We start from the raw sequence: 144,179 nt of genomic DNA, 5'->3' as shown, positions 1-144,179 counted from the left end.
AAGTGAAATATACATTTAAGTACTCTCATTATATGAAGGGTTGTGAGCCACATTGATTGATTGATTGATTGATTGATTGATTGATTGATTTCTTGTGGGCTGTTATTTCTGAGCGGTGCTCCTGGGAGGAGCTGAGCTCCAACATCTGGCTTTGTCCGGGTTCTGAAGTGTGGCTTACATCTGGCCTACATCTGGCCTACATCTAATCTACATCTGGTCTACATCTGGCCTACATCTTGGTACAAAGCGCTCAAAGTTTGCTGTACCCTGTATGCATACAACAAACTTTGAGCGCTATGTGACAAGATGACACACATTGGCCAAGCTTCGCGGGACACTTAATGAAGTTAACAAATGAATAGCACCGTTAACTTAACACTAGGTGTGGTTTTTCGTTTTCTAGCTGGTTGTCATGGCTGCCAGTTCCCACCTGATGTCGTGTGTGAGTTCTGACTGCTCCAGACCGTACTGAATAACTGTTATCTTGCATAACGTCTTCAGACTAGGATTTAAGTCCATGACGTGTGTCATTGGAGTGTTCCATCCAAAGAGGACGATTCGATCTCCCACCATGCAACAGGACATTAAAGCCGGATGTAATGGACCTTTTCCCTTGGGCTCAACCTTCTTCCAGGAGAAGGTCTCTGGATTATATTTCCACAGATCATTCATATACCCGTTCCTTTTGTAGCCACCAAATATGTACAGCTCTCCATTGTAGGTAAAAGCTGAATGGTTGCTGCGTCCTTCTGGAAGAAGATGTCCTGAAGGTGTGTTCAGCCAGCGGTTGGTCTCTGTGTCAAACACACTGATAGTGTTGTAGAAGTCATAATGGTTGCTTTGGCCCCCAAATACAAACATCTTCGTCCCGATGATGGTGGCAGAGTGACAGTATGAAACAGATGGTGGATTGCCTTTGGTATTAATTAAAGTCCAGACCATTGTGGTGGTGTCCAACTTGTAGATGTTATTAGTGCTTCCAGTCGGACTGATGCATCCTCCATAGACATACATGATCTTCCCCAAACCACAGGCCGAGTGGCCGGCCATCGCCTCTGGGACAGTCCCAGAAATCATGGGTTTGAACCATCTGTGCGTGTCCAGATCAAATGCATGAAGCACATTGTAGTACTCAGGTGAGCAATTACGTCCTCCCCAGATGTAAGCGATATCTTCTATCAGTACAGCTGTGTGGTAAAAACGCATGGAGGGAACCTCAGTGGGACGTTCTCCTCTTCTGGTGGTCACCAGGGGCAACTTCCTCCAGCGTAAAGGCACTGTGTTGAAGACATGCACTTCAATAGGATCACTGTCCTTCATTTTACCGTTCCCTCCAAAGGCATACACCTTTTGTCCGACCGCCACAGCAGCAGCAGCATAGAGGGTGGGGTTATCCTTTTGTCCTCCTTTCAGATGCGTCGTCCATTGAAACATTTCACACACCTGCCCTGCGCCTCCTCTTCCTCTTCTTCTTCTTCTTCCCATATTCTCTTAGTGGGTCAGGTCTGGTTTTCGTTACAAACTGCTGAATGACAATGTGTCTCTAGGACGATTCTTTTTAAAAGACAATCACATGGTTGTGATGAAGATGTGATGTCGTTGTGCGATGACGTCATCGTGCCGAATAGCTAATGGTGTTTAAATGGGACATCAGTCATCCATATTTGGGCATATCAAGATGACACACACACACACACACACACACACACACACACACACACACACACACACACACACACACACACACACACACACACACACACACATACTATATTGTATACATACAGTACATGTACATATAGAAAAAAGGATTATTGATTGAGAATATTAGAGATGAAGTAATAAGGGCACATAAGGCAATAATGTAAGGCAAAGCAAGGCCGTTTTATTTGTATGTACAGCAGCACATTTCAACAACAAGACACTTCTGTGTGCTTTGCGAAAAAGGCTTGTCAATGCTTTCCCAACTCTAATTCGGGGTCATGGTTTTCAGAAGTTCTGAGTAGAGGTCTTCACGGGTCCAAAAAAGTGAACCGAAATCGAAAAGTACCGTCAAATTTCGTCCGATTCCGACCCGTTCCGAAATAATAATCAATTTACAAAACCAAACCCGAGTAGCCCCGTAGCGTCTCGTCCGATTCCGACCCGTTCCGACTTTCTTTCTTTTTTTACAGACCGAAACCCGTGACATGTAGTCCCGAAATCCCTTTATTTCCGAGGTTCCGAGAGACCCGACCATTAAATCATTATTAAAATCCCCTTTCATTTAGCCTACCGAGATCCCTAACTCACGGCAGCTGTGCGGCGTGTGCTGTTAACTGATTGACAGGCAGAAGAAGGCTGCCAAGGAATCTAATATTAACATCGAAACAAATGCAAGGGATAAAGGAATACTTTTAGGCTATTTTCTAACAACAGAGGTAAGTCCATTTCTGTTTGTTTGTCATGGTTTAACTTGTAGGCGAGTCAGCAAGTGCTTTCTCACCAGCCTGACGGGCGACAGCAGGAGATCATTGCCCCCGCCGGCGGGGGCAAAAGGTGTTGACCTCTGAACAGCTGTCAATAAATGTCAATAAATCAATAGAGACCAAATCAAACTACAATTTATTTGTTGATTATTGTTACAGTGGTCCTACAGCATAGTAATCAGCTGCCATTGTACTTTTCATCCATACATTACTCCTATTACAGTATTATTACTACTTATTGTTACTCGTTTTTATCATTTTTCACCCTATACTTTAACATTACTAATATTACAGCACTACTCTCACTAAAACATCTGTAGAGTTTACATAGTTTGCAATATATTAATACAATTTTGCCTATCAATTGGTGACACCTTGGTGAACAATTTTTCTATTCACTATATATGTTTTAAATGAGGTCTTGAGGCTCATTCACTATTCAGAAGGCAACATTTCCATAGGCGGAGGTCTTTTTCAATCATCTTTTCCTTGGTAAATGATCACAGCAGGACAATTTGGTCAGAGAAATGTGATGTTTTACACTGCATTTGTGAATTTTCAGGGGTTAGCTGACATTTGGTGAGTCAAGAGTAGCCACAATCATGGTAGTTTTGTGTCCACAACTGTTCCAATTTGGGCATACATTTTAGGCGGATTTTTCCCCTGGACCCCCCTGGGGCTTAAGAGGTTAATCGGGGGATATCTTTAGAAATAGTGTCAAATCCTGGAATAAATTCCTTACCAAAAAAAATCTTCACCAATGTGTTTGTAAAGGTGTCTAGTAACACATCTCACAAAGACTGAAATTCAGTTTCCCTAGGAAAATCTTTGACAGCTAGGGTAATTCTGGGTCTCATTCACTCACTATACACTATACTATAGGGGGAAAAAAATCACTCCCAAAAAATATGCTTTAAGTGGGATGTGAGGGGTCTAACTAGGTGTTTTTAATTATTCTGAATCCATTGCAAGCATTTGTTTTGCACCAAAAACATTCCTTGGGCTAGAAATGGACCCCCATACTACTGTGAAAAGTGATGACTCATCACTAAACCATCATTTTATGGTCTGTTTTTAGCCCAATGAATGTTTTTTTGTGCAAAACAAATGCTTGTAATGGATTCAGAATAATTAAAAACACCTAGTTAGACGCCTCACATCCCACTTAAAGCATATTTTTTGGGAGTGATTTTTTTTCCCCTATAGTATAGTGTATAGTGAGTGAATGAGACCCAGAATTACCCTAGCTGTCAAAGATTTTCCTAGGGAAACTGAATTTCAGTCTTTTGTGAGATGTGTTACTAGACACCTTTACAAACACATTGGTGAATAAATGTTTTGGTAAGGAATTTATTCCAGGACTTTTTAAGATATCCCCCGATTAGATGCCCGCATACACATGCATTACGCACGCACCAAGCTCTTTTTTCCCCCCGCTGTAAATCTGATCTTAGACCAGCATTATCATCTCACAGACACAGTAACAGCCATTCTTCATGTCGCTGCCTCGCGGCTAATAACGGACCTGAATCTGATCCTAGGTCAGCCTAAACACTAGCCTCGCAAGCCATTCCGAGTTACGTCATCACCAATGTGCTTCCTTTCTCAGTCTGGTACTCCTCCCATCGAGTCTCTTTATGAGAAATAGGTTCTCAATTTCCAATCAAAAGGCTGCATTTCGAGCAAACCCGCCTCACACCGCTCCTGATTGGTCGAGCGGCTGCTACAGCTCTCGCATTTTGACAACAAACATGGCGGACCCCATGTCCGATGCGAGTTCACAAATCGCAAATAAAAGCTGCATTAAGCGAAGTTTTATCTGAAATCTACGGCATCTCATAACTTAAAAACGAACAACAGTTTGCACCTTTGGAATTTCTGTCTGGAAAATACGTATTTGATGTTCTCCCGACGATGTTTTGATGCGCTGATGACTCCTGACTAGACCTGTCAGTCAAAGTATAGTAACTACGTCATTGCGTAATGCATTGTCTACGGAGGACTCCCAGACTCTCCCCTGGGAGAGTCTGGCTGTTGCGAGGCTACCTAAACACAGCACAGCACACACGTTAAACACAACTCGCAGTTCGTTCCGTATCCTCGTCATAGCGCAGCAGCGCACGCCAGCGCACACACACACACACACATTGATTGATTGCTTGCTTTACAGTTTGCATAAAAAGCAGAAAGTACACACACGTCACACACACAGTACGGGTCCTATCTGGTCCTCTCGGGTTTTACACATGATGATTACAGTCCCGAGTTCCGAAGTGTTCAGAGGGAAATGCGACCTTTTCCAACCTGGCTCCGAGTGATAATGATAAAACACTGACCGGACCCGGTAGGGGTCTCTCGGGTCCTCGGGTAATTTCGGGGTCGGGGCCCCCGTGAAGACCTCTAGTTCTGAGTGAAGTCATTTTGTAGTTTGGTTTCGGAGGGAGTACGGACAGGCCTTAAAGGGATATTTCACTTTCTAACGTTTTGGAATATCCCTTTAAGACAGTGGTGGGCAACTTTGATGATGGTGAGGGCCACTATATTTCCACCTTTACTCCAGAGGGCCACAATGCATATTGCTACGTCCTACTCTGTCATATCTCATACAAAAGAAGCAAAAATAGCAGATCTACAAGCTCAAAACGCATCGCAACTGCGATGCGTTTTGAGCTTGTAGATCGGCTATTTTTTCCTCTTTTGAATTGGAATCCTAACTTTTTTTTTTTATTGGAATCCTGAAATGTAACATTTTGATTCAATTTCAAACGCATTTAGTTATATACTCATGTTAACTTCATGAACCTAAATACATTGGACAAAAAATACATTTTAATACTACTATACTAGTCATTATCTCTTATACTGCTTTGGACGTTCCTGTTCGCCCCAATTCTAGAGAGTGAGCCGCGCCAATACGGCCGTTCGTTCGTTTACCTTGTTGATGTCCTTAAGCTGATGAGGGGTCGCGCCGCCGTGTACTGTAATCACATGGCGAGCAGTGATGGTCTTAAAAATCCATTATGCGTTAACATCAACGGAGACCAATTCTCTTCCGTGTTGATTTTCTCTGGTCCTAAGGCTCTCTGGCCAGTGACTGCTCTCAATCTAAGGGAAGCGAGACCGGCCAAATTCACATTAATGGCATGAGGCTGCCCTCTGCTGCCTGGTCTGCGAAAGTGCAGACCAGGCACTAAAAAAAAAAAAAAAAAAAAAAAAAAGAATGTCTATCTATCTACTATAACGTCGCAAAGGTAAGCCACTTTTTGATGGCACCAGACCCAATAAATAAATAAATAATCTGGCAGGGAAAAAGTTAAGCGACTAAGATAGACTGACGGAATTAAAGCACGTCATGTTTGGAATTACAGCTGAACTCAATTCTGGTATTAACCTGAGGGCCTTAACCCTCTAAGGCCCACGGTTGTAATATTACAACGTTTGTATTTTATCCAAAAAAAGGTTTAAATCATTTTATTTTAGCTCCCCCTACCACCTAAACACCACCATTGGATTCTATTGTTTAGTATTACAATGCCATTGGCCACAATATTTGCATATAAATACCCCCCACAGGGGCTGACATTCACACCCGCCACACCCGCTGAAATTCCAGAGTTTTGACGAACAACATCTCACTTTTTCATGGAAGCTATACCTCAAAAAAACATAAGTAAAATGCCTGTACTATTCTTTTTGGTGATCATTAGAATGTCTAGAACATGTACATATGTTATTATTTTGAAAAATATCCCCCATATGTAAATTAGAGCATGATTTATGATTTTTGATTTATGGCTATAAAATCTTACAAAAACATTTTTTTGAAAAAAACATTACATTTTCCTCTTAATAGGACTCCTACAACACCATCTGATTTTTTTCAATTTTTTATTTCAAGTATTTCTTAATGCGGGCCTTAGAGGGTTAAGTACATTTACTTAATTACTTTAGCACAATTTTGAGGTTATTTGTACTTTACTTGATTATTTCCAATTTCCAACACTTTTACTTCTACTCAAGTATATCTCCGATACAAATATTGTACGTTTATTCCACTACATGTATTTGAAAACTTTAGTTACTTTGCAGATATAAATTATAATATTATAAAACAAAACAAAAAAACTATTGAAAAACACTTTAGCCCTATTTTATATCTTGGCTATTTGAGAATAGCCGATCTACAAGCTCACAACGCATCCCATTTATACACTCTCTGGGTTAAATGAACACTTGCAATATAATTGGCGTACCGGAGATAAAAATGCCACGATTAAATGGGGGTCCGTATAGCCTAATGGCATGTCAAACTGGTGGTCCTTGAAATGAAAATGGTTGGGAATCACTGCTATATCCCTAAAGATATTCTCTTATATGGGGGTCCCTGGCCCAACGCGTTGTGAGCTTGGAGGTCGGCTTTATTCCCCCGATATTTTCACCAAAAAGCCCTTTTAGAAATGTCAGCCCCTGCTTCTAACATTCCCTGCATGTCCCTGGTGCTATATGAGGTGACAGTAGACTGAGTTTTGTGGTTGTGCTAAAAGGACAACTTTGGTATTTTAAAACAAGGGTTCATATTTTAGATTGCAATTAGAGAAAAGAAAAGATGAGTGTTAAAATGTTTTAATTTACTGCTTTCTATCGTTTTATCCATTTTAGCGAGCTTGATTTCAGTGGGTGGGGGCATGCGTGCAAGTGGCTGAGTGTGTCTTTTTAGACACACTGAGCCGACAAATTCTTTATCAATGTTTACAGCAGGGACGTGCTGGGCCCCTGATTGCCATTTCAGATCAAGTGACAAGCCAGTGGGCCAATTACGTGAGTTAGGCCTGTATTTCGTTGTTGTCGGGTGGAAACCTTGTATGTCCAAAACCGTTTGTTTTGTATTTATCATTTAAAAAATGATTTCAACTAGTGAAAACAGCCGATCTACAAGCACACAACGCATTGCGGTGCGAGGCGTTGTTTGCTTGTAGATCTGCTGTTTTCACTACTTTTGTCCGACGGCCTTGTGTGATGAAGCAGGGCTTTGCTTTGCGAAAAAATTTACACATTTGAAACTTGGAGATAGGAGGATTCTGCCCGACAAGTGACGATTTACTTTGTTGGCCGCCAAGCCCCCAAAATGGAACGAAGGTCGACATTTTATTTTACATTTTTTCCTAATGGCCGGCCTGGACCGTCCTGGAATGAACCGTCCGTTCGGGAGTCGTCCTGCTTTTCCCAATGGCCAGCACGTCCCTGGTTTACAGTAACACTAACTCGCCCCCATAAGTCACAGCTAACCATGAAAGATTGCACGCTCTTTTCACGCTCTTTCAGCTTTGAAATCGATGTTATCCTAGATAAAGTACTATGTTCTCTATCCGTCTGCCTTTCAATGTTATATGAGATACGTAAAGTGACAGTGTGGTTCCTTCGAAAATAAGCCTCGGCTTTCTAGGATCTCCTTTTAGTTGACCTTTTGTTGAAACTGTACTTTTTTCTATTGCAAACGGCTAATAAATTCTTCAATCAATCAATCAATCAATCAATCAATCAATCAATCAATCAAACCATTCTCCCCCTTAGCCCCTCTCGCGTCTTGTACAGAAGGCCTTGTTGTAAAAAAAAAAAACAAAGTTGTCCTTTAACATGGATGTTTAAATCCGGTCCACGACTACACCAAGGATTTGACTGGCTTGAGGTTTTTAAAGAGGCGGTGCCATGATTTTTCTTTTGCCTCCTAAACATGATGATCAGGTATAATGAGTATACTAGGAGCAAGATTGTTTCCAAAAAAGTGCACATAAAGTGTTAAATTTATGGCCACACCCACCAGTTCATTAAGTATGCCTGCATGGTTGCCAGGTGGGTGGTGGTCTAAAACAATAGAAAGAAGTATTAAAATGAAATCATTTTAACACTCATCTTTTATATATCCTTTAATTACAGTCTAGAATATGAACACTTGTTGTAAAAAACTAAAGTTGTCCTTTAATGTACTCTATAGGTATGTTTTTTTTCCCCCCTTTTTTATGTGAGTGCGTGCGTGGCTGCGAGCATGGGTTTGTGCATAGCTGCGTGTGTTGGTGCGTGCGTGTCTGCGAGCATGGGTTTGTGCGTAGCTGCGTGCGTGTGTTGGTGCGTGCGTGTCTGCGAGCATGGGTTTGTGCGTAGCTGTGTGCGTGTGTTGGTGCGTGCGTGCTTATTCAGTCCTCCCGATAGCACAGCAGAGGCACAGACTGAAGACCATTCCAAACACCTGTGGAGAGAAAGAACAAAGTAAGGCTGACAAAGGCAGTGGTGTAGAGTAACTAAGTACATTTACTTAAGTACTGTACTTAAGTACACTTTTGAGGTATTTGTACTTTACTTGAGTGTTTCTAAATGTCCAATACTTTTACTTCTACTCCACTACATCTCGGATCCAAATATTGTACTTTTACTCCACTGCATCTATTTGAAAACTTACTTACTAGTTACTTTGCAGATATAAATGATTATTTTATAAAACATACATTAATCCACTTTAGCCCTATTTTTTTCCCTTGCTATTTGAAAATAGCCGATCTACAAGCTCATAAATAAAAGTCTGGGTTTCCGAGGCTAACAAGCTCACAACGCGTCGCATCGCGACACGTTGTGAGCTTGTAGATCTGCTATTTACTATTGGCACTTTAAGTACTTATTGATGCCGATACTTTTATTCTTTTACTCAAGTACATTTTGAACTCAAGTACATTTTGAAGTGTGAGGGCACCCTCATACCAAAATACCTACGAGAGTGGAATCCGCCAATGCATTTCAATGAGAAGGGGGCGGTTTCATGTCAGTGGAGGATATCTGCGCTCCGCGCAGACCTTGCGTTTATGCTGGAGCAAAGAAATTCTCCACGCAGATTCTGGTTTCCCCCCTCTGTCCAATAGGGTGAGTCGAAGGCGTAACATACTGAGAATCAGGAAGGGACTGGGAGATGTTTTGTTTTGATCAAGAGTCTCATGCACCCAAACTCTTCTCTTTTTAGCTTGTTGCATCTCCCCTTCCAATAAAGCAAGGGCGAGTACCCTTCGCCTGTCCATTATAGAGTTGACATGTAAAATATGATAAGGATCGCTACGCTAGTGTAACAGGCTACAGGGAGGGAGGACGGTGCGGGAAGTGAGTGACAGGCACGTCACTGGCTATGGGACGGAATACGCTCTCTGCTTTTTTTGCCAGCCGCGCACCAGAAGAGTTTATCCACTGCCGACCACATTTTGGTCTGAGGGCATGTAGCAACTCATAATGTAATAACGGCTCATAATGTAATAAGGGCTCATAATGTAATAAAACAAATGTAATAAAAACTCATAATGTAATAATCAGCTCATAATGTAATAAAAAAAGCATTATGAGCTGATTATTACATTATTACATTATGAGTTTTTATTACATTTCTTATTACATTATGAGCTGTTATTACATTATGAGCTGTTACATGATTACATTATTGGTTGCTACACACCCTGCCAACTTTGTTGATGAAGAATGGAGCAACTATCTGCTAAACATGCAGCAAATGAATAAATATGGGGATCATTTAACTGCACAACGAATACCCACAATGTTCAACGTACAGTTCGTGATTGTATCGACACTGGGTGTTGATGCAACATCGATAACACACACTTGATTCAAAGAGTCCAGGAAGCAGAGGAGAGTGCACCACTTCGATCTGTCCAGATTTAGGACCAGAGTGAGGTACGGGTCAGGGCCAGAGTGAGGGACCGGGTCAGAGCCAAGGTGAGGTACTGGGTCAGGGCCAGAGTGAGGTACCGGGTCAGAGCCAAGGTGAGGTACTGGGTCAGGGCCAGAGTGAGGTACCGGGTCAGGGCCAGAGTGAGGTACCGGGTCAGGGCCAGAGTGAGGGCCAGACTTAGGGCGAGAGTGAGGGCCAGATCGAAGTGATGCTCTCTCCTCTGCTTCCTGGCTCTTTGAATCAAGTGTGTGACTGGTCCATCAAGGCTTACATAATGGTCCCCATGACCTTCGGCAAAGTGGCCCAAAACTAGCAATAGCAGACTGTCGTCATACTGACCACATGGGGATATTATCGATGTTGCATCAACACTCAGTGTCGATACAATCACGAACTGTACGTTGAAAATTGTGGATGCTCTTTGTACAGTTAATGGTTCTACACCATGCATTTAAAAATAATGTAATAATTTAAAAATAATATAACATTGTTTGTTGTTTGTTAAAAAAAAAAAAATCAAAAGGTTTGAGGCTAAATTACCACTCGATCCTGAATACAGAGCCCCTGTCATTTCTGCCTGGCTTTCAGAGCCTGCTCAGCAGGCCTGCCCACCCCTCCCCAAACCCTCTTCCAGCACCTCCTGCCTCCTTCTCAGGCCTGCCCACCCCTCCCCAACCCCCACTCAGCACACAATCGGACCTAAAATCAGACAGCCTGTTATGAAACCTGCTTACATAGATCTGCCCATAAACTGAGAAAGACACAATGGTCAGAAATAGGACTTTGTGAGGATAGAACCTGCTGGTGGGACACAAAAGAAATACATAAAAATTGGAAAAATGAAAATTCATGGTGTATTCCCTTTAAATTATCCCTATATGTATTCATTTGCTGCATGCTTAGCAGATAGTTGCTCCATTCTTCATCAACAAAGTTGACAAGGTGTGTTACCCACAACCAATAATGTAATAACAGCTCATAATGTAATAAAAAGTTTAATAAAAACTCAAAATGTAATAATCAGCTCATAATGTAATAAAATACTAGCTCATAATGTATAATTAAAATGTAATAAAAGCTCATAATGTAATAATCAGCTCATAATGTAATAAAAAATACATTATTACATTATGAAGTTTTATTACATTATGAGCCTCCTATGTAGAGGTTCTTAACTCTTTTACTGCCACAGAATTGAACAAAAAGCTCAATCCACTGCCAGCTAAATTGAGAATTGTCGCTCATCTTTGAAGGCCTACTGGAGAAATTTGGTTTCGACTATAAAGACAACAATTATATGGCAACGAAGAATAGAATGTCTACTTTGCAACAGAAAAAGATTTCGAGTTTTTATCTTGTTCTGTTCATTAGCTAGAAGCTGCAGAATGTGGCCTAAAAACAGCTCTTTGAGAACATAAAGCTGAGAAAAATGCATTTTTGTGAAGAATACATTTTCAGGCAGAAATCTCTCTTTAGCCTTTTATTGTTGGCTTCAGTAACATCACACCTATGATCAGTGGTTGTTTACAAACAAATTCAAAAAAATAAAAACAAGAAAAAGTGTCTTTTTACACACTTTTAGTGTGTAAGAGAAGTAAGAGCAGTGCAGAACATTGACACAGTGACATGAGCTTCAGCCTGAATCCTGCTTCAGCTTTCAGGGTTCTCTTTATCTCACTGTGACACTACTGTGACACTACATGTCTACAGTACAGAGTGTATATGTGTGTGTGCGTGCGTGCGTGCGTGTGTGTCATTCAGCCTGCACAGGGCCTGGGGCTCCATTCTGTTTCACTCCAGCCAGGCTCCTCCGGAAGGGCTCCACCGGGTCTGCTGAACTCGTACACGAGCCCATGGTCGATCTGTAAATTATACAAATACATAATTACTATAAAATACATGAAAAATAGTACACCTTCAAGCTCACAACGCGTCACAGCAGAATGCGTGGAGGTTGGGGGCCTACTATTTTCATCAAAAGGCCGTTTTAGAAATGTCAACCCCTGCCTCTCTAACATTCTATGCACTTCCTGCTTACCACACAAATATATATATATATATATATATATATATATATATATATATAGTAATTATGTAAAAACAGCATTCATGGTCTGGAGAGGGCACTTTTTACAGATGGATAAAAGGGCAGGGGCTCAAGCCCCCTTTGATGTCTATGTGAGCATGTGCATGGTGCTAAGTCTGATTTACAGAAAAAAGTTTGTTTTTCCACGATGTGGAAATGAAGAAGTAGGCTCATCATCATCGTCGACTCATCATCTAAAATCATAGCCAGGAAAATATCAAATAGTTTATATCTAAACAAATCAATTTACAATTTTGACATTTAGCAAATGACTTACAATAAGTTCATATATAACATAAAATGCAGTTATAGTAAATAGTTACCATGCATTTACTGTCACAGTGAAATTCCCTTTATACCCTGTATACCTATATAAAATGTCACAATGCAACATAGCTCTGTTTACACAAAGCTGTACTCCCTCCAACTGTATATATGTTCCCCATTTTCAACAGTTTTTATTTGTAACACTTGCTTTGGCAATGTAAACGTATGTTTTCTCATGCCAATAAAGCTCCTTTGAATTGAACTGAAAAGCTACATCATCAGCTACTGATGATGATGATGATGATGATGATGACGATAAAAAGAAACCTCTCCCTCTCTCTCACACACATCGTACGCACGCACACACAAACTAAGCCAATAAATCCTAAATTCCCATCAAATAATCCTAGTAGGCTGTGCAGTGCACGTACACTACACGCGGTACGTGCACGCGCGTGATAGGAACTCCACGTGTGTCCTGAGTAGCGACAAAAACAAACCAAGCACGTGGATCCTAACTGCTTGGATCAAGTTACTGATCCGGTCCGGATACGGAAACATTTCTTGCATGTATGTGTACGTGTAAATAGCCGGATGCAGTAGGCGGGCTCTAGACCGGATCCCAATGTCGGAGTGGCAACACGTCGCAATGGAAAACCGTTACCATATCTCACTGATCACTGACCATCCCCCCATCCCAGGCTTCCAGTTCCACACGGATGCTCTGTTATCACACAGTATACAACTATATACAGTATACAACTATACAATACATACATGCACTGGATTGGAAGTCTTACTTTGGACAGTAGAATCGTGGCCTCTGTTCTCCGAGGGGTCTCTACGCGGAAGCCATTCTTCATTGGCCAAATCGCCCAGTTCGTCTGTCTCTTCGCGGCGGTGGCGGCGGTACATGGGTCTCTGCTGCTGCGGCGATGTGAGCCCCCGGGCGGGGGGATCCATCCTACACGGGGGTCGAGCTCCGTCGGGATCGGTTTCCACAATATCACGAGGCTCTTGATCCACTTCTGGACCCCGGTTCTTCGCGACTGGCACCATCTTCAATCTTTTTATCTTCAATACCAACGGCTACAGTGATCTTTTTCTCTTCTTCATCATCATCATCATCATGATCATCATCACGACCACCACCACCATTCGTGGGCGCTGCCTGGTCCTGAGTCACCAACGCGGGTAGGTTTGTAATCCTAATTCTAACAAAGTTTGTTTCTATCCGTGGATCTGCTCTGCTGCTGGCTGCTGCTCCGGCCAGGGGGGGAGGGTCGCACTTCGGCGGAATGATACCAGCAAGTTGAGGCTGAGTTGGCCTAATACATCTCAATATTCTAGTACTGCTAAATACTACTACCTACTACAATTACTATACTACTAATACTATAAAACAACTGATTTCCGACAAAATGATCGCTTTTACCAACGTTTCTCTCTCTCTTTCTCTACTAACAGCCCGATGCATAAAACAATATAGTCCCACAAGGCTGCTAGCAGCTAGCAGTGGCGTCAGTTCAGAACAAGCTAAGGTATGGCAACATGACTGGTGTCTGGTGAAGACACCAGTCATGTTGCCATACCTTAGCAACAGGCACGATGAAAAGTACATTTTTATTATTTCCCCCTGTCAAGGTATGGCAGCTGCATACCCCTGCCATACCCAATTGACGCCCCTGGCAGCTAGGCTGGTGCAGAGTCGCTCTGGGCAGGCGGAGCCAGGACAGTCTGTTTACTTTTTTTTTTTATGAAAGGTTTCCGGCTGTCCTCAAAACGACACCACGACCAATTATGCATTCAAAAGTTGCGCAAGGACGTCTTTTATCATAATCCATAAAAAACATCAAACGAACGAACGCCCGTATTGGCCCTACTCGACCTCAAGAATTGGGGCGAACAGGAACGTTCAAAGCAGTATAAGAGTTAATGTAACACATTATTACATTATTACATTATTGAAAAATCTGTTATTACGTTATGCGCTCGTTTTTTTATTACATTATGAGCTGATTATTACATTATGAGTTTTTATTACATTTTTTTTATTACATTATGAGCCCTTATTACATTATGAGCCCTTATTACATTATGAGTTGCTACAGGGCACCCTAACAGAGTATTTCTTCATTGCAGTATTGATACTTTTACTCAAGTAAGACATGTTAGCCCTTTTTCCACCACTGGACAAAGGTATCTTACATCTGAAACAAACATCATGTGAACACTCCACCCCCTGCTAAAATATATTTTTGGCGACCGAGTAGTAGCCTATAGTTTCGCAACGAGTGCCGCACTGCAAGCTTGTAGATCTGCTATTTTCACAATTTGTCAAAGTCTTTGAATATTTTGACCCCATTCTATAAATGTCTTCTAAATCCTTCTTCTAAATCAGTGGTTCTCAAACATTTTCATGTCAAGGACGCCCAAAATGATGTGTTTGGCTGCGGACGCCCAGTCCCAAAATATGTTGTTCCAGGGACCCCCCAGAAGCAAATATTTGATTTACCACAAAGAATTACAAGGCAGATCTGCAAGCTCGCAGCCGTGCTGTGAGCTTGTATATCTGCTATTTTTCAATAGCTATAGTATAAAATTATTCCAGGTCTTAAAGGGTTAATAATATTGCGTAACTATGGTGCGTTATGAGAGCCCGCCTACCATGACCAGGCCAATGCCGATGCCCACCGCTCCGATGAGCAACAACTGCTTGTTGAAGAATTCACCAATGGCAGCTTTGCAGCCCTGTAAGGATCAATTCAATTCAATTCAATTCAATTCAATTCAATTCGCTCATAGCGCGGCACTCAGTGATCTGCTACCTTTTTAAAGGACAACTTTAGTTTTTTACAACAAGGGTTCATATTTTAGATTGGAATTAAAGAATATAAAAGATGAGTGTTAAATTGATTTCATTTACTTCTTTCTATTGTTTTAGAGATTGTTATTTCAGTGGGTGGGGGCATGCGTACAAGTGGCTAAATATGTCATTTTACACAGAATAAGCCCATTCCCAAGATACAACGCAACATTTCATGGTTGGATGTGACTTATGGGGGCTAGAAGTGTTACTGTAAATAGCAATAAAGAAACTGCTGGCTTATTGTGTCTAAAAATACATATTTAGCCACTTGTACGCATGCCCCCATGCGTACGCATGCCCCACATTTTAGCACGGTAAACGTGATAAAACAATAGAACGAAGCAAATTAAAACATTTTAACACTCACTTTTTCTTTTCTCTACAATCTAAAATATGAACCCTTGTTGTAAAAACTAAGTTGTCCTTAATAGCCAAAGTATAGAATAATGGTTAAAGTTAAATCTAAAGTGACACAGATGCAGGGTTCCAGGTTTAACACTCAGGTGACTGAAAAAAAAAATCACTTCCACAGACAGACAGTCTGTTGTTCTATTGACAATAGAACCACCGCTGGCAGCAGGGGAGGAGGTGTTCCTCTCCTGGGCAAAAAATGGAGAGAATTGGCCTGTCAATTTGACTGATAAATGCAGTCAGAGTGGTATAATCGTATATTATTTCATACTTAGGAAGGGGGGGAAAAAAACGAGAACATATGTCTTGAGTATTTAGGAAAAGTCATGGCAGGGGACTTGCGATCTCAAAATCCCAAAATGACTGGTTAGTCACCCGTATGTTAAATGGGTCACCTGATGCATAACTTTGGTGTAAATAGGGCTTTCTACCACTTTTTGTGGTCACATGTTCAAATACTGGATTCTGATTGGCTTAAAACAGTGGTAAATCAGTCAACAACCTTGAGTTGGCTCATGGACCCCGCCCACTGAAACAATTAATGATTGTAACTAAAGATCCTTGCAAGTTACAACAGTGTTTTCTTTCATTTATTTTATATGGTAAAAGTGGTAGAAAAGCAATTTACCATTCGAGGTCGTGGGTTGTTGGCTGATTTACCACAGTTTCAGGGTTGTGCATTACATACCTATATAATATGGTCTGTGTCTGTCTGTAATATGTAACTGTAACTGCACACTAGGCTAACGCGGACCAGTTCGTGTAGGCAGATGGGCGGGCGCGGCGAGTCTCACTGCAAGTCTCCGACCAATAGCATGTGTTCTCCTCCCCCCTCTGCTCCTCTGCTCAGCGCAGAGAACGCTACTGCGTCATGACGTCAACACATTTGGTGTGACGTTCTCTGCACTCTGATTGGTTAGGGAAATTCTACACTTCCTCCAACAGTGATCATAACGCGATCGCCCAGGCTTCATTTTCTTCCAAACGCCAAATGAAGCCTGGGTTTCCGAGGCTACGTCCTTTTTGACGGAAGGGCAGAAGCAATATGTGTTACCTTGGTGACGGAGGCGGGGCAGATGTAATATGTGTTACCTTGGTGACAGAGGGGCAGATGTAATATGTGTTACCTTGGTGACAGAGGGGCAGATGTAATATGTGTTACCTTGGTGACAGAGGCGGGGCAGATGTAATATGTGTTACCGTGGTGACAGAGGAGGGGCAGATGTAATATGTGTTACCTTGGTGACAGAGGAGGGGCAGATGTAATATGTGTTACCTTGGTGACAGAGGAGGGGCAGATGTAATATGTGTTACCTTGGTGACAGAGGGGCAGATGTCATATGTGTTACCGTGGTGATGGAGGAGGGGCAGATGTAATATGTGTTACCTTGGTGACAGAGGGGCAGATGTCATATGTGTTACCGTGGTGATGGAGGAGGGGCAGATGTAATATGTGTTACCTTGGTGACAGAGGAGGGGCAGATGTAATATGTGTTACCTTGGTGACAGAGGAGGGGCAGATGTAATATGTGTTACCTTGGTGACAGAGGGGCAGATGTCATATGTGTTACCGTGGTGATGGAGGAGGGGCAGATGTAATATGTGTTACCTTGGTGACAGAGGGGCAGATGTCATATGTGTTACCGTGGTGATGGAGGAGGGGCAGATGTAATATGTGTTACCTTGGTGACGGAGGAGGGGCAGATGTAATATGTGTTACCTTGGTGACGGAGACGGGGCAGATGTAATATGTGTTACCTTGGTGATGGAGGAGGGGCAGATGTAATATGTGTTACCTTGGTGACAGAGGCGGGGCAGATGTAATATGTGTTACCTTGGTGACAGAGGCGGGGCAGATGTAATATGTGTTACCTTGGTGACAGAGGCGGGGCAGATGTCATATGTGTTACCTTGGTGACGGAGGCGGGGCAGATGTAATATGTGTTACCTTGGTGACAGAGGCGGGGCAGATGTCATATGTGTTACCTTGGTGACAGAGGCGGGGCAGATGTAATATGTGTTACCGTGGTGACGGAGGCGGGGCAGATGTAATATGTGTTACCTTGGTGACGGAGGAGGGGCAGATGTAATATGTGTTACCGTGGTGATGGAGGAGGGGCAGATGTAATATGTGTTACCTTGGTGACAGAGGGGCAGATGTAATATGTGTTACCTTGGTGACGGAGACGGGGCAGATGTAATATGTGTTACCTTGGTGATGGAGGAGGGGCAGATGTAATATGTGTTACCTTGGTGACAGAGGCGGGGCAGATGTAATATGTGTTACCGTGGTGATGGAGGGGGGGCAGATGTAATATGTGTTACCGTGGTGATGGAGGAGGGGCAGATGTAATATGTGTTACCTTGGTGACAGAGGCGGGGCAGATGTCATATTATGTGTTACCGTGGTGACGGAGGAGGGGCAGATGTAATATGTGTTACCGTGGTGATGGAGGGGGGGCAGATGTAATATGTGTTACCTTGGTGATGGAGACGGGGCAGATGTCCTTGAGGTCCTCGGGCCCGTTGAGACCGCAGCAGTTCAACTGTTCCCAGGAAACAAGGACAATTGACTCTTTAGTTCCACTTTGAACTCTTTTTCACATTAAAGGGATATTTCACTTTTGGTCATTTTATCGTCTAACACAGTGTTTCTCAATCTTTTTTTTTTTTTGCTTGAGTACCTACCCCCTTTCACAGATTTTTTGAATCCAAGTATCCCCTTTACCCGACAACAACATTTTCCCAACTGCAATTAAAACCATAACTAGCATTCTAAAACGGCTAGTTCCATTCCTTGATTCTGATTGGCTGGTTGCTGTGGCATATGAGACTATAACCCACACCTTGAATCAGTTTATATCAAACCCAGGTGCGTTATTTCTTTCCACAGTGTTCCACAGTGCACCAATTATCTGCACCTGTGTCGTTTCTGCTGCCTGGCCGGGAACTACTTTCTTGCAGAGCAGACCTTATTGTGTATTATTAGTGAAATAGAACAGTTTTAATTGGTACATGTATGTCTATGATTTTCATGTTGCTATATTGTGACAGTTTTAGAAAAGCAATAAGCCACGCTCCGCCTTGTGTTTCCCAACGCCTCTCAGCCGGTGTATACTACCCCGGTAACCACTCGCCTCTTGTGGCTTATTGCTTTAGTATACAACCCCCCTTTTCAAGCATATAACTGTTGCCAGTTATTCTTTTGCGAGAGAAACAAGCAACCAGGTCTATAAAAATAAGCCAAAAAATAAGCAACTAGGGCATGTCAGTCAAACTTTATTCTCTACTATTGTTTTAGAACAGTGGTTCTCAACCATTTTCATGCCAAGATCAAGGACCCCAACTTTTTACTACTACTTTACAGAAAGAAGATCTAATTATAATAAACTGATTTGGCAACACAGACCAGTGCAGCAGCTACTGTATTAATAATGATAATAGTTACCTACTCCTCCCGCGAGGGAAATTCAGTATTTGCAGCCCAACCCAGCTGAGCGTGGGAGCAATTAGGGTTAAGGGTCTTGCTCAGGGACACACATTGACATTGCTGGCCTGGCCTGGAATTGAACCTGGGACAACCAGGGACTCTGGTTCCCCAGGCGGGCTCCCAACCATTCAGCTCAAATTAGGCAAAGTACACATTGTATTTAAGGCAGGTGTGAGATTCAAGTTAGAAAGAGAGGCTTAGCTTACAAAACTGCAGACTAACTGACAGGAAGGGTGTAAATGTTAACGTGTCTGATAGCTGAATGTTTGTGAGACAAGAATTGTGAAATAAATTGTTTATCTGCAATTGTGTCTGGATTCTTAACCGTTGACGTGACAAAAGTTACGAAAGTAGCTGTTAATCTGCACTTGAATCTGCACTTGTGGTCCATGTTTCTCTCTGTTCTTCCCTTTTCTGAGATATTGTAGGGTAGGTATGTTGCGAAACTCTCCTCCAGAGAAACACAGAAGTCAGATCGGCAAGCGACAAGTGGAGAAGTTGCCTCGATCCTGTCTGAGACCGACCTATATTTTATATATACTAGAATATATATTATATATACTGTATCTATTTATATATCTATCTATATCTATCTATCTATCTATCTATCTATCTATCTATCTATCTATCTATATCTATCTATCTATCTATCTATCTATCTATCTATCTATCTATATATATATATATATATATATATATATATATATATATATATATATATATATATATATAGGCTATGTCACCGCTAGATTGAGAATCAGTTAGATCGAGAACCGGAGCGCTCGTCGTGCGGCGCGGGGCGGAACAAGCGGTCACTTTGATCCACAACAACGACAACGTAGCGTCGGCAGGAATAATGGCGCCTCACCCCACGGCCACGGAGGTTAGGGTTAGGCATAGTTTTACTGAGGTTAAGGTTAGGGTTAGAGTTGAGATAATTTAACGCTCTCAAGAGTTAAATTATCGTTAAACACCTGCATTACTTAATTTGCAAAAATTCTACACAATTAGATAATGTAGAAGAATTGTTATTTTGATTAACCTGTTATGCAGTCCTATCACACCACATCAATACAGCATGGAACGGTGGACAAAATCAGTGTTGATTTTGTCGACTAAAACTATGACGAAAAATGTTTGTCGACTGCGTTTTTTTCACAGACGAAAACTAAATAAAAACGAAGCTGTGATGACTAAAACTAAGACTAAATATATTGACAATTTCACTCCACTTGTCGCTTGCCGTTCTGACTTCTGTGTTTCTCTGGAGGAGAGTTTGGCAACATACCTACCCTACCATATCTCAGAAAAGGGAAGAGCAGAGACAAACATGGACCACAAGTGCAGATTCAAGTGCAGATTAACAACTACTTTCGTAACTTTTGTCACGTCAATGGTTAAGAATCCAGACACAATTGCAGATAAACAATTTCTTTCACAATTCTTGTTTCACAAACATTCAGCTATCAGACACGTTAACATTTACACCCTTCCTGTCAGTTAGTCTGCAGTTTTGTAAGCTAAGCCTCTCTTTCTATAGTATCTAACTTGAATCTCACCTGCCTTAAATATAATTTGTACTTTGCCTAATTTGACACTGACTACTGACAAACTACTATTAGTCCCATTTAAGCTAACTGTTCTGTCGTGCTGATCTCACTCTGCTCATTGATACTTTTAGTATAAAATGTGAGTACTTTTTCCACCACTGATTTCACTCCGTGTTACCGTGTTCACTTTCAACAAGTGGCCAAGCAGGAAAGGGATTATGGAGTCTAGTATTTCACTGGTACTTTATTTCAATTAGTATTTTTTAGGGGCATTGTGATCCTCTGGCAGAACGCAATCTTGGGCACCCCTGCATTATATGGGTGTGTGAGGGTGTGTGTGTGTGTGTGTGTGTGTGTGTGTGTGTGTGTGTGTGTGTGTGTGTGTGTGTGTGTGTGTGTGTGTGTGTGTGTGTGTGTGTGTGTGTGTAACTGTATACTCACCCCAGTATGGATCCCCAGGAGGATCTCCTTCAGCTTGCTGTCTTGTTTGTTGGCTTTGTAGCGGTCGTATGTAGCAGTATAGAACCCTGTTCCTTGATCCACTACCTGGAGAGAGAGAGAGAGAGAGAGAGAGAGAGAGAGAGAGAGAGAGAGAGAGAGAGAGAGAGAGTATGGTATATCTGAGTATAGAACTCTGTTCCTTCATCCAATATCTAGACCAGTGGTTCTCAACCTTTTCAGGCTGTGACCCCCACAATAATCATATATTAACTGGGGACCCCCCCCCCCCCCCCCAACCCAGACTTGGGGCATTACATTTTGTTTAACATGGTTCTATTGTGAAAATAGCAGATCTACATGCTCACAAAACCTCGCAACACTATTTTAATCTGTCCCTGCTAATTTATTTTTTTATTTTTATTTTTATTTTCTGTTTTGTAAAGCAACTTTGGCCACCTTGAAAAGCACGATATTAATCTGATGTATTATTATTATTTGGTCACTTCTCTTTTTAATCTTTTTGGTCATCAGTTTCCTCTCATGGACGGGAAAGAAAACATGTCGAGTCAAAACGTGAGTCATTTCCTGTGCCTGCACGCCGATATGCAGGGGTGAGCTGACGCACACGCACACACACACACACGCACGCACGCACGCACGCACGCACGCACGCACGCACGCACGCACACACACACACACACACACACACACACTGCTCTGCATATAGCTAACAAACCAACAGAACATTTAAGTGTATAGATGGTATCTGCACATTTCCAAAAGGACAATTTAAGGCCTTTTTAATATCTCTAAAATGACAAATTAAACATTGGCCAAAGGCTGACATTGTGAAAATAGACGATCTACATGCTCACAACGCCTCGCAACACGAGGCGTTGTGAACATGTAGATCTGCTATTTTCACAACAGAACCATGTTATACAAAATGTAATGCCTCAACTCTTAGCGCTCGTCAGGGTGGGTGGGTGGGGGGGGGGGGGGGGGGGGGGTTAAAATATTTAGGTTCTGGGCCTGTCTGGGAAGGGGGAGTGTTACAGTAGTGCCATGGGTTTATCTAGCTCAGTGTTTCTCAACCACTGTGCCTGGGGACCTTTGGTGTGCCCCTGAGAAGGGCAAAGTGTGCCCCTTGAAACTGCTTGAAAGCCAGTATTGTATTTATCATTTTAAAAACTAGTGTAAACAGCCTACAAAACAGCCTACAAAACAGCCTACAGGCACACAACGCCTCGCTGTGCAAGGCGTTGTGTGCTTGTAGATCTGCTGTTTTCACTACTGTTGTTGATCGCCTTGTATGACGAAGCAGGGCTTTACTTTGCGAAGAAACGTACAAATTTGAAACTTGGAGATACAAGGTTTCTTCCCGACAGTGACATTATTTACACCCCCGTATTATGTTGGTGTGCCCATCATGGATTCTTGGGACATGAAAGGTGTGCCCATGCAGAAAAAAGGTTAAGAAACACTGATCTAGCTTCATGTATGGTCATTGAGGGAGGGGGAGTGTTACAGTAGTGCTATGGGTTTATGTATGGTCATTGAGGGAGGGGGAGTGTTACAACATTAGTGCTATGGGGCTTTTAAGCCGTGGCATCATTTTGTAGTCAGACCTCCAAGCAGATTTATTGTCAATATTTGTCCCTCGCTATTCCAACAGATCCGAGACAAAAATAACGACTAAAGTATAATTCTACGACTTTCCTTTCAACAACAAAGAGAAGAAAAATTAGTAAATAGTAAAAATAGTAAAAAGATTCGCTTTTTTGGGGGGCAAATGTTCTCCTCTGCCTACAAAATGATGTGTTTAGGTGGAGTCTGAAGAGGCCCACGCCTGTTATGACATATGAGATATGATCTGTACCGGACCACACATTGCAACGTGTAGTTGATGATAAAGTTGACCACTTCTGTAACTTAGTCACTTCTCTCTTTTTAGTATTTTTTTTTTCTTTTTCTTTTTTTTTATCTTCAGTTTCCTCCCAATACCAGTTCATTCCTCTCAGTGGTGTAACGTAACTAAGTAGATTTACTTAAGTACTGTACTTAAGTAAAATCTTGAGGTATTTGTACTTTACTTTTAATTCTACTCCACCACTTCATCTCGGATCCAAATATTGTACTTTTACACCACTACAATTATTTGAAAACTTAAGTTAATAGTTACTTTGCAGATATAAATCATTATATTATAAAACATACATAAATCCACTTTAGCCCTATTTTATACCTAGGCTATTTGAAAATAGCCGATCTACAAGCTCACAACGCGTCGCGATGCGTTGTGAGCTTGTAGATCTGCTATTTTCAAACATTTAGTACTTTTACTTTTGGTACTTTAAGTACATTTTGATGCCAATACTTTTGTACTTTTACTAAAGTACATTTTGGATTCCAGACTTTTACTTGTAACAGAGTATTATTATATTGCAGTATTGCTACTTTTACTTGAGTAAAGAAATTGAGTACTTCTTACACCACTGATTCCTATATGCCTGTGCAGACACAGATGTGCCGTTTCAACTCCCCTGACTTTTGGCACCTCCGCGCAGCCAATCACAAATGTCCGCTGCCTTAACCCAGTTGCCTTTTTGATACAGTACACTCGGACTGAAATACCTGCAAAAAACACTCTCCCTTGGGAGAGGTGGGGGGGAGCGCCGCACTCGGTGCCGCGCTGTGAGCTTGTATATCTACTATTTTTCAATAGCTAAAGTATAAAATAATTAAGGCCCCTCCACCTTGGGCCCTAGTAACTCAGTACCACTACCCCCGGCCCTCCCCCTTGTGACGCCCCTGTGCGTGTTGTGTACCTTGGATCTGTTGGAGAACGCCCAGGCCCCAGCAGCCACCTCTATGGCAAAGATGACAATCAGGAAGCTGAAGAACTGTCACACATTTAGAGAAGGAGAACATATTACACTTGAGGGTGTGTGTTATGCGGGGGTCTTCAACAGGTGGTCTGGGACCCCTAGCATCCCTATTCCGAGGAGAACTTTAGCCAAAAATAGCAGCTCTACAAGCTCTCAAAAAGCTTGTAGATCGGCTATTTTCGGCAAAAAGTTTTAGTGTCGAGGTAAAAAAGAGCAGACCAAGTACATAGTGAAAGGTCAAGTTTACAAAATATTGACGATTTAAGTGGTTACATTTAAAAAAAAAATACACATTAACATGAATCCAACATAGACTGATGACAGTGCTGTCAAACAAGTCTCTATCTATGAAATCGGTGAAAATCTGCATCATACATTTATACAACATGTAGAGGGGGTCCCTACTTCATGTCTCTCTATCAGCTAAGGGGTCCATGGCCTGAAAACGTTGAAGACCCCTGTGTTATTGTGAATATCCTGCGTTGCTGCAGGATATTCTGCAGAAGGGCAGATAATCGCGATAATATTGCTTAAATGTAACATAATATTATACTTGTGTATGTTGTTTAAATAAACCACTGACCGTTCCCAGCATGCACTGCGACTCCTGCATGGCTCCGCAGCATCCCAGGAAGCCCACCACCATGATGAGAGCCCCCACCGCTATCAGGATGTACACACCTACACACACACACACACACACACACACACACACACACACACACACACACCACCATGATGAGAGCCCCCACCGCTATCAGGATGTACACGCCTACAGGCGCACACACACACACACACACACACACACACACACACACACACACACACACACACACACACACACACACACACCACCATGATGAGAGACCCCACCGCTATCAGGATGTACACGCCTACAGGCACACACACACACACACACACACACACACACACACACACACACACACACACACACACACACACACACACACCACCATGATGAGAGCCCCCACCGCTATCAGGATGTACACACCTACACACACACACACACACACACACACACACACACACACACACACACACACACACACACACACACACACACACACACACACACACACACATCATAGGGGGGCTTGAGCCCCTGCCCTTTTACCCATTAACAATAGTGGCGTTTCCATAAAGCCAGTTAATGCGCATTAAGGCTTTTGCGCATAAATCTTTTTATGGAAACACTTCTTTTATGTGCTTGGAGGAGGTGGATTTTGAGGCTTTATCGAAAAAACTAAATGCTCATTAACGGTTCAGCCAATAAATGCGAATAGATTATGACGTTCTGGTCCTTATTTTCCCTGCCTCTTAACTTCCATTGTATAGCGTTTTCCCACAAAACAAACCGGTTGTTACACACGGAGTGACACGGGCCGTGTGTAAATTCCTCCCGTTTTCACAACGTGCCAGGCTGCCAGCTGTAGCTCTTTACAGACTGTTGTGCAAAGACAACCTCCTACAGAACCAGTGGTGGGCAAGGAGTGCGTCACTGTGTTCAGCTGGACCGCGCTGAGTCGGCTCATGCAACCGTCGCTAATTCGAATGACACCCGCAAATGGAAACAGGCTCAATTCGCTTTGTCTTAATGCGCATTTCTGATAGATCGCGTCCTATATTCGAATGCGTTTATGGAAACATGACTATAGAAAGGTAGACACCAGGGACGTGCAGATACTAGCGACATTAAGCAGACCGTTTCTGCTACCGCAACGTGAGGCGGGACTACGGCTGCTATGACGTAATCGCCGTAGCGATCAAAATGGTTAAGCAAAGCCTCGGCGGTGACGGGTTCCCACCCCTTTCATTGAATGCTTTGGTTCCCATGGCGACGCGCACATGCAGCAGACGGAGTAGGCGCTACGTGGGAAGGGACCTTCTGCCGTAGTAGAGACGGCCGCGGCGCCGGCAGGTTGATCTATCGAGCGCGGATCATTTCCGATTACCGTTGTCATCTGCCGTTGCCGTAGCGTTGCTTAAACTGGCTAATATTAGAGAGGCAGGGGCTGACATTTCTAAAAGGGCCTTTTGGTGAAAATATTGAAAATTGCCGACCTCCAACGCGTATAGACGCCTCCTCGGCTCCATGCCAGGAGAATTGCCTTTTTCAGAAACTCTCCTGAACTTGACCTGAACATGTAAATCCATGCCGTAGCCTATATGCACCACATCTCCAGTATACAGTAGATAAAGGGTGCAGGTTCGTGCCCCGAAAATAGCAGATCTACAAGCTCTCACAGTGTGTTGCAATGCAACGTGTTTAGAGCTTGCAGATTCGCTATTTTATATCGTACCGGTGAAGAAGATGGATGAAGAGTCTGCAAACAGAGCCTCGACCGCCTTGTCAAAACGCAGCCACAGTCCTACAGCAAGGATTGCCATGCCTGCCACCTGAGTGCACGCACACACACACACACACACACATACACACAAACACACACACACACACACACACACACACACACACACACACACACACACACACACACACACACACCTATACTGGTAGATGTGGTTTAGCAGGACCCTTTAGCTCAAACCTGCGGTTTACAACATTAGCAGGACACCACTTTCCACTTGCTTTACTAATATGTGGAGCATGTCAAAAAATCTATTTTGAGCCATAGAACACATATTTCACTTCAAAAGTTGAATAAACTCAACACAACTCAAGTTTTAACAATCTGACAAAATCCTACATTAGGAGGACATTAGATAATTAGGTTCTAAGCTCCGCCCATGTGAATTAACAGGACTAACTACATTAACAGGACAGCTGCAATTAAACACATGAAAATATGTCACTGCAGGGTATTTAAGGGTCAAATGTGATTAAATGTGACATAGCTAAACACAAACAAGGCATTCTATTGATGTTTTTAAATCTCTTCCTAAGACACATTAGTTTTTTCGCTGGCTTTTAATGTTCCTTAATTTTCCTGCGCAAATCGCTACACAGTATGTCTACACTCATGTCATCAACATGGATCTGTCCCATATAGCGCCCCCATCAGGCCGATTTTTTCAAACACATTTTTGGACACTGCTCGTCTGCTCCTACAAATTTTGCCCTAAAATCACGAAAATCGGTACACCCCACATTCTCTGAGCCAACCAAAACTATACATTGTCCACACAACTAGGAACCAATGCCAGTTACATCCGTCTTTGTGTATACATGTGACCTGACGGTCGCTTATCTCCCGATTAGGGAGTCTTACTGGTAGGCCTGTTTGTCATTTATGCACCATGTACAGCACTTCGGTCAATGTCTCTTGCCTACAGTGGTGTGTTACTGTTTCAACACCTGACTTGCCCTCAGGATCAACCATACAAGTGGAATATAAGCCAGTAAACATGCAGGACTGGAATGACATCGATACAAAGCTCACTAACTAAGTGTTGTTGGTGCCACTGAGATGGTAAACTACAATTCAATGCAATATGACTACTGTGTGTGACTTAGCAGGCCTGAGAACAGGCTGAGAGATGTGATTTCAACATCTTCAATGTTGAGCTACTGTTAATAAAGTTCTGCAGTGAACAAACTAGCATTTTCATCCATCTTGGTCGAAGGGGGACATTGAAAATGTCATGACTGAGGGGTCAATAGACTTAAAGCTATACTGTGTAAGATTCTCAACTAGTGGTCAGTAGCCATATAGCAAACCGCGGTCGCGTTCGCGTCTTTCGCCCGTTTTTCGTACCTTCACACCCCCGCGTCTGCCTCCACAACGCCGAGAGCTATCTTTGGAGGGGTCCCTGGTTCCTGTGCGTTCAGGCATTCCGGAGAAACGGACTACTTCACCCTGCCTGGTAGGCGAGATTACCTTTTGAGTAAAGAGACACACGGGCGACTACAAATATGGCGACCCCACTTCAAGATGCGCTGTGATTGGCCGGTAGTGTACCATGTGTGCATGATCGGCGATGTGATTGGGCAACGTATACACAACGTATACAGATGATGCAGATTACGTCAATTTTGCACGAAATCCGGTCCACGGCCAGGATCATAGAAAACATATAAAGAGAAGGCTTCAGAAGCTGAAAATAACGGAGTGGGTGTTCTAAAACTTTAGCGATTTAACAGTTAGGACAATTTTAAGATTTGTTTTATAAAAAAAGTTACATGGTACAACTTTAAGCTTTGTGAAGTTAACTTTACAGCTCGTCTGTTATTCTTGACTTCTTTAGAGATTTTCATAAGAGATTTACTGGAAGGGTTATAAGACCAAAAACTATAGCTGAAAAACACACCAATCAATTTATCGTGATATCATCCTCTGTCATACACTGGGATCAATTCACCTTTTATTTGCCGAGCTGCATATCCAGTACTATTTAAACCCTCTATAATTGGTAAAAGGTACATAATATATGTACTTGATACAGTAGTTTTTCACTCTCTACCAAATCTCTTTGCCAAAAAATAGACGATCTACAAGCTCACAATGCTTTGTGCTGCGAGCTTGTAGATCTGCATGATTACTGCATGATTGATCTGTCGCAAAGCCCTCTCCCTAACTGTGAGGATTGGACGACAGCGTAGCAAAACACTTCCACCCAAAGTTGGCTCCCATAACCCGCTAAAAAGCCTGTACCTTGGCCCCCCATCGACCGGGAGAGACGGGGCCAGCACCCAGGGGGTACCCAGGGGCCCAGCCAACGCCAGGGCTCCCCACGGACCCCCTGGGAAAAAAATATGGGAAAATAGTCAAAAGTAGCCGATCATAAATGTGACCCGATTAGGGAGTCTTACTGGTATATAGGCAAATTAATATCAAAAACATTTATATTACATTATTACGGCCATGGTGAAACGTTGCTGCTGGGGGACCTGCTACAGTGATTATAGCTACCCAGAACATTTGAAGGGAGCATTTTTCAAATCATTTTCCGAAACCAAAATCTGCCTTAGACTGCAGCCTGTCGATTGTAGGTATAAATTATCGATACATTTGTTGTTTTTGGGTCAGTTTTAAGTGCACTGCAATTAAGCAATGACATTGTTTTTTCCAGCGGGTAAATGCACAGGAAGAAAAATTAAGTGAATCTTTAAAATATAGCAGATCCACAAGTCTAGGTATGCAGGTCGCCGGTTCGATTCCCGATCCGGACGACCTTTGCCACATGTCATTCCCCATCTCTCTCCCCATTTCCTGTCTGTCTACTATCCTAACAAATAAAGGCATAAAAAGCCCAAAAAACTAATCTTAATTATAATTTGATAAATGATTTGCAGTATCTCATAAGCTACAGTGCGTTACTGCATCCCCATTATTCAGTTGCCTGCAAATGTATAAATAGGCTACTTTTTCCAGAATTATGTTTAATACCAGCGTTAATCCAGAAACCCCCACATTTACATAAATCAAAACATCTATTTTCAATAAAGTAGTAAATGAGGATCTCCCTCAATTGATCTTTTCGAGAAATTAAATAAAGGTTGAATGAATGCAAATCTTTTGTATTGCTAAATGCTCATGATGTCCCCGAACATGCCATGACAAGGCAAATGTTTTCTTTGGATATTAATGTTATCACCACCGGCACCACCAAGATGGTTACTTTGTCAACTATCATTATTCTGATATTGCTACCATGCTGTTATGTAAACATGTTCATATTCTGTTCACACAGTGGTTCTCAAAGTGAATTCCAGGTTGGAATCCACTTTGAGAACCACTGTTCAGGCCCAGGGACTCTGACACTGTTGTTTTTGACAACAAATTTTGATTTAGTTTTGAATAAAATGTCATTTAATTTTAGTCATAATTTAGTGACCTGAAGAGTTTTAGTTTTAGTCTAATTTTAGTCGACTAAATATCATACATTTTTAGGCGACTAAATCTACAGTTCAAATAGTCAACTAAAATGTATTTTGGCAGGCCTTGATGGCATCGTAATGAGTGATTTTACACTTGGTTGTGTGCTGAAAATAGCAGATCTACAAGCTCACAACGCGTTGCGCGACACGTTGTGAGCTTGTAGATCTGCTATTTTCAGCACGCAACACTTGAGAACAACCAAACATAAAATGACTCTCTACTCCACTAGTCCCTCCCTAACGTTTTAGTCTAGTTTTGATTTTGTTGACGAAATTGTCAATATAATTAGTCTTAGTTTTAGTCATCACAGCTTAGTTTTTATTTAGTTTTTGTCAGTGAAAGAAATGCAATCGACAAATACTTTTCGTCATAGTTTTAGTCAACAACATCTACACTGCTCTGACAGTACAAATGGAACCAAATGAACACTAAGTCTCATGATGCAAGGTTAAATTAACATTATCTGTCTGTCTGTCTGTCTGTCTGTCTGTCTGTCTGTCTGTCTGTCTGTCTGTCTGTCTGTCTGTCTGTCTATCTGCCTGCCTGCCTGCCTGTTTGTCTGCCGATTGTTAACCAATTTGAGTCAAGCTCTCCTCCACTCTTTTCAAAGATTTCACCTTGTGCAGGGAAACCCTTTCACTCATTCTTTCCACTGTAGCCCACTTGCTGATTACTAGCTTGCAATGCAATCAGCCACTGATCAAATTCACCAGTGCTGCCTGCCCATCCCCCATCCCCCATCTCCCTCACTGCACTCACTCAAAACTGTGTGAGTGAGAAGCTGCCCCTCCCCCCACAGTCAGTTGGTTTGTTTGTATGCAGTCTGTACAAGGCAAGGCTTTAAATACTGTGAATATGTGTGAAAGTAAATCCTACGTGTTACTTTATGCTTAGGGTAGTCTTACTAGTGACTATATACAAATGGAACCAAATGGAACTCATAATCTGTGTAATCTATGCACATGGCTTATTTTTTTGTTCTGGTTAGTTAAAGCAGTGGTTCTCAACCTCTGGGTCAGGGAATTATTTTGGGGAGGGGGTCCCCAGATGATTATCTAAATGACTGTGCACCATTGCTTTCTCTCTGAACAGTAAACATACAGCATAAGGTTTAAGTGTAAGGGTATCTTCAGATTTCTAAAGTACCCTTCCGTAATCAATGGGGGCAATTTACCCCTTTTTGTGCAGATATATGACCGATTTGTTGCATGTCTGAGTCATCATGACATCACTGAGATGCCATAGACTCCTACCTACCCACTGTCTGACGTGACCTACCACTGCCGGATGCACCCACGCACACGCGCACACACGCACCTCATCCCGGATTGTATAACAGATTTCTTAAGCCCGGTTCACAATGCAACATGCTAGCCCAGATGATCCTTTTGCCGTCCTATAACCTAAAAGCCTAACATGGGTTGTGACAGCACTGAGAGTAGAGACGTGCTACAGCCAATCAGAGAACAGGACAGGTGGCTTGTTTGATTTAATTCACACATTATTTTCTTTTATATAATTAAAAGACTGTTTGTCTGTCTGGATCAATCCAGTGATATAACTTTAATAATTCTCGTGGGCGAATCCAGGTGTGACAGAACACTCTCAATGGAGCTATTGTAGTCCAGCCTGAGGATGCAGTAGCCTAGACTCCGAACCTCTTCAGGCGATAAAAGCAATATAGTTGCAAATTCTTTATCCTCACGTGCGTTGTGTCCCACTTGAGCTCCTCTTTATTGTGTACTTCAAGGAACTTGTGTACTTCAAGGAACTTTAAATCCCTGCTCCCTCAAGCAAGGAGATGAGGATTAGATTTGAGTCTGGAGGAATCAAGCAGGTTAGACTGATTGTAGTCCGAGCATTTCAGGCAAAAAAGTGCGCGATTCCATCAAAATACTGCACAAACTGGCCGGACTATAGTAACATTGTGTCACATATGAGGAAATGGCATATTCGGGACAACCTTGGTAGTAGGCTAATAAGGCTATGCTTTATTCAAGCCAAACGAGACACTCTATTTGGTGCTTTATGATCCCACAGGGAATGCTACAATTTGTCAATCAGTGTCATCACCGATAAACAAACTTTTACTGCACTGTTTTTACAGTACAGTAAAAGTACAGACAGTACAGTACAGACAGTACAGTTCAGTGATAAAAGGTCAAGGTCACAAGCTTATTTAGAATAATTTGACCTTAGAATTGTAGTAAGCTACTTTGGTGTCATATACTGTATCTGAAGGCAAGTGAAGTCACTGATCTACAAGATGTACACACAATTCGTAACACAAGAATTTTGCCTATACTGTGTAATACTGTGTAGAGGAATAATTCTAGAATCAGTATCGGGATTTAAAGGGATATTCCATTTAAAAAAACTCTGCCTTGCATGGGTCTGCCTCCCCAGGCTCAGGGCCTCTCCCCACACACACCCATTGTAACTTCAAACTCCATTATATTTTTTTCTGGTGACTCATACTACCCTCCTAATACATGAGCAGGCCATGTTTTTTTTTCGATACAATTTTTCATTTATTTGTAATAATTTTAATTTTTCAAATTTTCCCAAAGAATTATTAAAAATAAATGAAAAGGGTTATTGAGAAAACACGGCCTGCTCACATATTAGGAGGGTAGTATGAGTCACCAGAAAAAAATAGTGTGTGTTTTTAATGAAGTTTGAAGTTACAATGGGTGTGTATGTGGAGAGGCCCTGAGCCTGGGGGGAAAGATAACATTTACATCAAATATATAAATATTAAAAACTGTTCAGGGTGTTCATAAAAGCCTGATTAGATGATAAAGTGACCAAAATGATCTGTAGGCTTGAACTTAATTAGCATTTTTACCCAAGGGTAAAAATGGTGCCTGCCTACTCCTGTATGTCGGAGTTAACTTAAACTCATATGTACTGTACATGATGTCATGGTCATGATGTGGTCATGTGATACTGTATATAGGAGCTACGCTGATCAGCATACATGACTGTGCAGAGCTGCTACCAGTGGTGCTTTGGGGTTTTCTTTTCAGGGCGGACGGTCATTTATTGACGTCACATGCACGAGCGCCTTTAGATGTGTGCGTGCTAACTAAAAGTTTGCTTTGAACAAATCTCATCTATCACAGTAATGGAGCCAGGTAGCCTGAGACACGCACAATGCACATACAGTCACCGCTGGAAACCTACAGTAGGTGTTAAAGTAGCCTATCCATATGAATAGGGGGGTATGTGCAAGCCCACCACTCACTGCCTGCCTGGTAAACCTGTTATGCGAATAGCCATTTGATTACCATGGTCATCACTTGTATAGCTACACATTTTTAAAGTGACAGTTTAAGTACTTTCTAATACCTCTAGAGTGACAGTTTAAATTAAACATTGGCCAAATTGACAAATATTATGCAGAAATTGTGAAAATAGCCAATCTACATCCTCGTGAGCATGTAGATCTGCTATTATTATTAATTTAGGGGGTTGTGTCCTGAAAAGGTTGAGAACCACTGCATTAATCCATTTAGGCCTGGGGCCGATTCTAAAAATGCCTTTTAAATCCGGCCAAGATTTTCATTAAGAAAACAAATGCAATTCATTAATAAAAAATAGAAACATGTAAGAACCACAAAATGTACAGTCAATTGGATGAGTGGTTTGTAAAATATGCATAGCCTCCTTGGAGTGAGCTAAAATGTTGGCAAACTTGGAAAATGGACATTAATATAAACGTGATTTTTTGGGACGTTTTGATTAATTATTACACAAAATAACAATACAACAATTGCAATATCTGGTTAAATTTGTATAATTAAGAAACATTGTCTGTATGTTATGCAAATCATGTTGCAGGCCCATGGTGTGGCAAACCACCAACATGGTAGACCCCTGAACAGTGTTTATGCCAAGTTTAGTGTGGATTGGAGCAACGGTGTGCCTGTGGCAGCCAGGGGCCCCTGGGAGCCACATTGGGCCCCTTGTGTTGCTATTATAATGGCCGACCCCTGAACGGTGTTTGTTCAATCAAGTTTAGTGTGGATCGGAGCAATGGTATGCCTGTGGCAGCCAGGGGCCCCTGGGGGCCACATTGGGCCCCTTGTGTTGCTATTATAATGGCCGACCCCTGAACGGTGTTTGTGCAATCAAGTTTAGTGCGGATCGGAGCAACGGTGTGCCTGTGTCAGCCAGGGGCACCCGGGGGCCACATTGGGCCCCTTGTGTTGCTATTATAATGGTAGACCCCTGAACGGTGTTTGTGCCAAGTTTAGTGTGGATCGGAGCAACGGTATGCCTGTGGCAGCCAGGGGCCCCTGGGGGCCACGTGGGGCCTGTGGTGTTGCTATTATAATGGCAGACCCCCAGAACGGTGTTTGTACAATCAAGTTTAGTGTGGATCAGAGCAACGGTGTGCCTGTGGCAGCCAGGGGCCCCTGGGGGCCACATGGGGCCCTTGGTGTTGCTATTATAATGGCAGACCCCTGAACGGTGTGTGTGCCAAGTTTAGTGTGGATCGGAGCAACGGTGTGCTTATGGCAGCCAGGGGCCCCTGGGGGCCACATGGGGCCTGTGGTGTTGCTATTATAATGGCAGACCCCTGAAGAGTGTTTATGACTAACGTTATTCACCCAAAATGCTATGTCATTGAAATGTTCATAAAAACATGTATGTGCATTAACAGGACTCTGACACCCAGCCAATCAGGTGCTTCAAAACATACACTGTGTGTGAATATTCATGAGCTTGTGTATGAACATGCAGTAGCATTACACAACCTATGGGGGCGCTGTTCAGACACAAAAAAGTCGGGTGTATGTGTATTAACAGGACATCAAAAGAAAAAGGTGGATTTGGGCTCTCTAGACCAATAGAAACACTTCTGCTATTTCAGAATTGTCCATGAATTAGCAGGACACCAGTCCTGTCCTGCTAATCCAAAATGTCCTGTTAGTGTGGTGTGTATTCAGGCCAATTGTCCCGTTAAACCACATTTACCAACACACACACACACACACACACACACACACACACACACACACAGTGGGAGTGGGATTGAGTCACTATAGGGCCCAAGGTGGAGGGGCCTTATTTATGTTATACTTTAGCTATTGAAAAATAGCAGGTATACAAGCTCACAGCGTGGCACCGAGTGCCACGCTGCGAGCTTGTAGATCTGCTATTTTTGAAAAGTTGTGAAAACCTGTGTGCAAATCCTGGAACTATAGGTTTTTCATAAATCCTTAGAAGGATTTGAAATATTCAAGATTTTCAAGATTTTTCAAAAATAGCAGATCTACAAGCTCGCAGCCGCGTTGTGAGCTTGTATATCTGCTATTTTTCAATAGTTAAAGCACAACATGATGCGTAATAATGCATTCCCAGTCTAAATGAGTTAAACCCCCTCCCCCTATGAAGAACATTCATGGGGGGGCCCGCAGTGAATCCTTGTACACAGGGCCCAGAATTTGGTGCCACACCCCTGATCACACCATTTAAACTAATATAATTATACAGTACACATACAGTACAGTATCTAACAGTTACACTATTAAAGGAGTAGTTCACCCCCAAAATTACTTTTTTTCTATTGATTACTCACGCCATGGAGACTATAGAGTTCAATAATATTTTTAGTTTTTTGTCGCATTCCTAAGACAAAAATGTGATAACAATAAATGTACCCCCATTCGTTCTGGATGGGGACCTGTTTCGAAACGGTCCCCATCCAGAATCAATGGGGGTAAATTTATTCGAATCAAATTTTGGGGGTGAACTACTCCTTTAACAACCAGTTTGAGCCAATTAACATTCTCTCTCAGAAAACATATAGTAGCACTCAGCCATTTTATTTGCTAAAGTTTCAAAGTTTCATAAAAGAGATGTTGTCTAATGGTAGTTTCTCCTGTGCAAATAATGGTATATAATGTATATGTATACTGTTGTTCCTACCAAGAGTCATGTCATGCCTTTATTATAAGCACTACTGGATATTAAACCTGTTTACACAAATCAAAAGCAAAAGTAGATTAAAAAATATATTATCAACATCAAAACAAAGTCTGCAGCTGCATGCAAACAACCATCATATTAATATGAAAAACACAAGCTAGTTTTAGGAAAGAAATACGGCCATGCACACTTTCTTTTCCCCCTTTATTTTTAAACAAACAACAACAACAAAAAGCTCACACATATTTGTTTTCAAACAGTTGAAACAAACTCACCCAGAAGCAGAAATTAAAGATGATGAGAAGGTACTTCAAACAGGACTCTCCACAGGTCAGAGCAACCATTCTGACAGATGTTTAATGTATAACTTATACTTTTATAATGTTGATGGTCTGAGGCATGCAGCAGGTAATGGTACCTCTCTGCCTTCCTGATATGGCTTTTATAGTTTGATGCATGGAACCCACACCCAGGGGCGGTTCTTAGTGGCCCATGCAGGGGCTGGTCTTAGTGGTAAATGATGCATTTACAGTATGCCTTTATACAAGGCGCTTGTGCATTACATTCACCCATTCACACACACATTCACACATCGATGGCGAAGGAAACCATGCAAGGAACCAACCTGCTCATCAGGAGCAACTAGGGCAGGGGTGTTTGTCTCAGGGCACCCCCATACATATTTTTTTAATCCGGGGCACCCCTACATTATAATTTTCACTCCCAGCACCTTATATTTATAGCATATCGTCGTTGTCGGGTGGAAACCTTGTATGTTCGTTTTGTATTTATCATCTATAAAATATACTAAACTAGTGAAAACAGCAGATCTACAAGCACACAATGCCTCGCATCACGAGGCGTTGTGTGCTTGTAGATCTGCTGTTTTCACTAGTTTAGTGCGACAGTCTTGTATGATGAAGCAGGGCTTTACTTTACCAAAAGACGTACACATTTGAAACTTGGAGATACGAGGTTTCTGCCCAACAGTGACGATATTTTAGTGATTATGTTGCGAGGAAAACGTTGAGATAATAGCCATTTTGGTTAGAATTGACTGAAAATAACTTTGTACAGTACCTCAAGTTTTAATGATAATAAATATTTTTTCAAGTGTCCAAATAAATTCCAAATATTATCAAATGATCTCGCGGCACCCCTGGACTGCCGTCGCGGCACCCCAGGGTGCCCCGTCACCCACTTTGAGTCTTGCTCAAGGACTCTTCCACACTAACTCTGGGGGAGCCCGCAGGGGCGTCAATTGGGTATGGCAGGGGTATGCAGCTGCCATACCCTGGGTCCAGGGGGGAAAATAAAAGTTACTTATAAATATGAATCCATGAATGTCTCTTTGTCTATCTGCGCTGGTTATTATGTTGTTAAATTACAGTAAAATAACTACAAATGCAAAATTTAAAAAATGGTCACTTTAACAAGGTATTATAATTATATTCTCCACACTTGTATTCTCCCCATCTTGACAAAATGGTATATTGCCAGGTTCCACAGGTCAGCTGCACAGGTGCATTATTGTTAATTGCCATGTTTACTAAAATGCCAAGTTTAGCTGCACTTGAACAACCGTTCCAGGTTGCCATATCCAGCCCAAGACAAACTTGTGGGAAAAAATGAATCATGCCTGTTGCTAAGGTATGGCAACATGACTGCACCAGTCTTGTTGCCATACCTTAGCTTTTTCTGAACTGACGCCACTGGGAGCCCGGAATCGAACTGGGGACCCTTCGGGAACCTTAAAGCTATACTGTGTAAGTTGTTCACCTAGTGGTCATAGCAAACCGCGGTCGCGTCCACGTCTTTCGGCCGTTTTTCGCGTTCAGGCATTCCGGAGAAACGGACTCCTTCACCCTGCCTGGTAGGCGAGGTTACCTTTACCCGAGTATAGAGACACACGGGCGACTACAAATATGGCCGCCATAGCGACCCCACTTCAAGATGCGCTGTGATTGGCCGGCAGTGTATAACCCTCGCTGTGATTGGCCGGTAGTGTATGATGACGTAATTTTTCCGCGAAAACCGGGGCCCGGTCAGGATCATAGAAAACATATAAAGAGAAGGCTTTAGAAACTGAAAATAACGGAGATGGTGTTCTAACACTTTAGCGATTTAACAGTTAGGACAATTTTAAGATTTGTTTTATAAAAAAAGTTACATGGTATAACTTTAACAAATGTGACTACTTTTTTCCATCACTGGTGATCCAGGGCAGGCTTCGTGATGCAGCAAAAACAGTTTTAACAGGGAACGCCCCCTGGTGGCATGAATAAATAAATGGGCCACAAATGCAGTGGTTTTCATTACTTTTCAACCATTGCCACCTTTGCCCCTATGCCCCTATCCATGCCAAACTTTGCACACACACACTCCTTGGCTGCCAAACCACAACCTCGATGGCTCCACCCCTCATTTCTCACATGAAAATCACACAAAATCACTCAAAGCGGTACACAGTATGTCTAGAGCCATGTCATCAACATGGGTCTATCCCATTTAGCGCCACCATCAGGCCGAGGTCTATACTGTGACCTGGCGGACGCTTATCTCCCGATTAGGGAGTCTTACTGGTTTGTTAGGTGTTGAGATTTTAGCCTCTCAGACCCAAGACTTGTCCACAATTCCATGCTGTATTGATGTGGTAGCCTACCATTAGGAGAGATAAAAGGCAAAAAAATGAAAATTATTTTACTGAGTCGACTCGACTCAGTAAAAAGTTGAGTTGAAGTCGACTTTATCATTTGATGACGTCATCACGTCACACACGACCCCCCAATTATTTTGGGGGGTCCCCAGATGATTAACTTAATGTGCAACATTGTTTTCTCACTCAACTGTAAACAAACCAACATAAAGTTTAAGTGTAGGCCTATGGAGGGTATCTTCACATTTCTTAAGGACTTTTTAATACCTCTAAAATGACAAATTAAACATTGTCCAAATTGTCAAATATATAGAGGCAGAAATTGTGAAAATAGCAGATCTACAGATCTAACGCCTCGCAACGCATTGTGAGCATGCGTTGTGGGCATGGTATTTTCACAATATAGAAAGTTTTTCTTTTTTTCAACTTCGACTTTCGACTTTCTCTGGTGGGAGTCGACTGGTGTAATGAAGTCGACTTTTTCGTTAATGCCCTAGTCCCCAGATCAAATATGAACATTTTGGGGGGAAATATGATCATTTTGGGGCCCCAGGTAAAATATGATTCATTTGGCAGGGGTCCCCAGATCAAATATGATCATTTTGGGGGGAAATATGATCATTTTGGGGGGTCCCCAGGTAAAATATGATCATTTTGTGTGCTTTTGGTCATGTTTCGCTAATTGACATCACCCTTGACCATAATATAAATTGTAAAACTGAATTCAGTGCAGTGGATTCCTCGATCGGGACTCACATCAATGTGCAACCACACTTGCACTTGACTTTCCCAGCATTGCATCTCTCTAGTTAGTGTGGTTGACTATTCACTAGGTGGTTCTCAGTGGTCCGGGGAGGGGGTTCCAGGTGGTCCCCAGGTAAATGATGGAGAGTTAGTAACCAAAATGGACCCTTATAGATCTTTAACTCTTGAGAGCGTAAAATGAAACCAAATCCACCCACAATTTCATGATCTCAAACAGAGTGAAAGATCTGTTAAGGGTCCATTTGGTTACCAACTCTCCTCAGCACCTGGGACCCCCAAGGAGGACCACTGGTGGTCCCCGGACCACTCAGCAGCTAGAGTTCACGGAGTAACATTTAGCCAATGATGAACCAGCATCTTCGTGACGTCACCTTTATGCAGCTTCATCATTGGGCTAAAAAGCATTTTTCCCCCCTGCTTCCTCAGTCCGGGTCCGCGGGCGGCCGCAGGGCGGTCCGCGGACCAGACGCTGGGAAACCCCTCGGTGCATTTCATTACATCATGACGTAACATCGAGGAGGAGAAGTGCAACAACATGGCGATCAGCAGCATCATCATCATCATCATGTCAGACAATAACAAGCCCTTCTCTGCTGCTGCCCTGCAAACAACAACGACGCGCCGCTGCTTTCACCATAATGGACCCGCTGCCGTGCGCGTCCGTTGATTCAACCACATGTAACAACACACCGCCGTGCGTGTTTGGATGGGCGTGCGTTTCGATCGGAAAGGAATAAGGATACAAAAGGATCGTATAGGATATCTGACAGCTAGTAGCCGCTGCTGCTGCTGCTGCTGCTGCTGCCACAATGTTGCCAGAGACCATCATCACCAGCATCATGACGGTTTAAACAAGCTCGAAAACGCAGGTAAAGTTGACACTTAATTACCAAGACCTATCTGCAACAATGTAGCGATAAACAGCTTCTTTGTATCAGGTTGTTATAGACTGTGGTTGGGAAACGGTCCGTGTGTGACCACAGGAATATCGTTACATTTGTCTCATACAATGTAACAAGTCGAGATTTAATTGTAGCCTATGATTATGATTTGGGGAAATGGTTGAAAAGAAACGCAAGGAAAAGTTGACACATCCGCAACAATGTAGCGATAAACAGCCTCTTTGTATCGGGTTATACAGTAGACTGTGGGTTTTCAAGGCATACAGCAGGTAGTGAGTGGGCACAGAAACATCGTTACATTTGTCTCATTAAAAATGTAACAAATCGAGAATTAAATGTAGCCGAGGATTTGGTAGAAATGGTTGAAAAGCTTGTCAAAACGCAGGTAAAGTTGACACTTAATTACAAGATCCGATCCATCCGCAACAATGTTGCGATAAATAAATAGCTTATTTTTCAAGGAATACAGCTCGAGTGGGCACTGAAAAATAAAAATAAATCTCGGCTACATTAAATCTGTCTCCTAAATTGTAAAAGAAATAAAGACTTGGAAAGCTTATATGCTTTTGGGGAAATGGTTGTGGATGATTGTAAAAATGTGCAGGGTTTTGACAAGGCAGGGTTGCTAGCCTACTACATCATATTGTTGCCTCTTGGCTTTTTATGAAAGGGGCGTGGCGGCGGTTTGTTGGATACCTCTGCTAGTCAGAGGATGCTGGGGAGAGGAGGAGGAGAGCCTAGCAACGAGAGAACAAGGAGAGAGAGAGAGAGAGAGAGAGAGAGAGAGAGAGAGAGAGAGAGAGAGAGAGAGAGAGAGAGAGAGAGAGAGAGGGCAGAGGCGTCAGTTGGGTATGGCAAGGTATAGCAGCTGCCATACATACCTTAAAATAAATTCATCATGCCTGTTGCTAAGGTATGGCAACATGACTGAAGACACCAGTCATGTTACCATCACGGATGGGACGATAAGCGATATTATCGTTTATTGTGCTAAAAATCTCACAATAATCGTATTGTGGAGATATCATTATCGTGATATCGTCCTCCGTCATGCACTGGGATCAATTCACCTTTTATTTGCCGAGCTGCATATGCGGTACCATTTAAATCTTCTATAATTGGTAAAAGTTACTTAAAATATATGTAACTGATACAGTCTTTTTTTCACTCTCTATGAAATGTCTTTACCAAAAATGTAAATTTTACAAGCTCACAAAAAATGTACCTTTTACAAGCTCATTCTACAAGCTCACAACGTGTCACATTGCGACGCGCTGTGAGCTTGTAGATCTGCTATTTTTTGGCAAATGTTCCGCCCCAGGATAATGGATTTTGATTATCGCGATAATATCATAAATCGCAATTTCTTTTGTCACAATAATCGTGATGTGAAATGCTTATATCGTCCCAACCCTATAGTTGCCATACCGTAGCTTTTGCTTAACTGACGCCACAGAGAGAGAGAGAGAGAGAGAGAGAGAGAGAGAGAGAGAGAGAGAGAGAGAGAGAGAGAGAGAGAGAGAGAGAGAGAGGGAGTCAGACAATGGATGTTGCTGGCTGCTGCTGCTGCTGTGTTGTTGTTACCGGGTAGGAGAGGATGAGGATGATGATGATGGAAGGAGAAGAAGAAGAAGAAGAGATTGTTTACACTGAGAAACAACAGCATCCTGGGTAGGAGAGTGTGTGTTGAGGCCGGTCTGAGTGAGCGTTCGAGGGTAGAAGGTAGACACTCCAAATGTAAACAAAGCCATCATGGGCCTTTCTGTTGGTTAGCCTACAGTAGCCTAGTACACAGCAGGCAGCCATGGGTCTTCAACATTTCTTTTTTTTTAAGACCACCACTTTATTAAAACCCTTTTTACAGTACAAGAAAAAGCATGACATTGTATTATTATCTTTTTTAAAGAGACCTGTAAAGTTAGCCTGGCGGTGCCAGCCTCTATCACACACTTCGTTTTGGGAAGAGAGTCTGGGGTTGCAGGGAGAGATTCCATTTCTGGGAGGCGGGCTAAAGCCTGGTGAACTCTTAATTGCTCCCTTTGAACATCAAAGGGGTTGTGCAATAAGGTAATTGATTGGGCCATACGAGTGTCAAGACCTTGTTAGTGTTCTCTCTAATCAATGAAACATCATAGACAACTACCTGTTTGATGCCTGTGACCTCGTTAGTGTTCTCTGTAATCAATGAAAATATCAAAGACAACTACCTGTTTGATGCCTGTGACTTCGTTAGTGTTCTCTCTAATCAATGAAAATATCAAAGACAACTACCTGTTTGATGCCTGTCATGGGGGGGAATGTTTTTGTGTCCACACAGCCTACAGCCCTGATTGGCTAACCCTTTCTGGTGGCTGGTGGAAATGGATTCTCAATTGTGAGGCTCCAGACCACACTACACCACCACTGTGGTGTTGTGCGGCCTGGTTTATTAACCAGGCTACTGTAAAGTGCCATCGTTAGTGACCGTAACATAGTGCATAGCCTACACACCACACCTGTTCTAACCCCCCATTGTCCCCCACCAGGCTGTAGAGTAGGGCTTGTTCTATTTTAATGCCAGCTGACATTATGCCCTTGGCCATCAACAAGGGATCGACTGATCCTAGACCCTGAACCTGATTCCTCCTGGTCTTCCAGATGGACAATACAAAAAGTTGACTGCTATATTTTGGACCAAAGATAACGCTTTTGAAAGAAAGAGAGAGAGAGAGAGAGAGAGAGAGAGAGAGAGAGAGAGAGAGAGAGAGAGAGAGAGGGGACCCCACCACTTCTACATCTACTATTACATTTTTCTTAGAGCCGCATCCCACTTCCAAGCCCATTCACGCCCCCTTTACATCGACTTCAACTCATAGCTAGCTCAGATGTCGGTAGAATGCACGGCACAGCCGTCCGCTGATTCGCCCCCCGTCGCCATGGTGACCGCCCTCCATTGGCTCATTCCCAGCTATGGGACCGGCGGATCCTATTTCAACCGAGGGGGGCGTAGCCACACACACACACACACACACACACACACACACACACACACACACACACACACACACACACACACACAGAAGATTGTAAAATGATGTTTTTTTTGTGGCCACACCCACCAGTTCAGTAGTTAAGTATGGGTGTGTTGGGTGTATGGTAAAAGGGGAGCGGATGAGATTATGATGTCATAAACTCAACTGTTTTTCGACTGGGCCTTTCGACTCAGAGGCTTTCAGCTTTCAGGAAGTAACCTGCAATACACAGGGAAGGCAAATGTGCACACTATAACCCCACCCGGTGGTCTATTAGAGTAATGTTAACTTCATAGACACATACAAAACAGAAAAAGTACAAAACTATGGCACCACCTCTTTAATTTGGCCACAATAGAGTAACAAAGTCATGACGTGACTCGCTCATCCCCCGGTTCCAATGAAGTAATTCTCTATGGAGAATAACATTGAGTCATCTTAAAATTGTCTCATATAAGCATTGTGGTCCAAAAATAAACAAATGGTCTTTGCGATATTGTCGGCTAGGTGGCTCTGTATGGTTTATGATAGTCAGTCATTCATATTTGATAAAGCCTGTTTCTAGCGAAAATGTAACTAATTTGGCGACAGTAACATTAGCGTTTTCTCACCATCAGTTGATTCTTCCTATCCATATGAGTCAAACCGCTGAGATCATTTGTTTATAATTGGAACACAGTTCTTATATGACGGGAAATGAAAAAAGTCTATGAAATTCAGAATGGGGGAAGAAAACCACAAACCAGGTAGGATGTGTAAATTACGTCACACTGTACTGCTCTATAACCATGACATGTGATGTTCCATAATCGCCTCCCCTTTCCCTCCACCAGGTGGTGACAGTGTGCGGTGAGCGGTGAGCGAGGTGACAGGAGGAGGAGGAGGAGGAGGAGGGGGGGACCGGGCAGGGCAGGGCAGGACAGGAGCGGCGGTGACGGGAGGACAGCCATGGCCTCTCAGGTAGGGGTGGGCGATATGGTGACAATTATCATTGAGACAATACAATGTCTCCACGATATGCCTTTTCAGATGTATCATATAGACCAATTATTTGTTTACAAACATTGAGACTGAATGCACAGCTGACTGTATCATGTAATCAATTCCCAACAGATCCCCAAACCTGTTGTTTTGGGGAGCACTGGTTATTCAACCTCCTCTTGTGTGCTAGTGAGGTGCTCCCATGGGTGCGCCCTTATCGAGACATATATACTTCATTGCGCAACGGTGTTCCACGTCAAGAGTAGCTGATATACAAACTCACATCGCGTCACCAATGCAACCCTTCTGAGCTTGGAGGTCTGCGGCTCTGCGCGCGACACCGTCGCAGGACGGAGCATAATTAGGCTTCATGGACTGCAGCTGGGCGAGCAGTAGACGCTCTGGTGATCCAGTGGATCGGGTGGGTGATCATGAGGAGCGCTCCCTCTGTTCTGATGACGGTGAATAGAGGTGGGGTTTGAAGGACAACTGTTTTGAATCGCTATTATTGTTTACAATCAACAGAAACTAAGGATTATATATTTCAAGAGTGAGAATTTACAGTAAAAATCCTAAGCATTCTTCCTCCACACTGGGAGAAAAACGGCATCTGAAAGTTTGATGGAATGCATTTTTAAACACGAGTGCCATCCATTGCATCCTATGAACGGTGGGGTTCATTTGGTGCCGACCGGCGTGCGCATACTCGTTTATATCAATGTGACGTGGACCATTAAGGCATCTATATATCGTGATACAATTGAGAGAGCCTTGTAAAAAATCCTGTTTAATCGTTCATTGCAGAATTCAATTTAAACCTGCATTTTGGTCTAAATCAGTAGTTCTCAAACTTCAAAAATGTCAACATCTCCACTTAACTTTGACAGTATAAAAATGAAACCAAATGGACCCGTATGCCAAATGGACCCGTATGGGTCCATTTGGTTTCATTTGTATACTGTCAGAGTTACATACTTGTAAAGTTCAATTTAGACCTCCCAAAAGGAACCCAGAGGGTCTAGTTTTTGTCAAGTAACTTGAACAATAACCATAAAAAACAATGTGAAAAGGAATCAGGGCCGTGGGAACTCATTTACAGCAGCAGGTGCTGGTCCCCAGGGAAAATTTCGTTTTTTAATCAATTTTTTATCACTTTTATAATGGGTTTAATTCTGGTTTTTAAAAATATAAATTGGCCAAATTGCAGAATCGTCATGCAATGTAGCATCAAATAGCCTAACATAACAAAGGACTGGACAAATACCCCCAGATAAGCATAGATGTAGGCTATGCCAAGGCGATGATCTGAAACATATATGGTAGGCTATATCATTTGTAAATATACATATAGCACTAAATCCTCCGCCCTGCCAAAATATATACATATAAATGAATAAATAAACAACTACAACAACAGGCAACGTTTTTTTTAATGTTTGATTTGTTCTTTTCTTTTTTAAATAAAAAATGAAAACTTCCCCACCAGACCACTAGCGGGTGCTGGAGTACCTGTAGCACCTATAGTTCCCACGGCTATGAAAGGAATCGTGACAAAATCGTGTATCGTGATACAGCTTGGGAAAATATTGTGATATTGTATGTTTCCATATCGCCCACCCCTACTCTCAGGAGCCGTCGCCGCCCTCGTCCATGGAGGGCAACAAGCCGGGCTTCAACAAGCACATCCTGCCCAACGGCCTGGAGGAGAAGCACCTGTGCAACCTCTGCCACAACCTGCTGCGCAGGCCCGTGCAGGCGCAGTGCGGACACCGCTTCTGCTCGCACTGCTTCAACAGGGCCGTCAGGTACGTGGCGTGTGGCTTCGTGACTACACTGCCCACGATGCATTGCCAGTGGAAAACGATGTTCTTTCTGCCGACTAGAGCAGGGTTTTCCAAAGTGCGTGACGTGATACCAGTCAAGGGGTGCCGCAGAATAATTGGATAACATTTGGAATTCATCAATATCGCTTCGCTATGCTTTGTAAAACACACCTGCACTGTACTTGATGAGTAACTTTTTTCAATCTACAGCCAACTCTCTTCACCAAAAATAGCAGATCTACAAGCCCATAACGTGTCACAACCTTCGCCATAGAATAGGGATGCTGGGGTTAAAGTGGTTAAACATCAAGTATAAAGTAATTTTCAGGCAGTTCTGATGGAAACGAATATTTCTCCAATAGGATGTAAGATTCTAAAAATTAACAGTGTAATTCAGGATGAATGCCGTGGATGAAAAAGTTATTTACAAAACAGACAAAAAAGTTTGAAAACCCCTGGACTAGAGTTTGTGCTTAACTCATACCCTGCCAAAAAAGATGTTTCTATGATAAAAACGTCTTTAAAACGTCTTTTTCACTATGGACCTCCCTGCCAGACGTCTTCTGAACGTCTTTTTTAAAAAAATAATAAAAACTTTTTTTTTTTTTTTTTGAAAAAACATTTTTTGAAAAAAAAATTTTTGGACCTCCAACAGTGTACTAGGCATGATCGCGATCGCGAAATTGCATGTTTAACCCCCATACCAACCCCATCTTTCAAACATGGCAGCCATGTTTGTTTACATTTGAAGAAAACACAAGGGCTCCTTTCTCCTGAATGCCTGAACGGATTTCCAAGCGGATTTTTTTGTTTGAAAGCTGTGAAAAGCATGCACATGCATAGTGCATGATCTGTGCACGAATGTGTGCACCAGCGTGCACACTATTTTTTTAACCCTTTGTTGGCGAACCGGCAATATAAGAGGTCATCCCACTTTAAATATGGCACCGACTGAGTTAAGGCCTTTCCATACTTTCTCCGAAACCGAAGTTTTCGACTATGGACAGGCCTTAAGTCTGTGAAGGAACGAAGGAGTTGGAAAGAGTCTCCCCAGTTAAAATATGGTTATATCGGGGTTCGCTGCCTGAAAAGGTTGAGAACCACTGGACTACACTACCCACGATGCATTGCTACTAGTCTGGGTTCCAGTCTGCTTCGCTGCGTTCGGTGGATTTTTGAGTGGCACTCCTGAAAGGAGCTAAGCTCCAACATCTGGCTTTGTCCGGGTCCCCCCTCAAAAATGAAGCTAGTTAGAATTTGATTTGTAGGTTTTAGAACCATTTTTTCTTTACTGATTATATTGTTTTTCTAGATTGATATTCATATGCATTTGTTATATTGTTGTTGATGTTCTGACATATTATCCTGTTTATTATAGTGATGTATTATCTACTTATTGTAAGTCGCTTTGGATTAAAAGCGTCTGCTAAATGCCTAAACTGTAAACTGTAAACTGTAAAAAAAAAAAAAAAGAAAAAAAAAAAAAGTCCGGGCCCTAAAGTAAACTGAAGCTTTCAGTCATGGGAGAATGTTTGTTTCCATTTTCCCATTCTGAGATGAAGCATTCACCAAAAATAGCTGATCTACAAGCTCACAGCACGCCACAAAGTGTAGAACTGCTATTTTTGTCAAAGAGATTTGGTGTAGACTGAAAAAAGAACGCACCAAGTACAGTACAACTCAGGTGTCTTTTTTAGGTCAAATATTATCAAAGTATTCTGAGTCACCCTTGGACTTGTGTCATGCACCCTAGGGTGACTTTGAGAAACCCTGGACAGCACCCTTTAATTAGTTTGATGAAAGGAATCCGAGCTAATAGAAACAAACAGCTGGCTTTCAATTCCTGGAAAGTTATAAGCATGCTATGATAAAAGCCATTGTTCACACATTGATAAAACAAACAAACAAACACAGAAATTTGGTTTGAAATGACCAAAACCCGGCTGCTCTCCCCAGGTTGGCAGAGTACAAAATGTATGGGGAAAAAATGATTAGGAAAACATGTTTTAAAAAAATGGCTGAACTTCTCTTTTTACTATCCTTTATAGTAACTTATGAAACTGTTTCTCATGTTTCCAGGATATAAATGTTCACATAGCGTAAATGTAGACATTTTAATAACATGTACATGTGTCATTGTCCCCATGCAGCAATGGACCCCAGAAATGCAACGCTTGTATCAAAGAAGATATCTTTGAAGAGCCGACATCTATTTTGAAGCAAGGATGTGTGAGTATAGCAGCATAGCAATCATTTCACAACACTTCACTTGTTGGGTCCGGTTCAGGGCGTCCACAGCTAAACAACTGATAATTAGGAACCAAATGGACCCCCCTGTTATAATTCCATTGAGCTTCCATGTTAAGTGATTTAAACACATGTCCTATTGTCCTTCTAAATGTTGTACTCGTTGAAAACGCGTCCCTGTTTCTGATGACTGATATTGTCCTTCTAATGCACGAGGGGACCGTCATGTTCCTATTATATATCGTTGTTGTCGGGTGGAATCCTCGTATCTCCAAGTTTCAAATGTGTGCGTTCTTTCGCAACGCAAAGCCCTGCTTCATCATACAAGGCCGTCGCACAAAAGTAGTGAAAACAGTAGATCTTTGCTTGTAGATCGGCTGTTTTCACTAGTTTAAATCATTTTTAAAATGATAAATGCAAAACGAACGGTTTTGGACATACAAGGTTTTCACCCGACAACGACGATATTTTTTTTTTATATGCATCTTTTGTATTTCATTTTCTAACTTTAAAACCACAATTCTCTTGCATCACTGTGTGTGGATGTTTTCTCAGGCTTTTCCTGACAATGCAGCCAGAAGAGAGGTGGAGAACCTTCCTGCTGCTTGCATCAATGAAGGCTGCACATGGAAGGGGAACATTAAAGAGTATGAGGTGAGATGCTGATCCATGCCAAACGTTGCACACACACACACACACACACACACACACACACACACACACACACACACACACACACACACACACACACACACACACTCCTTGGCTGGCAAACCACAACCTCTGCCCCATCCATCCATCCATCTTCAACTGCTTATCCGGAATCGGTCGCGGGGGTAACAGTTCCAACTGAGACCTCCAGATTTCCTTTTTCCTGAGCAACTTCCTCCACTCCCTCAGGGAGTATATCGAGGCGTTCCCAAGCCAGTTTGGAGATGTAATCCCTCCATCTGGTCTTTGGTCTGCCACGGGGTCTCCTCCCAGTGGGACGCGCATCGAGGACCTTCCTAGGAAGGCGCTCGGGGGGCATCCGTACTAGATGCCCGAACCACCTAAGCTGACTCCTTTCCAAGTGTAGGAGCTGCGGTACTTCTCCAAGTCTCTCTCGGGTGACTGAACTTCTCACCCTGTCTCTAAGGGAGATACCATTTCTCAAATGCCCCTCTTCTAGCGCCACCATGAGGTTGCATGCAACCTGACTGTCGCTTATCTCCCGATTAGGGAGTCTTACTGGTTAATACAAGGGATTTAAGATTTAAACTATGTAACATTGCCCTGTGTTCTCCATAACAAAACAATATTATATAATCACTGATTAGTTTAGTCTCCCCTGGACCCAAACTTGTGAAAATAGCCCAGACATACAGTACAAGCTTGTAGATCGGCTATTTTCACTACTTCTTTCCGTCTGTTGTCTCTTATCTCTGCCACCGTTGCCCCTATCCATGCCAAACGTTGCACACACACTCCTTGGATGGCAACTCACAACCTCCGCCCCTCATTTCTCACATGACCCTCTTCTAGCGCCACCATGAGGTTGCTTTTTGCAGACAACATTATGTGACCTGGCGGTCGCTTATCTCCCGATTAGGGAGTCTTACTGGTTAGTTAGTTAGTTAGTTAGTTTAGAATGACACCGCATTAAACCTTATCTCCCTCTGTCTCTCTCTCTGTCTCTCTCTCTGTCTGTCTGTCTCTCTCTCTCTCTCTCTCTCTCTCTCTCTCTCTCTCTCTCTCTCTCTCTCTCTGTCTCTCTCTCTCTCTCTCTTGCAGGTGACTCACGAGGGGAAGTGTGACTTCATGATCATCCCGTGTCCGTCCTGCAACGAGCGGCTCCGCTTCAACGAGCTGGAGCGCCACAACGAGCGCGAGTGTCCTGAGAGGACGCTCAACTGCAAGTACTGCAAGGAGCCCTTCCACTTCAAGAACATCAAGGTTCAAGCCATTTAAAAAACATAAAAAAATAAATAAAATAAGCATTAGGCCTATGTACTGCAAGGAGCCATTCCTCTTCAAGAAAATTAAGATTTCAAAACTAAGCATTACGTACAGTACAGTAACGGCACTGGTTCTCAAATCTTCTAGGCGAAGATGTTATATACTCTGGCTATTCAAAAAGTAGCAGATCTACATCTACTATGAGCTTGTAGATCTGCTATTTAAAAAAAAGAATCATTAACATTTGTGCAAATCTTTGCAAACGTTTTGGACTCAAATCTATGCTTCTGGGGGCCCCTGGAACAACATATTTTGAAATGGGGGTCTGTGGCCATATAGAGCCTACGTATCATTTTGGGGAGCATGAACAAGTTTGAGATCCACTGACAGTTTTTCAGTGAACCGGATTTATAATAATTTTTTAGAATCAGTCTCAGGTCTTATTGGGTTAACCCATTTAGGCCTAGGATTATTGACTGCTTTAACTATTGAAAAATAGCAGATATACAAGCTCACAGCGCGGCACCGAGTGCACATGTATATCTGCTTATATCTGCTTATATCTGCTTATCAGCCTGGTAGAAATGTTGATGTGACACAAACTGTCTGTCTGTCCATCCATAAACAACTGAAATATTGCTTGTTTGAATAAAATGACTTGTTCTGTTTCTAGGCACACGATGAGATCTGTCCCAAGTATCCAATGATCTGCGAGGGCTGTGCCAAGAAGAAAATACCACGAGAGAAGGTACATTTTCACCGGCAATAAATATAAAAAAAGTATTTTTATTGAAAACTTGGACTAATAGATTAAAATATGAAAATTATGTCATTCTAAAGGGGCCTACATGCTTCAAAATAATCTAACGCAGTGGTTCCCAAAACTGTTGAGCTAGATTTGAGCTATATTTCCGTCCCTTATCTCTAAACTTATATATATACTAGAAGTTTGCGGCCCTTCGGGCCGCAAAAGTCTAGAGTTCAGGCCGCTGTGCGGCCTTCACCGCCATGTTGCGGCAGTGTGGTGTGTGTAATGGCCAAATATGGGTAATTCTTTTTTTGAGAAAAGTTTTTTTTTGAGAAAAAAACATTTTTTGAGCAAAAAAAGTTTTTTGAGAAAAAAACAGTAAACAGTTTTTTGAAAAAAAAAAAAAAAAACATTTTTTTGAAAAAAAACATTTTTTTGAAAAAAAAAATGAAAAAAAAAAAAAATTGGGGAAAAAAAACGCTTGCGCACACGCACGCACGCACGCACACACACACACACACACACACACACACACCCCCTCTGTTGTAATTCGATACTCTACTCTGCTCAGCTCCTCTCCCCCCTCCCTCCCCCCCTCTGTAACTTGATACCCTGATGATCATTTTGACGTTTCAGCACTGGCCAGAATGTTCAGAATACTATGTCAGGACTGGCTGCTCTGCGTGAGGCGAGATGTTGTTAAATTGAAATAAATGCGGTTCAAAGAGTGGCATGTTTAAAATGTGGACAGTTGTAAATTTTCACGTTTGTTCGACGTGGTGGCTATGTTTGTGAGAGGTGTTTGTGAGAATATGTAGCTAAACATTCTGGTTTAGGTTTGCCACCAATTGCTCCAGTATAGATGCTTGATATATATTTTTTTAAATTAAAAAGCATTTTAAAATACTTCAAATAGCCAATCTAAATCAACACGTTGTGAGCTTGTAGATCAGCTATTTGAACTATTTAAACATTCAAAATATTAAAAGATGGCAAAGACGTTTAAGGATAAGGAATGGATGAAAATAATGCCCTTTATCTCAAGACCCAAAAGAGAAATCAGATGCTTTTCTGGGACTTAAACTAGTGTAAATAGCACATCTACTGTATCTAGTGCAGGGTTTTCAAAGTGGGTGACGGGGCACCCTGGGGTGCCGTGATGGCAGTCCAGGGGTGCCGTGAGATAATTAGATAATATTTGGAACTTATTTGGACACTTGCAAAAATGTTTAGTATCATTTTAAACTTGAAGTACAAAGTTATTTTCAGTCAGTTCTAACCAAAATCTCAACGTTTTCCTCGCAACATAATCATTAAAATATTTACACTGTCGGGCAGAAAACTTGTATTTCCAAGTTTCAAATGTGTACGTCTTTTGGCAAAGCAAAGCCCTGCTTCATCATACAAGACCGTCGCACAAAACTAGTGAAAACAGCCGATCTACAAGCACACAACGCCTCGTATCGCGAGGCGTTGTGTGCTTGTAGATCTGCTGTTTTCACCAGTTTAGTACATTTTTTAGATGATAAATACAAAACGAACGGTTTTGGACATACAAGGTTTCCACCCGACAATGACAATATGCTATAAATATAAGGTGCTGGGAGTGAAAATTATAATGTAGGGGTGCCTCGGATTAAAAAAATTATATTTATGGGATGCCCTGAGACAAAAAAGTTTGGGAACCCCTGATCTAGTGTGATAAAGTTGAATACAGTAGTGTAAATACACTACTGCTTCAACTTTATTATTGGAGATTTGCTGTAGACCAAACATAACAACCTGTATTATGTATAGCCTAGTGAGATGTTTGAACTTGTAAGATGTGTGTCATTCATTTATTCATTCATTCGTTCATTTGTGTGTGCGTTTGTTTGTTTGTTCATTCATTCATTCATTCATTCATTCATTCATTCATTCATTACCTTGAGGCTGGTTAGTGGGTGCCATGGCATTGGTCCGAAATCTCATTGTTCCTACATTCCATTAGTCAGAATCTGGTGATGTTAACGTGGTGAAAAATTACTATGCCTAAAACTAACCCTAACCTCAGTAAAACTATGCCTAAACCTAAGCCTAAAACCTAAGCCTAACTAAATTCGGACTAATGAGATGTCGGACCAATGAGATTTCTGACTTATGGGCAGTCCCTGGTTAGTGTTCATCCATTCATCCATTCCCAATAATATGGAATAAGTTAATTGTCAGTTGTCAATCATCAGTTCAATTAAGCCTTAAGTGAGCTGATTGAATAAAGGACACGTCTTTTGGTTTCCCAATGAAAAGGGACGATTCCATATTTCATGGGACAGTTATCAACCCTAACCTTAAAAATCAAACCTTGGTTCGAAGTGAAGCGGTGAACTTTTATACTATGTGTTCTAGAGCTATGAACTCTGTGATCTATACATTCTTCCAATTCTGAATGAATGAATTATTTTATCTGGAGGGCCGAATTGTCATGTGAAGCTTGACCAATCCTCAAAGTATGGTCTCATTGGACATTTTTAATCATCCAATCATCAGACCCGGACGGACGTTACACACATATTCTGGATGTACGGGACAGATAAAACCTGTTCATTCTGGACTGGAATGATATATATCCATATGGACATGAACGGGACACACATGGGACACACATGTACGGGACAGATACAACCTGTTCATTCTGGACTGAAAGACCATATATGGACATGAACAGGACACGCAAAGCCACTCCTTGGAAGCGGCTTTCACCGCTTAAAAAAAATAGCGTTCTGTGTTCTGAGCACCAGACCCTCAGTAATCTGATCAAATGAAACACAGCTCTCCAGGCCGTCAGCATGCTGCCACCTGGAGTGACTGAAGCATTGGTGTTCACAGCCAGTGATTTTAATACCATGGATATACTGTATTGGTGTACAGAGGTTTTTGCTATTTCTTGCCCCACAGTTTGCGCTTATGCATGGTCACTAGAGAGCTGTTTCAGAAGTGTCAGTCGACACTAGTTCAGTTCCTTGTTGTGATCGTAAGTCACAGTTAACTATGAAAACCGGCACAAACTGTCCGTACGCCTCAATATCTATACCTACATGCTGTGACATCACATTGTTGTGGCATCACATTGTTGACCCATATTTGGCAATGCCCATATATGGACGTTCCAAGAAGATAACTAACAGAATCCCTTTTATGCCCATATATGGAGATCCCTGATTTCATCAATACCAGTAAGACTCCCTAATCGGGAGATAAGTGACCGTCAGGTCGCATGTAAAAATTGGCCTGATGGTGTCACTAAATGGGACAGATCCATGTTGATGACATGACTCTAGACATACTGTGTACCGATTTGCATGATTTCAGGGCAGAATCTGTTGGAGCAGTGTCCAAATTACTAGAGGTGTTATAGTAAGTGAAACCTGACCAATCATGGAAGTTTGCCCACTTATAGTCTGGTCAGAGTGTCATGTGAAGCTCATCAATCCACCAATCATCAAGCATATCAGACATATGCCCGTTTATGCCCATCTATGCCCATCTGGCATATGCTATGCTACGGGCATAGACGGCCTCTCTCATGGCCCTTATCTGTATGCCTCAATATTATGACATCACCCTTTACATTTATATCAGGGCACACTTAGTGATGGTGACGTCACCAAGAATGCTGGTCCCTTATTGGCTTTTATGGTGATGATGATGTCATCACCCGATTGACCATGTGTTTTCCCATTGCATGACTATTTAATTTAATTTATTCGTGTATAATATTTTTTTTGAGCGGTGGCTGTGCGTGTGTCCGTAGCCTTTTTCCTCAGCGTTTTGCTATTGTAAAATGTGTGTGAGTAGCATAATGTTTGTCTAGTGATGTCATATGTTGTATGTCCGTAGCCTTTTTCCTCAGCGTTTTGCTATAGTTAAATGTGTGTACGTAGCATCATGTTTGTCTAGTGATGTCATATGTAGTGTGTCTGTAGCCTTTTTTCTCAGCGTTTTGCCATAGCAAAACGTGTGTGTGTAGCATACCCTGTACATCCTAGACTCAAATCCTAGTCTGAAGATGTTATGCAAGCACGACCACCGCTCACTTCACATTGGGTGTGATTTTTGAAGCGGTGAAAGCCGCTTCCAATGAGTGGCTTTGTGTGTCCCACGCCCATATGGTCATTTCAGTCCAGAATTAACAGGTTTTTTCAAAAACAAAATGTGTGTTTCATGTCCATATATGGTCATCCCAGTCCAGAATGAACAGGTTTTATCTGTCCCGTACGTCCAGAATATCAGTCCAGAATGAATAGGGTTTTTCAAAAACAAAATGTGTGTCCCATGTCCATATATGGTCATATCAGTCCAGAATGAACAGGTTTTATCTGTCCTGTCCTGTCCGTCCGTCCGTCCGTCCGTCCGTCCGTACGTACGTACGTACGTATGTGTGTAGTGTCCGTCCCGGTCTGATGATTGGATACTTTGAGGATTGGTCAAGCTTCACATGACAATTCGGCCCTCCAGATAAAATCATTAAGTCATTCAGAATATAAAGAATGTACAGATCACAGAGTTCATAGCTCTAGAACACATAGAATAAAAGTTCACCGCTTCACTTTGAACCGAGGTTTGATTTTTTAATGTATTATTGGTTGTGTTGAGTTTATTTTTCTATCGCTGTTGCTGCTGGTAGCTCATGGCTGCCAGTTCCCACCTGACGTCATGTGGGAGTTCTGACTGCTCCAGACCGTTATGCATAACTGCTAGCTTGCACAACGTCTTCAGACTAGGACTTAGGTCCATGATATACAGCTCATCAGGTGTGTTGGTTCCTCCAAAGAGGACGATACGATATCCCACCATGCAGCAGCACATCTGGTACATCCCTGAACGTGGCCCTTTCCCCTTGGGCTCAACCTTCTTCCAGGAGAGGGTCTCTGGAATGAATTTCCACAGATCATTGAAGAACTGGTTCCATTTGCTGCCACCAAATATGTACAGCTCTCCATTGTAGGCAAAGGCTGAATGATACTTGCGTTCTTCTGGAAGAAGCTGTGCAGAAGGAGTGCTCAGCCAGCTGTTGGTCTCTGTGTCAAACACTCTGATGGTGTTGTTGTAGCCGCCCCCATAGCCCCCAAATACAAACATCTTTGTTCCGATGACGGTGGCAGAGTGACCATATAAAACAGGTGGTGGAGTTCTTCTGGTGTTAATTAAAGACCAGAACATTATGGTGGTGTCCAACTTGTAGATGTCATTGGTGTATGTAAACACCTGGGTGATTCCACCATGGATATACATGACCTTCTCCAGGACACAGGCTGAGTGGTTCTGCCTCGCCTCTGGAACGGTTCCAGAAATCTTGGGCTCCAACCACCTGTGGGCGTCAACATCAAAGGCATAAAGCAGGTTGCAGAAAGGCCTCCCTCCCCAGATGTAGATGATAGATTCTATAAGCACAGCTGTGTGGTCCCAGCGCGTGGAAGGAACCTCAACGGGACGTTCTCCTCTGTCATTGGTCACAGGGGGCAGAGTCATCCAGCGTGAAGACACTGTGTTGAAAACTCGCACTTCAATCTGTTTGCTGTTGCTGTACCGCAATCTTCCAAAGCAGTACACCTTGTTCTCCACTACAACAGCAGCAGAACTGTGTGCTTTTGCCACCCCATTCAGATGCACCGTCCAGTAGAACATTTCTCACACTGTAGTCAAGTTCTTTTTGTACAATATTGTACAAGTCTTAATGTGTGAGTTGGCGTTTATATTGGTTCAGTCACACAAGCGTCACACAAAGTTTACAAATCCAAAAAGCAGATGAGCTGGGTCTGTCAGTCAAGGAAGCTGATAACTGTTGAAAAAATGAGTACCTGCTCTGCACAGCAGACAGTGTGTTCAGCACTGTTGATAAATACTTAATGGAGTCCCAAAAAGCACCTGGATCCGTTGGCAAAAGTAGCTAAATGACATATCGTTTATTTGATGATTGATTTTAAAAGCCATGGTTGTGATGACGACGATTAGTATGTTGTTGCATAATGATGATGTCATCACGTATAATACTCAATGATGTCACTACATCTGACTGAACGTAAACGTATTAACCGTGATGACAAAAAAAATAAACCAGTAAGACGCCTAAGGGCGAAAAGCGACCTTGCCCTAAAGGGCGAGGTCTGCCATGTCTTGGCCATCTGGCCAGTGATGTATATCGGACCAGTTACCCATATATGGAGACCCCTGGTACCCATAGATATTCACAGATATGGGCTTAATATTGATGACATCAGGGATCTCCTTATATGGGCATAAAAGGGATTTGGTTCCCCTGGCATTACAAGGATCTCCATATATGGGCATAAAGGGGATTTGGTTCCCCTGACATCACAGTGATGTCAGAGCGGCAAACCCATAGACCGTAAAAAGGTGTACACGGACAGTCGGACACGGACATGATGTGCCGTTTCTCATAGTAAACCGCGACCTTCAGTCGCAATTAAACTAGCAGATGAGGTCAAATGATGTGCTGTGAACTTGTAGATCAGCTACAACAGATATTCTTGCAACTCCGCCTCATGTCAGTGAGTCGGTCAATCATGCCTCATGCCACGCTCCATATATGGACATTCATTTTACATTAATGTTCCCCATCAAGGACAATGTTTCACCCAAAGAAGAAGGTTGACTTGAATGGGGAACTCACGTTACGGCAACCGCACTTGCAAATTCATTCTGTCCTTGTCCCTTTTATGCCCATATATGGAGATCCCTGATGTCGTCAATATTATTATTATTGTGTTATACCCGCTGTCTTTCTGTGTCTCTCTTGTGCCCATATATGGTCGTCTTCATTGAGATCTCCTCATCTGTCTGCTCTTGTTCTTTTCATGCTCATATGTAGGGCGTAGGCGCATCCCAATGATTGACATCATTTTGTAGAACAAACCCCACCCTGTCCAAGCAAAGTACTAACTTCAAATGGAAGCATGTAGGCCCCTCAATAAACCTGTTTAGGAGACTTTTTAAAGCAAGAAATGTGTATTAAGTAATGTTTCATTATTATGGATTATTAACTTTTGTACTGTGCATTCTTCTGCAGTATGTGGACCATATTAAGTTCTGCAGCAAGTTCAGAACTCCATGCCGGTTCCATGTTGTGGGGTGTGATATGTCTGTAAGTATTTTTCAAAAATAGCAGATCTACAAGCTCACAGCGCGGCACTCGGTGCCGCACCACCCCAAGGACTTGGTGTGCGTGGTATTCCCGTACACATTATATCTGCTTTTTTATATGTAAAATATGCTTATTTTTATTTTAAATTAGATTTTGTATTAGAACTTTTATTAGAATTTTTATTTTAATTTTAATTTTTATGCCGGTTCCAGACTGAGCTCTTCCTCTAGTCTAGACGTCTCATTCGCTCTGCTCCCTTTGTGTTTGTCGCCCCCAGGTGGAGAAGGAGAAGATCCACGAGCACGAGCGTGCCTGTGCATACGAACACCTCAACCTGCTTCTGCACTACATCATGGGCATGAAGGTCAGCGCAGAGACAATGTATTGTTATATCGCCGTTTTCGGGCAGATCTGCATGTTTTTTTCCCCCCCGGTAATTTAAGTAAACAAATCAAAGTTAGTCTAATCTGTGTGATTGACTGGAGAGATGATCAGGGGAGCAGAATATTTACCATCCTCATTAAAACCAGGATTGAAGTATGGATAGAGTCTCTCAGTGAAGGTGCAGCCAGTGAAAGAGTAGAGATGAACTCTGGCATCATTTCCATTCCTCAACATTATAGACCAGTAACCATTGTTGGGGTTCAGTTTGATTTCTCCCTTCCTGTTGATGGACTCTGGAGGTTCTGGAGGTGACGGAGGTGTTGGACCTCCTGAATCTTCACTCGTCTCTCCTGGATCATCTGCTGAACTTCAGCCTTCTTTCCTTCACAAGCCTCTTCCAGAGATACAATCTGATGTGACTTGTGAAACACACATGTTGTCAGTCTTACAGAACAGCTCCAGAGGTCTGTCATGTTTCTGACACATAAAGTCTTCCAGGTTCTTTACAGGGTTGATTAGTTTGTGTCGTTTCAACCCAGAGACTCTGTGATGAGGCTCCAGGTGAGTCTCACAGTAGGAGGTCAGACCCACCAGGCAGGACTTCAGGGCTTTGAGTTTGGTCTCAGTACAGACGTCACAGGAGACTTTATCTGGTTCAGCAGGTGCCTGGTTTGTGCTGGAAGTTTGTCTCAGCTGCTTTGACTTCCTGAACTGATCAGCCATCTCTGCAAGAACTTTATTAACAGAGAATTCTGGTCTAATATTGAAGGTTTTGTTACATAGTGGACACGGCATAAAGGGGATTTGGTTCCCCTGGCATCCCAGGGATCTCCATATCTCCATATATGGGCATAAAAGGGATTTGTTCCTCTGGCATCACAGGGATCTCCAATTCTCCATATTTGACATTAGGGATATAATATACAGTATGGGCATAAAAGGGACAGAGTCACAGTCTGGGATCTCCATATATGGGCATAAAAGGGATTTCCTATCTCCATAATTCGTTCCCTTGGCATCACAGGGATCTCCATATATGGCAATAATAGGGATTTGGGTCCCCTGACATCACAGTGATGTCAGAGTGTGAGAGTCAATCAACAGAAAAGACAAGAGTTACCCATACGTACGTACGTACAGATACGGTCAAGATGTGACGGTTCTGATAGTATAATGACAATAATGAATCAAGTTGCATCTAAAGTAGCTTTGAGTGTAACTTTGAACTCGGCACAAACGTAATAATGATAATGTAATCATGCGTTGCGAGGCGTTGTGAGCATGTAGATCGGCTATTTTCACAATTTCTGCCTCAAATATTTGACAATTTGGCCAATGTTGAATTTTTCATTTTACAGGTATTAACACATATGGTGCCAACCCCGAGTTTCCCGAGTTTGTATTGGTACTACCGCTGTGCCAACCCCGAGTTTCCCGAGTTTGGGCCGTTTTTGAAAAAAAAAAAAAAAAAAAAATCAATTTCTTTTTTCAATTTTTTTTTTTGACCTCCAGAAATGTATTAGGCATGATCGCGATCGCGAAATTGCATGTTTAACCCCCATACCAACTCATTCTTTCAAACATGGCAGCCATGTTTGTTTACATCTGAAGAAAACATAATGGCTGATAAATCATGAATGCCTAAACGGATTTCCAAGCGGATTTTTTTGTTTGAAAGCTGTGAACAGCATCTACACATGTGGTGCATCATCTAGGCATGGGCGTGCACTTTTTACACAATTGCACAATTACATGGAAGTCTATGGTAACCATGGCAACGCGAGACATTGAAGAGAAAAAATCATTGCAACATAAGTGTTAAAAGGGTCTTAAGAGTCCTTAAATTGTCACCTTATAAAGGTGCAGATACCCTCTATACACTTAAACTTTATGTTGGTTCGTTTACTGTTGTTTGCACACTAAGTTAAACATCTGGGGACCCCTCAAAATAATTTGGGGACCCACAAATGATTTGCACTTTTTGACACATTTTCCATTTTCCAGGTTTCTTTACTAAACCATTTACACACATCATCTAGTTATTCATCAGTGAAAAGCGCCAGACAACTTTCTTATAATGTTAATGTGAATAGGCTCCTCATAATACGGCTATAATACAATTATTTCATTGCATTGTAGTGACTCTTGACTGAAGTGGACTTGGTGGGGTAAGAGTCCTGAGTCCCTTCGTCCGAGACCGAGTCAAGACGGAGTAAAATCATGGGCGAGGCCGAGACAGGTCCGAGTTAGTGAAAATTTGGACTCAAAACCTGACGAGTCATTGACTCGAGTAGTACAACACTGGCTTATAGTATGATGATGATGATGATGATGATGTTATACTAGGACGGAGCCATGTGGTCGCTGGTAGGCTGATATGCCCATATATGGAGATTATGTACCTGTCAGTCCTTATCCCTTTTATGCCCATACATGGAGTTCCTTGATGTCATCAGTATATGCCCATAATAAATATGGGTATTCGGATATGCCCATACATGGAGATCTCTGTATCTGTCCCTTTTATGCCCAATTGCCAATATATGGTTTCTTTCACCATAGTGAAAACTGCATTCATGGTCTGGAGAGGGAACCTTTTTTTACAGGCAGATAAAAGGGCAGGGGCTCAAGCCCCCTTTGGTGTCTATGTGTGCACGTGCCTTTGATCCTGGCCATGTGGTTTTTGTTTCTATCCTGGCCACGTGGTGCGTAGTTGCAGGTGAAAATAACGTTGTTCTTTTATATATTTCAGCTCAGAATGCTTAGATTGACCAAACCATTTATGCAATGATATTGCATTTAGTTTGGCGGTGTAGCTCTGCTGTGCTAATACACTCGGACATGAGTCATAATCTGATATCACAAACCCCCCAGAGCAAAGCACGATATAGAGACAGATTACATGCACATAACATTGAACCTTCAGTTGCATGATTTAATATATCACATTATCATAATCCATAGAACACAGAACAATCTGTAAACAATTAACATGAGTAACTACATTTTGCAGGGAGGAGGATGGGGAGGCGGAGGGATTTTTTTTAACCCTTACCTAGAATGAACATACTGTAGAACAGGGAGCTGCTTAAATACACTGCTTGAGATGTATTGTGGGCGTATGAGAATTAGCTTGTATAGTCAATGAGAATGCACATGAGGTGACATACTGCTCTGTGGGAGTGTGAATGAATTAACTTCTAACATTCTGCCTTCCATATATAAAAGAACTTCCGCATGCTCAGTGAACACTGAAAAAGCCTGGCAGAAGCAGATGAATGAATGAATGAATAAATTAATAGCAGTCGATGTGCTAAGAGAACAAATCAAAGTTGAGGATTAGCTTTAGTCTCATCTGTGTGATTGACAGGAGAGATGATCAGAGGAGCAGAGTTTTTACCACCATCATTAACCTGTGGACTGAAGTATGGATAGAGTTTTTCAGTGAAGGTGCAGCCAGTGAAAGAGTAGAGATGGACTCTGGCCTGCACATCATAAAAGGAAACCAGACCCTCCTCATAATCCACAAACACTCTCATTGTTTGGACCATCTGTCTTACAGGGAGGACATCAGTGCCAGCCTTGTACCTGTCTCCATTCCTCAACCATATAGTCCAGTAACCATTGTTGGGGGTCTGTTCGATCGTTCCCTTCCTGTTGATGGACTCCCTGGTAACTCCAACATCCCAGGCAGTCTTCCCTCTAACCTGAACCTCATAGTAAAACCTTCCTGAGGAGAAGCTTTGTTTTCCTAAGACGCCGAGACATTGAGAGAATCTCTCTTTGTTCTCTGGGAGATTCCTCCTTATGTTTCCACTACTCACTTGTTTTCCATCCTCAGACAGGATGAGCCAGCGATTTGCTGTATCAGGGTCCAGAGTTACGGCCACTGCATATTGCTGGATCCTCCTCAGCTCAGCTTTGCAGAGGATCCTCCTCAGCTCAGCTTTGCACCCACGTCTTCTTAATCTCCTTTTCGTTAGTTGTCCTATCCGGTTGAGCCACAGATGAGCCACAGCCGTCCTCACAGACCCCGATTTTGAGGACGGAGGGACATTGACCTTTGTGCAGCCCTTGGTGGGTGGAGGGGTGTTGATGGATGTGATGTTCTGGAGGAGGTGGAGGTGGTCTTCAGCGTGTGAGAGCTGCTTCAGCTCAGAGCTTCTCTTCTCTAACTCAGTGATTTCCTTTTGTAGCTCTTTGATGAAGAGACCAGCCTGTTTCTCTATTGTTTTCTGCTTCTCAATACAGCTGGTCAGAGATGCTATCTTTCTGTCTGCATCGTTCTTACGGCGCTCTACTGAGTGTTGGACCTCCTGAATCTTCACTTGTCTCTCCTGGATCATCTGCTGAACTTCAGCCTTCTTTCCCTCACAAGCCTCTTCCAGAGATACAATCTGATGTGACTTGTGGTCTGACTCAGCGCAGAACTGACACACACACATGTTGTCAGTCTTACAGAACAGCTCCAGAGGTCTGTCATGTTTGTGACACGTGTTTTCCGTGTTGTTCACGAGGTCTGACTGCATGATGCAGGTGTTGCAGTAGTTGTGTCCACATAGAGTGGTGATTGGATCAGTCAGATAGAACACAGGAACTGCTCTTCAGACAGGAGACTGCTTGCAGACGCCATTTCTAGAATATGGATTCTCACTGAGAGCGCCATTCTTTATATACTCTGTCTGTCCTCGTCCCAGTGATGTCACCGTGAGTCACCCCTCCCCTCCATAAATGGAGTTCCAGATCAGTCATGACCAAATATGGTGCACACAATATCAGACATCGTCTCCATGTACAGTATTCTGACTAAGCAGCAATAACAACCGGCACTCAGTCAGTAAACGGCGTAACCATGGCAACCTAATGTCAACAAACGTACATATTACTACCAAGCCCCCAGAACCCTGGGGGCGCCCTGAAACCAAATGGACATGGTGGCCGTTTTGAGGTACTGCAGTTGGGGCCACTAACCACATGAACGCGCATAGGCTTCTTTGTATTGACGCGCGTTCATACCGGAAGAGCTCGTTCATGAATTTGAGCCCCAGCGCGTCCATGAACACAAACTATGACGAAAAATGCGTCACAGTGGCCCCACTACGTCACGGACACGGTTTTACTACGCGGAAGGAGGGGTGAAAACGCCTCATGCGCTGGGTGAGCAACTCAATGCAAGCGGATGGGCGGGGATATCTGGTGTCCTCTCTATTCTTATTATAACTCTATGATTACTACATTATGTAATCTGATGTCACGTCAACAGGTCGTTTACCCTAGCAACCCACTGTTAGACCACAGCAACCACTGTTTTATCACAGCATCCACCTATTTTACCATAGTGGCCTCCCTGTAAGAAAGAAGGTGCAGACTTTGGGAGTGTTTGTGGATTATGAGGAGGGTCTGGTCTCCTTTTATGATGTGGAGGCCAGAGTTCACCTCTACTCTTTCACTGGCTGCACCTTCACTGAGAGGCTCTATCCATACTTCAGTCCATGTTTTAATGATGGTCGTAAAAAAAACTATGCTCCTCTGATCATCTCTCCTGTCAATCACACAGGTTAGACTAATCCTTAACTTTAATTTATTCACTTCACACATCGACTGCCAGGTGTTCGTCCGTCCGTCCGTCTGTCCGTTCATTCATTAATTCATTCATTCATTCATTCATTCATTCATCTCTGCCAGGGGGGCATGTGTCAGGATTTAAAATGAAGCTAACACAGAACTGAAAGTTCCTATGATTGGCTGCTAGTTGCGCTGTTCTGGCACCAGAGGCAACATGTTCTCCATAGGATTCCATTCTATTCCCTATATTCTCTATATCGCTAGTAGTGCCCTGGACGAAGATTGGTCGATCTTGACCAATCGGTGTGCCCCCTGGTTTTAGAGGCACAGAGGCGCGGTGATAGGACTTCACCATGAGTCCATGACTATGATGGCCTATCACATTTTTAGGTGATAGCTTATCACCTAAAAGTTGAGGTGATAGCTCTTCACCTCAGACTGTGATAAAGCCTTTAGTGGCTCATATTATGTTGATGATATACTAGGACGGAGCCATGTGTTGGCCGGTAGACTGATATGCCCATATATGGAGATCTCTGTATCTGTCAGTCCTTATCCCTTTTATGCCCATACATGGAGCTCCTTGATGTCATCGGTATATGCCCATAATATTTGAGATCTCTGTAGCTGTCAGTCCTTGTGCCCTTTATACCCATATATGGAGATTTCTGTATGTCTGCTGTGTCCCCTTTATGCCCATACATGAAGTTCTGTATCTGGCATATGCCCAAATATGGAGTCTAGGCCAGTAATGTGTCAGTATTTTGACATCATAAATGGTAAATGGTAAATGGTGCATTTATATGGTGCATATATATATCTATCTATCTATAAATGCGACAAATCTCTGTCTGCGTGTCTGTATGTGATCCGCGTATCTCGAGAACCGTTCGTCCCACCGGCTTCAGATTCGGCACGCGCGTTCCCCGTCGCGGCGCGGAGTGCAGTGCCGGGCCTCGACCCTACCCGACGCGCGGTTTTCCCGAAGCGGCGCAAAACGTTAGGAATCTCCTTATGCGGGGCTGATTGTTGACATCAGGCTGTTCCGGAGGAAATCGGCGCAAGCGCTGACTCATTGTGACATCACTTCATAAAAGGCTCTGACATCACGTACGCCACATGAGTCAACAAAAAATCTCTGTGAATGTGTAAGTATGTATGTAATCTGCGTATCTCGAGAACCGTTCTTCCCACCGGTACGCGCGTTCTCCAGATATGGGCATAAAATGAATGCCCGTATGCGGAGCTGATGTCTGACATCAGAGTTTTCCGCAACGGGTACTGTGTGTGCAGAGATCTCCATATATGGGCATAAGGGGACAAAGGCAAACAGATGGTCAAGACGGGTCCTATGACAACAGGTATATTGGGGTTTGCATTAAAGGGTGGGGCATTCATGGGGTCCTCTCCAAAAAAGAAAAAGAAAATAAGAGACAAAGACAAACATAAGACAAGCAACAAAGCGTGGGACTGGGAGGATGACTTGAATGATGCAGATTTAAGCAGGCTGTGTATTCTGCTTAAAGAAGAAACAAACAAAAAGCGACAGAGATCTCATATATGGGCATAAAATGGACGCAGATAAACAGATATCTCCATATATGGCATATATGGGCATAAAATGGACGCAGAATCACAAAGATCTCCATATACGGGCATAAAGGGACACAGACAGACAGATACAGAGATCTCCATATATGGGCATAAAATGGACGCAAATAGACAGATATCTCCATATATGGGCATATATGGGCATAAAATGGACCCAGAACTATATCTGCAGTGATCTCCATATATGGACATAAAATGGACGCCGACAGACAGACAGATGCAGATATCCCATATATGGGCATAAATGGACACAGGCAAACAGATGGTCAAAACGGGTCCTATGACAACAGGTATAATGGGGTTTGCATTAAAGGGCATTCATTCCCTATTTACATCGTTCCCGAGTTGGCCAGGTTGCCGACTAGACGCTCTTCTAGTATTCATAATTGATGACATCGAGGTACTCTATTTGTGGGGGTTATTCTTTGGAGATCTGTTGATCCGAGGACTTCTCACTCTGCGTATTTTTCCCTCTGGTCCTTGCCAATAGCCACGGCAAGTTTGAAGTCAGTCAGTCCCGCTGTCACGATTATGACATTTTACATGACGATTAACTGTCTCTCAAATAATTGCGGTTGACGATTTAATTGTGTTCTTGTCGTTGACAATTAACACAATTAGCGCCGATCCCGAGAATACTCTTGACAAATACTCGAGTAGCACATGGTGCCGATCCCGAGTATACTCGTGAAAAGTACTCTATTACTGTAACGGCGGTTCTCCTACCCTGTTGCTGCGCGGAAGGTCCTGAGACGATCGCCCTCGCCGATTCATCATCATCACGGATCCACGAGTACAAAATAGTAATCCCATAACATTGTGGCAGACGGGGAATCTCATCTTTAATGTCCATTATCTCCAAACAACACTTTCAAAGGGAGGATGGCAGTAGATTCTCGCTTATATAACACATGTTGAAAAGCACCGATCCGCCATTACACAACGGCATGTTGATGACGAGCGATTCCGGTAAATAAGACAACGGTCGTGGATGCAGCCTGCGGGAGGCACGCTGGACATTTTAATCCGTTAATTTCTGGAGCACAAAATGGGTTAATTACATTTCTGTTTGGCTTGTAGGCTTTGAAGTCGCACACAGCCGATATGACACATAACCTAAATATACAAAGGAATGACTGACATACAGTATTTGACAACTTTATAGAACATGCAAACTCCACACAGAAAGGTCCTTTTGCAAACCCCACCTAGGGTGTGGGCACTGATGACACGGAGGGGAGAACACGCCCCCAGCGTCCCCAGTGGGAATCGAACCCAGAAGGACCTTCTAGCTGTGAGGCTACTGCACTACTCGAATTATTGAATGCTTTAACCAGTGAAAAATAGCAGATATACAGGCTCACAGTAGATCTGCTATTTTTGAAAAAGTCATGAAAATGTGTGCAAATCTTTGAATAGGCCTATATGTATTTTCAAAGCGAACGTTTGTAACTCAAATTTTGCTTCTGGTGGGTCCTTGGAACTAAGTATTTTGAGATGGGGGTCCGTTGGCCAAATAAATATCATTTTGGGGGTCCTTCACATGAAAAAGTTTGAGAACCACTGACATAGTAGTCTCTCAAGAACAGATTAACTGAGCTCCAGTTAAGTGAAAAGGACCTTTTCTTTGACGATGGCTGGCCAGATTGCTAACACAGAAACGTAGGGTTTTCAAAAAATCTTAGAAGGGTTCAAAAGACACTTATAGAATCGGGTCAAAATTCAAATTTTCACGTTTTTTCTAAAATAGCAGGTCTACAAGCTGTGAGCTTGTAGATCTGCTAGTTTTCAATAGTTAAAGCATAAAATAATGATACACAATAACGTGTACCCGTTCTAAATGGGTTTTAATAATAATCATCCTCCTCACTGTGATCTCCTGTCTCCAGGTAAGCATGGAGGGCCTCCACCCCCAGGGCTTGGAGCTGGCGGGACACAAGCTGCTGGAACTGCACCAGTCCCTGAGGGAGCTGGAGCACCGCGTGTCCCAGCTCAGCTCCGCCCCGCCGCCACCTCCGCCTCACCCGCACCGCCTCTCCTCCTCCTCCTCTGGGCCTCATCATCCCCCCGTGCAGGGGCCGGCCTCCACCTCCACATCCACCTCCGCCTCCTCCAACTCCTCCTCCTCATCAAGGTGAGTGTAGTCTCGCGTAGCCAGACAACTATTCCACAATCTCCGAATGCTATGTAGAGTCTGGAACGGCAGCTCCCGAACGGCGAGTATCGGAAGTAGCCGCTGCTGCACTGAACTGTAGTCCCATTGGAAACATAACAGAAACACAATAGCTCAGACAAAGTCATTCGAGCGGCCTATTCTTGTTATGAGTGTATAGTTTTAGAAAATGTTTGAAAACAACATGGAAGTAACACCAACAACACCAGAAAAAGACGAAATAACGCCCCCAGAAATGTTGAAAGGAGACATAACGCTTCCAGTAGGACATGTTATTGCTACTGCACCAAGGGAACGGTTGCGTTACATCCGCTTTATCTCGCACTCATGATGACTCATCATTTCTATTCCGGTTTGCCAGACTGTATGCCGGGAGCATTTGCCCAAATCGCGGAGGCAACAGTCTGGCCACGCGAGACTAAGGTGAGTGTATAGCCGGGGACCCAGTTGGGCTAAAACGGCCCCACAAAACTGTGAAAAGTGATGAGTCGTCACTTTTCACAGTTTTGTGGGGCCGTTTTTAGCCCAAGGAATGTTTTCCATGCCAAGCAAATGCTTGCAATGCATTCAGAATCATACACTGTATTGTGAAGTCGATGGGACAGTGAATAAACAAATGGCCATAACTTTTTTTTGCGACGTTTCTCAGACCTCTCATTCTGTGGACCTTTATGACCAAACTAATAAAAAGATTTGGCCTCTCAGAAACCAAAACACAAGAATACTTTGTTGTCCTTTTCCTTGGATTGTTTTGTCCACAATTCCATGCTGTATCGATGTGGGATAGGAGAGAAAAAAACATATATACTCATGTGTAGACTTCTTACGAATTGATTAATGCAGATGTTACAATAATTTACGGACTCATTTGGTTTCATTTTACCTTCCCAAGAGTTTCAGTTAGTTATCCTTTTCCTTTTTTTTAATGACCGTTTTTATTTAGTTCAGCTAACAAAAATGTTTTCCCCCCTCTGATCATAGTTTTCGTTATGTTGTTAGTTTTCATTAACTATAATAACCTTGTTGGTGGTCCTGCAGCGCCTCCTCCTCCGCTCCTCTTCCGCCCCCTGGTGGCGGTGCGTCTACGTCGGCCCTGCCCGCCCCCGCCGCCCTGGCCCCGCCCACCCTGACGGTATCCACCTCCTTCACGCCGCTGCCAAGCTCCGTGGGCGCCGCGCTGGAGCTGCAGCTGCACAGCGAGAAGACCAAGGTAGATCCTCCATGTTCAGTCTAGTGTTAGAAGACCAAGGTAGATCCTCCATGTTCAGTCTAGTGTTAGAAGACCAAGGTAGATCCTCCATGTTCAGTCTAGTGTTAGAAGACCAATGTGATCTTCTCCATGTTCAGTGTAGTGTTAGAAGACCAAGGTGATCTTCTCCATGTTCAGTCTAGTGTTAGAGGACCAAGGTAGATCCTCCATGTTCAGTCTAGTGTTAGAAGACCAAGGTGATCTTCTCTCTGTTCAGTCTAGTGTTAGAAGACCAAGGTAGATCCTCCATGTTCAGTCTAGTGTTAGAAGACCAAGGTAGATCCTCCATGTTCAGTCTAGTGTTAGAAGACCAAGGTAGATCCTCCATGTTCAGTCTAGTGTTAGAAGACCAAGGTGATCTTCTCCATGTTCAGTCTAGTGTTAGAAGACCAAGGTGATCTTCTCCATGTTCAGTCTAGTGTTAGAAGACCAAGGTAGATCCTCCATGTTCAGTCTAGTGTTAGAAGACAAAGGTAGATCCTCCATGTTCAGTCTAGTGTTAGAAGACCAAGGTAGATCCTCCATGTTCAGTCTAGTGTTAGAAGACCAAGGTAGATCCTCCATGTTCAGTCTAGTGTTAGAAGACCAAGGTAGATCCTCTATGTTCAGTCTAGTGTTAGAAGACCAAGGTAGATCCTCCATGTTCAGTCTAGTGTTAGAAGACCAAGGTAGATCCTCCATGTTCAGTCTAGTGTTAGAAGACCAAGGTGATCTTCTCCATGTTCAGTCTAGTGTTAGAAGACCAAGGTAGATCCTCCATGTTCAGTCTAGTGTTAGAAGACCAAGGTGATCTTCTCCATGTTCAGTCTAGTGTTAGAAGACCAAGGTAGATCCTCCATGTTCAGTCTAGTGTTAGAAGACCAAGGTGATCTTCTCCATGTTCAGTCTAGTGTTAGAAGACCAAGGTGATCTTCTCCATGTTCAGTCTAGTGTTAGAAGACCAAGGTGATCTTCTCCATGTTCAGTCTAGTGTTAGAAGACCAAGGTGATCTTCTCCATGTTCAGTCTAGTGTTAGAAGACCAAGGTGATCTTCTCCATGTTCAGTCTAGTGTTAGAAGACCAAGGTGATCTTCTCCATGTTCAGTCTAGTGTTAGAAGACCAAGGTGATCTTCTCCATGTTCAGTCTAGTGTTAGAAGACCAAGGTGATCTTCTCCATGTTCAGTCTAGTGTTAGAAGACCAAGGTGATCTTCTCCATGTTCAGTTTAGTGTTAGAAGACCAAGGTAGATCCTCCATCTTCAGTCTAGTGTTAGAAGACCAAGGTAGATCCTCCATGTTCAGTCTAGTCTCTAGTGTTAGAAGACAAAGGTGATCTTCTCCATGTTCAGTCTAGTGTTAGAAGACCAAGGTAGATCCTCCATGTTCAGTCTAGTGTTAGAAGACCAAGGTAGATCCTCCATGTTCAGTCTAGTGTTAGAAGACCAAGGTGATCTTCTCCATGTTCAGTCTAGTGTTAGAAGACCAAGGTAGATCCTCCATGTTCAGTCTAGTGTTAGAAGACCAAGGTGATCTTCTCCATGTTCAGTCTAGTGTTAGAAGACCAAGGTAGATCCTCCATGTTCAGTCTAGTGTTAGAAGACCAAGGTGATCTTCTCCATGTTCAGTCTAGTGTTAGAAGACCAAGGTAGATCCTCCATGTTCAGTCTAGTGTTAGAAGACCAAGGTAGATCCTCCATGTTCAGTCTAGTGTTAGAAGACCACGGTGATCTTCTCCATGTTCAGTCTAGTGTTAGAAGACCAAGGTGATCTTCTCCATGTTCAGTCTAGTGTTGGAAGACCAAGGTGATCTTCTCCATGTTCAGTCTAGTTTTAGAAGACCAAGGTAGATCCTCCATGTTCAGTCTAGTGTTAGAAGACCAATGTGATCTTCTCCATGTTCAGTCTAGTGTTCGAAGACCAAGGTGATGTTCTCTGTACAGTCTAGAGCTTGCAAATCTGTCTATTTTCACTATAGTTTGGGTTAGACTAAATAAAAGTTGCACCTCCTTGAACCTTGAACAGGTGGCGGAGCTGGGCCGGCGCTGCACGGAGCTGGAGGTGAAGGCGGGGACCTTTGAGAACGTGGTGTGTGTCCTGAACAGAGAGGTGGAGAGGTTCTCCACCACCATGGAGGCCTCCAACCGCCAGCACCGCCTGGACCAGGACAAGATAGAAGCTCTGAGCAACAAGGTAGAAGCTCCCTGTCTCACTTAGAACAACAGACTCACTCCCTAGTTTCCGCCGTGGACTGAAGACTCACCTCTTCAGACTCCACCTAAGCCCATAGCACTTACTCACTCGCCTACCCTGGATGACCATACATGAAGCTAGATAGCATTTTTTGGTTTTAGAAAAGTATTTTTTACTGAGTACGTGCGTGGTCTACCTACATTATCGTTTTTCCTAGATATTCCTATGCATTTGTTGTATTGTTGTTGATGTATTGACATATTATCTTGCTTATTATCTTGCTTATCTGCTTATTGTAAATCGCTCTGGATTAAAAGCGTCTGCTACATGCCTAAACTGTAATTGTAAATTGTAAGCTCTGAGCAACAAGATAGGACTAGGTAGAAGTTCTGAGTAACGACAGGACCAGGTAGAAGATCTGAGGAACAATAAAACCAGAGAGAAGCTCTGAGTAACAAGGTACTGTATGACCTGATAGAAGCTGTGAGGAACCAGGTATTGTTGGAAGTGTGTGAATTCATTAATTTCCCTGGCTGCTGATTCAGGATCCGGTTTAACATTTCAAAACAAGTCAATGAATCAGTTAATCTGACCCTAGATCTGTACTTCGCATCTTTCCAGTCCAGTTTCAAGCATTTAATTACGACTGTCACGTCACAGTTACTAAGAAAAGCTCCACCGGCTGTCAGTCAGTCACATCACGTCACACTTTTGCCGTACTCATATCTCCACCACATTTTTGGACACTGCTCCTACAGATTTTGCCCTAAAATCACACAAAGCGTTAAACAGTATCTCTAAAGTCATGTCATCAACATGGATCTGTCCCATTTCCCATATTCCCTCCTGATTGGCTACGATTGCCTTCTAAAGTTTGTGTATGCGACGTGACGGTTGCTTATCTCCCGATTAGGGAGTCTTACTGGTGGTGTAAGGTCACAGGAAGTTGCAGTTTTTAAAGGAACTGCACATTGTATAAAATAAAGCTTAACTCCGTATCTCCCCAAGTCAATGTGCCTGCCTTATTTCCAGTCAGAGTCAAATGTTTGACTTCTTGGGATGTCTGTCCCGAGAAGTCACTGCCCCGAGAAGTTTGAAGTCTCAGTTGGGAGTGACAATGCGTTGATCTTGTGTCTGTGTTAGGCCTAGGATTATTGACTGCTTTAACTATTGAAAAATAGCAGATATACAAGCTCACAGCGTGGCACCGAGTGCCGCGCTGCGAGCTTGTAGATCTGCTATTTCTTTTAAATCGTGAACATTTTTATTTTGACCCGATTCTTTAAGTGTCTTTTGAATCCTTCTAAGGTTTTTTTTTAAAACCTATGTTTCTATGTCAGCGATCTGGCTAGCCATCGTCAAAGAAAAGGTCCTTTTCACTTAAGCTCAGTTAGACTGTTCTTGAGAGACTGCTATGTCAGTGGTTCTCAAACCTTTTCATGTAAAAGACCCCTGTAAAAAAATATTCATATCTCAAAATATTATAGTTTCAAGGACCACCCAGAAGCAAAATCTGAGTTACAAACGTTCGCTCTAAAAATACATATATTCAAAGATTTGCACACATTTTCACAACTTTTTCAAAAATAGCAAATCTACAAGCTCGCAGCGCTGCACTCGGTGCCGCGCTGTGAGCTTGTATATCTGCTATTTTTCACTGGTTAAAGCATTCAATAATTCTCGGCCTGAATGGGTTAACAGGTGCGTCAGCTGGAGCGGACGGTGGGACTGAAGGACCTGACGGTGGCGGAGATGGAGGGTCGCCTCAGGGAGATGGCGGCCACCACCTTCGATGGCGTCTTCGTCTGGAGGATCTCTGACTTCACCAAGAAGAGGCAGGACGCCATCGCAGGGCGAGCTCCCGCCATGTTCTCACCTGGTAAACAACCTTTTAACTCATTGAATGCCAAGGCCAGAGTTTCCATAAAAAAAATTAAAAAAAAATCCAAAAATGCTTAAAATGTATTAGGCATGATCGCAATCGTTAAATTGCATGTTTAGCCCCATAACAAACATCTTTCAAAATGGCAGCCATGTTTGTTTGTTTTGTTTGACTTTGAAGGCTTCTATCTCATGAATGCCGGAACGGATTTCCAAGCGTATTTTTTTGTTTGAAAGCTGTGGAAAAGTACTACACATATGGTGCATGATCTAGGCATAAGCGTGCACGATCCGTGCACTCAAAATGTATCCGTGCACTAGAAATTTAGGAACGTGGCATCCTGATACTTGGCAGCCATTTTGAAAAGGCAGCGAATGAGTTAAACTACCGCCATGTTCTCACCTGGTAACAACCCTATTAAACTACAGCCATGTTCTCACCTGGTAACAACCCTATTAAACTACCGCCATGTTCTCACCTGGTAACAAACCTATTAAACTACTGCCATGTTCTCACCTGGTAACAACCCTATTAAACTACCGCCATGTTCTAACCTGGTAACAACCCTATTAAACTACTGCCATGTTCTCACCTGGTAACAACCCTATTAAACTACTGCCATGTTCTCACCTGGTAACAACCCTATTAAACTACTGCCATGTTCTCACCTGGTAACAACCCTATTAAACTACTGCCATGTTCTCACCTGGTAAACAACCCTATTAAACTACCGCCATGTTCTCACCTGGTAACAACCCTATTAAACTACCGCCATGTTCTCACCTGGTAACAACCCTATTAAACTACTGCCATGTTCTCACCTGGTAACAACCCTATTATACTACTGCCATGTTCTCACCTGGTAACAACCCTATTAAACTACCGCCATGTTCTCACCTGGTAACAACCCTATTAAACTACCGCCATGTTCTCACCTGGTAACAACCCTATTAAACTACTGCCATGTTCTCACCTGGTAACAACCCTATTAAACTACTGCCATGTTCTCACCTGGTAACAACCCTATTAAACTACTGCCATGTTCTCACCTGGTAACAACCCTATTAAACTACCGCCATGTTCTCACCTGGTAACAACCCTATTAAACTACCGCCATGTTCTCACCTGGTAACGACCCTATTAAACTACCGCCATGTTTTCACCTGGTAACAACCCTATTAAACTACCGCCATGTTCTCACCTGGTAACAACCCTATTAAACTACTGCCATGTTCTCACCTGGTAAACAACCCTATTAAACTACCGCCATGTTTTCACCTGGTAACAACCCTATTAAACTACTGCCATGTTCTCACCTGGTAACAACCCTATTAAACTACCGCCATGTTTTCACCTGGTAACAACCCTATTAAACTACCGCCATGTTCTCACCTGGTAACAACCCTATTAACTCATTCTGTGCCAATGACTGCTTATGACGGGTTTTTTACAATAGCCATGTGTGCCAATGACGGCTTATGACGGTTTTTGTGTTTTTTACATAGAAAAAAAAAAGAAAAAAAAAATCATATTTTTTTTTTTTTTTCTAAAGATGTCAAAATGACCTGAGATCAGAGAGATGCTTTTCTCTGTTTGTGTGTTCGCTCCCTCGTTTAGCTGATTGAGAAAATGTGTGTTCATGTGTGTCCATTCTAGTGGATGGACACTTTTTTTCATTCAAACAGCTCTATCTCTGGAACCATTTGTCCGATTGCCAAAATTCTTTTTGCCACTGAATCACAACAACTGTGTCTGTTTCTGTGGGGAAAAAATTATAAAAAAAAATCTTTTTTTTTCATTGCATAGTAAAGAAAAACATACAAAATCTCGGCACAGCTACCTTGGAGCCATTTTGGCATCTGGCACAGAATGAGTTAACACTTTCCTAGCTGAAATAGAATGGCTTGTTGTAGATTAGCCTGAACCGCATTCATTTTACCAGACATCCAACGCTATATCACGTGGTCTTCATCCCCCATTACCATTCCGCGATCGCCGTTGTTTTACTCACCACAGTTCCCAATGAAAATCTTCAATCTGCATTGGCTTAGAGTGGGGTTTTCGGCCAACGTATCATACTCCTGTGCGTTTCGCGTGCGCGATCCGTTCACGTAAATGTCGGCTCAAATGATCCACGGATGACTCAAGAGTAGATATGAACAGTTTCGCTCGCATAGCCCGCAGCCCTGCTGCTGTAGAAGCACTGGTGTATAAACAGTAAACGGACGACAGCAAGGAGCCTCAGAGAAGGAGAGGAGCTGACGTCACTTCTGCTTCATCTCAGACCAGCCATGCGCTATCGATGCACGAGTGGTGACTAGGGAAGGTTAGACGATCGCCGATTTTCGGATGAAAATCATTTATTTCGGTTTTAATGACCCAGTACGGGAAAAGACGACGCGGCTGAGACTCCTTGCTCAGATGTCCGGTATATTCCGGTTTTAATATTAACACAATGCCTGCCAAGGGTTAAAAAAAAATCTATCTTAGTACTGCCCGGCTTTTTACAAAAAATTAAAATGAAAATAAAAAAAAAATTAAACATTTTTTGAAAAAAAATAAGCTCTCAGAAGATGTCCATTGCCCCCTTGCAGTTGGCAGAAAAATATAATCAACCCCAAGAAAAATCTATTTTTAGATTAACACACACAAACAATTACAGCATGTGGATGGTGGCCATTTTGGCAGCCATCTTGAAGAAGGTGTGCAGAAAGCTGATTACATGAATAACATTTTTATAATTTTTTATCAGCATCACAGGCTGCCCAAAGAGCTGTGAACACATTGCTGTCTCATATATTAGTGAACAGTGCCCCCCAGTGGCCAAAAACGGTAGAACGTACAGTAACGTGTAAGGCGGTAGATAGCTGGGCAAAATAGAACGTTTATAAACGTGTAAGGCGGCAGATGTGTTAAGGGGCTCCCCGTGGCTTGGAAAGTGTTAAGCTACAGCCATGTTCTCACCTGTTAACAACCCTATTAAACTACGACCATGTTCTCACCTGGTAAACAACCCTATTACACTACCGCCATGTTCTCACCTGGTAACAACCCTATTAAACTACCGCCATGTTCTCACCTGTTAACAACCCTATTAAACTACGACCATGTTCTCACCTGGTAAACAACCCTATTACACTACCGCCATGTTCTCACCTGGTAACAACCCTATTAAACTACCGCCATGTTCTCACATGGTAATAACCCTATTAAACTACTGCCATGTTCTCACCTGGTAACAACCCTATTAAACTCCCGCCATATTCTCACCTGGTAAACAACCCTATTACACTACCGCCATGTTCTCACCTGGTAACAACCCTATTAAACTACCGCCATGTTCTCACATGGTAATAACCCTATTAAACTACTGCCATGTTCTCACCTGGTAACAACCCTATTAAACTACCGCCATGTTCTCACCTGGTAATAACCCTATTAAACTACTGCCATGTTCTCACCTGGTAACAACCCTATTAAACTACCGCCATGTTCTCACATGGTAATAACCCTATTAAACTACTGCCATGTTCTCACCTGGTAATAACCCTATTAAACTACAGCCATGTTCTCACCTGGTAACAACCTTATTAAACTACCGCCATGTTCTCACCTGGTAACAACTCTATTAAACTACTGCCATGTTCTCACCTGGTAACAACCCTATTAAACTACCACCATGTTCTCACCTGGTAATAACCCTATTAAATTACAGCCATGTTCTCACCTGGTAACAACCCTATTAAACTACCGCCATGTTCTCACCTGGTAACAACCCTATTAAACTACCGCCATGTTCTCACCTGGTAACAACCCTATTAAACTACCGCCATGTTCTCACCTGTTAACAACCCTATTAAACTACGACCATGTTCTCACCTGGTAAACAACCCTATTACACTACCGCCATGTTCTCACCTGGTAACAACCCTATTAAACTACCGCCATGTTCTCACCTGTTAACAACCCTATTAAACTACGACCATGTTCTCACCTGGTAAACAACCCTATTACACTACCGCCATGTTCTCACCTGGTAACAACCCTATTAAACTACCGCCATGTTCTCACATGGTAATAACCCTATTAAACTACTGCCATGTTCTCACCTGGTAACAACCCTATTAAACTCCCGCCATATTCTCACCTGGTAAACAACCCTATTACACTACCGCCATGTTCTCACCTGGTAACAACCCTATTAAACTACCGCCATGTTCTCACATGGTAATAACCCTATTAAACTACTGCCATGTTCTCACCTGGTAACAACCCTATTAAACTACCGCCATGTTCTCACCTGGTAATAACCCTATTAAACTACTGCCATGTTCTCACCTGGTAACAACCCTATTAAACTACCGCCATGTTCTCACATGGTAATAACCCTATTAAACTACTGCCATGTTCTCACCTGGTAATAACCCTATTAAACTACAGCCATGTTCTCACCTGGTAACAACCTTATTAAACTACCGCCATGTTCTCACCTGGTAACAACTCTATTAAACTACTGCCATGTTCTCACCTGGTAACAACCCTATTAAACTACCACCATGTTCTCACCTGGTAATAACCCTATTAAATTACAGCCATGTTCTCACCTGGTAACAACCCTATTAAACTACCGCCATGTTCTCACCTGGTAACAACCCTATTAAACTACCGCCATGTTCTCACCTGGTAACAACCCTATTAAACTACCGCCATGTTCTCACCTGGTAACAACCCTATTAAACTACCGCCATGTTCTCACCTGGTAAACAACCCTATTAAACTACCGCCATGTTCTCACCTGGTAAAAAACCTTTTAAACTACAGCCATGTTCTCACCTGGTAACAACCCTTTAAACTACAGCCATGTTCTCACCTGGTAAACAACCCTTGCAGCCTTCTACACCAGTAAATACGCCTATAAGTTGTCAGTATTTATGCCCTTCTACACCAGTAAATACGGTTATAACATGTGTTTGTATTCAAACCCTTCTACACCAGTAAATACGGCTATAAGATGTATCTTCTACACCTGTAAATACGGTCATAAATTGTATCTTCTACACCAGTAAATACGGCTATAACATGTATCTTCTACACCAGTAAATATGGCTATAAGATGTGTCTGTATTCATTGCAGCCTTCTACACCAGTAAATATGGCTATAACATGTGTCTATTCATTGCAGCCTTCTACACCAGTAAATACGGCTACAAGATGTGCCTGCGCATCTACCTGAATGGGGACGGGACGGGGCGTGGCAGCCATCTGTCCTTGTTCTTCGTGGTGATGAGGGGACTGAGCGACGCACTGCTCAAGTGGCCCTTCAACCAGAAGGTAAGAACAACAGGACACACTGCTATGTTCTTCAACCAGAAGGTAAGGACAGCAGGACACAGCAAACTTCATCTCAAGAGTTAAGGGTCCATTTGGTTGCCAACTCTCCCATCATTTAGTTGGGGACCACCTGGAACCCCATCAAGAACCCAAGGACTTAGTGGTCCCCAGAGCACTCATTGAAAACCAATGCTCTAGTTCAGTGGTGTTCAACCTGTGGTACATGGACCACTGGTGGTACTTTAGCCTCTCTCTGCTGGTATTCGAGTCTAAAAAGTAGTCTAAGCACCTAGAGCAGCTTTCACAGGAAGTTCACAGACGAAGTAGCTAAATCTGGCCGATGACCTGGTCATCAAATTATTGGCTTAGGAATAAAACAAAAACTAAAAAGTCGTCCATGAATTCAACAAGTAAATTTGCCTCCTGCTGCGAGGCGTTGTGAGCTTGTAGATCGACTATTTTTTGGCAAAGAGGTTTGGTGTAGAGGGGACAAAGACTACTCTAAGTACAGAGTGAAAGGTCAAGTTTATGTTCATGTGGTTAAATATCTGAAAACACAAATTGACATGAATCCAAAATACACTGAAACTACATGGTATATATGGGTTGTGGGGGTCCCTGCTTCATCTCTCTCTCTCTCTCTCTCTCGACTAAGGGGTCCTTGGCCTGAAAACGTTGAAGACCCCTGACCTAAACTGTTCTCCTCTAGGGCATTAACGACTTGTGATTTTTGCAAGTCGACTCGACTCAGTAAAAAGTTGAGTTGAAGTCGACTTTATCGTTTGATGACGTCATCACATCACACATGATCCCCCATTTATTTTGGGGGGTCCCCAGATGATTAACTTAATGTGAAACATTGTTTTCTCACTCAACTGTAAACAAACCGACATAAAGTTTAAGTGTATAGAGGGTATCTTCACATTTCTAAAGTGCCAATTTAAGGACTTTTTAATACCTCGAAAATGGCAAATTAAACATTGTCCAAATTGTCAAATATGTAGAGGCAGAAATTGTGAAAATAGCAGATTTACATGCTCACAACGCCTCACATCGCATCGTTGTGAGCATGTAGATCTGCTATTTTCACAATAGATTTTTTTTTTTTTTTTACTTCGACTTTTGACTTCCTCTGGTGGGAGTCGACTTGTCGACTTTTTGGTTAATGCCCTGTTGTCCTCCTGTCAGGTGACCCTGATGCTGCTGGACCAGAGCAACAGGGAGCACATCATCTATTAAACCTATAAACTGTTCTCTTCCTGTCAGGTGACCCTGATGCTGCTGGACCAGAGCAACAGGGAGCACATCATCTATTAAACCTATAAACTGTTCTCTTCCTGTCAGGTGACTCTGATGCTGCTGGACCAGAGCAACAGGGAGCACATCATCTATTAAACCTATAAACTGTCCTCTTCCTGTCAGGTGACCCTGATGCTGCTGGACCAGAGCAACAGGGAGCACATCATCTATTAAACCCTAAACTGTTCTCTTCCTGTCAGGTGACCCTGATGCTGCTGGACCAGAGCAACAGGGAGCACATCATCTATTAAACCTATAAACTGTCCTCTTCCTGTCAGGTGACCCTGATGCTGCTGGACCAGAGCAACAGGGAACACATCATCTATTAAACCCTAAACTGTTCTCTTCCTGTCAGGTGACCCTGATGCTGCTGGACCAGAGCAACAGGGAGCACATCATCTATTAAACCTATAAACTGTCCTCTTCCTGTCAGGTGACCCTGATGCTGCTGGACCAGAGCAACAGGGAGCACATCATCTATTAAACCTATAAACTGTTCTCTTCCTGTCAGGTGACCCTGATGCTGCTGGACCAGAGCAACAGGGAACACATCATCTATTAAACCTATAAACTGTTCTCTTCCTGTCAGGTGACCTTGATGCTGCTGGACCAGAGCAACAGGGAACACATCATCTATTAAACCTATAAACTGTTCTCTTCCTGTCAGGTGACCTTGATGCTGCTGGACCAGAGCAACAGGGAACACATCATCTATTAAACCCTAAACTGTTCTCTTCCTGTCAGGTGACTCTGATGCTGCTGGACCAGAGCAACAGGGAACACATCATCTATTAAACCCTAAACTGTTCTCTTCCTGTCAGGTGACCCTGATGCTCCTGGACCAGAGCAACAGGGAGCACATCATCGACGCCTTCCGGCCGGACGTCACCTCCTCGTCCTTCCAGCGGCCCGTCAGCGAGATGAACATCGCCAGCGGCTGCCCGCTCTTCTGCCCGCTCTCCAAGCTGGACGCCAAGAACTCCTACATCCGCGACGACACCATCTTCATCAAGGCCATCGTGGACCTCACCGGCCTCTAGGTGGCAGCGTCGTCATGCGACCGCTCAGGCTTCGTTTTGAAGAAAATAGCATAATTGCCTAGGTCATGTTTTTAAGGTTTTCGGGGAAAGAAGAAATTAAAAATCCCTATCTGCCTAAGTCATATAGTTCAGTGTTTCTCAAACTTTCAAATGTCAAGGCCTCCCCTTAACTCTGACAGTGGTCTGTGGAATACACTTTGAGAACCACTGATCTAGTTGAGTTAGGCAATCCGTAGAAAAGAAAAACAATTTAAGTCATGTTCATCTGCCTTTATTTATTTCTGCCTAACTCTACTAACGATGCTGATTCACCCTGCCCACTTTTCTGCCGATGTCAAAAACGTGACTTAAAATAACAAAGTGATTGCTTGTGGAATGTAAACAAGCGTTCTGGATAGGCTGAGGACCTGGGCAATAAGGCACAGTGAAGCAGCAGTGTTAGGAGAGTAGAGTTCGGCAGAAATTACTTGACGAAAAAATCACTTAGGCAATTATGCTATGAGGCAAACAACGTCAAACTGGGGGTCCTTGCAATGAGGAAAGGTAGATAATCAGTCCTTATGAGGTCTGTTCAGGTGTCATACAGGATTCTTACTACTGCGTCGCTGCACGCGGCATCAGTTTACCTTACTTACCGAATGAGTAACTAGTAACGCACTGCTCTGGGTGACCTGCCCAACACTGTTGACTGACACCACTAGTTGGGTTTCATTAGAAATTAAACCAGCGATAAATCAGTTTATCACAGAAGAAACCAGTCGTCGATATACAGCACGGTCTGTTTGTAACCTTTCTGTGTAGAACTGAAATGGAGGCGGTTCAACCAAAATGACTTATTTTCTAATCAATTACACACTCCATTAAGTCTTGAATTCCGACCAGCGGTCTGGATTGAGTCTCCGGGAGGAGAATCAGGTCGGCAAACCCCGCAAATCCTCCATGAATTCAACCCTCGACGGGGTGTGAAATTGTAGGCAAATAAGCCCTGGTTTTGGGGGTGAGCTACTCCTTTAAGCTCCACATGAGTTGAGAGTAAAACCATCACCTTCTCATCTTCTGTTTTTTAGACGACTCGAGCTCCTAGAGCAAGTGGTTTGTAGATGTTTTAGAATAGAGTTAAAAGACGTTGCTCGTATGCCTTCTCGTCGGCGTCGGCGGCCGACAGACCTGCTTGTGTACTAGAATTAGAGGCTTAATCGACGCAGCGCATTTGCTTTTTTTCTCTCTCTCTCTCTCTCTTGCCGATTTGATCGTGGATATTATTGTGACGCTTCCCGGTGCCATATTGTTGAGTACATTTGCATAGACAAACGTGGAGTTATGTTACGAATAAGATTACAGGCATTTATTTGCCTTTTTGCGCAAAGTGCATGTAGCTGTAGAGTTACTTATCGGCCTTTCTTTTTTTTTCTTTTTTTTTTTGTGAGAGTTGTCGCTTGTTTCCCCATAGAGCTTATTACGATAAAAGGTTTCCTCGTTAGCTGGTGAACTCGTCGGTGAATTGATTGACCATCCGTTATAGGTGGACATTGATCCTGCATGTCTTCAGGGGCGTCACAACGGAGGGGGGTGGGGGGGAGTGGTACTGAGTTACTAGGGCCCAAGGTGGAGGGGCCTTAATTATTTTATACTTTAGCTATTGAAGCGGGCTTGTAGATCGGCTATTTTTGAAAAGTCGTGAAAATGTGTGCAAATCTTTGAATATAAGTATGAACACTAAATGATTTGAAATAATCAAAGACTTGCACAAATGTTCAAGATTTTTCAAAACGTGAACTTGTATTTAATGCGTTCCCAGATTAAATGGGTTAAACTCCCTCCCCCCTATGAAGAACATTCATGGAGGCCTGCAGTGAATCCTTGTACCCAGGGCCCAGAATTTGGTGTGACACCCTTGTGTCTTCTGAATCTGGACTTTAAATGTTTTATTGTGTGTGACATTAGTGTAGGGTTATGGTTATCAGGGCATTCACGAATAGTGATTTTTAGCATTCGAATTATTCAACCTCAAAGTATTCGAATAGTCGAATGTTCGACAGGACTGGCAAAACGTAGATCTGCTATGTTCACAATACTTATCTCCGGAACCGAGTCACATTAAATGTAATACCCACAATTCCAAGTGCTTGTCAGGGTGGAGGGTCCCCAGTTCAAATATGTTTATTTTGGGGGTCACGGCCTAAAAAGGTTTGATAACCCTTGGTATAGAGCATTAACAAATTAATTCACAACTCATTGACAACTCATTCTTATGACTTCCTACCTAGCCAAGCTTTATAAACCATATTTTTTTTTAAAGAGAAAACAATAATAATAATACAAAAAAAGCGAATATTCGACTTCGGAGAACAGTGTCGAATAGTGACTTTGATATTGGAATATTGGAATATTTGGTGAATTCCCTAATGGTTATGAATACATGGCTCTTTCCCATTACTAAAGGGTTTTTCTGGAACCTTCCAGAACCTGAAGCTTTCTAGTTTCTCAAACAGTGGGTCGAGGCCCATTTGTGGGTCACGGACCAATTTTTATGGGTCAAAAAAAAAAATATATATATATATATATATATATATATATATATATATATTTTCTTACATTTAAAAAATATAATGAAGATTGAAGAAGTAGTGAAAATAGCCGATCTACAAGGAGATATTGAACGGTGGTTCTGTACATCTGTGGAAGATACGGTGGCGTTATCAGCGAGTCAGGGGCAGGGCAGCTCGCCAGTCACACCGGAGTCGGCATAAAGGCCTGTTTTTTTTCTTTCCCCGGGCGTCTTCTGCCACAAAATGTCGTGTTTTGCACGTAGCTCAAAAAAAAAAAAAAAAAAAAAAAGTTATTGAATGTAACTGTAACATGGGATTAATTTATCATCATTGTTGTTATTTCCATTTTAGATGGAAATACATGCTTTTTTTTTTGAACGACAAAAACACGACATTCTGTTTGCAGAAGCAGAAATCAGGCTTGAGATTTTCACGTGTGTTTATTTTTGTCTATGACGAAACGACACACAGCTGGAGTTTTTTTCCCCGCGCAGGACAAGCACAGAGGACTACAGCAGTACTGTGGCCCAACCACTAGAGGGCGCTCACAATCCTCACACCTCAACACGTACGGCAGTACCGTGACCCACCCACTAGAGGGCTGACTTCTCAACAACACAACCATACAGCAGTACTGTGGCCCAACCAACTAGAGGGGGCTTACCAATCCTCACACCTCATCTGCACTGCACGCGAGCGAGCGACGCGATATCCCCGCGAAATACTGTCCGCATTGGCCATAGCGTTGCGAAGTACCCTGAACCAATCAAATAAATAAATAATAATATAAAGTGTTTTTGGGGGGGCGGACATGACCATTTAAAGGACAACTTCGTTTTTTTACAACAAGGGTTCATATTTTGGATTGTAATTAGAGAAAAGAAAAAGTGAGTGCTAAAATGTTTTCATTTGCTTCGTTCTATTGTTTTATCGTGTTTACTGTGCTAAAATGTGGGGTATGCGTACGCATGGGGGCATGCGTACAAATGGCTAAATATGTCTTAGAAAGAAGAAAATGAAATCATTTTAACACTCATCTTTTATATTCTCTAATAATATGAACCAATGTTGTAAAAAACTAAAGTTGTCATTTACCTCTATGGACGTCGCCGCGAAACCTTGCTCAAATAGAGGCTCCACGAGCAAAAACAAGGTGAGGTGGACGACGTCGCGGCACAACGCGTTGTCGCTCGCGGTATAGGTCAGGACGTCCTCATTGAAACAAATGTATTTTAATGAGATTTCATCGCTGGCGTCGCGTTGCGGGCAGTGGGAATGAGCTGTCACACACCTCGACACGTACAGCAGTACCGTGACCCTGCCACTAGAGGGGGCTCACGTCTCAACACAACCATACAGCGGTACTGTGACCCGCCACAGATGGACGTTCATACTTGTTTCGTTTTTTTTTCTTTTTCTGTTTTTTTGTTGTTTAATCGTACAATGGGATTGAATTAGCTGATCTGTTAAACTCATAACATGTCGCAACTGATGCGACTCATTGTGAGCTTTATAGATCAACTACCGTGGTCTCCAGTTGAGTTTGTCCTCAGAGGTACCTATAGGATTCTATGGTAACCAGTTTGGCAAGCGGGACAAACTCAACTGGATACCACGGTATATTTCCGGTCCCCATCATGACGGGGCATGCGATGGACGAGGAAGAGCGAGAATGCCGACGTGAGTCCGAGTATACGTTCATGCAGAAATATAAACGAGTGAAACTTTATAGTCGAGGAAGCTCAGAGCGGAAGTAAGCAGATTTATGGGTTTACGAGCCGACGTCGTTAAATGCGGCACAACGGCCGCCGTTTCCCTAGATAACGTCTTTTTAGTGGTCTTGGTGGGTATTACCGTGACTTTTTATTTTCCTTATCCTATCACTAGGAGCAGTGGGTGATATGTATAGCGCCTGGGGGCATGTTGGGGAGGGGGGGGGATCAATGTCTTTTTTCGTCAAACCGACACGGATGTTTGTTTGTTTTTTTCTTCCGACAAAGCACCGCAAAAAAACGATTCTGACCGAAAGGAACGCTCGCAGCTTCTTCGTAAAAAAGTCGAACGCAAACCCAAGATAGTTTTTGAGGTTTTTCTGTATTGTTGTTCCTGTGTACGTCGTCCACCAGATGTCACTGTTTTCTACTTGTATGCTTCTAGCATGTGGTGCTTTATTACTAGGGCTGTTATTGTTGGAACACTGAACTGGCCTGTTCTGAAAACCTGCTCTCCTGGACTGTATTGAAGCCTCTCTGTGCATGGGAGCCTTCGATTCATTTTACACTATAAATGGAAGAAATATACGTTGGTCTTAACTCTGTAGGCACAGTGGTTCCCAACCTGGGGGGTATTTTGGGCAAATAGTAATATATATATATATATATATAAATTTGTCAAAACAGCCGATAACAAAATAATCTATAAGCTCACACCGCGACTTGTTGTGAGCTTCTTCTCTCTTTTTTTTAGCTCTTCAGCTATTTTAGAAATGGTGTGTGTGTGTGCTTGCGTATGTGTGCGTGCGTGTGTGCATGCGCGCACGTGTGGATTGGGGGGGGGGGGGGGGTCTCAGACTTTGTCGCATAATAAGAAAAGGCGGGGTGGGGGGGGGGGGGGGGGGGGCCTTAAAGGATGGGAACCACTGTCGTAGGCCGACGGTGAAAGTATTTATTTCTTATTTGTTTGAATAAATAATAAGTAATATAGTTATATAATTATGTTATACCTCGCACCGCATCCGTTCAACACAAGAATGGAGGCAGATGCTTATAAATATAATATACATATATCGATATATATATCTATAGCTATTCATAGCCGTTTATAAATATGTACATTTGATATCATATTAATATATTGACTGTTAGCAGCATACACAGAGTGTTATAATGAGCTTATAGTATTAACCGAATACCTTATTAATTATATATTTATATATGACCGTTTATTTCCTTTAGTTTTCTTCTTTGCCAGGACGGTTTGGAGCAGGCCAGTGCGACCCGGACAACTGACAACTGGTTCAGTTATTTGTAATAATAGTGCAATAATATGAAGGATAATAATAATAATGCTTTCTGTTTTTAATTGATTAACCGTGATGACACACCTTGCCTTGAAGGATTTACATTAGTTGAACTTGTGTTTATATAATACAGTACATATATCTATATTAACCCACAATGACCTGTTATTGTCTGTAGACACAGATGACGAGATTTGATGTAATTTTGATGTATGTTAAAGGAGGAATGAGGAGGAAAGAAAACAAGAAGAAAAAAATACAGTGCTTTATTATTGCTTGTTATTTGAGTATCTATGAGTCTGATTTAACCTCTCAAACAACCCAGTATTGGAGGAGGATAAAGAGACAGTGTTTTAATGGTTTGTTATTTAAGTATCTATATGACCTCTTAAACCCCAGCGTTCATATTGTGTGGAAAGCTTTTTCATCTGAAAATAGTTGTCAGATTGTCTATTATTCAGAGGAAAGCATTAATACCCATGATAGCAGAAAACTGAACACACACCACTATAAAGCCCTGAGGCACTCCGCTCCAACCATATATGGGGTTTAAGTGGTTTCCTATGTGTCGTTTCAAAGCGTCCGTTGATTGAGAACACCACGCATGAAATCAGTAGACTCGCTTCATGACGTTGTGTAGCCTGGAGTGTATATCTTTTCTTGTATTGTGCCAAAATGAAATGTTTACCTCTCGTATGTTGATACTGTTGATAATAGGATGCGCGTTGCAAGTTGTAATTTGTACCCCTATGCTAAAATGTGGTGCCAAATAATAGTAGAAAAATGTGTTTATTGCGTGTGTGTGCGCTCACGCAAGTGTGTGTGTGTGTGTGTGTGTGTGTGTGTGTGTGTGTGTGTGTGTGTGTGTGTGTGTGTGTGTGTGTGTGTGTGTGTGTGTGTGTGTGTGTGTGTGTGTGTGTGTGTGTTAGGGCTGGGCGATGTATAGCCCAGCCGTGTGTGTGTGTGAGCGTATCATTTATGTATGTTTCAATAGTATGTTTACGTAAATGTGTGCTGCAATTAATATGTGATGCATGGGTCACTTTTATACAACCATCTTGACTAAGTTACAGTAAATGCTGTATGTTTGTTCATGGTGAATAATATAAATATATAAGCTTAATGTTCTGTTGTTGCATTCTGTCCCAATAAGAACACATTGGCACTTGTTTCTGCACAGCACTGGTTTTCACATGATCGTTTGGGGATCTGTTATTTTGATCCAAGGCAGCACAAAAAAATACAACCCTGCAAGGCCCAGCTTTGCTTTTTGGCAACATTTTTTTAAATCATTTAAAAAAAAAAATTATAATTAGTGTTCCTGTTCTTTTTTCACATTAACATCACCATTAAATCCTATTGTTTAGTATTACAATGCCATTGGCCACGATATTTGCATATAAATACCCCCCACAGAGACTGACATTCACACCTCCCAGAAAAGTTGAAATTCCAGCGTCTGGACGAACAACATCTCACTTTTTAACTGAAGCTATTCCTCACTAAAACATAAGTAAAATGCCTGTAATATTTTTTTTCCGTGATCATTAGAATGTCTAGAACACGTGCATATGTTAATATTGTGAAAGAATAGAGAAACGAAGCCATGTCGTCATTTGTGCGTAATGTCGCCCTCTGGGGGGTTCATGCTGGTATTGTTTTGTATTCAGATTGCCATAGGGGATTCTGCGAACGCCGCATATAAGGTCTGTGTTAAAAATATAAACACACCATGTGCGCGTTTCTGTCAGCGGGGGGGTTCTGCATAGTTTATGATATTCATTCATATCTGATATAGCCTGTTGTAACTCGTTTCTAGCGTTTATTGTGTTACTCTTTGGGTAAATCTGTACATTTCCACCTTAGTCGATGCTTCATATCCATTTGGGTCAATCCGAGAGCATGGTGTGTTTATATTTTTAACACAGACCTTGTATGCGGCGTTCGCAGAATCCCCTATGGCGATTTGAATGCAAGACAATACCAGCATGAACCCCGTAGAGGGCGACATTTCACGCCATTTCACGGAAGTGACATCACACTTCGCTACTGAATATCCCCAAAATGCAAATTAGAGCATGATTTATGATTTATGGCTATAAAACCTTACAAAAACATTATTTTTTTTAAATGACATATTCCTGTGATTAGGACTCCTACAACACCATCTGAGTTTTTTTTTCTTTTGGACAGAAGAAATTAATTCGGGTCTTGCAGGGTTAAACTAATGACAAATAGTGAAAATAGACGGTCTACAAGCTCATCATAACGCGTAACTATGTGACACATCGTGAGCTTGTCGAATTGCTATGTTTTCACTCTTTATTTTCATAATGTTATCTTGTTGTATTTATTTCTGACATTCAACATTATAAAACATATTTCTTTTTATTTATGTTTAATTTAAAGGGATATATTTACTCCCGAGTCATGCCGAAAAATGGGACCAGAGCCGTACGGCAATGTGATGCAGCTGAATTGAACATGTATTTATTTGTTTGTGCACTTTGTTGTGTTTTGTCCAAACAGGGTATTGTGCTTACTGGACTGTACTATATGTACCTTCTACTGACAGTCATCCCATGTCACCCAGTTCATCAGTGATGTTCTATAATGTTGCAAGGACATGCAGTATGTATTAAAATAATTAGTTCAGCCTGTTGGATTTCTCTGTTCACTTTTAATTCCAACTTTTCACCTGCAGAGGTCACTGTTGTTTGCCGCTACAGGATTGGCACAATCCTTGCTTCTAATAACTTAATACACTAATATCAGGGTTCCCACGGTCATGAAATTCCTGGAAATATTTTTACATTAGAACAATATTTTTCCAGTACTGGAAAGGTTTTGGAATTTATCAAGGGTCCTGGAAGGTCCTGGAAAAAATAGCTATGCATTGTTTTTGGTTATTGATTTTGTTAATACCTCTGAAATGACAAATTAAACATTGGCCAAATTGTCAAATATTAGAGGCAGAAATTGTGAAAATAGCAGATCTACATGCTAGCATGTAGATCGGCTATTTTCACAATAGAAACGTGTTATACAAAATTCCTCAACTCTTAGTGCTCGTCAGGGTGCCGGGGTCCCCAGTTGAAATATGATCACAGCCTGAAAAGGTTGAGAACCACTGGCATACACTACCTGTCTTTGGGCATTGCGCAAATGAGTAAGCGACTTGTTATTGATCTAAATTATTGTTATATTGTCCTGGAAATTGGGTTAAATATTCTGGAAAAGTTTTGGAAATGAATTGGTAAAAATGTGTGGGAACCCTGTAATAATAATGCTCCCAAAGCAATTGACCCTTTGTCAGCCTTCTGGTTGGTCCCTGACTGACCAACCAGCAGGCTCTTTCTGCCTTGTTCTGCCCTGGTTTATATGGTTGTTTATGTTGAATTTGGAGGAGGCCCGCACACCGTCTTAAGCTCCCGTAAAGAGTATTTATTGGCAACGTTTCGACCCGCAGTGGGTCTTCGTCAGACGGTGTGCTGGCCTCCTCCTTTCTACGCGGTATGTTTTTTTTGCTCAGCACCCGGAAGGTTTTTTGTAAGATGTGCGTGCTCATTTGACTTCTCTTATGTTGAATTTGCTCAGTCACTATACTGCACCTGAGATGTTCCTTTTTACTGACACCAAGTTTAAAATAAGAATTGAATACATAGAACATCAATTTGAAGCAATTGAAAAACACTGTATTTCAATGGTAGTGGATGGAGAGAAAGGATTTCTGTCCAACCAAGAAATTGCAACCAATGGGTGCCCCCACAGTCGTACAACGGTAGGAGGTTTCCATTGTGAAAGTATACTGCAGGTGTACGTTTCTAACCTGAAGTATACAGTCTTTGTTCTTGTATCGTGCCAAAATGTTATTTTACCTCCCATATGCTGATACTGATGATAATAAGATGCGTTTTGCAAGTTGTAATTTGTACTCCTATGCTAAAATGTGGTGCCAATTAATTTGAGAGAAAAATTGTTTAGTGTGTGTGTGTGTGTGTGTGTGTGTGTGTGTGTGTGTGTGTGTGTGTGTGTGCACGCGCGTGCGTGCGTGCGTGCGTGCAAGTAAATGCATGTGTGTGTGCGTGCATGCGTGCGTGTGTGTAAGTAAATGCATGTGTGTGTGTGTGTATACAGTATGTTTTACCTCTATCAAATGGTCTGGTAGGCCTATACCCCAACCAATGTTAAATGACCCACAAAAGATAGGAAGGAACGAAAACGTCTTGATCAATATTACAACATGCAACATGGACACGATCGTGACCCCACGGAGGTCACCATCGTGTCCATGTCAATGGTGGCATGAGGTATCGAAATAATTAATTAGGGCCCGAGCACACACTGTGTGTGAGGACCCTATTGTATTTGCAAAGATTATTATTCTTCCGCCGAATGAATCGTGTTTTTGAGCCGCAAAACGTACTCCAAAAGTTGCGCAACTTTGCACACACATCACAAGTGGCGAAAAATTTCGTATTTAAAAAAAAAAAAAAAAGGGGGGCGTGGCCTAATGGCTCAATAGCGCCCCCTACAAAACTTCGTGCCTCAAGCCCCACCATACGGTTTCACCTACACGTACGAAAATCGCTACACACCTGTATCATGTCCGGACTAAAAAAAAAGTCTATTGGCGCCACTTCCGAAACCAAACAGGAAGTCAGCCATTTTGACTAATTAGTGGCGTTTTGGTATATTTTTGGCCGTTTTCACGTGTCGCACTTTAACGAACTCCTCCTAGGGGGTTAATCGGATCAACTTAAAGTTCGGTCGGCATACTCAAGACACCTTAACAATGAAAAGTTATCAAAATCGTGAGTTTTCGTAAAACGGCGTGCCCGTGGCGAAGGGTCAAACTTCCTTCACCAAACAGGAAGTGCCCCCTCTTCTGATTGGTCCATACTTGATTGTTCCTTTTTTTGGCTGTTACTCTTCAACCGTTTATCGTACAGAGTTGTGGCTGGTATCATATGACTTGATTAAGAGTCCTTAACCTTAATTGACGCTTCCTTCGCCAAACAGGAAGTGCCCTTCACCAAACAGGAAGTGCCTCTATAACTCATGAACCGTTTGTCGTACAGACTTGCGGCTGGTGTCATAATTTTTTTTTTTCTCAAATGTTTTTTTTCTCAAAATTTTTTTTTTCTCAAAATTTTTTTTTCTCAATTCTTTTTTCTCATTTTTTTTTTTCTCAAAATTTTTTTTTTCTCAAAAATTTTTTTTTCTCAAATTTTTTTTCTCAAATTTTTTTTTCTCAAAAATGTTTTTTTTCTCAAAATTTTTTTTTCCTCAAAAATCTTTTTTCTCAATTTTTTTTTCTCAAAAAAATTTTTTTCTCAAATTTTTTTTCTCAAAAATTTTTTTCTCAAAATTTTTTTTTTCTCAAAATTTTTTTTTGAGAAAAACTTTAAACTATTGTTAAAGTGCGACCCATGATAACGGCCAAAAATGCGCCAAAACGCCACTAATTAGTCGAAATGGTTGACTTCCTGTTTGGTTTCTGATTGGCTGCTGGCCTTGTGACGTGGGTAGAGCTGCGAGGGCCCGGTCATCGCTGCTTGCAGCTTTAATTATATATATAAAGCATACAAACTAAAACTTAAAAAAAAAAAACTTAAATACTGAAATAAAAAAGGCAACTAACTGAAACTGTAGTGTTTACAAACCAAGCAAAATGGCTTTAGTGTTTGTCTTTCTAAGTAGCAGCCAATATTTGTCTTAAGTCATTTTAACTGCTAAGTAATTTCCTGTCAGGCAGAAACCCTGTAGGCCCACCTGCTTCTAATGATATCAACGCACTTAATGCGAAATATTCACGTGCTTTCAGACTCTTCAATGCAGAAAGTATCCAGGATACTTGGATATTCAGTATCCAATAACTCACCAATGCAGAGATATTAGTAGTAAAATGTCGACATCTAGTGGTCAACCTCAGAGGAGCGCAAAAATAAAACCTGAGGTGACTCCCAGCCTCGAACCAGATGCCAAGTGTGCTCTGTTCCCCAGTGTAATGCTCCACGCCACTGACCCCGACGGAGCGGCGCGGTATTGGGCGCCGATGAGCCCCGTGAGTCGCCACCGAGGCGAGCGCTAGCGAGCCGAGTTGCCGCGACGAGCGGTGCGAACGGCGCCCAATCCCACTCAGCCGCGTTACCGAGTTATGTGCCGTTATGGACAGAATAGTAAATATTCAGTCCCTCACTATCAACATCTACCCCACTATCCACGTCATAGATATCCACGTCATAGATAAATGCACAAAAAAGGAGTCACTTCATCCGTTCATTAGCTCAGTCAGTAGAGCACGGATGCAACAAACCCACGGTTTGGGTTCGATTCCCCTGAGGGGACTAATATTCAAGGCGAGAGATATCGGCGCATGCGTACTTCAAAGTATCCACCTCCGTGGATACCCAGTGCATATTCTCTGCATTCAAACGTCTGAGAAATGGTGAAAAAGTCGGATTGAATGCGAAGAGAGCAGTCGAAGCCGGTGGTAGGCCTAGGTCCAAAACCTTTATTTAGTTTACATATATTTTTGAAGCGGTGAAAGCCGCTTCTAAGGAGTGGCTTTGTGTGTCCCCCGTCCTTATATGGTCATTTCAGTCCAGAATGAACAGGTTTTATCTGTCCGTAAATGTGTGTCCCCCATGTCCATATATGGTCATTTCAGTCCAGAATGAACAGGTTTTATCTGTCCCGTACGTCCAGAATATGTGAGTAGTGTCCGTCCCGGTCATTAAAGCTTGGTCTCATTGGACCGATATGTCCAATGAGACCATAGTTTGAGGATTGGTCAAGCTTCACATGACAATCCGGCCCTCCAGATAAAATCATTCAGAATTCTGAAATCTGTAGCTCTAGACAATTTTATACTAAGATTCACCGCTTCACTTCGAACCGAGGTTTGATTTTTTAAACAGTGAATATATTAATGATGATTTTCTTCTTCTCTCCCCCTGCTTGCAGCCTTTGGGTGTGAACCATTCCTCTCCACATCATCTCTCATGACCTAGTAAGGGAAAGTTAGCCTATTGCTACATCAATCTGGGAACTAAATCTAAATCACTAGCTTTCTTCACAAATGTGTTAATAAAGGTGTCTACTATCACCTCTGAACTTTGTCAAACCCAACTCCCTTGACATACTTTGTGGGAGCCAATCAAAGTTATTGGGTATCCCGAGGGCCTGGGATTAAAGGGGGAAAAATAAAAAATGGCCAATATGAATGTATGAAGTGTGTAATTTGGGTATTTTGGGGCTGCTGAATCCATTCCAACCATTAGTTTTCAGTTAAAATGACTCCTTGGCCATAAAATAGGCCACCGCTACTTTTGTCTGTCCATGAGACATAATATAAAAAAGTTGGAGTAGGGTTTGAATTCATGAAAACTATTCAAGATCGGGTGGGTAAGCACACATCATGACACACAGGATAACATGATACAATCTGACAAGGAACACTCAAACACAGGGTTTAAAACAGGGACTAACAGGACACAGGTGAACTTGAATGACATGATTGGCTAAGCCTTAGCCAATTAGGCCTTTTTATGGCCAAGGAGTCATTTTTACTGATAACTAATGGTTGGAATGGATTCAGCAGCACAACAATATCCTAATTACACACCTCATATGTTCACATTGGCCATTTTTTATTTTTCCCCCTTTAATCCCAGGCCCTGGGTATCCCGATACACCCAACTTTGATTGGCTCCCACAAAGTATGTCAAAGTTTGTCACATTGACAAAGTTCAGAGGTGATAGTAGACACCTTTATGAACACATTTGGGAAGAAACCTAGTGATTTAGATTTAGTTCCCAGATTTATGTAGCAAAAGGCTAACTTTCTCTTACTAACCCTACAGAATTATCCTTGTCTACAAGCCAGGCAGACAGATTTTACTCAAGTAAAAGTGTCAATACAAAAAACTGCTCTGTATAAGGACAAAAGTATTGGCATCAAAATATACTCATTATTGGACACGCGCACACCAACATATGGTTGAAAACCTTTTTTGAACCTCAGCTTCTAAAAAGCAGCGCATTATCTCCCAATAACCAGCGATAAACCTGTCACCAGGGACGTGCAGATAATGTTATAGAGGCAGGGACTGACATTTTAAAAGGGCCTTTTGGTGAAAATATCACCGACCTCAAGCTCACAACGTTGTGAGTTTGGAGGTCGGCTATTTTCAGCACTTGATACCACACTGTGGCATGGATTTCTACACAGAGAGGGTAATTCTTTCAACATAAGATGCTGCATTCAAGTGTAGAGGGGAAAAAGTGCAGACTAAGTACTGAGAGAAAGGCCAAGTTTATTAAGTATTGACGGTTCAAGTGGTTAAATATCTGAAAAACACAAATTGACACGAATCCAAAACACACTGATGATTGTGTTGTCAAACTATGAAACTATATGGAATCTCTGAAATCACTCTCCCCTTCCGTTTCTTGTGTATTCCTGCGGTCCTTATGTACTACTATGCACAGGGCCGTGCGGGAGAAATGCGGGGCCCTGTGCGAAGTCCTGTGCGAGCCCCCCCCCCCCCCCCCCCCCCCCCCGCAGCACGGGTGTGATTGTTTGCGTGTATGTGTGCGCACACGATTTTCAGTGGCTGTGCATCTATAAATGCAATGGAATTATGCAGCTACTCTACCTCTAAAACGGTAAGACAGTAGCATGTTTATTCTGCTGCTTTTATTGTCCACAACGGATAAAGTAATTATGAGGACACACACACACACGCACACACACACACACACACACACACACACACACACACACACACACACACACACACACACACACACACACCACCGCTCACTTTAAACTTGGTTTGATTTTTCCCCCTTCTCCATCAGCATACAGTATCAGGTACTGTAGCTACAATTTCGACAGTCCAGTAACTACAAGCCCTGGCTTCTCTATCCCACAAAAACATCAATCAATCATGTAGCCACATGTATCACAGTCAAGCTCAAATGATAAATAACAATAGTGTAGCATATGCCCGAAGATGAGTTAGATGAGGGGATTGATGAGAACATTACCCTGGCCTTACCTCGCGCAGATATGATGCTCTCTCTCTCTCTCTCTCTCAACTCTCTCATAAGTTACGGAAGGGGAGGGGAAGGGAAGGGAACGCTGAATCGATGTAGGATCCCGTACGCTAATCCCGTACGTGTCTCAAGACTAGATACCGGTACATTAAATCCCATAGCCCGAAGGGACAGTCAGCCGTTTCACTGGTTGTTGCTGGTTGTCAGGGAGATATCACAGCCAATCGGTTGACAGGCTCTGTCTCCGTCCTGCAGATTGCGGTGTTTGTGTGAAGATTTAATATGAAAACAAAACTAAATCAATTAACCAAGCCTAGTGCGGGGCCCTTGCAGGTGCGGGGCCCTGAGCGACCGCACCGTTCGCTCTACCTTTGGCACGGCCCTGACTATGCATGGTACTTAACATTCTCTGCACATCCCTATCAGAACTCCTCCCCATTCCTCTCACAGCTCCACAGCTTTTGTTGTTATTTTATATGTTGATGAATTGAATACCAAGGACCTCCAACAGAAACAAGATCACCAGGGCCTTTTGGAGGGATGTTCCTTTTGGGAAGGGTGTTTGACCACTTGTGCTGTATTCTACATCTATTTTGTTTTTCGACTTTAGGCCTACTTAATTTTTGAAGCGGTGAAAGCTGCTTCCAAGGTGTGGCTTTGTCTGTCCCGTACATGTCCCCTACATGTGGGCCATCTGATTGGTCAATTTCGTCTGTCCCGTACATGTCCCGTGCATGCTTGACCAATTGAGGATTGGTCAAGCTTCACATGCCAATTTGGCCCTCCAGACAAAATCATTCATTCATTCAGAATTCATAAAAATATAGAACTAAAGCACATAGAAAGTATAGATCTAGAACACAGAATGTATAGATCTAGAACACATAGAATAGAAATTCACCGCTTCACTTCGAACCGAGGTTTGATTTTCAAAAAACAGTTGAAAAAGGGGAACATATATTAGGCCTACAGTTGGAGGGGGTACAGCATTGTGTAAACAGGGCTAGGCTATGTCACATTTTGTCGTTATGTAAATACAGCTTTTTGGAACAAATATCATCAATTCTTTTTTTTCTCAATACGATTTCAATAGCAAACAAATGAAGGAAAAGAAAAAAGCCTCACATTTAAAAGGTGTTTAAAGGTTTTCAATCAAAGCAAGCTCCACGTTGCTCAGGTCGTATTCCTCCACCAGGGGGAGCTGTCCGTCCTTCCCGTCCCAGGCCTCCACCGTGCGGATCTTGGCGATCCCTCCGACCGTGGCGGCGGCAGACCCGCGGCGGCCCGCCGCCAGGTCCCCGAGGAACTCCGCGATGCCGCTCTCGCTGAAGGAGCCGCGCAGCACGGCCGACCTCGTCCTGCGCGCGTTGAGCGCCGCCATGGCCGGGTAGCCGAACCCCGGCTCCACGCCCAGAGACGCCTCCAGGTCGCTCTGGGCGCCGGCCTCGGCCCACAGCCAACCCCACGCCTTCCTCCTGTGCCGCTCCGCCGTCCTCCTCAGCAGCTCCAGGTAGGCCTTCCTGCCCGCCGCGCCCGAGTCCAGGATGTGAGGCAGGAAGGAGACCACGCACATCTGCCGCTCCTCGCAGGCCTTCGTCCAAACCTCCTCGCCCACGATCTCCAGGAGCTCGGCGGCGGCGTTGGTGGGAGCGGCGTCGGCCAACAGTTCCACGGCCTTCGCCACGATCTCGGAGCGGGAACGCCCTCCTTGGTAGTCCTTGGGTTCTGCTTCCCTGTCGCGGAAGATCTTGATGGTGGGGAAGCCGCGCACGCCGTAGCGTCCAGCCAGCGCCTGGTGGACCGTGGCGTCCACGGCTCCCAGGCGCACCTTGCCCTTGGTCTGCTCCCTCACAGCGGCGGCTGCTGCCGCCCACTCGGGCTCCAGCCTCTTGCAGTGTCCACACCAGGGCGCCACGAACGCCACCATCCACGCTGCCGCGTCGCTGCCATCGCCGCCGCCCAGAACCAGCTGGTCGAAGTTGCCGTCGGTGAGCTCCACCACGTCCGTCTTGCCGCTCGCTCCTCCAGATCTAGCGGCGTCACCTCCGCCTGATCTACCGCCACCTCCAGATCCACCTTTTGATCCTCCCGATTTCCCGCCGGCGCCGAGCCTGTCCTTCACCAGGGCGCGGGCGGCTTTCATCGCGGCGTCCACGATGGCCTGGCTGCCGCGCCCGCCACGGTAGTCCTCCGGCTTGGTCTTGTCGGCCCCGAACACCTTGATGGCGGGGAAGCCGTCGACTGCGAAGCGGCCGGCCAGCTCCTTGTGCTGCTCGGCGTCCACGGCCCCCACTTTGACCACGCCCTTCAGGGCGGCGGCCGCCCTCTTCCACTCCGGGGTCAGCTTCTGGCAGTGGCCGCACCAGGGCGCGTAGAACTCCACCAGCCACAGGGAGGCGCTGTCGCTCACCTCGCGCTGGAAGTTGGAGGGGCTGAGCTCCACCACGTCATCGGCGGGGGAGTAGAAGCCTCCGCCGCCGCACGCCGCCGCCGTGAGCAGAGCGAAGGCCCACACACACACTACCATGTATCTCATGGTTATTGGTTTAAACATCACAGTTCATACCAATCCAAACCGTTTGCCGTGGAATGCTGCTTATAACATAAAACATATAAGACGATGATGTCATGCTGACACTGCTGGGATGTCATATTGACTGCCAAATATGGTGTTTGCCTCTTACATATATGACTTCCAGTATAAAAGTAAAGGTTTAGAATGTTTTATATTCAGGGATTTACTTCCAATGACTAGTGAGCTTTTGTTAGTGTGTTTGCAACACACTATTGCCCACGGCGTTTTAACTCAACATCCTGTGTAACCCTTCAGCCAGTTAGACATCACGATTTCCCTGTATATACTGTATATACCCTGATATTGTGATGTCATCCTTTTCCCCCTCTCTGATTGATTAAATCAGAACCCAGTTCACAAGTGTGACCCAGGGCCATCCAGGTATCATATGTGTACATGTCATGTTTCATCCTTCTTATACTGTAGCAGTTCAAGCAGAGGAAGCAATCATTAATTCTAGTCTATAATGGTGGTAAAAGGTACATTTCTTTATGTATCAGTACTGCAATGTAGAAATAGAAAATTAGTAGAAAATAGAAAATTACAAGTAAAAGTTATGTTAATCAAAATTCACTTGTGTAAAAGTATACACTTTAGTAAAAGTATACACAAAAAGTATACAAATATAAAAATAATGGCATCAACATATACTTAAAGTGTGCCTGCCATGCAATGGCAAAACACTTATTGTAATCCGCCATACTTAAGTCAGTAAGTAAGTAAGTAAGTCATGTTCTTGCAAATTTCTGCTCGTAATAACTGCCGCACAATTTACGCCACCCCCGCAATATATACATCAAAATGTGCGGCTCGGCCGGGAATGGTGTGCTATTACTTTTCTTTCCGATCCGCGATACGATTGCGATGTAATTCGCAAAAAACGACGCCCAAAAACCCCATTGACTTAGAATGGGGGACTCCGAAAAAAACCCAGAAACTTTGGCGCCACATAACTCTGCCATACTTTTGCCTAGCAACGTCATTTAAACTTTAAAATGCACACACAACTTTGGTCTTTTTCCGGCCAATAGGGATGAGCTGTAATTGATTAAGCCCCGCCCCCTCTGTAACAGGAAGTGTCCTTCGCCAAACAGGAAGTGCCTCTATAACTCATGATTATTTTTTTTTCTCAAAAAATTTTTTTTCTCAAATTTTTTTCTAATCAAAATTTTTGTTTTTCTCAAAAAAAAAAATTCTCAAATTTTTTTTTCTCAAAATTTTTTTTTCTCAAAATTTCTTTTTCTCAAAAATTTTTTTTTCTCAAAAATTATTTTTTTTCTCAAATTTTTTTTTTCTCAATTTTTTTTTTCTCAAAACATTTTTTTTTCTCAAAAATTTTATTTTTCTCAAACGTTTTTTTTTCTAAAAATTTTTTTTTTCTCAAAGATTTTTTTTCTCAATTTTTTTTTTCTCGAAAATGCGCCAAAACGCCACTAATTAGTCGAAATGGCTGTGGGTGGTGTCATATGAAGAACCATAATGTTAAAGCTTATGCAAAAAATGCTAATGTTAAAAAATGTAACGCTAATGCTAACACCAACCGCTACACAAGGTTGCACAGACTTAGCGAGCTGCAGGCACACTTAAAATTTCTTGGAAATTTTCTTTTCTAGTTAACTCTTTGCCGTCCGAAATAGAATGGTTGTTGGTAGATTAGCCGTGAAATTTCTATTATTATATTATGATCTGAACCGCATTCATTTTACCAGACATCCAGCGCTATATCACGTGGTCTTCATCCCCCATTACCATACCGCGATGACGCGATCCCCCGTTGTATAGGCTACTCACCCCAGTTCCCAGTGAAAAACTCAATCTGCATTGGCTTAGAGTGGGAGATTCGGCTGACGCATCATGTCCCCGTGCGTTTCGCGTGCGCGATCCGTTCACGTAAATGTCCCCTCAAATAATCCACGTGTGACTCAAGAGTAGAACTGAAAAGTTTCGCTAGCATAGCCCCCAGCACGGCTGCAGTAGAAGCACTTGTGTACAGACAGTAACCGAATGGGGGAAGGTGCCTTGGAGAAGGAAAGGGCCATGACATCACTTCTGCTTCATGTCAGACCAGCCATGAGCTATCGATGCACGACTGGTGACTAGGGAAGGTTAGACGATCGCCGATTTTCGGATGAAAATCATTTATTTCGGTAAATACGGGAAAGTACGGGAAAAGACGAGCGGCTGAGACCCCCCCCCCCCCCCTAGGAAGTCCGATATAGTACGGTTTTAATATTAAGGGGCTCCCCGTGGCTTGGAAAGTGTTAAGCAGAATGTCCAGTTTCCTATGTAGTATGATTTTTATTTTATTTGCATTTATTTCTTATCCCACAATTTTTGCAACCCCTTTTGCACCCGGTGTCAATTGTAATAGTTTCCCCGGTTTGGACATGGCGCGTGTGGAAGGAACACGTTATTCCAACCAGTTCCTTTCCCCTCCATCAGGTGCCCCAGCTGGCCAGGGGGAGCCGGTATAGAGACCCTAGGGGACACAGGGAGAACATGCAAACCCGCAGCATCCCCAGCAGTAATCAAACCCAGGACCCCGACCTGTAGCTGTGAGGCGACAGCACTACCGCCTGCGCCACTGTGTCCTCCGTATGGTATTTATTAATATAGCAGATCTACAAGGTCAGACGCATTGTGAGCTTGTAGATCTGCTATTTTTAAATAATAATTACAATCTAAAAAAAAGTGTAATTAAAGTGTTCAAATAATTGTTGTGGATAAAAATATAATGTGCCTCTGAGATGTAGTACTGACGAGTAGAAGTAAAAGTATAGAAATTTGGAAATATTCCAGTAAAGTAAAAGTACCTCAATATTTTACTTATTAATTACAGTAGCCTACTTGAGTAAATAGTTACTTTCCACCACTGCTAGTCTGTAGGTCACTTTTTTCTTTGGCACTGCATTGATAACTACTATATTGACTGATTGATCTATAGTATCTGTGTCTGTCTATTATATTTACTCAAATACATTCACACAATGTATATTATGAACTCTTTCTTGTATAATATCACTGAATAATATATAAATTATTTAACCTCTTAACAGGTCTGGGCCCGCCGGCGGGCCCGCCGGCCGTATTTGGACAAACAATCACGTTTAGACAAGCCTCTGTTTCACTTGCATTGCCAAGCTGTATACCATTTTAAAGCTAAGATTCTTGTGATTCCGAATCTGCAAACCATTTGATTATAGCCCCGAAACTCACGCCGCAAACAACGCAGAAGTCCGACATAAACAAACAAACAAATATTCATAAATCTGCTGCTACTCACGTTTAGAGTTGGATTGTACTCCAACAACATCATATATTTCCACAACAATGATGTTCTTGTGTAGAGGAAGGGTAAACATGATAAAATCCATGGCTGAAGTGAACTACAATACCCAAAAACCCCTGCGTAACAGCTCTACTGGACGTGCGTAAATGCGCAGCAGCGCGCCGAACCCGGCCGTATTTTGACAAACAATCACGTTTAGACAAGCCTCTGTTTCACATGCATTGCCAAGCTGTATACCATTTTAAAGCTAAGATTCTTGTGATTCCGAATCTGCAAACCATTTGATTATAGCCCCGAAACTCACGCCGCAAACAACGCAGAGGTCCGACATAAACAAACAAACAAATATTCATAAATCTGCTGCTACTCACGTTTAGAGTTGGATTGTACTCCAACAACATCATATATTTCCACAACAATGATGTTCTTGTGTAGAGGAAGGGTAAACATGATAAAATCCATGGCTGAAGTGAACTACAATACCCAAAAACCCCTGCGTAACAGCTCTACTGGACGTGCGCAGCAGCGCGCCGAACGTCAGACCAAGAGTGTTAGGGCTGTCATTAAAATAAATAAATTAAATAATAATAATAATAAATATATAAAAATAATAACAAATTAAAATAAAAAAAATCCAGTCTATTAGCCCTTTTTGGACCTTTTTATATGATATATGCAAATGTCTCCAAATGAAAACGCATAAACATACACTTAGTAAAACATGTGTAAAATATTCATATTTTGTAGTTTTATCATGTCCTTTGAAATTGGGCTAGGTAAGGCTTCAAAATGTGTCCACATTGTGTTTTTCAGCTCCTATATGATAATAACAGTGTTATGCAGGCATCTATTATATATTATAATATTTAGGCGAGGATTAAAAACCTGCTATTCCAGTAAGTTAAAACTTGCATTACTCAATGTCAGTTGCACACAGAGTGATTATTTATTTCTGGGTAAAACTTCAAAATGTTTTCTTCAAAATGAGAGCAGACAACGCGACCAGTGGGACCAAGCCTGGACACTAACTGCATGTGAGCAGGTGGAAATGATTTAAACACAAGAAAATAACAGTTGACAGATTATTATATTCAGTGATGTAAACTTAACTACATTTTTACTTAATGTACAATTTTGAGGTAGCCTATTTGTACTTTAGTATTTCCAATTTCCAATATTTACTTCTACTCCACTACATCTCTGATCCAAAATGTTGTAGCCTACTTTTACTCCACTACATTGAACACTTCAGTTATACTAGTTACTTTGTAGATACATTATTATATTATAAAACATTCATGAATCCACTTTAGCCCTATTTTATACCTTGGTTGTTTGAAAAATCTATTGTGAGCTTGATCTGCAATTTTCAAAAAGAAATTGTACTTTTACTTACTTACTTTTGGTACTTTGATTACTTATTGATGCCAATACTTTTACACATTTTGAACTAGAATTTTGAAATTCTACTTGTAACAGAGTATATCTACATTGCAGTATTGATACTTTTTTACCAAAGTAAAACATTTGAGTATTTTTCCACCACTGGATTTAACAAAAAAGAAAACTGTCGACAGATCATAATATTGGACCCTAGACGTGGGAAAGTTTCGTGCACAATGTATGATAGATCTCAAACTCAAACTCTATACTCAACATCACATTTGATTTGCAGGTAAACGTGTGTAAAATATGTTTGTGCAGTAAAATACAGGGGATAAAACAACATGATAAAAAAAAGTCCAGGGATCATTAAATAGTAAGAAGTTTAATATCGTTGTCATATGCCAATTAAAAGTAATTTAAAAGGAACATCCATGATATAAAACACGGTGACATGCTACTATAGTTTCATTGTTTACTTTGCATCCTTATTTTTCAATGTTCAGACTTTTGACAGTAGTAGATGTAGGTGGGGGGCGCTCTCCATTCCGACATGTCGCCACTCCGACAGTGACTTCTTATTGTCGGAGTGGCAACACTTCCATAGAGGTTAAGGTTAGGGTTAGAGATAGGGTTAATGTCGGAATGGAGACATGTCGGCGTTGATTTATAAGAAGAAGTTTCTGCCCGACAGCCCGACAACGAGGTTTCTGCCTCGTGCCACAACCCTGAAACAGTGGTAAATCAGCCAATAACCCACTCCCTCTCATGGTAAATGGCTTACTTTTATTTTCAGTTTAGGCAAAGTGCAAGCTTTCGGGTCATAGACTTTCTTCAGGCTCTAATTACAATCTAAAATATGTAAAAACTATAAGTTGTTCTTTAATTTCAATGTGGGAGCCTGTGAGTCAGTCTGGCCATTTTTCTTTTGATCATTGCTCTCCGTGTTGTTTTTTAAAGCTATACTGTGTAAGTTGCTCAACTTGTGGTCAGTAGCTCTATAGCAAACCGCGGTCGCGTCCGCGTCTTTCGTCCGTTTTTCGGGCCTCACAACACCCGCGTCTGCCTCCACCTCGCCGGGATCTATCTTTAGAGGGGTCCCTGGTTCCTGTGCATTCAGGCATTCCGGAGAAAAGGACTCCTTCACCCATGCTTCACTCAAGTATAGAGGCGAGAGACACACGGGCGCCTACAAATATGGCTGCTCTATTGTGATAGCGACCCCACTTCAAGATGCGCTGTGATTGGCCGGCAGTGTATAACCCTCGCTGTGATTGGCCGGTTGTATGATGACGTAATTTTTCCGCGATAACCGGGGCCCGGTCAGGAACATAGAAAACATATAAAGAGAAGGCTTTAGAAGCTGAAAATAACGGAGTGGGTGTTCTAAAACTTTAGCGATTTAACAGTTAGGACAATTTTAAGATTTGTTTTATAAAAAAAGTTACATGGTATAACTTTAATATTTAAAGCACCTTTGAGTACTTAGAAAAGCTTTATTTATCTGAGATATTATTATTATTATTTATTTATTTTATACATTGATCTATGTATGCACTTGAACTCTCTAGACTTGACTGGACATGAGTTTGATCTGTACCGCTTTTGTTCCTCTGCCCCTAATCTCTTCGCCGACAATAGCCGATCTGCAAGCTCACACAATCCATTGCGTTGTAACGTGCTGTGAGCTTGTAGATCTGCTCTTTTTTATGCATGCTGGGGTTCATGCTTTTTCTTAAAGAGAGATCCCTACATGGATTACATCTCAGAGATTCTAACATCCTAATATATTTCTAAAAAATCCTAACAGTTTCCTTAATAACCTATGTTGCAATATATTGTTGCTGTCGGGCAGAAACGTCTTATTTCTTATAAATCAACGCCCTACTTGATCATACTGCAGCATCACACAAAGGCATGAACATAGATAGATAGATAGATAGATAGATAGATACCTTTATTATCCCAAGGGGGAAATTCAGTTGTCCAGTTGTAGCATAGCAGTATACAGTATTTACAAAGTTACAGAGACGTAAGAAAAAAGATAGATAAGAGTAAAAGAAAAAAAAAAGAGCAGTACAGTACCAATAAAGAGAAGGTGCATCAATAGAGGGGGCGAATAATATATAAGTATATACATAAAGTGACTTACAAAAAGAGACCGTAACAGTCAATGCTAGTTAGTGCAACAAGTATCTCACTGACATTGTTAAACAAAGCAGAATACTCAGAAACTACCAACACAACCTAAAGTCAAAAATCAGTGCCAAAAAACTAACAAAAAAAAGCAGCTCAGAGAAGAAGAAAAACTAGGGAGCGTGTCACCGCAAGACGCACATGAGCACTCTCCATGGAAGGTCCTTAGGGGTCAAAGTCAATACAGCAATAGTTCCGTCAGTCTAGGTTAGGAAGGAAGTCCTTTTCACTCGTCCGTTATGTGTCTCATTGTACAGCTTAAGGGCGGCCGGTACAAAAGATTTTCCTAGTATCTCACATCTCCGTCCTGGGTAGGCAAAGCGGTCGTTTCCTCTCTTACTCCAGTAACTGGTGATCTTCAGATGGAGGGGGTGAGAGGAGTTCTGCAGAATGGAATCTAGCTTCCTCGCTGTACGCACTCTGGTTACTTCCTCCACCCCCTGCAGAGAGGACCCAACAACAGAGCCTGCTTTCCTCACCAGTCTGTTCAGGTTAAACGTGTCACCTGCTCTGTTGTTGCCTCCCCAGCATGTTATACCAAAAACAAAAACAACATAGCAGATCACACTGCGTTTTGGGCTTGTAGATCTGCTACCTTTGAATTTGAATCCTTAAAAATAACAGTTTTGGACAGAAGAGGTTTTCACCCGACGGAGACGATTAAAATCTAAAAGTAGATCGGCTATTTCTGCTGTTTTTGAATTGGAATTCGGAATATTTTCTTTGCAATTTTTTATTGGAATTCAGATTTTTTTCTTTTCTTCTTTTTATTTACAAATGCATTTAGTTATGATAACTTTATGAACTTAAATACAAATACATTAGACATAAGAAAAGACAATTAACATTTTAATAGTCTATACAGAGACTGAAATAAGGAAAGAGGGTCATGTTAACATGTTTGGAATTGTAACAGCTGAAATCAATAATATATCAGTATTCCAATATTAGCCTGTGGGCCGCATTAAGTGAGGGTGAGGGCCACATGTGGCCCCCGGTCCGCCAGTTGCCCATGTATGGTTTAATGTGAACATTTGTTCTCCATTCTGCTCTCAATGGGGGTTAAATTTAACACTCATTAGAGAACAATAATAATAACCACTTACCTTTTTAATAATTGTACCCTTTAATGTCAACCATTGTTCTCCATTCTGCTCTCAGTGCAGGGTGTTAAACTCCACCCGCATGGCGTCCACACAGAGCAGAGAGTGTAGGAAACAAGCGCTCCCCGGCAGCATGGCACCGTCCACAGCACAGAGCAGGGAGTACCGAAAAGCAACGCACCCCAGCAACACCCCGGCCTTCCTGGCCAACCTGGGCAAAGCCACGCTGAGAGGAATCCGCAGGTAAGACTGTTGTTACTGTAGGACTGTTACTGTAGCCCAGGTAAGACTGTTGTTACTGTAGGACTGTTACTGTAGCCCAGGTAAGACTGTTGTTACTATAGGACTGTTACTGTAGCCCAGTGGTTCTGTTGTTACTATAGGACTGTTACTGTAGCCCAGGTAAGACTGTTGTTACTGTAGGACTGTTACTGTAGCCCAGGTAAGACTGTTGTTACTGTATGACTGTTACTGTAGCCAAGGTAAGACTGTTGTTACTATAGGACTGTTACTGTAGCCCAGGTAAGACTGTTGTTACTGTAGGATGGTTACTGTAGCCCAGTGTTGTTACTGTAGGACTGTTACTGTAACCCAGTGTTGTTACTGTAGGACTGTTACTGTAGCCCGGTGGTTCTCAACCCGTGGCACGAATTATATTGGGGGGTCCCCAGATGACTTAACTCAATGTGCAACATTGTTTTCTCACTTTGATTGATTGATTGAAGACTTTATTAGAAGTTTGCATAGGAAAAGGTACAGTTTCATGACGGTACAGTTCACTGGTACAAGGTCTACTAAAAGGAGATCCATGAAAAGACTAAGCTTATTTCCACAGGAAACCATTTAAGTATCTCATATAACATTGAATGACAGACGAATAGAACACAGTACTATGCAGTAGATATGTAAAGAAAAGAAAAATGAGAGAACAAAAAAAAAGAGTCTAAACAAACAGTAAGTATATACAATGAAGGGGCAGGGGAGAGTAGGGTTGGGCTAGGTTAGTTTTTTTACCAGTTGCTAACGGCTGCTGCCTGTAAGTGTTTTTTCAGGGCAATTTTAAAGGATGCTAGTTCCTTTTACTCAACAGTAAAAGGAACGTTTAAGTGTGTAGAGGGTATCTGCACATTTCTAAAGTGAACTTTTTAAAAGTTGGCCAAATTGTCAAATATTAGAGGCAGACATTTTGAAAATAGCCGATTTACATGCTCACAACGCCACAATAGAACCATTTTATACAAAATGTAATGCCTCAACTCAGTTGAAATAGTTAAAATATGATTATATTGGGGGTCTTGGCCTGAAAAGGTTGAGAACCACTGCTGTAGAGTATACAGTTGTCCTGGAATGGCTGTGTTCATTACTAGGGGTTGCCGACTGTCCCTTGATTTGTAGACTAAAAAGACGTAATCCCTATTGAACTGATAAAAATAGAAACTGGTGAATTATATTGCGTCTTTATCCAAACCGCTTTACAATGACATTCACCCATTCACAGAAAGGCAGAGGAAACCATGCAAGGCACCAACCTGCTCATCAGGAGCAACTAGGGCTTCAGAGCAGAGTCCTGCACGAGTCCAATTTTGACAACCCGCGCCCGCCCGGCCCGTCATTAATCAGATCGTGGACCGCCCGTCTACCCGTCATTATATAAAAATCAAAACCAGATCCGCCCCGCCCGTCAAAAAAAGGACCCGTCGCCCGCCCCGTTACCCGTGATTACATGCATTAAAGCAGGGGTCTTCAACAGGGGGTCTGGGACCCCTAGGGGGTCCTCAGAGTTACTACAGGGGGTCCTCCAAATCTTTGTGTGATCGAAACTTCTTTTCCCTCCTTTTTTATATAAACCACTTGAACCCTAACGTCCATATTCTGAGAACTTTAGCCAAAAATAGCCGATCTACAAGCTCACAACGCCTCGCGCTGCGAGGCGTTGTGAGCTTGTAGATCGGCTATTTTTGGCAAAGAGGTTTGGTGAAGAGGGGAAAAAGAGCAGACTAAGTACAGAGTGAAAGGTCAAGTTCATTAAGTATTGACGGTTCAAGTGGGTAAATATCTGAAAACACAAATTGACATGAATCCAAAATACACTGATGATTGTCTTGTCAAACAATGAAACCATATGGAATCTATGAAAAGGTTGTGGGGGTCCCTGCTTCATCTCTCTCTCAGCTAAGGGGTCCTTGGCCTGAAAACGTTGAAGACCACTGCATTAAAGTAAATAGCCTACAGCCGTGCGTGCCTTCTTCCAATGGCATCGCACTCTATTTTCACTCCATAGGCCCTAGTTGATCCCCCTGCATGCCGTCAGAAAATGCTGTTATTAAGCCTATTATTAAAGGTGATACACCATGCATTTAAAAAGTATTTATGTCATATTGTTTATGTCCCAAAAACGTTTTTCAAAAGGTTTGAGGCTAAATTACCACTCCTGAATAGAGAGCCTCTCTCATTTTTGAATGGCTCTCAGAGCATTTTCATTTTTTTGAAAAAAAGAAAATGTTTGAAAAAAAAAAAATGATGACGTCATCATCGGCAGCAAATCTGGATAGCCTGTTTTGAGAACCCGTGGGATACTTTTAACCTTTGCCTTCTCAAAACCAGAGAAAGACACAACGGTCAGAAATGGGACTTTGTGAGGATAGACGGTGCTAGTGGGACCCCAAAAAAAGGTTTTAAAATAGGAAAAGTGAAATTTCATGGTGTACTTTTCCTTGTATTTTTGGGAATCACACATCTTACAAGTTCAAACAGCTCATTATACAAATGTTCATATATTTTTTGGCCTTTATTACTTGTGCCACGTACTGCGATCGGCCGGGTATGTATGTCAGTGTCCTCCTTTGTTTAAGCCCGTAGTCCAATCAGGGACCAGCATTTCTGGCAACGTCATCATTAACAGCCAATGAGGGACCAGTATTCACTCTGAGAAATGATTCTGCGGCCGAGTATATGGCACTATTAGAAAAAGTTATATTTACTCAATAAAATCACTGAATATCATGTATGTGATTGTTTGAGTAGGTCACACCAAACGAAATGAGTAAAAATCAAACTGTTCGTTTTGAGTTAGATGTACATATATTATTTGAGTTAATTTCGTGAGAATAAATTAGTATTTGACCAACTGATTTTATTCATGAATTATACTCAATTTGTTTTGGTAATTTTCCTTCATAATATTTGAGTATGGAGTACTTATATGGATCAATTTAAAAAGACCCTTAATTATTATTCATTCCAACTAAATAATCTTTCATCTCTCACAACAACCTAAACAATTGAGTAGATATGACTAAGATTCAAAATTGTACACAAGGGTTCATGGGAAAAAAAGGGTTCATGGGAAAATTCTACTGGAACATTCTGTCAACAAACAGCAGCAGCAGCAGCACACATCTTTTTCAACAAGAGACCTGGAGAGTGTTTGCAAATATTGGTAAGTAGATTTACTGTATCTTTGTGCATATAGGCTACACAAATGTATTGGCTATAACTTGTGTTCTTTACAAAGGTTTGCAGCTAGTTAAGGTCACAGTGAGGGTAATGTGCAAGCCCTCTAGTAATGACTTTTTGCATTTATTACAAGCTATGTACAGCTGCATACAATGGTGTGTACAATGAAGATACAATGCACAGGTAGGCCTACATATTATCTACATGTATCTATTATGGTGTTCAATGAGGATTACATGTGTAAAAAACTTGGAAAAAGTATGAAGTAAATAAGCAACATGATTATACAGTATTCCTTGATTTTGGTTTGGCCAAGTAATTATTGGAATCATAAATTGACTAAGCCTCACATGGTGTCAGTTATTTGAATTATTATCTTTTTTTCTTTTCTTCAGAAATGCTCAAATGACCAATTTACAAGCTCAAGCTTGTGAGCTGTAGATCAGCTATATCCACTATTTTTGAATATTTTGAAGTATACAATTATTATTATTAACTATATCCCTGTAAAATTGGGTTGCAGATATTAAGCATTAGATGACATGATGTTGTCAGCCAGCAGACATCAAGGAGAGTTGGCCTGCCTTGTTAGATGTTTACAGAAATGGTTACAGAAATTAGACCTGAATGTGACAGACATCTTGTCATTGTAGTTAACCACTTGTATACCCTAGCATCCCTATCCTGGGGGAAAATACCAGATCTATAATCTCACGTCTTCTTTTTTACTCTCTTCCCCTCATCTCTGTCTTCCAGGTTAGTGCAAAGTTCAGGATGATCACCACACTGAATCTTGAGCCAAAATGTATGGCAATGTTGGACTTCTATACCCCCAAACTACTGTCCATGTTCCAGTCCAAGAAGGGCAGTTTGGGCACAATTGAGTATTCTACTTCAGGTATGAAACTTTCATTTACTCTAACTGCTTTAATTAAATTTCACCTGGCTAATGACAATAATTACTACATTAATTTATGCTAAACTCATCTTTATCCCCTGCAACTCTCTCTCCTGATTATTCATTTCTAAATGTATGTCTTAATAGCTACTAAGTCTCCCAGCTTCCGTTGCTAAAACTGGGTTGTGGAAACAATTGTATTGCCAAAGTTTATGTTAGTTTATGAAAGTGCAGTCATACTTTTTCTTTATTGTTCAAATAATTATGTTTCTATTCTGCAGAGAGGAATCCCCAATCAACGAACACGAGAGGTCATCATCCGATGTCTCGTCGACCATCTGGAAGAAGATAGTGTCAAGATTAAGGACTTTCAAGTTAGTAAAATAAATGTTTTGACGTTTTAATGTCATCGTGGATGAGACCATCACATGCAAAGGAACAGCATAGTGATGTCCAGAGAAGGTTGTGACATTGGCTGAATGGCTGTTGCATCCGTTGCATGTCTGGTCCAACTGATTCAAGATTATGCCCAGGGCTGCATGTGTGGAGACAGCTAGGATTGCTCAATGTGTGTCTGTGTGTCTTGTAACATTTAGCCTGAAAGTGAGCTCTAAACAATTATCTTCTGTAATAGAATTCTTTAAGCATCATACTTATACTAATAATAATATAATAAATTGAATTCTGAGAGGGTGGAGTGCAATGAAATACAACATTTATTAACAATATATGTAAGAGCTCTGAGACAACACCCGTGCAGAGTGTTGCCTCCTGTTTCTCAGGCATGGTCCCATTATATACACTGACAGGAATACAGGAATACAGGAATAGCAGGGGTAAATCAGAGACATCCATATAAGGCTTTAGTCAGGAACAGTTAGATGACAGGACACGACATTCTGGTGACAGGTGAGGGTGTGCCTCACTCCATGGTTGGCCTGAAGCTTAGAATATAAATCCTGACACGCCACTATGTGAATGACATGACTCTTCTGGTTACTTTAGAAACAAATTAGTAGTTACATTTATTTAGAAATCTATCACACTTCACAATGTGTGCAGGAAGGAAGCTGCTGGTGCACCTGTCAGAGTAGACGAGAAGTTGACAGAGGAGGTGATGATGAAGAAGATGAAGATCTACCTGCTGCAGAACCAAGAGGACTCAATGAATGAACCTACTGATGTAGGTATTGTGATTAAGGGCATCACTGCCCTCAACAATCTTGGGGATCTGCTGCTATCTGTTGGGACTGTTCTATGCCTTTAATCTGAGATACCCCAAGAACCTCAGATATGGTCTTGAGATGTTCCAAAAAGTACTAGTTGAGTTGGATCCCGGACACCTTTCAGCCAAAGTTCAGAGACTGAAAAAATGTCTGCTTGCCGACTACTGTTCAGCAAGATGCTCTCAGAACGTGGGTATAACCTACTGAAAGTGGATTTATTGTCAAAACAGCATTTTTGCAATGGTATGTGTTGCTGATAGTTAATGTAAAGTGTTTGTTTCTGGTGCATTCGAGTCATAATGCAAACAGGTCAGTTTAGCATATAGACATTACACGTGTGCATAGTCAATATGTTTAAATGTTGAGCTACTGTAAATGCTTATTTATTATTTATTATTCCAAGTTGTGATTTCCTTTCATGCCAAATGGCCTCTGACTGTCTTCTTTAATGTATTTTGTGGTTATGACTTACTGTTTATTTGATGGGCTCATTGTTCTTATGGTGCATAATGTTTGACAGACTGCTTACTTACAGTATGCACAGTTCAATTAGAGGTACTTATATACAGTATTGTGAACACACACTGCTCTTTAGTAAACAGAACATTTTAAAAGTGTCAGGGATACCCCTTTCCTGATCATTATCTTTAATGATATTGTTTTTGCAGGCATTGTTGCATGTCATTTACATACTAAAGTATGTTGAATGTTCATACTTGATGTGGTGTTACACTGGTCAAAATTAGTTGATTAAAAACATAATTATCTGCATAATTATTTCATGTGTATTCATTTGACATCATGTACTCCTGGAGTAAAAGGTAAAGTAAATGAAAGGGGTAAAATGGTACTAAATTAATTAAATCAATAAAAGTAAATGAATAGAGTAAATGTGACATATTTGTTTTGTTAAATCATACTCTAATATTCAATTAGATCTACTTAATATTTCAATTTATTTACTTGTAGTCTTTTGTGGCATTGACTGAATAATTTAATTATATCTACTCAATTTCTTTAGGTCATTGTACTAAATTTTAGTTGTTAATAAGTACGTAAAAGTTTTGGTTACTTTTACTCAAATTAATTGATTATTATCTACCTGATTTCATAACAGTAATATTTACTCAATATTTTTGAGTGTAAAAATGTTTCACCAATAAAATTGAGTAGAGCCTAGTTTTTGTTCTGAGAGTGTTCCTGGTGATGCCAGTGGTGATGTCACTGGCATGGCCAGTGGTGATGCCAGTGGTGAGCGCACCTCATGGCTCCAATACATGGCCTACTTGTGCACAAGGCGCGAGTTGGCCACCTCAACAGAATGTAGTTTTAATTTCATTTAGTTTGCAGCCGTAGAAAATAAATACATATTCACAACCACCCCAGTTATGTTGTATTCACATACTCTACCATACAGATTGGAGAAAAAAAAATATATAAGTATAATAAGTCTCGAGTCTGTCTTGGTGTGTTGATACCACACTGGTTTAAGAGTCTCCTTATCAGACCCTATGATTGCTATAGGCCTGAGGATCAGATAAAATACTTTGGAAAAGTAAAACATTCATTGTTTAAAATGTCTGGGAACCCTGGAGACTTTTTACGGAGGCCTTGTTCCTGGTATCTGGTCTCAAAAGGACAAGTCACTTGTCCCTGGTATCTGGTCTCAAAAGGACAAGTCACTTGTCCATGGTATCTGGTCTCAAAAGGACAAGTCACTTGTCCCTGGTATCTGGTCTCAAAAGGACAAGTCACTTGTCCCTGATCTGGTCTCAAAAGGACAAGTCACTTGTCCCTGGTATCTGGTCTCAAAAGGACAAGTCACTTATCCCTGGTATCTGGTCTCAAAAGGACAAGTCGCTTGTCCCTGGTATCTGGTCTCAAAAGGACAAGTCGCTTGTCCCTGGTATCTGGTCTCAAAAGGACAAGTCGCTTGTCCCTGGTATCTGGTCTCAAAAGGACAAGTCGCTTGTCCCTGGTATCTGGTCTCAAAAGGACAAGTCACTTATCCCTGGTATCTGGTCTCAAAAGGACAAGTCACTTGTCCCTGGTATCTGGTCTCAAAAGAACAAGTCACTTATCCCTGGTATCTGGTCTCAAAAGGACAAGTCACTTGTCCCTGGTATCTGGGCAGGGGGCGGAGATATAGGCGAAGCTGCCAATGCAGTCACATTAGGGCCCGGGGGGGAGGGGGCCTGCCACCACTCCGGAAAAAATAATAATAATAATAATTAAAAAAAACTTTTATTTTGAAATGCCTACCGGATTGAGAAGACACTCTATTGCCCCTCTTGACTGATTGCCCAATCACATCAGTTGCTTGAGGACAGCTGTTTGCCCAATCACATCAGTTGCTTGAGGACAGCTGTTTCCTGTTTACTTTTAGCGGTAGGCATGCTCTCTCTGCCGTTAACGTCTGTTTAGCGTTTAAGGCTGTTATCTGTAGTTTTCTACAGCATGGCTCTGAAACTAATATCTGATTTCTTTGGTGGGCCCGCCGCCCAATTAAAAAAGAAAAAGAGTTGTAGGCTATATGGAGAGTCATAGGCAAGTAGGATATTGTTGATCAGTCCGTGACTCGGAGGAGGAGGATTAGGAACAGAATAGCCACTCAAAGGTAATTAATAGCATTTGGGGGTCTTCAACAGGGGGTCCTCAGACAAAGTTACTACAGGGGGTCCTCAAAATCTTCCAATCGTTTTTTATATTAACCACTTCAACCCTAGTGTCCGTATTATGAGAACTGTAGCCAAAAATAGCAGATCTACAAGTGTGTGAGCTTGTAGACCGGTGGTGAAAACCTCGCATTGGGGCCCGGCGGGGGGTCGCTACGCCAGAGTATCTGGTGCAGCTGGCGAGGTGTTCTTCTGAAGCACAACGTCCTGGAGGAGGTTGAGGTGTTCTTCTGGAGTGCAATGTGTCAGAGGAGGTTGAGGTCAGGGATGTGCTGGGCCCCTGATTCAGCCCGGGAAAAAAAAGTTGGAGAGGCCCTCATTGCACGCTATAGAGAGAGATCTCTCTCCATAGCGCTGCTGTTATTCAAAGATTTGCCATTACAGATCATGACAAGTGACAAGCCAGTGGGCCAATTAAATGAGTTATATTTCGTTGTTGTCGGGTGGAAACCTTGTACGTCCAAAACCGTGTGTTTTGTATTTATCATTTTAAAAATGATTTAAACTAGTGAAAACAGCCGATCTACAAGCACACAACGGCGTTGTGTGCTTGTAGATCGGCTGTTTTCACTACTTTTGTGCAACAGCCTTATATGATGAAGCAGGGCTTTGCGAAACAATTTACAAAATGGAACGAACGCCGACATTTTATTTTTATTTTTTTCCTAATGGCCGGCCTGGAACGGCCAGGAATGAGACGGCCGTTCAGGAGTTGTGCCACTTTTCCCAATGGCCAGCACGTCCCTGGTTGAGGTGTTCTTCTGGAGTGCAATGTGTCAGAGGAGGTTGAGGTGTTCTTCTGGAGTGCAGTGTGTCAGAGGAGGTTGAGGTGTTCTTCTGGAGTGCAGTGTGTCAGAGGAGGTCCAGGCGGGTTTAGGTTCATGGAGTTGCTCTGGACAGAGAGATGACCCACGAGTAGGGATGGGACGATAAACGCTATTATCGTTTATCGTGATAAAATACACTCACAATACTTGTATCGTGGAGATTTACGTTTATCTTGAAATTGTCCTCCGTCATGCACTGGGATCATTTCACCTTTTATTTGTCGAGTTGCATTTCTGGTAACACGTAAACCCTCTATAATTGGTAAAAAAAAAAAAGAAAAAAGAACAGACCTGAAAATAACATACTTGATACAGTCTTTTTTTAACTCCCGACTACATCTCTTTGCCAAAATAATAGCCAATCTACAAGTTCACAACACGTGACTTTGCAACACGTTGTGAGCCTGTAGATCTGCTTTTTTGGGGGAAAATGTTCTGCGCAGGATTATGGATGTTGGAGATATTTTGTGAATCGCAAATGACATAACATTTTCATATCGGCCCATCCCTGGTGTCTCCTTTCACCTGACATTAGGGATGCTGAGAGAGACATTCTACAGAGGGCTTGTGCCTCGAGAAGTGAGGGTTTATGGGAAGGTGTTTGGGACACATGATTTGATTAAGTTCTGGGTTCTGTGGGCTTCCGTTGCCTCTCTGTTTTGTATTTCTTTATGTGGAGCGCAAACAGACTCGACTCAAAAAGATCTACAAGCTCTCAATGCATCGCTATTTGTAGTGTTGTGAGCTAGACCTGCAGTTTTTCAACTGGTTGTTGCTTCTCTTCCCTCTTGCTGTCAGTCATGACTAAAAGTTCCCACCTGATGTTGTGTGGAAGCACCGAACTCTTCAGACCGTACCGAATAAACTTTATCTTGCATAATGTCTTCAGACTAGGACTTAAATCTAAGATGCGCAAATACAGATCACTTCCTTCACTTCCTCCAAAGGTGATGCGATGTCCAACCATGTGACGTCCCATAATCCTAGACGGGCCATTCACCTTGGCCGCAAGCTTGTTCCATGAGAAGGTCTCTGGCTTGAATTTCCACAAATCACTTCTGTTGTTGCCACCAACCATGTAGAGCTCTCCATGGTAGGCAAAGGCTGAATGACCCTGGCGTCCCTCTGGATGAAGCTTTGCAGAAGGCGTCTTCAGCCAGCAGTCGGTCTCTGTGTCAAACACGCTGATTTTGTCGTAGTGCCTGTAGTTGCCCCGCAACGAGCCCCCAAATACAAACATCTTTGTCCCAATGATGGTGGCAGAGTGACCTGATGGGCCGTAACATGTAATGTCTCCGTTTTTAATTAAAGACCAGGCCATCATGGTGATGTCCAACTTATAGATATTATTAGATATCATAGATATTATTAGATATCATGGTTCCTCCATACACATACATGATCTTCCCTAAGACACAGGCTGAGTGGCCGGCCATCGCCTCTGGAACGGTTCCAGAAGTCCTGGGCTTGACCCATCGGTGGGTGTCGACACAAAATGCATAAAGCACATTGAAGCGATAGTAGCTCATATCGTTCTGAATTACATCCGCCCCAGAGGTAGACGGTACCTTCTACCAGCACAGCTGTGTGTCCCCAGCGCATGGAAGGAACCTCAAGGTGATCTTCTCTTCCAGTGGTTACTGATGGTAACTTCTTCCAGCCTAAAGACACAGTGTTGAAGACGTGAACTTCAATCTGATCCGTGTCCTTCTTGTTACCCTTGTCTCCTCCAAAGGAGTACACTTGGTGTCCCACCGCCACAGAAACATGGTGTTCACTTCTTCTCCAATGCACCACCCAGGAAAACATTTCTCACAGGAGCAATACAGATTAAATCACTTTACTGATATCTTGGCGCTTAAAGTGTCTTGCTGCCTACAGTGTTAATGAGCAACTCCACCAGTTATATTGTTCAGTGGCCCAAACATCACGTAAAGTTTGACCAATCCTCAAAGCCGAAGGGACGGGTCGGCCAATCAAGGAGGCAGGTGCTCCCTAATATGGTAAATTGATCACCATGGCAACGGCAGCCCAGGCAGCTGTTCAGAAGTGTTGAGTGGGATTCGAACCCAGGTCTACCGCGCAGGAAGGGATACTAAAGCCAAACACCTTGACCACTAGCCTGAAGGGAAAATCCCATGGGGGAGACATTAGACAAGACGGAAATATCAAGACATGCCATCTCTGTTTTTACTTCCTGTATCTGTGTGAAGTGGGTGGCCAGGTTTTTAGGAGACAAGTAGCAGGTTGGAGTCTTATTATTTCCAATTTAAGAGTGAACGTGAACACTGCTTCTGAACCATTCTTTAACCCCATGGTCACTGGACTCACAGAATTGTAGAAATAGACGTTTCTGTGAAAACAAAAAGATAAACAGGAAGTGGATTGAGCGGTGCGTCTTCGATGACATCATTTCACATGTTACGTTTTCCGCTGTGATTAAAATCTTTAGCGACCTGGTGGCTAACTTGTGAAAAAGAATGATCAATGGGAGTGAGGGCTCATAAAATAAACTTGTCATGAATCATCAATGGCATTGAAGGAGTTAAGGTGCAAAAAAAAAAGATACTGGTGTAATCATCAAGTACGTAAGTCACATACCGGCATAATCTACAGAGGTCCCAGGAAGAACTAAAAATCCCTCCTAGTGTGAAGTGAGCGGTGCTATCTATGAATTCATTTCATTCGGTATCCCGCTGGCCAATCACAGCGCGTCCTGCAAAGTTTGGCCAATGTGACCCTGGGCGTACAATAAACTTTGAGACATTTGTGCCAAGATGTAAGCCAGATGTAGGCCACGCTTAAAAAAACAGGTCATTTCTGGGGAGGCCGGACATTTTCTTTGAGACATTTGTGACAAGATGTAGGCCAGATGTAGGCCATGCTTCAGAGCCAATTCATGCTTGTGGATCTGCTATTCTTTTGAAAATGTTCCGCCCCAGGTTTATGGATGTTGGGTTTTTATTGCGATAATATCATGAATCGCAATTGACTTGAAATTTTCATATCGTCCCATCCCTACCCATGAGTCTCAGAGCTGTGTCTAAAACTCCAGTCTCCGTCTGCGTCTCCTGTAGTGTTGTCAAAAATATCGGTATATCGATAAATATCGATACTGAAAAAATCCATTCGGTACAATACCACTTTTCCGTAGTATCGGTAGTATCGATACTACGTTTTACAGTTCGGTACGGCCATGAAAGCTGGAGCGTTCCCGAGCTGTGGCAGCTTATTTTCTCTTTCTTTTATTTAACTCTCGACAACAACAGGTCCGCTCGCTCAAATAAATTACTCCATCTCATTACAGTTCATCTGAACAAAAACAACGATGCGAGCTGAACGGGGCTATAGTGTTCCGTCTATCTCTCACTCTCTCGCTCTCTCTCTCCCCGTCCGTCCGTCCCTCCCTCCCTCCCTCGTCCCTCCACACACACTCTGACTCTCACACAACTAACAGCAGCTAGTGGTGGCTGCGTGAGTTTAGTCGAAAACAGGTAATCTACAAGGCATACAAACTCACATCATGCTAAAGAATGGCCAGATTAATGCACACGCTTTACGTGCTGAAGGACAGGGCACCATGCTATTCCTGCAAAAGTGCTGAAATCTATAGCAAAGGCTGCTGAAGAAGCGCAAAAAATGTCCGTGAAGCGTCTATTTTATTTTCCGTGCTTAGCGTCTATTTTCCGTGTCATCAACAGTGCTTTTCTGATGTTTCCTCCCTGTTGGTAGCCAGCCACACATATCCACAATATTGCACTACATAAATGCATGTAATCATGAGCAGCATGTGTGTCCACTGCAGCCTGCTTGTTTAGCGTCCTGTGCTAAGCTAAACACATCTCTGAATCTGATCGCCCAATGTTGCCAGGTTTTGTTTTTGAGAGAGAAACAAGCAACCAGGGGAGTTGCTTGTTGATACTGATGACAGAAAGGATTGCCAAGCCAATTTCACCAGCATATTAATAACAATAATAAGGGTAATAATAATAGTTAAATAATAATAATAATACATATTATAACAATAATATATTAATTCATGAATCTATATATTTTTTTATTAATTTTTGGGGACGGATTACATTCATTTGGGGACGGTTAAATTTGAAGTTTGGGACGGTCCTGGGACGTTGGTGAAAAAAGTTAGTCTGGACTCTGGAGCCCTGGCCTTTACATTGTGACAATCTGAGGCTTTTGAATATGCACACTACCTCAATATTTACTTTACAATTGCAATGCATGCCATGCACTCACTGTTACTGTGAAAGAAAAATATTACTTTGAAAGAAAGTGTAGTTATTTCTTCCAGACAGTTGATAGTTAATTCTTTTATTTGTGTATTTTTCTTTAAATAAAAATATTTTTTTTGCACTAAATTCTCCGTGGTTGCGTGGTATCGAAAATGGTATCGAGTATCGAAAATTTTCAAAATATCGTATCGAAGTTGAAAATCCAGTATCGTGACAACACTAGTCTCCTGTCACCTGACGTTAGAGAAAGACATTCTACGGAGGACTTGTGCCTCGAGGAGTGATATGGGAAGCTGTTTGGGGCACAGGATTTGCTTAGTACTGGGTTCTCTCTGGGTTTCCATTGCTGCTCCATTTTGTATTTCTTTTTGTGGGGCGCAAACAGACCCGACTCTACAAGCTCTACAAGCTCTCAATGCATCGCTATTTGTAGTGTTGTGAGTTTTTAGATCTGCAGTTTTTCAACTGGCCGTTGCGGTGCCATGGCATTGGTCAGAAAGCTCATTAGTCTGAAAGCTCTTTAGTCAGAATCTGGTGATGTTAATGTGGCTCTTGTTAAAAACACCAAAATACACAATAAAATAAGTATTAACTTATAATTTGGGGGGGGGGGGGGGGGGGGGGGGTCCCATTGAAGGATGACGGCTCTTCACTGCTAACGATGTCAGTCAAACACGCCACACCAACATCCCCTGGTACCCTGTGGAGGACAGGGAAAACGCCAGATAAACGGCTCACCGGTATGGTATTCTAGCTCTCAGTTGCACGTCTTAGGGACCACGAGTGTCGTTGTCTGATTGGAGCCTTACCGGCAGCCAGAGCGTAAAGACCTGGCGCTGGTGATTGATTTCGCGTCGACACTCGGGTCAGCGTTTTCCCTCTCTGTTCCTCCACAGGGCACGGTGTGGTCGTCTCCGGGTGGCCGTCGTCAGTCTACTGTGTTCCCCTCTGTCCCACTGCTGGCTCTGTGGCGTCTGCTCCGTCTCTTCTCGTCTGTCGTCTCTGGGCAGTGGGCAGCCCCCTACGGACAAGCTGGGCCGGGCACACCCTCCGGGGGTCGTAACCGTGGCTCTCACAGTATGGTCGAAGGCATGGCTCTCACGGCACTTACAACCGATCTCGAGTTGACTCCTACATGGCTGCCACTGGCCCACAGCTGGTGTGCACCGGCCCCTAGCCAGCCGTAGCTGTTCTGCTCCTCTCCAACACAACCTTCTCCTGCTCTTCCCCCTGGCCTTCTGCTGCTGGCTTGTTATATAGTGCTCCTCATGAGGTGGCCACACCCAAGCCAGGTGCAAGTCAATCAGGTTGATGCCAGTCGGTGAAAATAAAAGTTAATACATGCAATAATTCACACAACTCAGGATTCATTAATAAAATCAATAGTCACTCAAAAGTCTTAATCTCACATAACATGAAATGAAATCATAGAAAATAAGACACAAAACCACACAATAAATCAAGAGCAAACCAAAACAAAATCAAAAATGTCTATTTTTCCACCAGCCTACCTAAGCCTAACCCTAACCTCAGTAAAACTATGCCTAAGACTAACCCAAACCCTAACCTCAGTAAAACTATGCCTAAACCTAACCCTAACCTCAGTAAAACTATGCCTAAACCTAACCCTAACCTCAGTAAAACTATGCCTAAGACCTAACCCTAACTAAATTCTGACTAATGAGCTTTCTGACTAATGATCTTTCTGAATTATGGGCAGTCTCCGGCCGTTGCTTTCTTTTCCCTGTTGTTGTTAGTCATGGCTAAAAGTTCCCACCTGATGTTGTGTGGAAGCACCGAACTCTTCAGACGATACTGAATAAACTTTATCTTGCATAATGTCTTCAGGCTAGGACTTAAATCTAAGACGCGCAAATAGAGATAACGTCCTTTGCTTCCTCCAAAGGTGATGCGATGTCCCACCATTAGGGATGCGGTATCGGTACTCACGGTATCGGTACTCGCCCCGATACAACGATATTTTGCTGTACTCGTACTCGCCAGATACTTCTCACGGCAGTGGCCGATACCGAGCAGGGGCGTCACAAGGGGGAGAAAAGTGGGACTGAGTTACTAGGGCTCAAGGTGAAAGCCAGGGCCTTAATTATTTTATAATTTTGCTATTGAAAAATAGCAGATATGCAAGCTCAACACCAAAGCAGAGTGCAAGAGGGGGTTCTGCGGCCGCCTCGCCTTTCTCTCTCTCTCTCTCTCTCTGTCTCTCTGTCTCTGAAGGGAGGAGGAGCGTGACTGTGTGTGTGTGTGTGTGTGTGTGTGTGTGTGTGTGTGTGTGTGTGTGTGTGTGTGTGTGCGCGTGTGCGTGTGTGTGTAACTCACGTCTCACGTTGCTGAACGTCGCTCCATAAAACAACAAACGATATTTCCAAATAAAGTCCATAGGAGTCGTAGATATGGACAACACTTGTTGTCCATCTAAGGATAGCATTTCTAGTTCCCTTTCATAGAGTTTAAAACGACCTATTCCACCGGAGCTAGCCTATTAGCATGGACGGGACCTGCACTGTGTGTGGATGGAGGAACACGTGTTGAAAAAAAAAACAAGAATTGACACAGTCAATATATAAGCTGGTCAGATGTGGGTTAAAAAGGCAGGGAGGTTGTCTATGTACAATGAGTGGGGGCAGAACACAGATATAATAAGAAATCTAATACAGGTAATGGTTCATAGTAAAAAAATAAATTAAAAAAAACGCAATTTAAATACATTTTGTATTATTAATTGTACTCGTATCGGTACTCGGTATCGGCGAGTACTCAACATGAAGTACTTGTACTCGTACTCGGTCAGCAAAAAAGTGGTATCGGGACATCCCTACCCACCATGCTACAGCCCATAATCCTAGACGCGCCTTCCACCTTGGTCCCAACCCTCTTCATTGAGAAAGTCTCTGGGTTGAATTTCCACAAATCATTGTAGATCTGCTCACCTTTGTAGCCACCAGCTATGTACAGCTCTCCATGGTAGGCAAAGGCTGAATGACACTGGCGTCCTTCTGGACGAGGCTGTGAAGAAGGAGTCTTCAGCCAGCAGTTGGACTCAAACGTGTCAAACACGCTAATGTTGTTGTTGAGCCTGCCCGACTCCAAGCCCCCAAATACAAACATCTTTGTCCCGATGATGGTGGCAGAGTGACCTGATGGGACGTCTGGTGTAATCCCTCCGTTGTTAATTAATGACCAGACCATTGTGGTGACGTCCAACTTGTAGACATAATTTGCCTGTGCAGTCATCCCCATCTTTACTCCATATCCATAGACATACATGATCTTTCCTCCATAAAGACATACATGATCTTCCCCAAGAAACAGGCCGAGTGGCCGGCCCTCGCTTCTGGAACGGTTCCAGAAGTCCTGGGCTTGATCCATCTGTGGGTGTCTGTATCAAATCCATAAAGCACATTGTTGTATCCATCACATGCATTGTAGTATTTATCATAAGATTTATCATAAGATGCTGAATTACATCCGCCCCAGAGGTAGACGGTGTCTTCTACCAGCACAGCTGTGTGTCCCCAGCGCATGGAAGGAACCTCAAGGTGATCTTCTCTTCCAGTGGTTACTGATGGTAACTTCTTCCAGCCTAAAGACACAGTGTTGAAGACGTGAACCTCGATCTGATCCTTCCTTTTACCCTTGACTCCTCCAAAGGAGTACACTTGGTGTCCCACCGCTACAGAAGCATGATGGTGTCCACTTCTTCTCTGATACACCACCCAGAAAAACATTTCTCACAGGAGGAATACAGATTAAACTACTTCACCGTCTTTCTGCTTACAGTGTCTTGCAGTTTACAGTGTTAATGAGTGAACTCCAGCAGTTACATTGTTCAGTGGCCCAAACATCACGTAGAGTTTGACCAATCCTCAAAGCCGATGGGATGGGTCGGCCAATCAGGTGCCGGTTGATCTCCCTAATGGTAAATTGATCACCATGGAAACGGCAGCCCAGGCAGCACTGCAGATCAGACAGTCTGATCAGAAGTGTTGAGTGGGATTCGAACCCGGGTCCACCATGCAGGAAGGGATACTATTGTTACGTTTAAAGTTGTGTTGAACCCAAGTGCAGACACAAACACGGAGGCAGATATGCAGTTATAGAATATAGTTTTAATAGCCAGCGAGCAACAAAAGGCAATAGTCCAAAAACAGGATTCAAGAATTCAAAATTAGGAGTTGGCCAATACTTGGGCCTAGGCTGGCAATGGCAAGGCAAGGTCCACCAGATCAATCAGGTTCTGGGTACAGAGGAAACACAACCAGTTAGTCAAGGCTCAGACAGAGACTGAAGAGCAGAGCAGGGCTTATATACGGGGCTTATATACGGGGCGGCATAGCTCAGGGGTAGAGAAACTGGTATTTTTAGAGCACGAAGGGTATAAATCCCGAAGGGTTCCCAGTTCGAATCCGGGCTCCCCCTGAGTTAATGTCGAAGGGTCCTTGGGCAAGACTCTGAACCCCTAATTGCTCCCGGTGAGTAGGTTGGTGCCTTGCATGGCTTCCTCCGCCACCGGTGTATGAATGTGTGTGTGAATGGGTGAATGTAATGCACAATCTATGTAAAGCGCTTTGGATTAAAAGCGCTATATAAATGCACCATTTACCATTTACCATTTATATAACCTCAGCTAGATTGCTGAGACACTGCAGCTGGTGAAGCGCCGCACCCCAGTCCCTAGTCACCCATCACACATGGACAGAAAATGGTTAGGATGAGGTAGATGGCACTGGCATGGGCGCTGATGTAACAGCTATGGGGATGTTAAGTATGACATCATTTTGTAGGCAGAGGAGAATTTCTGCCCCCAGTTTCCGTTAATCTTTTTACTATTTTTACTATTTACACATTTTTCTTCTCTTTGTTGTTGAAAGGAAAGTGTTAGAATTATACTTTAGTCGTTATTTTTCTCTCGGATCTGTTGAAATAGCGAGGGACAGAAAATGCTCTGGGGGCAGAGTTCTCCTCTGCCTACAAAATGATGTCACGGCTTAAAAGCCCCATAGCCAAACACCTTGACCACTAGCCTGAGGGGGAATTCCCATGGGGAAGATTTTAGACAAGATGGAAATAGCAAGACTTGCCATCTCTGTTTTTACTTCCCGTATCTGTGTGAAGTAGGTGGCCAGGTTTTTCTGTCACCTTTTCACATTGGGGCTGTTTGCATGTCTGAACAGACGTTTCTGTGAAGAAAAAATATATATAAACAAGAAGTGGATGGAGCAGTGCTTTTTCGATAACGTCATTTCACATGTTCCGTTTTCTTCTGTGATTCAACTTTTTAGCGACCTGGTGGCTAACTTTTGAAAATAAAAATCAATGAGAGTGAGGGTTTATAAAATAAACTTCTCATGAATCATCAATGGCATTGAAGGAGTTGAGGTGCAAAAAAAAAAGATACTGGCGTAATCATCAAGTAGGTAAGTCACATATCGGCATCATCTACAGAGGTCCCAGGAAGAACTAAAAATCCCTCCTAGTGTGAAGTGAGCGGTGCTAAATATGAGTTAATTTCATTCAGTGTCCCGCTGGCCAAACACAGCACGTCCTGCAAAGCTTGGCTTATATGGTAAATTGATCACCATGGCAACAGCAGCCCAGGTAGCACTGCAGATCAGACAGTCTGTTCAGAAGTGTTGAGTGGGATTTGAACCTGGGTCCACCAAGAAGGAAAGGATACTAAAGCCAAACACCTTGACCACTAGCCTGAAGGGGCATTCCCATGCGGGAGACATTAGACAAGATGGAAATAGCAAGACATGCCATCTCTGTTTATGTATCTTTGTGAAGTAGGTGGCCAGGTTTTTAGGAGACCGGTAGCAGGTTGGAGTCTTATTATTTCCAATTGAAGAGTGAAGGTGAACACGGCTTCTGAAACATTCTTTAACCCCCAGATTTCACATACGTTTTCCGCTGTGATTCAAATGTTTAGTGACCTGGTGGCTAACTTGTGAAGAAAAAAAATGTCAGTTGGAGTGAAGGCTTATAAAATAAACGCGTCGTGAATCATCAATTCATGCTTGTGGATCGGCTATTTTTGGGCAAATCTTCCACCCCAGGATTATGGATGTTGTTTTTTCTTGGATTATTGCGATAATATCATGAATCGCAATTGACATGACATTTTCAGATCGTCCCATTCCTACCCACGAGTCATGTCTCAAACTCCAGTCTCCGTCTGCGTCTCCTGTCACCTGGCGTTAGAGAAAGACATTCTACGGACGACTTGTGCCTCGAGGAGTGAGGGTTTATGGGAAGCTGTTTGGGACACAGATTTGCTCAAGTTCTGGGTTCTCTAGGCTTCCATTGAAGCTCCATTTTGTATTTCCTTATGTGGGGCACAAACAGATCCGACTCTACAAGCTCTACAAGCTCTCAATGCATCGCTATTGTGTAGCGTTGTGAGCTTTTAGATCTGCAGTTTTTCAACTGGTCATTGCTTTTCCCTGTTGCTGTCAGTCCTGGCTACAAGTTCCCACCTGATGTTGTGTGGAAGCACTGAACTCTTCAGACCGTACCGAATAAACTTTATCTTGCATAATGTCTTCAGGCTAGGACTTAAATCTAAGACGCGCAAATAGAGATAACGTCCTTTGCTTCCTCCAAAGGTGATGCGATGTCCCACCGTAGACACGCCTTCCACCTTGGCCCCAAGCTTCTTCCATGGTAAGGTCTCTGGGTTGAATTTCCACAAATCATTGAAGTACTGCATTCCTTTGTTGCCACCAACCATGTAGAGCTCTCCATTGTAGACAAAGGCTGAATGACCCTGGCGTCCTTCTGGAAGATGCTGAGCAGAAGTAGTCTTCAGCCAGCAGTCGGTCTCTGTGTCAAACACGCTGCTGATGTTGTTGTAGTGCTTGCACAACTCCGAGCCCCCAAATACAAACATCTTTGTCCCAATGATGGTGGCAGAGTGACCTGATAGGACGTGCGATGTAAAGCGTCTGTTTTTAATTAAAGACCAGGCCATTGTGGTGACATCCAACTTATATAAATCATTAATCTGTCCAGTCACTTCCCTGGTTCCTCGATAGACACGTCCACATATTCCTGCATAGACATACATGATCTGTTATAGGGCTAGATCGAGGAGATCGGCTATCGACTAGCTAAGACTAGGCATGCATATAACCGGATGTATACGTGGGTTGTCATGACTACTGTATGTCTAGCACAGAGGCTACAATACACGCTGAATGCCAATACTGTGTCTGTCATTATTTACCACTAGATGCATACACAAACATGGTGACAGAAGTGGGATTTAATCGCGTTTGTTGTTTTCATTAGTCAGCAAGTTGGCTGAAGTGTGGTATGATTTAGGCGTCATACTAACGTGCCGTGCGGCTGAAGAACAACATTCGCTACCAAACATGGCTAGCTTCCCACCACCGGCGCCGATGAGCTTTACTGGCGAGTGGAGCAACAACTGGGACATATTTCGTCAGGAATTTGAGGATTATGCACTGGTTACGGGTCTACAGGACAAGGCGAAGAACGTTCAAGCGGCAACTTTGAGAAGTGTCATGGGAACTGAATGTCGGCACATATATCGACACAATCTGAATCTCACAACAAAGGAGCAGGATGATCCCGCATCTATCATGTATGCCTTGGATAAATACTTTAAGCCTGCAAAAAATGTGATCTACGAAAGGTACGTCTTCGGGTGTTGTAAACAAGAGGACGGGGAGTCTATAGACAATTTTGTTACCAGACTGAGAGAGAAAGCAGCGACATGTGACTACGGGGACCTGCGTGATGAATTAATTCGTGACAAAATCGTGCTGGGTGTCGCAAATGAGGGCACTAGGCGCAGGATGTTGAGAGAAAAAGATCTAACTCTACTTACTGCAATAGAAATGTGCCGTGCCGACGAGCAGGCTGATATTCGTTCTAGAGCTATGGAATTGACGTCAGCAGCAGCATGTGGGCCAGCTGTGGATGCGGTCCATGCAGTGGACGGGCAGCGGTCCAGGCCAAAGCAATGGAAGCGGAGCAATTCATCGAAATTTACAGACAATGACAGTACATGCAGATATTGTGGCAATGTACATGCAAGAGGCAGAGAGCACTGTCCGGCTTATGGAAAACAATGTAAATCATGTGGAACGAACAATCACTTTGCAAAAGTTTGTATGAAGAGCAAATCAAGACACAATGAAAAAAAGATGCATTGTGTGGAAGACTCAAATGAGGATTCAGAGTGCCACAGTGTTGAAGACATATACACGTACATGCATGAGACAAAAGGGCCAGCAAAAGGGAGAAAGAAAAAATGGTTTGTCACATTACGGATGCATGGCAAGGCACAGAGGTGTCAATTGGACTCTGGTGCCACCTGTGATGTCATGAGCTACAAAAACAAAATGAGGCTGGCACCAAAAGTACCACTACGTCCCAGCAATGCTAAACTGAGGCCATATTCGGGTGAGTCATTGGGCTCCATGGGGCTGTTTGATACTGACTGTGTTGTTAGGGGGCGGAAGTACAAACTGACATTTGAGATAGTGAATACTAACCACCACCCTTTACTGTCGGGAGAAACCTCAGAACGCCTAGGGCTCATGCATTTCACCATACCTGACGAGATTCGCCATATGGAACATGCACAGCGTGGAGCTCTAACCAGAGAGCAACTGATCAATAAATATGAAGACGTGTTCAAGGCACCTGTGGAAGCGGTGCCAGGCGTGGTGCATTTCGAGTTGGACCTGGATGTTTCTCCAGTCCAGTGTGCTCCTCGCAACGTCCCAATTGCCATTAAAGTTGAGGTTAAAGCACAGCTGGACCAGTACCAGGCAGACGGCCACATCACAGATGTTACAGAGCCGACAGAATGGATAAGTAACATGGTCATCATCAAAAAACCAGACAAGCTGAGAATTTGCTTGGACCCTAAATTCTTGAACAAAGCCTTGAAACGATCTCATTATATCATGCCTACGTTGGAGGATGTCCTCTACAAGTTGCCAAAGGCGAGAATGTTCACGTTGGTGGACGCCAGGCAAGCCTTTTTACAGTGCAGGCTGGATGAGGAGAGCAGCTTTAAAACGACATTCTGGACCCCCTGGGGGAGAAAGCGCTGGCTGAAATTACCATTTGGAGTGTCCGTAGCACCAGAAGTGTACCAGCGCAAGCAGCACGAACTTCTTGCAGGGCTGACAGGAGTTGAGCCCATCGCGGATGACAATCTGGTTGTGGGCTGTGGTGATACAGACAGTGAGGCTGAACGTGACCATGACACCAAGCTCACAGCCCTGATGGAGCGCTGTCAGGAAGTTAAACTTCGGCTAGGCCTGAAGAAGCTGCAGTTTAAAATGGCTGAAGTACGCTTTCATGGACACATTCTTACATCCACAGGGCTAAAGCCTGACCCAGAGAAGGTGAAGGCCATTATCGACATGCCCAACCCGGTGGATGTGAAAGGGGTGCAACGGCTGATTGGCTTTGCAAATTATTTAGCCAAGTTTATGCCACACCTATCCAGTGTCTGTGAGCCACTGCGACGGCTAATGGACAAGGACATTCTATGGCACTGGCTGCCCAAGCATGAAGCAGCTATTCAGGAGCTGAAATCCTTGGCCACGTCTGCGCCTGTGCTGAGTTACTACGATGTAACTAAACCAATCACGGTGCAGAGTGATTCCAGCCAGAGTGGTCTGGGATGCTGCATTATGCAAGGAGGCCAGCCAGTGGCATTTGCATCGAGAGCTCTTACTCCTACGGAACAGAACTATGCACAGATCGAGAAAGAGTGTCTGAGTATAGTCTTTGCATGTCAGAGGTTCCATTACTACCTGTACGGCCGTGAGCTGGTCACGGCGGAAACGGACCATAAGCCATTGGTCTCCATCTTTAACAAGCCTCTTCTGAATGCACCCAAGAGGCTCCAGAGTATGCTCATGACTCTGCAGAGCTACAATCTACAGGTGGTCTACAAGCCGGGACCGGAAATGTTTATTAGTGACACTCTCAGCAGAGCAACAGCGCCATGCACTGGCAGAGGAACAGTCTACCAACGACATGCCATATGTACTCTTCAGCAAGAACAAGAAGAAGCTCAACACATCAACCAGGCAGACTACTTGAATGTTACGGATCAGCGATTAACACAGATCAGACTGCAGACAGAAAAAGATGAGTGTTTGCAGTTGCTCAAGTCTATGGTGCTTGCAGGCTGGCCAGAAGTGAAAGAAAATACACCCCACAGCACAAGAGAATACTGGTCCATTCGGGATGAGCTCAGTGCTCAAAACGGCATCCTGTTTAGGGGTCAAAGAGTTATCATCCCCAAAGCAATGCGTTCAGAGATGCTCGCCCGTATACATTCAAGCCACACAGGAGGAGAGGCATGTTACAGACAGGCCCGAGAGACTCTTTATTGGCCGAATATGCAAGCTGAAATAAAAGATTTTGCAAGCACCTGCTCAACCTGCAACGAATATGCACACAAGCAGCAAAAGGAGACCATGTTGTCACATGAACTGCCCATCAGGCCATGGCAGATTGTGAGCATGGACATCTTCAGCCACAGACAGAAAGACTATCTGTTGATAGTGGATCATTATTCAGACTTCTGGGAGATCGAGCTACTCCCCGATATGTCCGCAGATACCGTCATTAAGCGCTGTAAAGCACAGTTCTCCAGGCAGGGCCAGCCTGACCGGGTGATTACGGACAATGCTGGACAATTCACTACACAGTTCAAACGTTTCGCAGCAGAATGGGAGTTTGAACATGTGACCTCTTCACCTAGGTACCCGAAAGCAAACGGCAAGGCCGAGTCAGCAGTTAAGATAGCAAAAGACATCCTGCGCAAGGCTATGCAAGGCTATGCATGAAGGAAAGGATCCCTGGAGGGCGATTCTGCATTGGAGGAACACCCCCACAGCAGAGATGGGCAGCAGCCCAGCGCAGCGCCTCATGTCTCGGAGGCTGAAAACATCCATACCAGTGACAAACAAACTACTAGAACCAAGTGTTGTGCTGGGAGTCACGGAGAAGCTACGTCATCGAAGGCAGCTTGCCAAGGCTGCTTATGACAGGTCAGCTCGGGACCTACCAGAGCTGGAACAAGGAGAGACAATCCGAATAAAACCCCTGCCAGGAGATCGCTCCGGGCGCTGGAAGGTGGGCACCTGCCTTCGCAAAGTGGCACCACGGTCATATCTGGTGGACATCGGCGGCTCACTCTACAGACGCAACCGAGTGGATCTTCGGGTGGCAGAACCGAACACTGCTCGATTCACAGGAGAGGAGTTTGTCAAGAGTACAACAGAGACTGTTGCGGAGAATACAGCAGACACTGGCGTGGAGAGCACCACGAGACAGTTGTGGAGTCCTCTCCACCAAGGCCTATACTACAGGCTCCGGCGGAAGTTTCTCGCTCGTTGCCAGACGGACACTTGTATACAAGGGCTGGACGGTTGTCCAGACCACCCGAAAGACTGGGTTACTAATAGTCAGGTTGCACTGGTGGTATTGGAAAAAAAAAGAAAAAGAAAAAAAAAGAAAAGTAAATATGTGATATGAGATTGCACTGACACAGTATATTGAAAATGCTTAATTTGAGAAGGAAGATGTTATAGGGCTAGATCGAGGAGATCGGCTATCGACTAGCTAAGACTAGGCATGCATATAACCGGATGTATACGTGGGTTGTCATGACTACTGTATGTCTAGCACAGAGGCTACAATACACGCTGAATGCCAATACTGTGTCTGTCATTATTTACCACTAGATGCATACACAAACCAAGACACAGGCTGAATGGCCGGCCCTCGCCTCTGGAACAGTTCCAGAAGTCCTGGGCTTGGCCCATCTGTGGGTGTCGACATCAAATGCATAAAGCACATTGTAGTATCTGTAGTATCCAACAAGCGCATTGTAGTATTTATCATAAGATGCTGTATTAGATCCACCCCAGAGGTAAACGGTGTCTTCTACCAGCACAGCTGTGTGTCCCCAGCGCACGGAAGGAACCTCAAGGTGATCTTCTCTTCCAGTGGTTACTGATGGTAACTTCTTCCAGCCTAAAGACACAGTGTTAAAGACGTGAACTTCAATCTGATCCGTGTCGTCCTTGTCACCCTTGTCTCCTCCAAAGGAGTACACTTGGTGGTCCACTGCTACAGAAACATGATGGTGTTCACTTCTTCTGTGATGCACCACCCAGCAAAACATTTCTCACAGGAGGATATGGATTAAATTAATTTACTAGTGTCTTGCCGTTTAAATTGTCTTGCTTTTTACACTCTTAATGAGAAACTCCACCAGTTATATTCTTCAGTGGCCCAAACATCACATAAAGTTTTACCAATCCTCAAAGCTGTTTGGACGGTTTGGGCAATCAGGGAGGCAGGTGTTGGTTGATCTCCCTTATCTATCTATAAATTAGGGACTAGCATTCCTGGTGACGTCGCCATCAATATGTGCGATCTGATAAAAATGTATGGTATGGGTAATGTCATAATATTGAGGCATACAGTATATTAGGGCCATGAGAGAGGCCGTCTATGCCTGTAGCATAGCATATGCCAGATGGTCATAGATGAGCATAAACAGGAATATGTCTGATAAGATTAAGGATTGGTGGATTGATGAGCTTCACGTGACACTTTGACCAGACTATAAGTTATTGGTCAGGTTTCACTTACTATAAAAGGGGAGAAGTGGGCGCAAACCTCTATTATGGTAAATTGATCACCATGGCAACAGGAGCCCAGGCAGCACTGCACAGCAGACAGTCTGTTCAGAAGTGTTGAGTGGGATTCGAACCCGGGTCTACCGCGCAGGAAGGGATACTAAAGCCAAACACCTTGACCACTAGCCTGAAGGGAAATTCCCATGGGGGAGACATTAGACAAGACGGAAATAGCAAGACATGCCATTTCCGTTTTTACTTCCCGTATCTGTGTGAAGTGGGCGGCCAGGTTTTTGAGCGGTGCTAACCGCTCCTATAGACCGCTTTTTTACCAAAACTATGATGTCACAAATGATGATGACATGAGTTCGCTAGACCAATGAAACACTTCGATTCTGTTGATCTGTCCATGATGTCATAGTCACAGAGGCACCCGATTGGTTAACCCTGATTTAGAACGTGTTTAGGCCACGTAAAATACGTCATAACGCGTTTAGGCCGCGTAAAATACGTCATAACGCGTTTAGGCCGCGTAAAATACGTCATAAAAAATTATTGAGCGGTGCTAACCTTGAATTTCAAAATTGTATTAGATGAATATCACTTATAAGCGATAAAATAACCACACTTTTAGACAGACTGTGGAAAATCTTACAGGTTATAAATGATAGGCAGCTAATACAAGTTTAAAATACAAATGAACAGACTTTGAAAAACTTAAATATTCATCTTCTGGCCTCTTCTCGCCTCTCTGGAGGCCTCTCTGGAGGCCTCTCTGGAGGTAAATAAGGTCACTTATCATTACACTATGACACTCTTACAAGTTACAATCCATAGCTTGGTCAACTAACTGATGAGAAATGACGATAAAGAAGAAGTGGATTGAGCGGTTCTTTTTGGATTTCACATGTTCCGTTTTCTTCTGTGATTCAACTTCTTAGCGACCTGGTGGCTAACTTGTAAAAAACAATCAATGAGAGTGAAGGCTTATACAATAAACTTCTCATGAATCATCAATGGCATTGAAGGAGATGAGGTGCAAAAAAAAGATACTGGTGTAATCATCAAGTAGGTAAGTCTCATATCGGCATAATCTACAGAGGTCCAAATAAGAACAAAAGATCCCTCCTAGTGTGAACTGAGCGGTGCTATTCATGAGGTAATTTCATTCGGCATCCCGATGGCCAATCACAGCACGTCCTGTGAAGCTTGGCCAATGGGACCCTGGGCGTACAACACACTTCGAGAGGTTTGTGCCAAGATGTAGGCCATGCTTCAGAGCCTGGGCATTTTTGGGGGGCACAGGAGATTTTTTGGGACCAGAAAAAGCCAGATATTGGGGCCTATATAGCTCCTTCCAGGAGCACCTCTCAAAAGGACAAGTCACTTGTCCCTGGTATCTGGTCTCAAAAGGACAAGTCACTTGTCCCTGGTATCTGGTGCAGCTGGCGAGGCGTTCTGAAGCACAGCGTCCTGGAGGAGGTTGAGGTGTTCTTCTGGAGTGCAGTGTGTCAGAGGAGGTTGAGGTATTCTTCTGGAGTGCAGTGTGTCAGAGGAGGTCGAGGTGTTCTTCTGGAGTGCAGTGGGTCAGAGGAGGTCCAGGTGGGTTGAGGTTCATGGTGTTGTTCTGGCCAGAGAGATGACCCACGAGTAGCGATGGGACGATAATCGCTATTATCGTTTATCGTGATAAACACAATAATTGTATCGTGGAGATTTACGTTTATCTTGAAATTGTCCTCCGTCATGCACTGGGATCATTTCACCTTTTATTTGTCGAGTTGCATATCTGGTAACAGGTAAAACCTCTATAATTGGTAAAAAAAAAAAAACAGACCTGAAAATAACATACTTGATACAGTCTTTTTTTAACTCCCGACTACATCTCTTTGCCAAAAGAATAGCCAATCTACAAGTTCACAACACGTGACTTTGCAACACGTTGTGAGCCTGTAGATCTGCTTTTTGGGGGGCAAATGTTCCGCGCAGGATTATGGATGTTGGGGATATTTTGTGAATCGCAAATGACATAACATTTTCATATCGGCCCATCCCTGGCGTCTCCTGTCACCTGACGTTAAGGATGCTGAGAGAGACATTCTACGGAGGACTTGTGCCTCGAGAAGTGAGGGTTTATGGGAAGGTGTTTGGGACGCATGATTTGCTTAAGTTCTGGGTTCTGTGGGCTTCCGTTGCCTCTCTGTTTTGTATTTCTTTATGTGGAGCGCAAACAGACTCGACTCAAAAAGATCTACAAGCTCTCAATGCATCGCTATGTGTAGTGTTGTGAGCTAGACCTGCAGTTTTTCTTTTTTTTTTTTTCTAAAATTTTATCCCGCGATTTTGCAACCCATTTTTCACCCAGTGCCAATTGTCTATGTAATCCTGGGCTCTGCTCTCCCTCTGCCGCGCCTGGGGAGACAACGGACTGGCCTCATGCTTCCTTCAATGCATGAGTAGTCCAAGTCCTGCAGTTTTTCAACTGGTCGTTGCTTCTCTTCCCTGTTGCTGTCAGTCATGGCTAAAAGTTCCCACCTGATGTTGTGTGGAAGCAGCGAACTCTTCAGACCGTACCGAATGAACTTTATCTTGCATAATGTCTTCAGACTAGGACTTAAATCTAAGACGCGCAAATACAGATCACTTCCTTCACTTCCTCCAAAGGTGATGCGATGTCCAACCATGCGACGTCTCATAATCCTAGACGGGCCATTCACCTTGGCCACAAGCTTCTTCCATGAGAAGGTCTCTGGATTGAATTTCCACAAATCACTTCTGTTGTTGCCACCAACCATGTAGAGCTCTCCATGGTAGGCAAAGGCTGAATGACCCTGGCGTCCTTCTGGATGAGGCTTTGCAGAAGGCGTCTTCAGCCAGCAGTCGGTCTCTGTGTCAAACACGCTGATGTTGTCGTAGTGCCTGTAGTTGCCCCACAACAAGCCCCCAAATACAAACATCTTTGTCCCAATGATGGTGGCAGAGTGACCTGATGGGCCGTAACATGTAATGTCTCCGTTTTTAATTAAAGACCAGGCCATCATGGTGATGTCCAACTTATAGATATTATTTGATATCAGGGTTCCTCCATAAACATACATGATCTTCACCAAGACACAGGCTGAGTGGCCGGCCATCGCCTCTGGAACGGTTCCAGAAGTCCTGGGCTTGACCCATCGGTGGGCGTCGACATAAAATCCATAAAGCACATTGAAGCGATTGTAGTTCGTTTCATAATGTTCTGAATTACATCCGCCCCAGAGGTAGACGGTACCTTCTACCAGCACAGCTGTGTGTCCCCAGCGCATGGAAGGAACCTCAAGGTGATCTTCTCTTCCAATGGTTACTGATGGTAACTTCTTCCAGCCTAAAGACACAGTGTTGAAGATGTGAACTTCAATCTGATCTGTGTCCTTCTTGTTACGCTTGTCTCCTCCAAAGAAATACACTTGGTGTCCCACCGCCACAGAAACATGGTGTTCACTTCTTCCCCGATGCACCACCCAGGAAAACATTTCTCACAGGAGGAATACAGATTAAATCACTTTACTGATATCTTGGCGCTTAAAGTGTCTTGCTGCTTACAGTGTTAATGAGCAACACCACCAGTTATATTGTTCAGTGGCCCAAACATCACGTAAAGTTTGACCAATCCTCAAAGCCGAAGGGATGGGTCGGCCAATCAGGAGGCAGGTGCTCCCTAATATGGTAAATTGATCACCATGGCAACGGCAGCCCAGGCAGCTCAGTCTGTTCAGAAGTGTTGAGTGGGATTCGAACCCAGTTCTACCGCGCAGGAAGGGATACTAAAGCCAAACACCTTGACCTATGGCCCGAAGGGAAATTCCCATGGGGGAGACATTAGACAAGACGGAAATATCAAGACATGCCATCTCTGTTTTTACTTCCCGTATCTGTGTGAAGTGGATGGCCAGGTTTTTATGAGACAAGTAGCAGGTTGGAGTCTTATTATTTACAATTTAAGAGTGAACGTGAACACTGCTTCTGAACCATTCTTTTAACCCCATGGTCACTGGACTCACAGAATCGTAGAAATAGACGTTTCTGTGAAAAAAAAGGAAGTGGATTGAGCAGTGCTTCTTCGATGACATCATTTCACATGTTATGTTTTCCGCTGTGAGTAACATTTTTAGCGACCTGGTGGCTAACTTGTGAAAAAGAATGATCAATGGGAGTGAGGGCTCATAAAATAAACTTGTCATGAATCATCAATGGCATTGAAGGAGTTAAGGTGCAAAAAAAAAATCGCACCCGTGCGAAGTGAGCGGTGCAGAAATATTTAGGGAGTACCAGTAAGACTCCCTAATCGGGAGATGGTCGCTTATCTCCACAAATAGGGCAAAAATGGGTTTTTCCAAAATCTTCCTGATCCATGTTGATGACATGAGTGTAGACATGCTGTGTAGTGATGGGCAAAATCTGTAGGAGCAGTGTCCAAAAATGTGTTTTTTAAAAATCGGCCTGAAGGTGGCGCTATATGGGACAGATTCATGTTGATGGGATGAGTGTAGACATACTGTGTAGCGATTTGCGTGATTTTAGGGCAAAAACTGTAGGAGCAGTGTCCAAAAATGTGTTTTAAAAATCGGCCTTCTAAGTAGCATAGACTTAGAAGGTCCTCAAAGATTTATTTGCTAACTGAGCTGTCAAAGACCGTCTTCGTGTCTTCTGTAATGTCTTTTGTAAATACTTGGTTGTACTTGGTCCGCCTTCTCCGATATTCAATGATCCTTTAGACAGACTCCTGGTCTTCTGGTCTTCTTGTTTTGTACTCTCTTTTCAGAGAGTTTAAAGAGAGTCTTTCTGATATTGGTATGTCTAGCTTTAGACAGATACCCAAGGATTCTCCTGGTTTTTTCTAACTCAGCTGTCAACAAGAGAGTACTTGGTTGTACCTGGTACGCTTTCTCTGATATTATATACAATTATAGCTTACAGTTTTCTTACAGTTTACTTGCACAATAATGTTATACTACTTATTTTGTATAGATTAACATATTATATAACGTTTATTGTGATATCACAATAACGTCATCTCTCAGATGAAATGTAATTAGTTTGTAGACTACATACGTAACTTACATACATCACAGTAGATGATATATAGGAAACATGATCAGACCTCCAACAATTAAGAAGTGTCCATAATAGAATTAAGGTAAGAGTTAGGGTTAGTGTCATAAGACAGTGTTGTTAACGAGGTGGTGCCAATATGTTGTCTTGAGCTTGATATCTCTATAATACATGAGAACAAACCACACTTTTAGACAGGGCCCTGTGATTAAAGCGCTCTGTCTAAAAATGTGGTTTGTTTTCATGTATTATAGATAATACATGACTCATACAATTGAGAAATTCAAAGAACGTCCTGACCTGACTCCTGTCCTGTCCGGGCAAGATGAGAGACCGATTGTACAAAATTCAACAGTAGTTGCAGATCCAAAGAAGAGAAAGAGGTGCCAATCTGTTGTCTTGAGCTTGATATCTCTATAATACATGAGAACAAACCACACTTTTAGACAGGGCCCTGTGATTAAAGCGCTCTGTCTAAAAGTGTGGTTTGTTTTCATGTATTATAGATAATACATGACTCATACAATTGGGAAATTCAAAGAACGTCCTGACCTGACTCCTGTCCTGTCCGGGCAAGAAGAGACCGATTGTACAGAATTCAACAGTAGTTACAGATCCAAAGAGGAGAAAGAGGTTCTACTGTTAGCACCGCTCAAATGATTTTTTTATGACGTAATTTAGGCGGCCTAAACGCGTTCTAAGTCAGAGTTAACCAATCGGGTGCCTATGTGACTATGACATCATGGACAGATCAACAGAATCGAAGTGTTTCATTGGTCTAGCGGACTCATGTCATCATCATTTGTGACATCATTTGTGACATCATTTTTTCTGGGCGGTCTATAGGAGCGGTTAGCACCGCTCAAAAAGATACTGGTGTAATCATCAAGTACGTAAATCACATACCGGCATAATCTACAGAGGTCCCAGGAAGAACTAAAAATCCCTCCTAGTGTGAAGTGAGCGGTGCTATCTATGAATTAATTTAATTCTGTGTCCCGCTGGCCAATCACAGCTCGTCCTGCAAAGTTTGGCTAATGTGACCCTGGGTGTACAATAAACTTTGAGACATTTGTGCCAAGATGTAGGCCAGATGTAGGCCATGCTTCAGAGCCAATTCATGCTTGTGGATCTGCTATTCTTTTGCACATTTTCCGCCACAGGTTTATGGATGTCGGGTTTTTTATTGCGATAATATCATGAATCGCAATTGACTTGAAATGTTCATGTCGTCCCATCCCTACCCACGAGTCTCAGAGCTGTGTCTCAAACGGCAGTCTCTGTCTGCATCTCCTGTCACCTGACGTCAGAGAAAGACATTCTACGGACGACTTGTGCCTCGAGAAGTGAGGGTTTATGGGAAGCTGTTTGGGACACATGATTTGCTTAGTTCAGGGTTCTCTCTGGGTTTCCATTGCTGCTCCATTTTGTATTTCTTTTTGTGGGGCGCAAACAGACCCGACTCTACAAGCTCTACAAGCTCTCAATGCATCGCTTTTTGTAGTGTTGTGAGCTTTTAGATCTGCAGTTTTTCAACTGGCCGTTGCGGTGCCATGGCATTGGTCAGAAAGCTCATTAGTCAGAATCTGGTGATGTTAATGTGGCACTTGTTAAAAACACCAAAATACACAATAAAATAAGTATTAACTTATAATTTCAATAACACAAATATAGAGTAGAAGGACGACGGCTCTTCACTGCTAACAATGTCAGTCACACACGCCACACCAACAGCTCCGGGTACCCTGTGGAGGACAGGGAAAACGGCAGATAAAAGGCTCACCGGTATGGTATTCTAGCTCTCAGTTGCACGTCTTAGGGACCACGAGTGTCGATGTCTGATTGGAGACTTACCGGCAGCCCGAGCGTAAAGCCCTGGCGCTGCGGTGATTGATTTTGTGTCGACACTCGGGTCAGCGTTTTCCCTCTCAGGTCCTCCACAGGGCACGGTGTGGTCGTCTCCGGGTGGCCGTCGTCAGTCTGCTGTGTTCCCCTCTGTCCCACTGCTGGCTCTGTGGCGTCTCGTATGTCGTCTCTGGGCAGTGGGCAATCCCCTACGGACAAGCTGGGCCGGGCACACCCTCCGGGGGTCGTAACCGTGGCTCTCACAGTATGGTCGAAGGCATGGCTCTCACGGCACTTACAATCCATCTCGAGTTGGCTCCTACATGGCTGCCACTGGCCCCCAGCCAGTGTTGCCAGACGTACGATAATTATCGTATTTGTACGATAATTTGACCCTCTGTACGATGTACGATCAATAATTCCAAAAATGCCCAAATGTACGATAATTTTGGCATATCATCAAAAAGAGCGTGAATTCACTATTTTCCCTGGCTGCTGCTCTGGGATCTGGTTTGGCTTCTCAAAATAAGCCAGGAAATCAGTCAATCTGACCCTAGATCTGTACTGGAGGCATTAAAAACACTGGTTGCATCTTTCCAGACCAGTTTCAGGCTTTTATTTTTGTAAGCTCCAAGAAGTTGCCTGCCTCCACACAGCATATCTGATGCGTTTTTGTCACGCAGGAGTCTAAAACGAGGTTGTTTCTTACACTAAAACGCATTTTTTGGTGAAATGACGTTTTTACGCGAGTGATTTCTCTTTTTTGGCCGTGTACGATAGTTTCATGTCAAATACGATAATTCTGAGCCTCCGGTGCGATAATTCAACATTTCCCATCTGGTAACACTGCCCCCAGCTGGTGTGCACCGGCCCCTAGCCAGCCGTAGCTGCTCTGCTCCTCTCCAACACAACCTTCTCCTGCTCTTCCCCCTGGCCTTCTGCTGCTGGCTTGTTATATAGTGCTCCTCATGAGGTGGCCACACCCAAGCCAGGTGCAAGTCAATCAGGTTGATGCCAGTCGGTGAAAATAACTCAGGATTAATTAATAAAAGAAATAGTCACTCAAAAGTCTTAATCTCAGATGACATGCAATGAAATCATAGAAAATAAGACACAAAACCACACAATAAATCAAGAGCAAACCAAAACATAAAATCCAGAATTTCTATTTTTCCACCGGCTCACCTAAGCCTAACCTCAATAAAACTATGCCTAAACCTAACCCAAAATCCTAACCCTAACCTCAGTAAAACTATGCCTAAACCTAACCCAAACCCTAACCCTAACCCCAGTAAAACTATGCCTAAACCTAACCCAAACCCTAACCCTAACCTCAGTAAAACTATGCCTAAGACCTAACCCTAACTAAATTCTGACTAATTAGTCCCCCCAGGAATCCGCGGAGAAAAAGTCTTGATTCCGGGGGAGAACATTGGGGAGAACAATCCTGATTCTGCGAAATTCTGCGGAGAACATTTCTTGATTCCGTGGACATTAAAAAACAACCTAAAATGACCAGTTATCAAGCTAAAAATTATATAGTTCTAACAATCAAGTGAGACCCTTCATGAAATAGCTACAATTAATTGTAATTAGTGGTTCATTTTTGAGAATATAAATCTAATATTAAATCTATTATTTTTTTTTAATTGCTATTGTTTTTATAGTACAGCGGCTAACAGCAGTATTTTGGGAGAATCGTTCACTTGGTGATACAAGCGTGAAAATTGGTACACATCATCTTTGGAGGCTACTCTTCGATTTAAGAAACCGGGCCACTTGAAAATCAAAGATGGTGGCCCCCGAAATCCAAGATGTCCGTCCAAAAACGTGTTTTTTCCTTTATAACTCCAAATGCATTGATTTTAAGTGGGGCATTGCAGATATTTTGTACATGTCTATCTATTTCAGTTCTTGAGATACAGCATATAGGTGCACCTGAGTCGGTAAAGGTACCTATATGCTGTATCTCAAGAAATGTAATAGATACAGACACATACTTGGTACCAACATATCCACAATGACCAACTTTATATTCAACTTCAATACATTTATGGGTCTTACAATCAATGCATTTAGAGTTATAAAGGAAAAGACAAGTTTTCGGAAGGACATCTTGGATTTCAGGGGCCGCCATCTTTGATTTTCAAGTGGCCCGGTTTCTTAAATCGAAGAGTGGCCTCCAAAGATGATGTTTACCAATTTTCAGGCTTGTATCACCAAGTGAACCGTTCTTCTCTTAACAACAAACAAAGCTGATCTCTTCAGACAGGACTTCTTCTGCTGAATCCTCAAAGCAGAAGCTTCTCAAGGAGGAATGTCAGTACACCCCTAAGTGACAATGTCCAAATTGGGCCCAAGTGTCAATATTTTTACTTTTCAGCACTGCTATAACCCTCTTGGGGCATGGAGTTCACCAGAGCTTCACAGGTTGCCACTGGAACCCTCTTCCACTACTCCATGATTGACGACATCACGGAGCTGGTGGATGTTAGAGACCTTGCACTCCTCCACCTTCCATTTGAGGATGCCCCACAGATGCTCAATAGGGTTTAGGTCTGGAGACATGCTTGGCCAGTCCATCACCTTTAACCACAGCTCCTTTATTAAAGCAGCGTTGTCTTGGAGGTGTGTTTGGGGTTGTTATCATGTTTGAATACTGCCCTGCGGCCCAGTTTCCGAAGGGAGGGGATCATGCTCTGCTTCAGTATGTCCCAGTACATTCTGCCATCTATGGTTCCTTCAATGAACTGTAGCTTCCCAGTGCCGGCAGCACTCATACAGCCCCAGACCATAACACTCCCACCACCATGCTTGACTGTAGGCAATACACAATTGTCTTTGTACTCCTCACCTGGTTGCCACCACACATGCTTGACACCATCTGAACAAAATATGTCATCATCATAACTCATTAGAACACAGGACAGGGTTCCAGTAATCCTTGTCCTTAGTCTGCTTGTCTTCAGGTGGTCAGTATGGATCTTGGCTGCAGGGCTCCTTCAGTCTTCCAGGGGGGCGCTCTACACAGTGTGTGGGCTTTCTTGTGCATCATCATTAGAAGAGGCTTTCTTCTGGGACGGCAGCCATACAGACCAATTTGATGCAGTGTGCGGCATACGGTCTGAGCACTGACATGCTGACCCCCCACCCCTTCAACCTCTGGGTCTGGGGCTGTATGAGTGCTGCCGGCACTGGGAAGCTACAGTTCATTGAGGGAACCATAAATGGCAGAATGTACTGGGACATACTGAAGCAGAGCATGATCCCATCCCTTCGGAAACTGGGCCGCAGGGCAGTATTCAAACATGATAACAACCCCAAACACACCTCCAAGACGACGCTGCTTTAATAAAGGAGCTGAGGTTAAAGGTGATGGACTGGCCAAGCATGTCTCCAGACCTAAACCCTATTGAGCATTTGTGGGGCATCCTCAAATGGAAGGTGGAGGAGTGCAAGGTCTCTAACATCCATGTCGTGATGTCGTCATGGAGTAGTGGAAGAGGGTTCCAGTGGCAACCTGTGAAGCTCTGGTGAACTTCATGCCCAAGAGGGTTATAGCAGTGCTGAAAAGTAATGGTGGCAACAAAAATATTGACACTTGGGCCCAATTTGGACATTTTCACTTAGGGGTGTACTGACATTCCTCCTTGAGAAGCTTCTGCTTTGAGGGTTCAGCAGAAGAAGAGACCTGTCTGAAGAGATCAGCTTTGTTTGTTTTTAAGAGAAGAACCGTTCACTTGGTGATACAAGCCTGAAAATTGGTACACATCATCTTTGGAGGCCACTCTTCGATTTAAGAAACCGGGCCACTTGAAAATCAAAGATGGCGGCCCCTGAAATCCAAGATGTCCGTCCGAAAACATGTCTTTTCCTTTATAACTCTAAATGCATTGATTTTAAGACCCATAAATGTATTAAAGTTGTTATTAGGTTGGGCATTGTGGATATTTTGGTACCAAGTATGTGTCTGTATCAGTTCATGAGATACAGCATATAGGTACCTTTACAGACTCAGGTGCACCTATATGCTGTATCTCAAGAACTGAAATAGATAGACATGTACTTGGTACCAAAATATCCGCAATGCCCAACTTTATATTCAACTTTAATACATTTATGGGTCTTAAAATCAATGCATTTGGAGTTATAAAGGAAAAACCACGTTTTCGGACGGACATCTTGGATTTCGGGGGCCGCCATCTTTGATTTTCAAGTGGCCCGGTTTCTTAAATCGAAGAGTAGCCTCCAAAGATGATGTGTACCAATTTCCACGCTTGTATCACTAAGTGAACGATTGCTCCTATTATCCGCTGTACTTTTCTGTTGCAAAGAATATATTGTCATCCATGCCCATAGTAACCACATTTTAGAGCATAGCCTACCTACTACCTAGTATGGGTGTAATATTTATTTATTCTCTTCTGCATTAGCATTGTTATTGCCAGGACGATAGAGGCATAGAGGAACTATAGTTCAGGACACAGTTTCTGTCAGGAACGAATGTGGGACCGGACCATCCAGCTAGCAACAGTAGCAGGAGGGAAGCTAAGCTATTCCCCCAGGCTCTGTATGAGGTGGACACTGGCCAAACAGTGTACAAATCGTTTTATAATAGTAGTAATAACTACTCCCGCCGCTCTGCTGCCACTCGCGACTGTTAGTTTATCGCGAGTTCCGCGATAAATTCTGTGATCGCGGAATCACGGATTCCTGGGGGGACTAACTAATGAGCTTTCTGACTAATGACCTTTATGACTTATGGGCAGTCCCCGGCCTTCTTTTCCCTGTTGCTGTTAGTCATGGCTAAAAGTTCCCACCTGATGTTGTGTGGAAGCACCGAACTCTTCAGACGATACTGAATGAACTTTATCTTGCATAATGTCTTCAGGCTAGGACTTAAATCTAAGATGCGCAAATAGAGATAACGTCCTTTGCTTCCTCCAAAGGTGATGCGATGTCCCACCATGCTACAGCCCATAATCCTAGACGCACCTTCCACCTTGGCCCCAACCTTCTTCCATGAGAAAGTCTCTGGATTGAATTTCCACAAATCATTGAAGATCTGCTCACCTTTGTAGCCACCAACTATGTACAGCTCTCCATGGTAGGCAAAGGCTGAATGACCCTGGCGTCCTTCTGGACGAAGCTGTGAAGAAGGAGT

At 42.9% G+C, this 144,179-nt stretch overlaps 2 protein-coding genes across 2 annotated transcripts; one reads left to right on the top strand and one right to left on the bottom strand.

Moving 5' to 3' along the window:
- Positions 1–44,267: 44,267 nt before the first annotated feature.
- On the top strand, positions 44,268–80,902 carry LOC308299895 (TNF receptor-associated factor 2-like; the record flags this gene model as incomplete). Its single annotated transcript, XM_080743676.1, has 14 exons — positions 44,268–44,279; positions 45,930–46,105; positions 48,274–48,352; positions 48,926–49,024; positions 50,144–50,305; positions 50,982–51,056; positions 58,123–58,197; positions 58,475–58,561; positions 67,647–67,891; positions 68,969–69,140; positions 71,183–71,350; positions 73,052–73,229; positions 78,415–78,563; positions 80,684–80,902. 14 exons carry the CDS (start codon positions 44,268–44,270, stop codon positions 80,900–80,902), a joined length of 1,896 nt encoding a protein of 631 aa, XP_080599802.1.
- A 15,772-nt stretch (positions 80,903–96,674) lies between these two features.
- LOC308299894 (protein disulfide-isomerase A6-like) lies at positions 96,675–98,072 on the bottom strand (the record flags this gene model as incomplete). Its single annotated transcript, XM_080743675.1, has 1 exon — positions 96,675–98,072. One exon carries the CDS (start codon positions 98,070–98,072, stop codon positions 96,675–96,677), a length of 1,398 nt encoding a protein of 465 aa, XP_080599801.1.
- Positions 98,073–144,179: the final 46,107 nt, after the last annotated feature.

Source organism: Nannobrachium achirus (genome assembly GCF_963921795.1).
Source record: "Nannobrachium achirus genome assembly, chromosome: 15".
NCBI lineage: Eukaryota > Metazoa > Chordata > Actinopteri > Myctophiformes > Myctophidae > Nannobrachium > Nannobrachium achirus.
The sequence above is the reverse complement of the archived record's forward strand: the minus strand, read 5'-3'. Positions and strand labels throughout refer to the sequence as shown.